At 41.8% G+C, this 118,452-nt stretch overlaps 2 protein-coding genes across 3 annotated transcripts; both read right to left on the bottom strand.

Annotated features, from left to right (window-relative positions):
- Positions 1–2,034: 2,034 nt before the first annotated feature.
- On the bottom strand, positions 2,035–82,582 carry LGR4 (leucine rich repeat containing G protein-coupled receptor 4). Of its 2 annotated transcripts, none has more exons than XM_075755317.1 (18): positions 82,190–82,582; positions 48,148–48,219; positions 32,397–32,468; positions 30,870–30,941; positions 19,413–19,628; positions 18,671–18,742; positions 16,779–16,847; positions 16,116–16,187; positions 15,957–16,028; positions 15,204–15,272; positions 14,720–14,791; positions 13,082–13,147; positions 11,939–12,010; positions 10,914–10,985; positions 10,493–10,618; positions 9,020–9,141; positions 8,319–8,393; positions 2,035–5,274 (listed from the first exon to the last, which is right to left on the bottom strand). In XM_075755317.1, the coding sequence occupies exons 1-18, from the start codon at positions 82,372–82,374 to the stop codon at positions 3,998–4,000; spliced, it is 2,853 nt and encodes a 950-aa protein (XP_075611432.1). In that variant the 5' UTR covers positions 82,375–82,582; the 3' UTR covers positions 2,035–3,997. The 2 variants fall into 2 exon arrangements, with proteins under 2 accessions (XP_075611432.1, XP_075611433.1); XM_075755318.1 differs by lacking the exon at positions 82,190–82,582 and adding an exon at positions 79,069–80,795 and having other exon boundaries at positions 2,304–5,274.
- Positions 82,583–93,750: 11,168 nt separating this feature from the next.
- On the bottom strand, positions 93,751–107,129 carry LIN7C (lin-7 cell polarity scaffold C). The gene is made up of 5 exons (XM_075755316.1): positions 107,033–107,129; positions 101,590–101,708; positions 100,410–100,481; positions 99,848–100,057; positions 93,751–97,330 (listed from the first exon to the last, which is right to left on the bottom strand). Exons 1-5 carry the CDS (start codon positions 107,067–107,069, stop codon positions 97,175–97,177), a joined length of 594 nt encoding a protein of 197 aa, XP_075611431.1. The 5' UTR covers positions 107,070–107,129; the 3' UTR covers positions 93,751–97,174.
- Between the last annotated feature and the right edge of the window lie 11,323 nt (positions 107,130–118,452).

Raw genomic sequence — 118,452 nt, 5'->3', positions numbered from 1 at the left:
ATTTTCAAAAGACACTTAACAGGTTATACTGTTGTTACCGGAAACCAGTGAGACGCTTCCTATTTTGTTACCCTCAAATCTAAGTAATTTCCCTATGTAAATACCATAGTGACCATTAACTACTATTTCTGAGGTAAAACCTAAATGGTATTTTTATAGTAGTGTAGAGCCATGAATGCAACGTATGAAACGTGTCCATTCACCCTCCACGTTCTCACAGTATACAACAGTAAAGAAAACAGTAATTTGTCATGTATTATCCCACTTCAGATTTCATCTCATTTACTGAATCTTCTGCTGAACTCTAGTGCCAAATCGGCCAGATTCTACTGTACAATATGTGAAAATATTAAAAAAAAAAATCTCTTGCTAAAAATAAACTTCTTATGCTAGCAAAGATCAAAAGCACCTACGTAATTAAAAATTATTAATTTGAGAGTACATATGAAACAAACCCTGCATTGTGCTTTTAATTAAAAACATTAGCCTGTAAATTAAAAGTGGAGGCTTAAAAATAGTAATCAAGGTAAAAAGAATTATTAGAGAAAAGTATCTTTGTATAACTTTGAAATTTCTGAGTAAGTTTAATCATAAACACAGGAAATTCTACTGGAAAAGAAATGAAAAAGGGCAAAAGAGATGTAGACCAAAAAGTTGCTAAGTAGATGCATTATTTTTATAAGAGAATAAAAAGTCTCCATTTGAAATGAAGAGATCTCCCAGCATACTGCCACAGAGCAGCTGACAGCTGTCCACAAGAAATTACTCTTCATGGGGGGAAAGGTAGGGAATGCCTTAGCAACAACCTTGGTCATTTTATTTGTGACTCTGTCCCCCTGCAGAAAACAGCACAAGATCAGGAAGAAAAACAGCAGCAAAAAATGCTCTCCTTGCTGAAGTCTTCCTTTATTTAAAGTCAACAGCAAATTCTTTTTGTCTGCTAAATCCAGTGTTGGAGCTCAGTACAACAGGTGTGGAGAGCGGTGTAGAAGCAAGGTATGCAACACTGTCACGGTAAGAACAGTTCAGCCTAGCTTCAGCCTCTAGAAAATCAGAGCATTTATTTCCTGAGACACGCCAGAAGGGTGTAAACCGTGAGGTTTCAGTTGTTTTGAGTCTCAAAACTGGAACCGGGAACCTTTGCCTAGCTGAGGCGGCGGCTGCCCGGGCGACACTTGTATGGAGGTAACTGAAAAACCTCACACGTTCCCAACACAGCACAGCTTTAAGGCAAGTTGTCCCCATGTATTTGACACCGCTTTTGGAGCGGGGAGAAGGGGGAGCGAGAGGACGGCTTTCCTGTTGCGGCTGTGAACATCTGAACGTTACTTTGCACCCTGCTACCGAGATGAGCTTGTCCAGCAAAGACCCAACAAAGGAGGCATTAAGTACCTGGTGGGTGGATTTTTCTGGGTCCTCCTTACGTGATCATCCACCGGCGTTGGGCACGTGGTGATGGTGAGACAGGCAGTTTCGCAGCACTGCTTCTTGACGGGTTGATTTTAGTAGCTACTTACTGCCTGTGCTCTTTCGCCTCTACCAGCGGGTAAGACCTGTGTGTGTTGGAAGACACCGGGCTGACTGCTTTCAAAGTTAACTGTTAGCATAACTGTAACTCCAAAAACATATTGATGTACAATGAAATACTAGAACTCCAAATGGATAATATCTGACCATTTTAATAGCGTTTCAGTGAAGACTTATTTTGTAAAACAAAAGAAGAAATAAATCCATACTCAAGAACATTGCTTGAAAATACAACGGGCTTTCTGGAAGACTGATGGTTGGATTTCCTTCCCTACCGATTATGAAATGGTAGCTGACCTTTACTGTCCTTTTTGAGAGGTGCTCGTTAGAAGAATTCTCATTACCTGTGACTGGTTGGCCAACAGAGGGAGTGTGGAACAGACTGGGACTTTTACAAAACTATGGCTTTAAAAAAACCCCCACAACTCTGAGCATAGAAATAGTATCAAAACCAAAATCACCATCTGTACGAGTTTCCAAGCCATACTAAAAACATTTCAACTCAAACACAATACATAATAATGTCTTTATTAAAGAGACTGCTTTGTAAGAGGGCAAACACTTCTCTGAAGGTTTTAACCTTTTGCATGCCAAGAGTCAGCATTAGTCTGAGATCATATATCCACCGGTAAACTGGCAACTTATTTTTCTGGCAATTGTTTCCCGAAACTCTCACCACATGTAGCAGAAAGCATATGACATTAGTTATGCTCAATAATTTTACATGTGCACCATTTTCAGCCTTAACTTTTGAAAAACGGAGATAAATAACAAGCAATATTCATGTACCCTTTATTTGCTCTCAGTGTAACATTCCATGCTAATTGCAGATGTAATATTCATGAGTGTATATAGGAATTAACAACTCTGGGTTGATTTTCTTCTCTTGTTTTTACATGTGAATATTTCGGCTTACAAAATTAACAGCATACAGTAAATAATCCTCCCATACTTTGTACAAACTACATGATTTTGATATACAAGGATTCTGTTTTTATTACAGTGACAATATACAACCATGTCTATTTACAATGCAAAAAGTATATAAACCACATTTTAAACATTCTGCTACTGGCAGCCACTATTGTTTAGGAGGTAGCTTTAATTAACAAAATGAACTGAAGCCACATTTCCCATCATGTGTTCTATCAAATAATTTACAATACAAAGATAAAAATTCATTATATGAACAGTATATACAGTTTAATTCTCAAAACAGCAATCTAGCTTTAAATCTTAAAGAGAATGTCTCCAGAGTGACTGGGATGGCAGTGGATTTGCTCTTGATTTAGCGTATTGTTCAAAAAACGTACATATTTACTTAATCATGCATTTATAACTTTATATCAATCAGATTTCAAACTAAATACAGATAAATGGATCACCAATTGTACTTAAATCGTTTGGGTCTCAGGACTTGAATAATTTAAAAATATTGCACTGATTTACATGAAAATCAGTGACCTTGCACAGTGTACTTCACTCTCAGTAAAATAATCAGAAAAATGCTTTTCTTTATTGCAAAATTGCTTTCTGTTTTCCCTCTAATCTCAGTCTATTCGTAGATATTACTGGGGTGCTGTAATATTCAACAGGCTGCAGGGTATTAGCCAGTCTTTCTGCAAAGACATTAACAGCGCTGCTAATCCACCCCCCCCCCCCCCCCGACGCATCGATATTCCTTCCAACAGTGTGACCCGACTGCGTAATACTGAAGAACGTTGCTGTGGTTCACCTGAAGTAATGCATCATCACTGGAAAAATGTGTTCAACTTGCTATTCCTGACAGCTGTTAATATTCCGATTTCATAGTCTAGAGATACTGTGGATTACAAGTGCTTTATTGTAACAAACCCCTTCTTGAAAATTGAATGTTGGCTTGAAATACAAAACAAACATGGTATTCCTGTATTGCTGTCACAGTTACGTATGGGAGAATTAATCCCTTTTTTGGCCCTGCAGTAAAATTCATCCTGAGATTCAATGCTGAATACACTACACAAAGCTAGCAAGGAGAGGGTTTTTTTTTTTTTGCTTAGTTATAGAAAAGTCACATTTAAAAATAATTTCTTTAATATTAAAGAGCTGTCCTTTATATTGTGCTTTGGCAGGACAAAAATAAAATCAACTGAACTTACCTCGCCAACAGCAGAAGCAAAATACAACTGGAGTACAACGTGGAAACACACCATTAGCATGTAAAAAACTGTATAAAAGAAACCACTATTGCGTGGAAAGAGTAAAAATATTGGGTAACAAATTTGGTTTACCAATTATTTACAGTCGGGGCAATTGATTTATTTAATTATTTTTAAATGTATGGCTCAAGAAGCTACTGCCTGCTTCCCTTCTTTACAAACGACACTGAACGACAATTACAAAAGTGCTTCCTGCTCGAAAGGTCAAAACAGGCAACGGTCTGTGAAGCATTATACCTCTTTATTAGAGCAGCTGATGGCAAAGAGCCTTTTCAGTCTTTAATTCTCGGTATGTTGTAGGCGTAACGAACCAAAGGGAACCCTCGGCTTTGGTAGAAACACGCACGGCCGCACGCCTGCACTTGGTCTGAGCTGTCCGACACGAAGGAGTCGTCCTCGTCCGCGTAGTCGGAGTGTGCTGACTGGGTGCCGCAGTCCGACCAGTAGCCATCCGGCCGTTGGCAAGGCACCACAGCCAGCGCGGGGCAGCTGTGTGATTTCATTAAGTGTTTACAGGGCACGGGCTTGGATAAAAGGAGCGATTCGCAACATTCGCACACGGCGATGTTACCCTGCAAATGGGTGTACACGCCACAGTCGTAGTAAAAATCCTGCGTCACGCAGCCCCCTTGAGCGTTGACGGCAATCGCTACCGCTCCGTTCTTCCTGGTCATATGGCGCCTGAGCAACTTCCAGTCTTCCTTGAACTTTGGGTTGAAGAATACGTACAGAACTGGATTCAGGCAAGCAGGTAACGGGAAAAATATCAAAGTAACAGACTTCATGATTTCAGGGCTGATAGAAATCGCCGTGATCAACGGTGCAAATGAGAAAAATGCAACAGGGCAGAAGAAGATGCAGTTCGTGAAGATTAGCCAAGCGACATGCTTAATCATGCTGGACTGCGAGTTCTCGGAGAGGTCCTCTTTTTCCAAGTTGCAATACAGTTTAGTGTAGATAATGGCCATTAGCAAAAATGCTAATGAATTCAGGAGCACTAAAGTTACTGTGAAGCCTAACGAAGGTGTCTCTCCAGTGGGGAACGGCAAGCAAAGGGGCGATGCCGAGTACTCCGCTTTATAAAAAAGTGGTAAGCATCCTGCTACCACAGCACACAGGAAAGCAATAAATGCCGCAATCTGAAACTGTTTCTGGCGATTGCTTTTCCCCTTTTTAATGATCTCCTTCGCAGACAAGCTCCGTTCAACAGCTGCCAACATCAGGAAAAAAATGGCACTTTCTGACGAAAAGACTGCGAGAAACCCAGCAACTCTGCAACCACTGCCAGTCTCCCACCATATGCCAAATTCAGCAAATCTTCCCCAAGAGACAGCATCCAAGAAAGTTAAAATACCAGTATAGACTCCCATAAATAAGTTAGAGACAGAAATGAGGCCTATAAACAGTTTGGAAGATGGCAATGGAGTACAGGATGCAAATATTGTTAACATGACAAGCAGGTTGAAGAACAAAGCAACCAAAAAAATAAACCAGACAGTAAGTCGAATCATCCAGCTTCCCAATAAATATTCACAAGGCTTAAAAGCACCTAGAAGAAAAAAAAAAAACAACAAAAAAACAGGACAACCAATTTAGGAAAAGAATCGGGCCTTAATAAGCAAGATTTTCAAAAGGTATTACAAGAGCACTCCTCATTAATTCATGAATAGAGTACACAGCTGAGCTGCTAAATAGGTCAGCTGAAAGTAAACTATTCTGCTGAACCTATTTACTAATGAATTATGCCTGAAATAATAATTACTGAGATGAATGGTCACTTGAGAATACTTTGTATAAACAAACTAGCTAAACAAACTTAATTACCTTTTAGCTACTCAAACTAGTTTTTTTCATTTTCTTTAGATTTCATACTTCCATTTTAAAAGTTGGTAAAAAAAAAAAGAAAAGCAAATATTCACAACCGACTTATAAGGCGAAAGTATCTTCTAGAATTAACAAGTTCTCTCAAAAATGATTCACAAACACGCCTTCTGGAGTAACTTTTGGTCACAAGGAAACAGCTGTAAAACAGTCGACAAATTCAGCTTATCAGCTTTAATAGGGACAGGAATTCACCACAAGTCCTCTCCCCCACCCTCGTCGCTGAAAGGCACTGAGAGCTTAGAAAGTCATACATGGAAAATGATTTTTTAGTTCTTCTTCTTTTGCCATTTAAAAAAGCTTAAATAATAAAGAAACATTCAACAAGCAAAATTATATGAGGCAAGACAAGGAAAAAAAGGTCACTACTTCTGCTTACCCTTCTAATCCTTCTAATTGCTATTTATTCCATGGGGAAATCCTACTGATTTTAAGCAACAATTAGAAGAGTTTAACCTCTGCTACATCCCCATTAGGCACTGCTAATTGTCCGAAGCGCAATAGCTGGCGGGGGAGATCTCTCCCTGCAGTCGGGTGCTGGGGAGCTGAAGGCAGAGCAGAAAAACACCAAATTGTGCTGCCACCCCGGGGTCGGAGCTTCTGAGCCGGATTCAGCCCTCGACACCCCGCAGCGCGTGCCTTCCCTTTAGGCAGGTGAAAGCTGCTACCTACAGCCCGTCCCTAATGCCGGCCGGAGCAACAGCGGAGAACGATTAAATGGCATCGTAAAAATCTCCCAAGGCCTAAAGCAACTTCCAGAAATTACCCAACTGCCAAGTCAAAAAAGAATCTGTTTGTTTGTTTAAATGAGTAAGCTTCAATTCTGGGCAAGAAATAATGGTGCTAACTGGATTATCAGACCAGTAAAATCAGCAGTAAAATCCCTTTTTTTGCAGGTATTCCTGAGTAAGACATCCCTGCCAGAATAGCTATTTTTATAATACAATCACATGATGCAACAATACCTGCTAAGCTGAATCTACTTAAAAATAAAAACTGCTTCCTACTGAGGACATTTAAAAAAAGTCAATGATGTGCTTTCAAAATCGACCTGAAGTCTGTTTTCTAGTAGCTGTACAGTGCCTTATCTTCAGACAAGCAAAACCACCACACTTTTCCTGTCTTTCTGCCCAGGTCTAACTATCCTTAGAATGAAAAGTTCCCCTCCTCTCTTGCTAATATTCCCAGCCCACTGGGAGAAATTCATGCTCAGAAGGATGAGGTTCGCAGCTTTCAGTGCTATGCTACCTGAGTGTCACTGTTCAGCAATCCATTCCTGCCATTAGGCAAAGCGGAAAGTGGATCTACGAGATGAGCAATGATTCAGAACTTAGACGGTGGGTGGAGTGTCCTACTTATGACCAGACAAGAGCATGGCATAGAAAACAAGTCGTTAGTATGGGAGGGACTGGTGAAAAACAAGGCAAATCGTGAACTTGTAAAACAAGCTCTTCGTTCCTTTTAGAGCTACAGCATCTCTGGCATGGGCAAAAAGAGAGAGCTGAAGGCTTTAAAGGTTTAAGCCATGTAACACACCACCTGAATTCTCATTCTGTGAACAGGAGATCAAAAGCAAATAAGCAGCATTGGTCAAATTAATTCTCAGATCACGTACAGTTACATTAATAATATATTTGACTTTCTGACCACAATTTTTTTTGGCTGTGATCAAGAAATCCTTGTGATATTCTTATACTAAAGCTGGAGCTAGCCCAAAAGATGAAGAGCAAAGAGATTTTCATAATGGCTGTAAAACACCAGTTTCGGAGAAGAGAATTAAACAAGACTTGGAAAACCCCTGCTCATCCTGAAGTAACTTCACTGGAAGCATACTGTTCCCCCCATCTATGTGTTCCTGTTCATAAAAACAGGAGGGGAAAGGATGTATAGAAGGATTCCTCTGGAGAGTCTGTGGCAAAGGCAAGGAGGCAAGCGCTTTAGGAGCGGAGAGGAACCGTGTGTGGAAATCTGCAGTTCAAGGAAGACAAGCAGAAGGGCAGCAATGAAGCTGCCTAGAATGAAAATACTGGTTTGTGAGATCAAAGACTTTCAACGCTCCTGGACTGCTCAAGCCTGAATCGGAATAGTTCTGGTATGCCAACAGGACTACTCATTGCAAAATATCTGTAGCAGTTTAAGATGCTAGTGCCTGCTCCAGCTACTTGTAACAGCCCTCTGCCGTCGATTAACGCTGCTATAGCAGGGCTGGGGAACCGATCACATGAGCGGTCCTCATCCTGTCTCCTGCAAAGACATCCGGCTGAGTTAAAACACCAATGACGGCAGTTGGAGTTAAGCTTTCAAAGCACAGGCTGACTTCCTACTGAAACAGATGAGCATTCACACAGTCTGCTCCACAGACATCTCTTTGGCACGAGTAACACAGAATTAGGGGACAGCGCATTAAACACGGCAAGCTCTGAATAAAAGTATTACAGTCTTGTATGTTCTGCTTATGGAAACAAACTGCAGGTTTTTTTCCTAGCATGTTCTCCAATATAGTGCTGTGGGTCTAAAGCTGAGACAAATCTTTGTGAGCGCTCAGCCAAAACAACACTGACATCAAATGAAGTTTCACCCAAGCATTGTAGAATTTAATCTTCTGTGTACAGAATGACTATGAGGAACAAAACATGTAATTCTGCAGACAGCTATTTGCATAACGCCATGCCTGAAGTTCACAATGTGGCTAAAGCACATTATAAGATTTACCTGTTGCGGGTGTACAGTGAATAATAGTCTGTCCCAGTTCCTCATTTTCCTCATTTCTTAGAGCATCTGCATCAGCTGTAGCCAAGTGAAAATGAAAAACAGGTTAGTTGTAGGAAGAAAAAAGTGAAATGCAGTGAAGCTGCCTTGGATGGAAGTAGTCCTTTGAAAGATCAAAGGCCTAACTCTTCACCGACATTCAAGCCTTTAACAAGTGGAGCTGCTCTGGGTTGCCATGTAAGGTCGAACGCTCCGTGCGGAAATTGCTGCAGCAGTTTGAGTTCCTACTGCCCGTCCCAGCTACTCACAATGCTTTGTAACAAAGCACCAACATCTTTCCTCACCAGGGCCTTGAAGTAGACAGTAGAAGGACTAGCCCTTTCTGAACACGAAGGTCAAAATACCGAGAACCATAAAACATTTTCGTTCTGGCAGAAAATGACAGAAACAATAATGGCAGTTTAGAATTTAAAAACAGAAAAAAAATTAATTTTTTTTTTTTTCCTTTAACAGGCAAATCTTACACATTTTGAAAGAACATGGCAGTGCCTATCTGTAAGCAGCTAGCACTTTCAAAGACAGCTTTTGTATTCCTATAAAAACTTACATGTTCCAGATTTCCTTATTCAAAGGCAACATGCACTGTTATTCCGTCTACTCTGGCCCAAAATAATACTGCCTGTTTAGCACAATGAAACACTTACCCTTTTCACGATCCATCGAGGCACCTTGATCTTGGTGACTGGAATCTTCAGCGTTAGAGTTTAAATAAGAATCACAACCCCAAAACGCGCAGCACTGGTAAGCATACGGTACAGAGAGCGACCTGAAACGCAGGCAGAACAACAGAGAGCGTTACCCATTGTAACCTGAGTTAAATATTTTTAATAGATGGTAATCTTAAGTGGCACACTTCTGTACTAAAACTGAAGCTTCTTTTTTTCATGGTCGCCAATAAAAAACTATTTCAAATTGCATCAGTTGTAACCACTTTGGATGAACTTTTGCACTGAGATAAAGGACAGGTGATGCATCCAAGTCTTGTCTGCTGCAAGGAGTACAAAGAAAATTCTGTGATGTTTTGCACTTTACTCCTCATTCTCCTCCATATACAAAACAAATTCTGATCAGTGTCTGTGGCATTGCTGTACAGATCAAACTGAAAACTAATTAAGCGAGTAACTGTTTGCTAAGGAAGTTAATTCCCAGATGACCACGAAGTTAAAAATTACATCTTTCCTTCTCCCTCTTCATTTTGTGGCCTATAGGAGTTTTTGTATTTTTTGTGCTATTTTTGTGTGTGTGTTTGACAGAAATGGTGCATGCTGTTAATCCTGGTAGAGAAGTACAGCTGCATACAGAATTTTAAGAAGTCCACCTAAACAATGAGGTAACAGCAGACCAGAAGCTAATTTTTCTGACTCAAGGCTACAACTATCTGCAGTATTGTTCCTGAGTTCTGTTCTTGTAAACATTCAGGAGGAACATAAAATCTAAAGGATCCCATAATGCATTACTTCTCAAACACAGATCAAAACCTAAAAATGGATCTGCTGTTTTGAGCAAAGGCCTGACACTGATTCCTTCACCGGCCTTAGACAAATTAACCGGATCTGCATCTCCATTTTTTCCATCGGACAGTATGGAAAACAATTCCTAACTGCTTCTTGAGGATTGAAATATTCACGTGCAGAAAGATCTTTGAAAATGCAAAGCCGTTAATCACTATCCGATCCGCCTCCCACTGAAATCAGTACCAGGTTTCCACTGGAATGATTACTGTTACTCTCATCATTTGCCTCCACGAATAAACAGCAGATGTACAAAGCGTGGTGATTGTGGAATCAGACACCTGCACGTCTGCTCCCGTCTTCCACACTCTGAAAGGCAGATGTGCTCAGTTCCGTAACAAATGGCATCCACCCAACCACTACTCTAAAGTCAGATGATATCTGCCTGAAATGTGATGGAGGAAAAGTGTAAAAAGTTCCAAGAAAATTGTCTGCAAACAGTTTCTACACCAGAATAGTCAGATGCCCTTTCACATGTACCGACGGACTCAGCAAAGGGCCCGATTATTTGTCATGGGTATTATCTAAGCTGGCTTCATTTACTGTCACGTTGCTTGCTGCTGTCAAAGTAAGCAAGGCACTCTGCAGCACTATTTACCAACATACCGGAGCTTTGCGAAGTTTTTTGCTGCCAAAGCTTCCTTCAACTCAGAATTGCCTGCAAGTTTAAGCTGGTTCAGTCCACTCAATCCTTCAGTTGGAACTGAAGTGAGTTCGTTGAAACTTAGGTCTCTGAAACGTGAACATTAAGACAGTGTTACCACAAAGCGAGTTTGAAGATCCTTATAGCACACGCTTCACTGGAGTAGGAAGGCTTTTTAAAGTCTCACACCAAGGCTGGATGCCTGCCAGTGCAGCAGAGACCTTCAAGAAGTCTGCCCTGCATACACATCCAGCTAGTGAGAGGTTTCGTGATCCACAGATGGAACTTTGAATGGGCACGTACCAGTTTTAAGCTAAAAACTTTTACTATCTCAGCAGTCTAATGATAGAGAGAGGAGGCCGCTGCACAGAATAGCCTACTTACAGGTTAAGAATAGCTCCGACAGTGGTGAAAGCTCCCTTGTGGATCTGATGGATCCGATTTCTGCTGAGGTCACTGCAATGATGCCAATGAGATTATTTTAGCAGTTTTATCAAAACTTTGTAACAGCCACTGTACCAAGAGAAAAAAAAGCTAAGGTGACAAATACCTGCTGCCTCGGACAGAAAAGCCGAACACCACTCCCGTTTTCCCTCTCTCCCAGGTCAGCCAGGTGCAGTAGCAGCCAAACCCCTTGGTAAGGCAGCTGTATCCCGCTTCACCTCATCCCCAAAGCAGAATCCATCTCCCATTCCTGCCCCCATCTCCCATTCCTGCCCCCTTTCCCCTTCCTTCTGCGAGCAGCTCCGCCTGTGCTCCCAAGCCAGAGGCCAGCTCCAGAAGGACCCACTCCCAGGCTGGAGGTGCCAGGACCATCCCTTCAGTGACAACCCCATCTGTGGCAGGGCGTGTCGACAGAGTAGGGGAAGATGACAAAAGAACAAGCAGAAGGGCATCTGCTTTGTTGGATTTCAGAAGCCAGATCCAGCTCCAACTGGAACTCTATGACTTATGACATTCCTTTTAAAACACCCATCAATTTGTGGATTTTTTTTCCTAATAATTTCAGTGTTCCTATATAATCTTCATATAGCTAGAGATGTAAGGGGAGGCGATAATTTTCTTTACTGGTCTGCTCCTCTTGAGGAAAACAAGTAGGATCTCTCCAAGAAATAGCATATAATGGAATAATATAGTAGTAGTATAAGAAAAAATAGTGGACTACTGGAAAACATCTCCATATATATATAAAAAAATATCTTTATAGTCTATAAAAGCAAAATGGAGAATAGAAAGAATGGGATTGAAACTGTCTGCTGCTGGTATCTCTTGTACATATATGGTTAGCTTCACCTTAGGTTCCAGCATGCCTGGCCTTTTGCCGTCAATCAGATTTGTAACACCAGACCCTGACATCAGAATCAAAAGCGTTATCTTGTTTTACTCAGTATGTAACTATGCATGCTTACAGGATACGAAGGGAGGACAGTCCTTGAAAGGTATCCTCGGTGATTTCACGGATTTGATTATGCTGCAAGGAACTGCAAAGTGAAGAAGAAACAGAACTTTATTGGCAAACTGGGCTGACTTCAAACCACGGGATAACTCGGTGCCTGCTAATACACAGATTTGGCAAGATTTTTCTCGTTTCCCCCCAGTAGGCAAATTGTTTAAGTATCTGCTCTGCGCTTCGCATTAGCCACGCTAATACAACCGCGAAGCTCTTTTGGGGTGCCTCTGCCCAATCCCAATTCACAGCTCTTAATTTACAGGAGAGTGTTAGGTGCGGACTGAATTCTTTCCAAGCTAAAAGTAACATTTTGTGAACTTCGAAGAGTCACACTGCGATTTGAAACAAATTTACTTAATGCCGAAGGCATCTTTAGGCCAAATCCTACCCTGGGTGTGCTTTCGCTTCTCAAAATACAGATTTATGAAAGGAAAATGTTGAGAAGAGCTAACAGGCAAATTATACGTCCAGTTCAGTGGCTCCCTTTACAATGAACCATGCATACAATGAGCCTGAAGATGCCAAGAGTAAAAGCAAAGGCCTGTGAAAAGTCCATTAGTCTCACTCTGGTTAAGGGGAAAGAAGCTTGAAAGCAGTAGAGGTACGAGAAGTAGGAACATGCGCAGGCAGAAAAATTGTGTAGGGTCTGGAAATTAAGCTTAAGCTTTAAAACAGTGAAGTAAGGAAAAAGAAAGATGGGTTTTCAATGTTTCTTACAGGGACTAGAGGAAAAAGCGTTTTACACAAGCATAGGCTGATGGTCGGGGGGAACTAAAGAGTAGTGGAAGAGTTAAGAGGCAGGAAGGCACACACAAATGCTCGTTCCATTTATGTGTATAGCAATACTACTATGAAATGCAGGATGAAGGCCTCCTTCATTCTTTTTTGTGCCATAGGAACAATTAAACCTTAGGTAATTGAGGAAAACACAAGTGGTTGAATTCTCTGTCCAGCACACTCCTCACATGAGATGGTCATATTATTTCTCTGTGTCCTTAATCTCAGAAACTTATGACCAAACACAAAGCAAAAAAGTTTCTAGAGACTTCAACTCAGCATCCTAAGGAGCTAATAAAGACAAACAACGTGTATTTCTACTTACATTTCTTCCAAGGAGTGGCAGCCCTTAAAACTTGGGAGGTCCTTTATACTGTTATAAGACAAGTCCCTTCAAAACAGAAAATGTGAGAAACGTGGTTAGTTCAACTCTTTTTGACTTGAAATTTCACTTGTAACCATTAAATGGATTGGCAGAAAATTCTTCCTGTTAGTAATGTTCTGCAGAAAAACTAAGGGCAGCTTAGAGAAAATCTTGAATGGAATCACAAGTGTGATCTCTCCAGAGTCATCCTAACAAGCCCCACTTCGGTTATATGTATTATATACACCCAATAACGCAGAGACACATAACTGCTACATCAAGTTTGCAACAGTCAGCAAATAGCAGAAATAAGGCTGTCTATATAACTCTGTAAAATCTTGACTCATTGCCTTTTATTCACTTAATCCATGTAATCCTTTTAAAAAACTACATTTCTATAGCTCTCCCCCTTTTTGTCTCTGAATTCAGTGAACTACTTTTTTTTTACCCCCCCCTGAAATATTCAACCAGTGATGTGAAGCAAGCAAGCATGAAAAAAAAAATTTCATCCCAAAACTTTCTATTTAGCAAACATTAACAACTGAAACTAGTGTTCTGTAGTGGAAAAGCAATGGAGAAACAGGCCGTGCCTCTGCAGTGGCTTCAACAGCTCACGAGATCCCGACCGACATTTTTGATTTTATAGGCACTGCTTTCAGCTCTGCATCTGGATGCACACACACCCCAAAACCATACTGTACAAATTCCCTGAATTCTGAGGGTTGTAAGCTAAAAAGGTTTATTGATAATCATGGGGTTTTTTAGAATAAACTGGATAGATGCTATGCAATGCAGGAATTTGGTGCAAATTTTGACACAGTGTGCTGGTACCTCCCTAAGCAAAGCTTGCAAAGTTTGGAATTTTCTGTGAAACTGTGCAGCAGAAAGGAGACTAGAAACTTGCAAACAATCTTCAAATTTCTGTTCAAAAGATAAACTGCTATTTGAAGACAAATCCTACCTTGTCAGTCTTTCTTCCCAGTGTCTCTTCTATAAACCATATTTTTCTCCTGCATTTTTCAGCACTTGCTTTTGTTCCAAATTTTCCTGCATCTAGCCTTTGTAAACACGGCTTTACCTCTCCCCTCCAATGGTTTCATTTTCCAGTTGTTTTCTTTTTTTATTTATTTTAACACATCCTTACTGCTTATTCTGTCTTGCTTTTCTGTATTACTGTCCTCTTCCTAATCCTCATCTCCATTTCGCACGGTTCCTAATGCTCTCTCCCATGTTCCCAAACACAAAAAGTCACAGCATTATAACAAAACTCCTTCTTAACCTCGGAATGTTGTGTTAAGAATGAGTGGTGGCAGAGTGAATTTGAAGATGCAAAGACTGTTCAGCAGCACCACCGTACATATCTTTTATAACGTATGAAAGACATACTGTGCACAAAGGGGACCTTGTTTCAGGAATAATAGCCATTACATCAACTCTGCCATGAGTTTGGAGAATCAAGAAAGCAGAATCAGATTTCCAACTCTGATAGAACTACTAGGATGAGCAATTCTAAGCAAAACTTTTGTTTTACATTAGCTTTAGATTTCTTTTAAAACATTTTGATGCAGATGAAGATAGGAGCACGATGTGTATACTTACAGAGTTCGTAGCACCCTTTGCTCTTGGCATAAATTAACAGGAATACTGTTTATCTTGGTCCCTGTTAGAGTTCTGTGAAGAAAAAACAACCCACAAAACAAAACATATATCAATGTTTGCATTGTTGATGGTAGATGACACAACAAGCATATGTAAGAGCAGAAGGAGGATGGTGTCACAGCTATTGGGGTGCTAGATTCACCCACCAAAATTTTTTTTGGCTTGGATTTTTGGAAGAGGCCAACTTCTCTCTTTTTCAGTTCTGAGAGAGGGGGGGTTTCTGAGGCTGTAGTCAGCTTACCTAGGTGCCTCTTAATTTTGTTTTTAATAGGGTATCACAGTAAGGAAAGCTATAGAATTACATTTATTGACAGGAAGAGAACATATATCCAGTTGCCCTCCAGATCCACTAATCATATTTCAATCACTTCACAAGAGGCAAAATGAGGAATTATTGGAAATTATTTCTGTAGAAAATACTCACAAACTCTCCAGATTAACGGTTCCTGTCAAATTAGGAAACCACTGCACCATGCTGGCACCCCGAATAACCCTAAAAAAATCCCCACAAAAATTAGCTGTAAACTATTCTGCAAAGAATTGTGACATTCAATCTTGCTATCAGGTGGATATTTTCGCTAAGGAGACATTCTAACATCCTTACTGGTTTTGTTTAAATTTTACACATGAAGGTAGTCTTTTCACTGTTTCTCATACTAGTAATTTGCATAATAAATTACTCCTCCATTAGCAAACAAGTGGAATTCATCAAGCTGGAAAGAGTCATATCAATACATGTATGAAAGAGGCATAAAGTCATAGGTAGTTTGTAGTTCCAAGGTTGAAGTCTGACTCCATTTTGCTTTTCTCGTCACCCCCAGAACTGCTGTCTTTTGAGATCATGCATGCACTAACCTGCAAAACATTCTCACAATGTACATCCCTGTCCAAAAACCACCTAGGACATATTGCAGTTTGTTTAAGTAAGAACCTGAGCATTTGGCCTCAGGTTATGTGTCTTATGCAAGATAATGAAGATTTAAAAAAAAAAAAAAAAAAAAGATTGTAGAGCATATTTACTAGAGCTTCTTAAGAAACTGGATATTTCCAACAGTAACAACGTTTATCAAAGCTTACTGCAAAAAAATTATTAGGTAAGAAAATCTAGTTATTTTGCGTTCTTAGCCACAGTATTTCATGTCCATTTATTGTACTATATAGTTGAGAAGATACTTACAGGGAATGCAGATCTGACAGATTCTGAAATGCTGAGTTCCCCACAAAAGACAAAGGATTATCATACAAATGTCTGGGAAATGAAAAAACACATTTCAATCGCTGTTCTTACAGTCACTGTCTGCTAAAGACTGAAAATAGATGCATGAAAATTACTTACATCGTTCTTAGAAGGGGGTTTCCTGCAAATGCACCATCAGGAATTATGGAAATGTAGTTACTGTGAAATCCCCTAAAGATATTAGCAAAGAAGAAAACCAACATTTAAAAATATACCACCAGTAGATTCAACCAATAGACATTTTCTTCACACCTACTCCATTCCCAATCCTGCCAAAACCAGGATTGTAGTTAAATAGGAATGAGTCAAACTCTAGGAAGGACTCTGAAGGCATGATTTCTGTCTACTGCACACCAGCTAAACTGAAAATCTTTCATGAGAAAGAAACTATTCTGTCCAAAACATGATTCTGTGCTTTCTCTCTCCTTCCTCCCCTCTTAAGGAGGGGACAAGGAAAATGTGTGATCAGTGAATACTTAATTCTGCTACTGGAGGCCAAAACCAGCTCATGATTAAGATCTATGCTGATTGTGCTCCTGAAAAAATTGCTTGCTTATACAACTCCAAAATCATTTTCAATAGGTTCCCTCTCTAGCTGATGATTACATTTTCCTTTAATTATAGCATCGCTTAGCATAACTCCATCTGATCTAGGTTGCTGCATAATGAGACAACCTTTCTTAAATCCGGGACTTTCTTTTCTCTCTTCATTTATGGAAAGGAGAAAGAAAACTGGTAAAAAGGGAGACTCATAATACTCACAACTCCTTTAGACTTGGGAGTGCTTTTATGGCTTCAGGGAACTCTACCATGTTATTATAATTTAAATCCCTAGAAGAAACAAAGCAGGAAGATTATAAAATTCTTAACAGTGATCATGAATTGTTAAAATAATTTTTATTTAACACAATTCAATAAAAGTAAAAAGTTCTCAGAACATCTTTAACTAGACCATAGAATAACTTGATTTTTAACTTAGATTTAGTCTTCTGATGTACATGCTTTATAACCAACTAATAACTTAGGTAACATTTAGGTAACATTTAATATTATCCACAGGATTATTCGTATTAAGTCAAACAACATTTCCTTACAGCAAAGCTCAGTATTTTTCAACAACTCATAGATTTTTTTCTTCAACAGAATTTACAAGGAAATTAACTAAAATTTCAAAGTTTGTTTGGTTTTGTTTTTGTTTTTTTTTTAAAGTAGATACAAATGACTACTCTTTATTAGCTTATTCAGAAAACTCTTCTTTCAGGTTTTATAAAATAAACAGTAAGTAAATAAGCTACTGGGTAACAGCAGACCTTGTAGCAAAATGCATTATAACTATCGAACAGAAGCAGAGGGAAATCTCATCACACAGAAATCAGTACACATCGGTGATGGGGATCTGTTGAAATCTCAGTTTACTGCTAGAACGGTGACAGGTTATGTCAGGACCTGCTACAGTCTTTTTTCTGCAAAAGGGGCTCTTTAGGAGCAGCAAAAACATTTTGAGAGTCTTACATCAGCTGCGCATATTTACATAGCATCTAATTACTACTTAATTGAGGTTCTAAGAGAATTGCAAGGTAGCTGGAGTAAGCAACATTCCTGGACTCCTTCAAACTCCACGTTAAGAGAGGTTGTCACTGGCTTTGATGTGCCCTTGCCCTCCTTCATTTGTTTTATTCGTGTAGCATTCTCCTAAGCATACCAAAATGCACTGCTGAAGGAGTGTCTTATTAGACATTCACTGAGCGAGCTGAAGGGAAGTGGGGAGCGTAGCCCAAGAGGACGAAAGCCATTCCTGCCAAGGAGGTGCTCTGGAGGGTTGAGGAGTATGGCAGAGCTGGGATCCGGCCACTATGGACACCCAGTTCTAGGAATCATCAGCAGGGATGACAGACACGGGGCCAGGGGAAGGTGATGCTTCCTGCCCCGTCCCCTGCTCCTGTCCGAAGGAACACAAGGCTTGCTGTTTCAGATAAACCAGTCCATCATCTCAATATCTGCCAGTATTTGGGGTGAACTCAGGTGAACGTCTCGTACGAGAGGCTGGGAACCAGGAGCCAGGCTGTTTTCTACCAGCCCGCAGAGGATCGGTTCAGGAGCTGTGGGGACACATGAGCAACGGGATCCTTGGCAGGCAGCGGTGCCCACCTAGTAATGGAGGAGCAGCGGAGAAACAGCCCACTGGGGCCCTCCGAGAAACCTCCTGTTGTCACACACAACAGTTTGGGCAGTGTATTTTAAATATGCTTAATCCTACAGTAAATCTGAGAAACAAATATTTGTCCCTTATCACCCACAGGGCTGCTCAAACACTTCTGATATATCCACCTGACTCAGAAGTGCTGTGCAACGATACACCAGCTAGATCAGGGCTAGGAACATTAGAGCCACATCATCCAGCGTGACATTTCACCCAGGCTAATATTTACCTGCTTCTCAACATAGTTAATTAGTTCTGGTGGAGCACTGCACTGATACTAGCCTTCAGTTCCGAAGCCTGAGCCGGACCTAAGTGGTGGTGGTATGTGTTGTGCGGTGCACACCATTTTATTTGCCTTATTTGCAAAATCTTCACCGTACCAGTAAGGTAGCCTCGATTAAGCTGGGAATGGGACAAACACTGAACAGCGAATTACTTTAAGAAGCATACTTACAAGGTTTCAAGGTTGTCTAATCCATCAAAACAGTGTTTTCCTATAGTTTTTATTTTATTATTATGAAGATGTCTAAAAAACAAAAACAAAACAAGTATGAAAATAAGTGAATGATTTCATGTAAGTTAACAAGTTATCAGATACTTCTATGAAATCAAGACAGTTAAATGACTTAGAAAAAACATTGCATGGGGTGGACTACACAGAAGAATGTCTTTTACTTCCAGACAAAAATATTTCATCCTCATATGGGCACAGAATAGATTGCCTGCAGTCAAGACAACCTGTTTTAAACCTTTACTCTCTATCCAGAAGTGTGATAAAAATAGGATTTAAACATGTAAATCAAACTACTTTGTCACATTCAACCTTGGAGATATTTAAGACTATGCAGAAACAGGTCTGTGACAGATAATGCTTTCCTCTCTTAATAGCTCTGAAAGGTTTCTCTGACAACCATTGGTTTGAAATATTCATTACTAAAATGAGATGTCAGGACAGCATACGGCAATCTCGCTACCCATAGCCCGTTTGACTTTCTGTTTAGGAGAAAGGCTTCAGCAAACCTTCAGTGGGTCGACTAGCATACGTGGTAGCATCTCCTGTTGGCGGTATAGGTCGGTACTAGACAACTGAACTACAGCTTAGCAAAATGCCATTTCCAGTGCCATCCCAGATTAATCAAAACTGTAACTGAGGAGAGAATCAAAGTGACCTACAAAATACAGTTACAAATACTCACAGAACAACAAGACTTGAAAGGTTTGTAAATGCGTAGTCAGGAATGTGCGTTATTTTGTTAAGAGCCAGCGTTAACGCCTGCAGAGAGGGGAGGTTGCTGAGCGGATAGATGGGAACTTCCGTCAAGCTGTTGTCATCCAACCAAAGGTGACGCAACTGCACCAGACCCTCAAAGCTGTCTTCAGGTATGGCAGTTATATGGTTAGCATCTAAACGCCTACATTAAAACAGAAAGAATTCATATAGTAAACTCACAAAGTATAGGTAAGTAAAAATATCAATTAAAAGTCCTATTACTCCTGAATTATTTTTTTTAAGCTTAAATATGCTTTACTGAAATAATTTAATGTAGGGAAGTTTGGAGGTTTACTGAATGACGCATGAACACCTTTTCAAGGCAACTGAAGAGCCCATAAAAGAAAGCTTCATTAAAAACTTCTTCTCGGACATTTTTAATAAAACATTTTAACAAATTCATGTGCTTATAATCAGCTTAAAGAGAATTGGTAACCTAACTAACCTCCTCCCACAAGTCCCCCAGCTGCTAATACTGGAATAAGTCTTTAAAATGGTAGCTTGATAGCGTATCGAAGATTGCAGGGGCACTTACTCATTTGAACTGATTATCCCTATAGCTACACTGTCAATGGCATCATCTACTGTTACAGGCTTTGTTTTGTGGTACTGCTATATACCTTAAGCAGCTACTTTAGAGAACAGGATTATTAAAAGCAGTTCTCAAACAAATTCAGAGATATGAATTATCCTGGCAAATAAAACATCGTTTCAGCAACTCAAACTGAGAAATATCCTTCACTCTTGCACCCGATCCTTTCTAACACGGTCCACAAAAGAACTGTGCAACAGCACATCAGCACTGTTAACTGCTGTACATTATTGGATTTGCCATCACACTCTCTCCCCCAGATGAACTCCGATCACAAACGTTAGCAGCAATATCATGCATAGTAAGCGACTTAAGATATTTTTCACAAAGAACGGCAAACCACGTGCAACAATTAGTTCTGCTACAGTTACCGGCTTACCTATGCTATAGGGTTTCACCACTGCTTCAGGTTTCAAAGCATCATTAAAAAAAAAAAGGGAAAAAAAAAAAGAACTCCACACCTGGAAACCTAGGAGGCTACAATGCATGTCCTCAGCTCCAACTCCAGATGTGAAGCCCTCACCATGCGAGGCGCAGGTGTTACTGTCAGGGTCTAGCCCAAAATCCTTATCCCTGACAAACCTGACGCTGCACTCCTTGTCTGATGGCTTTGGCAGCCACAACAGAAATTCTCGCGCACAATGGCATCTGCTTTTTCCTCATGCAATACGCTCTGAACAGATCTGTTTTTTCATCTTCCTGCATTAGCGTTGGATAGCAATCCCTGGCATCCAGGGCAAGCAAAAGGCACAGACAGAGACCGGTTCAAGTTGGTCTACGCTATGCCACGCAACTAGATGCACTGAGGACAAAAGTGGAAAACCACCCAAACTAAAAGCTTAAGCTTGGATTTACACAGGCGGAAGCCCCAGGAATGGGAAGCGGCAAGGGATGACCCAGGAAGCAACAAAACATTAATAAAACACTATTTCTTCCTAAGGTGATGAGAGGAAAGGTCTGCAGTGATAGCGCACGAGATGAAAAAATGAGACTGTAACAAATCCGAGCCAGTGCAGGGCCGAGAGCAAGGGGCAGTGTTTGACCGTCCTCTGACCTAGAGCCTGTATTCTCTAGGTCGACACCCAGCTGAACCATGGCGACTTCACTGCAAACATGAAGAAAACACCTTGCACAACCGCTCTGCAATGACTGGTGTACCAGCCACAGTATGTACGCTGCTGTCTGGGGAGACAAAACAGGTACACGCGCCTCCATTAGCCTTACGATACCAATCGGCACAGGTTTGGGGTTCTATTAAGCATGCACTGCGTTGCTAAAGCCATGACCAGACATGCTCCTGTAAGCCTAGCTGGGCTAGTTTAAGAAGCCGTTGCCTCCAGCCGTTCATCCCGTCCCTCTCTGGGCTGGCAGAGCAGACGAGTGACTGCACGACATTTGTCCCAGGGCACAGTCATGACAGCCTAAATAGCGCTGAAAGAGCTTCTGGAGCCTGACATTTAAAGGACGTGGCAAATTCAAAGGGAGAAGACAAACTCGATCAACAATTAATGCACTTCATCTATTTCTGTGAAACAGTTGTGTTGTTGTGAGGTACATGATTTCAATATTTCAAATTATTAGGAAAAAGTCACAGTTGAATTTCCATGTAATTTAAAAAAAAAAAATCAAGAAATACATCAAATTAAGCAACAAATACACCGATACAAGTGGGAACTTACAAAACTGTCTGCAGTCAAAGGCTCTTTCCTAAGGTGAGTGAGGTGCCATTAGCTCTAAAGCTACACATCAAAGAGCTAATTCCTATGGTTCATATACTGGCATCCCCTTATCATTTGCCCCATGATCTGACAGGTGTGTATGCTATTTTGTTTGAATGCTTTTAGGCTGCACTGAGACTGGAACGTTTCAGAGAAATTAAATGTCTGATGATAATAAAGAAAAAAAAGGGGGGGGGGTGGGGGGGAAGCCTGCGGCTCTGCTTCAGAAAAAAACAAACATAACTAGAAATTACCTGTCTTTCTTCTCTCTCCTAAATTCACACACCTCCCTGAAGATCAAAAGAATTATTTTCCAGTGGAATAAACATATCCGAGTCTTCTCTTCAACTAATTTCTCCCTGCCCTCCCTTTTTTTTTTTTTTTTCCTTCTAAGGGAAGCAGCACACCTTGAGAGGCAGGCCTTGGTCCTTGTGACTACTTGTCTATGCCTAAGTTTGTCCTTTCACTGCGCTCCTCACTAAATTCCATTTACTCAAGCAGACTTTGGAAAACAAAAACACACAATGAAGCCCCAAGCCCTGCTCCTCCTCTCCCACAGTTAAAGCAGAAGATGACCAGAGGAAGGACGGACACACGCAACGAGGGAGCTGAACTCAGCCAGGGGAGAACAAAGAGGATCATGGAGAAGACAATGGACCCTTCATCCCTAGCTTGCTTCGCCAAGAGGTCCACCCCCAGCGCAGATGGATCAAGTACCCAAGTAACTCTGTATCTTCAACAGATGGGTCTCCTCAGCCATGCAGTTCGTCATGTTAATCTTCTCCAGCCCACAGCAGTAAAACTGGGGGGGGGGAGGGAAGACGACCACCACCCACCGTTGGCATTGAGTAGGGAGGTTTGGAAGGCGAAAGAGGGCACTCTTCTGGCTGTCACTTCTCTGCCAAAGAGTGAGCATCATCTTAACAAACACAATGTCTGAATAGAGCTGAAAGCCATCAGCGATGCCAAATCATAAAGCCAAAGTCAAGGAGAAAGATGGGACATCATGCTGTGATCACTTGTGTCTCCCACTCTCTATTTACATAGCGACTTCCCGACCTCTGCATCTGAAGACTGCTGGTTTTCCCAGAGGCCAACGGATAGATCAGTAAAGCAGTTGAAAACAGTTTGCCTGGAGTTTTCACTGAGCTGCATTTAGAGTTTTAAACAGAAAACCTGTGATTTACAAACATTATAAGAACAAGCACAGCACTGAAAGAACCAAACTGGATATTATTATGATTACACACAAAATAATTTATTGGTGCTGGATTTCTGCTATTAGTTGCCATTACCTCAAGACTTATTTTTAACTAATTCGGCCATTTCTGTCTCATCTACATTTTTTTTATTCCTTCATGCCTCTCAGTGTAAGCCTGATGTGCCGGTTATTTTTTTTTCTTTTTTTCTTCCAAACAGTTCAAGCTTATTTATGTTGTGTTCACTGCACAGAACATGGCTGTAATCCTTCTATTTAATGTGAAATGCACATAATGATATACTTTGGGAAACAACTGAAAAGCAAACCTAAAGTATTTGACAACTTCCACAAAATATTACAACTAAGGACCACACTTTTTCTTTAAGATGGGATAAGAGAGTACTCACTAGCTCCAATCAATAGCAAAGTACAGGCAATATTCTTCACTTGGACTGAACTTTTACAAAGACTGTCCTTTTCCATTAAAGTGTTAAAGGTAAGACTAGGTTGTTTAAATTAGAGCTTGCAGCATGTACTTAAATTCCTTAGTCTTTCAGAAGCTACTCCAATTCCAGCTTCCCTATAGGCACTGGCTTGTGAGAGACCTTTACATTTTAGTCTATAAATTCAGAGTTCACTCGCAGAGCTGTCATCTTCACTTTTATTACCTGTCAGGGTCCCTCCTCACACAAACTCCAACTCCACAAGAAAAAAGAGCAGGAGGATGATAGAAACCCATATAGTCAGCAGCTCTTATATCAGTATTTGACACAGCAACTTAAAGGTCTTCAAACAGTTAACTCCGCTTTAAGGAAACTGTAAAACTAATATGAACTCCTACCTCAATTCAAATGAATAAAACTTCCACATATGTATACGATTTTTTAAAATATTTATACAGTAATATAAACACACACAAAATTACCCTTCCGACTCCAGTATATTTCAAATTTTCGTAAAGCTTTCCACTACAAATCTCAGGCCAGGCCTGCCAGGAGTACACTAGTGTCTGGAGAGCAGATACCTGGGAGGTGGCACGCCACGGCATCCTGCTTTTTTCATACATTACGGTGGGGAGGAGAGTCAGGGAAAAACTTCGATAAATTTACTCATTTCTGGAGCACTGGAAGTTTAAGGAAAAAAGCACCAAATTCCCTGAGGATCTCCCAGGAGCCAGCCAAGCCCCCGCCAGGTGGTAGGCAGTGACCAGGGGAAGGCACGGCAGAGCATCCCACGGCTGTCCAGGCAGGGTCACGCCACGGCCAGGCTGTGAAACCCAGAGCCTTGTGTGATGCCAGCCGGTCCGGAGGGATCGGGAACGCGATGAGGAGAGCTGGGCACAAAGCTCAGTAGGGCGAGAAAAACACCCCTGTGTTTTCCTCTCTTCCTGTAGTCTCTCCAGGCATGTTGTGATCTACTCTTGGGCTCCCAGGAAAAACCACCAACGGCATCCCAGTGGCCAACCCTGCAGATGGTCCCCGAGAAGCCGGCCACGCTCCTCGCTGCGAAGCCCACCTGGGTGTTGCGGACGTGGAATACATCTCATCAACCTCATCTTAATAATAATATTCATTATGACTGTATTGCCACACATTTTGTTAATGCTATTTTTGCCTGGGAAGAGGAGACCATCGCAGATTTGTTTGCAGCTACTATCCTCGCCTCGCTAGCGCTCGCCTGTGACCACACTCAGCCTTCCAGGCTTCAGCAACTGGGAAGTTTTAACAGCCTTGTACTAACAGCAGGAGTTTAACGTTGATGTTAATAAAAGGAAAATCACTCCCAACTCTTGTGTTAAACCACTTCTGCTCAATGGCAATCATTAAAGAACTTTGCTCTTTAAAGTGCTCCTTCAAAAACCACAAAGAAATCAGTCAAATAACACTGGAGTAGATTTTTAGGTTCTGAAGTTGAGTACTGATAAGCCTGGTACCTCGGAAATTCTGCTACAATGCAAGGCAGTAAACCCCCCATGTTAACAGAGGTACTTTAAAATACTCAGCACGTTTTCTCACCGTATCAAGCAGCAGCTCTCTGTACCTTGTGTGTTGAGAACATCAATACAAGGATTTGCTTTATTCAAAGACAAATTTACAGCAGCTCTCAGAAACTAATGATGCATGCCAAAGCTACTTCAACCACCAGTACTGATATGCCAGCACATCTATTTCTTCCATTTAAATGTTTAAGGTGGTACCTGAGATCGTATAAACTTTGCTGTAAATTCCCCACAGAGGATTCAGCTGATCTTCACCCACGTGCTGCGTAACGTCCATCCCAGTTAAGTTTCTGATCATTCCATTTCGAAATAATTTCCTATTTTTATTTAAATATTAGCAATTCCTTGAGCAAGCCCAGACAGTTTAAAAAAGAAAAAAAAAAAGCTACTAAAGCCCCAGAGATACCTGAAGCTCACAAGAAATACCCATACCTCAGCTTTCAAGAAAACCAGAACAGCTTCTGGAGGTGAACTTGGCATAGAAAAATGAGATTCTTGTCATTCAGCAAGTAAGTAAAGTTCACAAAGCAGTGTATTTCAACTGCTGCATATTTAAAGATTTTTCAGCACAAACATGCTCAGGAGAGCCCTTATACATTCTTTACTCTCAAAAAAAAAAAGCAAGGGAGAAAAGCATATTCAGCATATTTAAGTTTGTATTGTTTTTGCAGGTTAAGAAGAAAATATTTGTGAATTTCTCCCTTTCCCATTCTGGTGCTGATGGTTTAATGCTATAGCTTAACACAGGCTCCTCAAGGGCTGGTCCCCTTTAACGCTTTAATTACAGCAAAGCAGGGAACTAGAAAAACTCTGAAGACAACCCATTAAAAGTTGATTCGTTGAAAAACCACCTGCCACCGTTACAGGTGCATACTACATGGAAAACCACATAATACTTCTTAACTTCATCTGGCAGTTGTTGTTAATGAACATCTTCCACAGCCTCCCAGACAAGATTGTCCTTACAGATACCCCTGTCCTTCAAAACTCTATAATCCAGAACCACACAATTATCAACAGAAGCCATAAAACACTCTTTAAGAAAGAATTAGCAGAATTTGAACAGAACTGTGTATTTTTGATACAAGACAGTGTTTGCATTGCCCTCTCCAAATGCAGGGATCTTCTCTTCCAACATCGTTCAACGTGCTTATGGTTTAACTTTACTAAAACTGTCACCAGTGTGAACTACTTGCTTAAAGCTGTGCGGTTTCATTACGGTACCAGCAGAATGCTTCTAGGTTTGCTTTGGGTTTGGATTTTTTTTATAAATACAGATGTAACTTGATCTGTATAAGAAATCCTTCCTAAAATAAGAAAAAGCTAGAAATGCAAGGCTGTAGCAGATACTTTAGATGTGTCTTGACTGACTGAAACATGCCTCCATCCCCTGCCCCAACCCTTTTACCGCACACCTTTACCTTGCAAAGCAAGGTCCTGCTCCAATTTCTTTCAATCCCACACCAGGACCCCAGTCTTTCCTGCCTTGGCCAAGGCCTTCCCTCCTCCCAGAAACTATAATCACATCCCAGTTCAGCCCGTTCACGCCTCCTGCCTCAAAGCCTGCTCCAACCTTCCGAGACAGGAAGGCAGACTGAAAAACTGGTTATGATCCTGCAGCGGAGGCTGCGAGCAGACCTGGCTAGGGAGCCAGAGAATTCCTGCTGACCACGTGCATGAAGACACTTACCCTGCAGCTCAGGTGAACACCCGCACAAAGGCAGGAGCTATCGCAGTCGAGTACCACGCTGGCACGGTCCCAATACCCGCAGTTTGGGAATCTGGCATAGGAACGCAGCTGCAGTGCTTTGAACTATCGCTGCAGAACGCTTTAATACTCCCTGCGTTGGGCATGTGTGCAAGGACACCACCTCGGTGATTCCTGAACTACAACTGTAATTGTAATAAATCGCCTCTGATACATTGGTAGCTATTGACAAGCTTTCAAAAAAGACTCATGGATTTGATGGCAAATGCCCACTAAAATTAGCAGCAATTTGGTTTTTGAGTTTAAATGGAACATAGATCTCCTTTCCGAAACATCTGAAAGCCTTTGTTTAAATAACATAGTTTCAGTATTTGTCACACACTGAGGATTGTACTAGAATATTCTGCACTATGACTTAAAATTCATATGTAGCTGGGTTTCTGGGGTGAATTACAGCAACCCTAGAAGTTGCTGTGATTTACAGAACCATTTTACAAATTCCCACATTCTGGGTCAAAGCTGAGAATAAGCAGTGTTACAAAAAAAAAAATACAATAGTAGTCAGCCACCACAGTCAAATATGCTTTTGATGTTAAGGCACTTGAAGAAGTGACCCTCTGAAATGGCTTCCCGGTCCTTTCAGGCTCCGCACACGCTGCCGGAGCAGCACACCGCTTCACTACCTCCGGCGCTCCGTGTGATCCGTGGATCGCCAATGAACCTCCCCGATACCATTTCCCCATCTAAAGTATGAAGTACGCCACTTCATTACCTCACAAAAATACACTGTTGATGCTTTGCAGTAATTGAAACCCATCAAGAGCATTGTTTACATTTGCAAAGCCTCTTATTTGTCAGGTTTTTCTGCTACCAAAAGCCATGGGCACAAGCTGGGCATCGGGTGCCTTCTGCCTCGGTAGCGCAGTCCCATGGTCCCAGGTATCACAGAGACGTGCAATGTGAGAATACACCCTGCCAGGTAAACTTCTCCAGGGTGCTAGACAGCGAGCTTCCACTCACTAAAACTCTCTTTTTGCTAAATTTCACCTCCATAAAGAGAGGACTCTATTCTCATTCTCCTTCGGAGGCCAGAGCTGGGAAAATATCCAAAGTAAACAGAAAATAAAGAGCTGTCGTTTAATATTCTGAACCAGGCTGGCTACTCGCCAGCTATAATATAAACATTAGACATCATGAAGCTCCTGTAACCATCATCTTTATTTCCACCCAGCTATGTTTACTGGGCTTGTTAATACATACAGTGTGGCAACTGTCTTCCCACGCAGCTAGAAATTGGAGCACAATTAAGAGAAATTGCATACTTCTACAGGAGTTGCAAACCAAGTGATTATCAATATGCTATAAAGTTTTAGGAGCAAGTAATTTGTGTCTTCAACGAGAAAAAAAAAAATCCCCTAAAGCCTGCTTCGGAGCAAACTGGTAAACTGCCAAGAGAGTCAGTTAAGTGATGTTTAAACTTGCAGGTTTTGGAGGGAGATTATATATTAAAAAAGGTAGAAGCAAGTTTTCTACCATATATTCTGCAAAGACTTATTTGTTAAAGACGACGGTCACAGCAGCTCAGGAGCTTTAAATCCATTTCTGACACAAATTCCTTGGGGGGGGGAAATCACTTTTTTTTTTCCCTTGCCTCCTCTCCTTTTTTTCCTTTTTTAAAAAACTAATAAAGCAGCACGCTGACACTTACGTTTCCATGCCCACACACGAAATTCAGAGCACCAGTCCTACATTCCTTTGCCAGAAGGTGCTCCCTACATTAGTACGGGATATGCATAATTACACTGTAATTTTATGAGTGATGCAATAAACTGAAAGTTTTCCTGAAATTCATCAAAATGACAGAAATGCATTCTGGTGAAGTAATCAAATTGCCTATGAAAAATGCTTTGCATTTCTCACTACACTTGTCTCAAAAGCCAATTTATGCTCAAATTGCTGCTAATTCTAACCAATTATAGTCATGTTGCAATGCAGACAGATAGCCTTCTCAGGAACAGAGCAGGGGACAATCCAAAACCTGATCCACATCAGTGGAAGAAAAAAAACCAAACCAAAACAAAAAAATAAAACCCAAAAATCTTTCTGAGCTTCTGACACTGATGACTTCCAGACGGGATTTGCCCAGCATATTTCTAACAGCTATTCTGAAATTTGGTTTTCCTCAGAAAAAAAAGTAACAAGTAGCTTGCTACTTATTAACCCAATTTCTTCCTTTTTCCACCTTCCTAATATTGATTGATTTTATCATTTGTTTATGAACAAGAAACTCCCAGAAAGGGAAACCTCATCATACTTTAAATTGTTACTATTATATTTTAATTGCAATAATGTTATGTCAAGTGATTATACTGGTTACATTATACAATATTACGCAATCATTCTGTGATTTTTTTCAACAACTTAAATGTCTGCTTTTTTTCAAATGGCTCTAACATCATCTTCTTTACAATCTTATTAAAAATACGTGAATTTTAAGAGAGAGAGATGCTGGCTGAATTTATACATTCATTATTTCCCCCTTAATTTTGTCCCTTCCCTTTTGCACATAAAATTATCATCAAAGCAGCAACTGGAGATTTAATATTTTAAACTTTAATTAGAGAACAAACATTACTGTAAATAAGTAGAGAAAACAGCATGTTCACTGAAAATGAAATGGATGATTTGTAGACAACAAGAGTATTTACTAAAGCAGTTTCTTTTTTTTTGGCATCACAGAAGCGCTGGAAGCCAGGAAGGAGTTTTGGTTTGGGGTTTGGTTTTGTTTTTTTTTTTTAAATAATTACTAAAAGGGTATTCACATCACGTAATTTGAAGGATTATTACAATGCATATAGCATTCGCACAAAGCAGACTGTGACCCTCAGACTGAGATATTCTCTCTCCTACACACGCACTAAAACTAGAGGGAAACGTGGACGTTAAATTTGCAAAATGGCTGCAAATGGAAACCTGCATCTGTCCTCCTCTTGGATCCAAAAACCTGGAAAAATCAGGGCCAACTCACGGCATCAAAACTCGCTGCTCTCTCATGCTGCGAGCTGCACGCTTCCCACGCTTGCCATGGCACGCGGGAGATCCTCACCGGTGAGCAGCCCAGCAGAAACAGGGCTGTGGCCACACTGGGAGGTGGCACGTCCCTGCTCTGCACAGGCTCCCGCTCCCCAGCGGGATAATCCACAGCCAATCTTATCCTGCCCCGTGCTGCTTACCGGGCTTTCTTCAGATGGAAAAGGCGGGAATACCTGAGCAACTACAAGAAGACAGTGGCCAAGATCCAAGTCTAGGGAATGCAAAAAGCACCTTTGCAAAAGTTGCACAATAGTTTGCAAAGCTATTTTGCAAAACTAATTTATTTTTTTTCTTGCAAAACTATTCCATAATCTGATGCAACACTGAAAGAAACAGGATCTTAGGCCAGAAACCTCAATTTTGGCACAGACAGAATAGATAATCTGCCCTCTCTCTCTGTAGGTAAGCAGAAAGGAGGAAAAATTTTGAAGCCCTTCCCCCTTCCACCTCCTCACGGCAATGATAAGCATCTACCACCTAGAGAGCTGTAAGTAACTATTAAGGTCTGATTAAGAAGCTTTATAATATGTTTTATAAGCCATGAGATAGTATAAGCACATATGAAATATCTTATGAGCAACTAGCAATAATGGCTGAGGCGTTCATAACTGTCTGTGTGATTTCAACACCTTCCAGTAAAACCAATACTGTGCATGTCTCAAGCAATACTCCTTCCCAGAAACCCCTTGTCCTCCTCCAGATACAAAAGACCTGGGCATGATTCATTTTTGCACAACATTTTAAAATTGCTTAAACACCTTAGGACACGCAGGAAGGATGATAAATGTCTAACTCCACCACCACTGCATTTATACAGCAATCTTGTACCTGCATTTGGGTTTTGAAAGAGTTTGGATTTGGGTCACCCCACCAGAGATGACAAATAAAATTCCTTATGCACTTTACTTGGGAAACTTTGCTCCAGTCAAAACTGCACTATCAGAAAGTCCAGGTACGTTATTACACATATATGATTATACTTCAACATTCCATAGAATGAAGCAAACTTGTACAAAGTGGCTGGAAGTGGAACTTGGAGAACAATACAAGAACAAAAGCAAAGCAAACTTACAGGGACTGTAAACCGCTTAATCCTCTGATGGCCTCATTAGGGACAGTCTTCAGCTGATTATTCTGCAGGGTTCTGTAAAAATCCACTGTGTTAGTAAAGCAGAATTTGACAATAATCTTTATCAAGAGTAGAGGTGACAGAAGAGCCCCTGGTCCTGCTACGGTTTCACAGATTTCTAGTGTACGTAAAAGCACGTGGAATTATCCGGACCAGATGCCCAAAGGCAACGATGAAACAAGACAATGGTCTGAGTTTTATTTACAACTCATTCATTAACTGTGTTAATTCGCAGAGCAAAAGCCTCTGCCATAATACACTGAAACTCCCCTAGCAACTCACTGAAGAGGTTGAACACCACCAGTATAAATTTGCTGCAATGAATGATATTTTATTATTTCCTTGTGAAATCATCCTATACATGCTACAAAATACACAAACCTCTAATTTTTCTTAAAGCCGCATCAATACACAATGCATTAACAATCTAATTTACAAAGTGTGTTCACAACAAAGCACCTCTGGGCACAACATTAAAAAGACACAGAATGAAACTAGAGCCAAGCTGAATTTATACTGGGGTTTGTGGGTTTTTTTAAGAACTTCTCTTATGGGACAACATATGATTGTATGAGGAGTTCTTTTACAAAGAGAATATAAATAACTGAGATCTCACATATTATCACATCTTATTAGATGTTGGTGCTTACTGGGGTAAAAGGCAAGTGGACAAGTAAGTTAATTGTTAATTAATATCCAAGTCCCAAATTTTTCAAGAACTGCTAGAATTTCAGGCACCTCTGGTGCTGAGAATCCTGATGGAGATACCTTCAAAGAGCATTGACACTCTGCATTCAATTTACAAAACATCCTATTAAGCGGTAGTGCAGACGGGCAGTTTCCTGATCTGAACCCCACTTGCGCTGTCTGTTGATGCGTCTTTCTTTACAATCTCGGGGTCCTTTTCCACTGTTTTTCTTAAAATATGCGTTGAATTAACTATCTATTACCATACTAGCAACTGGAAATATTTACATCAGCATAAGCGCTACAATTTCTGGATACAGGTTTTTCAAACTCCAAACAACAGAAAGCTCTTTTTAGCCTTAGTTATGGAAAAACAGTTGAAATGAATATTCTTATCTCAGGAAGGAAAACAGGATATGGGACACAGGGCACACAATTCTAATTATTTTTTATTAAAACTTTTTCTCTCATAGTAAATCATTTTCACCTAAAGAAGCATCAAACTATAGAAATTATTTCTATCACCAGTAGGGGATGATTCAAAGGTCAAACAGCATTTTAAATCTCTAAGTACTAGTACTAGCTGATAAGGTCAGGGCACCTGTCGGAGTGAACTGAGGGGGTGGAGAACAACAAAAAGCTTTACATGTTCTTTGTAGGATTTTTCCTTCTTAGGATTCTTCAGCTACAAGACATATTTTCCCCCAGCCTACCAGTAAACAGCCTGGCTTGCACTAAGAAAGCATACAGCTAGCTATGAAGCTCTAAAACCCGTTTACTTACAGAACTTTGAGTTCTTTCAACCCAGACAAGGCCTTTGGATGGATAAAAGAAAGATCGTTGCCAGCCAGTCGCCTGCAAAAAAATTGCAATAATAATTTCAGTCACAAAATACAGCACGTCTACACCATCTAACAAAGAAAATCACCGATACATCCAATCTTGCAAGCAACTGTGCATTTTGCATTTGATTATGCCATATTCATGATCTTCCAAGTTTACAATAGTTATTTTAGTCACTGCACGTTTTTAACAACGAGAAAGCATTATTCAGCGTGTTTGCAAAAGTATATCCATGAGGCTAGGAAAAAAAAAACCCAACACACCCCAGAATGATAAAGAATCTTATGGTACTACGTTTGAAGAGTGCATTTACCAACTATTAACACGATTCTCTGGCTTTCAGCATTGCTCCGCTGAAACACACGCTCTTGTACCCATGTGTTTTTAATCTATACAGCAGTTTTTAAAGAAACTGTGCAATTAAGTAAAAATAGCTAGATGCTAGCGCGAGGCAGGGAAAAGTTTCTATGAGAAACTCAAATGTGAAGAGACTATTCGCAAGCAGGCAGTACATTCATGGTGCTGACAATTGACAGGATGCCTGCTGACATTACCAAGGTGCAATCTTGGTCATATTTAATCTTTTTGGGCAGCTATTTGGACAAGCTTTTCAGGAAAGAAAACTGTTTGGGGGGGAGGGAGAAAGGGAACAGGATCCTCGGTCGTACTCGCTCTCTCTCAAGATGCGGCTGGTTTCAAACTTGGACTGCTAGACACTAACACAAAGTAAATTGTGAAAACCACCATGATATTAAAAGTAATAAATACAGGAGACCCTGCAGAACACAAAGCAGGAAAGCAGAACCAGCAGCCAAAACAGCCGCTTTCAAATAGCTTATGGCCCCGACCCCACTACTTATTTTTTCTTCAAATTTTACCTCTACCCTGACCAGCAGACCCTGTGTGGTCCAACCTTTGTTGAGCTGCTAATAAAATACCTTGTGTCACAACTATTAAGGGTAAAAGACAGTAACGCAGACCACCTGGTAGCGCATAGCTGCCAAAAGATGCCATCATTTCAGCTAAAGTATTTGCTTTCATTTCAGACTTGGTTTCATATCCAAGCTGAGCAAAAGCAAGGTTGTACAACTAAATCATCCAGTGGAAACACTACGTACAATGCAGTAGAATGTTAATAATTAAAAAACAGTCAATGTGCTTTAACAAAGGTTACAGAACATCAAACCCCACCTCTGCTGTCACAGGGCACTGTGAAGCAAGCCAGCCACAAAGGGGAAAATATTATTTCAAAGAGGCAAATGAAGGAAATAACAAGAGTATCATCTAAAGTATCAGCTTGCCAGAACATAGCAACGTTATTATGTTTTTATCTTAGTCTCTAACTACATAAAAGAGATTACCCAAAGCATTTGATGCCTACATAAATCTGCTTGCAACAGAATTAATGACTTAATAAAACGCTGCCTGACACAGTTTATGTTTTTGTCAAAGGTAGATGGTTTTATTTATAAACCCAGGGAGAAGAGGATGGCTTCTCACGAACAGGAAGGTGACAGCAGCAGCAGATACTACTTGATTTCAGAAAACTGTGTAGTTTAATCATTTGTTAAAGTAGACCTTGGCATTTAGTCCTTGTATTCTCACGCACACCCCAATCACCGTAGCTATGGCTCCGATATCATTACGAGCATGCTTAAGTCTTAGCTGCTTCTCTCCTAAAAAACACATCTCCTGACTGCTGAGAAAAGTTTGTCTATGTGGCTTGTGTATAACCAACCAGCTCTGAAACCAGAAAAAAAATAGAAAGAATCAATGAATACTTAGTCTTGAAATCTCCTGTTTGCAAACAACCTCAGGATTTCAGAGCCGTGACATGATTTTTCAAAATACTTTGAATTTTTAACATGAATGAAAAATTCCAGGTGGCAACTAAACACTCCCCTAAATTTCATTTTGTCGTCAGTAGCTTCCCAAATCAACTGTATTAACTTTATCTGGTGGGACGTGGTGGGAGGTTTGCAATATTTCATGTCTTGCTTTTTAACAATTTCCTAAGAAGTTCACTGTTAACAGAAAAAAACCACGCTCGGTCTCTACACCAAAGCGCCAGTGATCTGCAAAACACATGTTTATTTTAAAAAGTGTCCAAAACATCAAAACAGAAATCCTTAAATCAAGCAAAATTTAACTGAGGTGAGGCTATAAGCACCAAATTATTTTGGCACTCAAACGCTACTAGTTGACGGTGATTACCTACCACAGGCTTCAAGCAGCAGCAGCCCGGATAGACGTGTGTCGGGCAGCTCTGGCCAGGGCTCTGCTGAGGTTCCCCGTTAAACAGGCTGGTGTGCGGCTCGTCAGGCATCTGCTCTAACTTGTCCCTCCCCCTCGAAGAGACTGGGGATTATGATTTGTTTTAAAAAAACTAAACTAAATCCAGTTGAATAGCCTCCCCCAACCTCACTGAGTGTCACTAACACAACCTACAGAGCCCTGGAAACAAAATACAGCTGAGCCGGAGTAAGACTTGCGTGACTTCAAATAGCAAAACTTCGCCTACCTCAAGGCAACTCCTGTTTATTCAGCCTTTTTGCAACCAATGAACAGAAAAAAACCCCCAACCTGCAATCCATTACATTTCCGTTTCTCCTCCATCTGGCACCCTTCCAGGAAACAGGATACAACTAGCCAAGTGTGCAAAGGCTTTACTAATCAGTTTGCCAAATATACATTTATCATTCCCGTCCTAGCCTTGGGGAGCACGGCTGTTCGTTAGGAGGTTTCAACTGCAGCTCTCCAGCAGGCAAAGACCAACGTATCACACGCCGCTCTCGGCACGCTTCCCTCTGCTGCAGCACGCAGCGGCTGGGAGGATGGAAAGATCTCTCTTTACATAACAAGGTTCATTTTAAAGAGAGAAACAAAAAGTTAATAGCACATAATATAGTGCATGTACAGTATATCAATTACGATGTCACTAAAATCAATCCGTCAGATTTTCCATGTCACCTCCTTTCAGCATGTCTCAAAAATAGTCTCAGTTTTTCAAATATAAAAACAGTTTAATTTATTTAAAACAGTTAAATATTCAAAAAGCACCTCCATTTCTCTCTTTCCATCTCTCACACACACAGTAAGTGGGCTAAGGAAAAATCACAGCTTTACCAAGCCCCAAACTCCAGCACAACAGAAAGGAAGGAAGCTTCATCTCCCTGCAACAAGACCCACTACCATGCTTGGGACCAGCCCATGGTGGGTCAACTCCACACTGCTACGGAGCTACCCGAAGGCAGCTCTACATTCACACTATCGTGAGTCGAGAACCCAATCTTCCCTTCATTTTGAGTGGAAAGAGTCTCAGAGACCTGGGCTGAAAGTCCATCTATAGTTACCGAGTCAAGGCACACCACCATTAGTCAGAGGTCTTTTTCCAAAAGGCAGCAGACTGTAAAAGGGATTCATCCACAAAGACAGTAAAGACTTAATTTAACTGACAATTGTAAAGTGCCCTGCTATGCCATAGGCCACAAAAAAATTAATTTGCTGTCTTTTACTTCTCAAGGTACACAGACACAGCAGCAGGCACCATCTAAGCAGGGTGTAAATGTGTATCACACTGACCAAGAGTTTTCCTGCTAACTCATTCGCGACTCCCCTTGTTTGGAAACTCTGTCCAGGACGGCAGGTATCCTGAGTTAGCCCAGCCGACTTACACCTTGGAGGCTTCTGCAGTGGAATCACCATTGTCACGTGTAACCACATTACTATCTATCTTCTAAGTCAACAATCTCCTTATAATTGCTTGGTATTGAAAATCGTAGCCCTCTATTTTTTACCTTAGGAAAAAAAAAAAAATCAAAATTGACTGTTTCAATGGGACAACACTTCCACAAATTTGGACAAATTCAAATAGACAAAGGCAATTTCAGCATAGCAAGATAATAGAGTAGGACATATGGAGGACAAAATACTTCTGCTATCCTGTCATACACAGGTGAGCAATACCCTCTAATCATTACTTTAGGTGACACAATAAATGATCTCCAGATACAGAGGACACCTTGTTATTACAGAAATCGGGATACAACCTGGCTGGGGAATAATCTTCCATGGTATCTCATTCCCACAGTACACAGCAAGCATAGCGTCTTGCACTGAAACTCTTCTGAAAGCAGCAAAGACCGTTTTCTCTCTTTTGGGAAATTAAAACTTCTGCAATTATGAGTCTGGCAACCCGGCTGCATGTTAACTGAGCCAAGTTAATCACTGGTGTCACTCCAAAATCAGGGAGGATGTCCCAGGGATACATTTTTGTCCGTAACAATTAAAACCATCACTCTCATTTTGACAGGATGCAATACAAACGCCTTGGAAACCTCTCTGCTTGCCTTGCACCCCAGATGGTGGGGAACCTCAGGTTACTTGAGCAGAAGATTAGGTCTCCTCCTGCCCTTCTGAGGATCTCGGGCACACACCCAAAGTGATTTGCTGTGGGTTTTTTTCCTTTGGCGGTATTCTGGGACCCTCCTAACTTTATCTGTCCATCTTGTCTCTGATAACAATACATTGACTACTTTTTCCATGGATCAACTGTAATCTTACTTCCTCATTGAAAATTCAGATACTGACACAGACTGCAATCCTGACACGTCCTAATAAATCACCTAATATATTATTTTTTCTTCTACATTAGCTGCTTTCTGGTAAAACCCAATACTTCGTCAAGGCTGAACGTTCCATAGTTGCCTTCAGACCGTCCACCACTGGCTGAGTGCCCATGCAACGTCTCCTTTAAGCTCTCCAACTTTTACCTATCTATTTTCATCCCACTGGAAAATATTCTATTGCTTCCTCACTTGCACTTTTGCAATTTCTTTAGTTTTTTGCTGCCTTACATCAAACTATTCCACCATCCTTACAAACCTGTCCCTAACATCAACTTTTTCGGGTTCTTTGTGGTTCCCACACAAACTTGAATTTTACTTCATGTTCTCCTGCAACAGAAGTAACCTTTGAAAATACCTTACAGACACACTCGCTGGCTATCATGGACTAAATTTTCCTCAAACTTAAGAGCTTCAGTTTTCACTTATTCCAGAAAAGCAGCCACTTTGGAACAGAATTCAGTTTTCTTAACAGATGATGTAATTACGTGCTAGAATTTATTCACCAAGGTTTGATGCTTTACACACAAGGCACAGCCATTTGCAGGAAAATACCAGGGGCTTGCTGCCTCCCCTGTGCAGACATCCCCTGCCTGGCAGCCAGCTCTGACCCAAGCCGGGCAGCTGCAGAAGGGGAGGTGCTGGTAAATAGAAGCCATATCACCGGTCTAAACTTCACTTTGCTTATCTGTGATTAGCAAATAGCCCCTTTGGGACTTTTGTCAGCTGCAGCCTGCTGCACTGCTGTGAAGCCAATCAATAACCTACAGATTACTCCCAATTCTTCCATGCCAATTTAGCATAACTAAATGGTTACTTTATTCTGCGGTTGCTAATGGAAAAATGCATTTGTCCCCTTCTCCTTTTCTTGCAGTAGTTTCAGTATTATACAACCTCAACTGCTATTTATAAAGTCGCAAGTATGCGAGCCAAGACACATCAGGACTGAAAAAGGAAGTCTGCAACTACAACCAGCACTAAAACTGCACCAAGTCCATGCAGCTGAGTAGGCACTTCTCTCATCCTGAGCTTTCCCTTTCTAGCAGTTGCAGCTTTCTCAAAGTTATAGTGAACTTCAAGGTAATAGGTTTTCAAAATGCATTCCTGGTCTAAAAATTTAAAATGCCTAAGTAAACTAAACTGATTGATTAAAAGAAGTCTAAAGCTTGTCCGTAAGTTCTACTGTTAAGTTGCCAGCAAGAGTCACCAGCACCCACTGCAAGACAAAATATGACTCTAACATATTGCTTTTCCTAGACTATCAAAGAACATTTGTATTTTTTTCTTGTTAACAGGAAAATAAATTATGATTCATTTTGAAGCAAGAAAGCATTTCCATCCATGCAAAATATACTCTATCATTCAATTTGCAAGCAGTATCTGATTTGGGCAAGACGTCCTTGCAGCAAAGCCCACAGGCTGTAACGCATACACACCTAAGGAAATACAGATAAACTAAGTATTACACATTATGAGCTGTTGGTTTTGTAGTCCCAACTAGTAATCTCCAGCAAAAAACAGAAGTTTGCACAAATTTTCTAACATGGGCATCTCTTAAAAATAAGCAACAATATCGTGTAGTCTTGAAAAGTGGTAACAACTAGTCTATACCAGTAATGACAAGTTGTTGCAGTAAGCAACTTTGATTTCTCCTACCTCCAAAGTAGAAAGCAGAATATGTTTTATAAAACGCACCTTCTCTTCAATTGACTTTGCACATCTTGCACTGTTATCAGCATCGTGATAACTTTCCTTTGCTTTACCATAGGCCAAGTACACCTTTCCCTTGATCGCTATCTCAAGGCACTTGGGTGAGTCCACATATGCTTATCTAGGTTCTGCCACTCTGGATTTCTATTTTCTTTTAATTTCTCATTGCCCAAATAGCAAACATTGCAGATGCCATAGTGTTTACTGGAGAAGGAGCAGAGACAAGTGTTCCATGTTCCTCACCGCGACGCACAGTGATACTCCAGTGGCAGGGTAGGGGGGAGCTGAGTGTTTTTCAGGATTTTCTTTCTTCTTCCCATCCCCTCAAAAAAGCCATGTCTAACATTAACTTATCCATTTTGCTGTGGATGCTCAGAGATCAGCGGAATTTAGCTGTGCTATGGGAGCGACTTCCACAGCAGTGGGCAGGCTGTTGAGGAAAGGGGGAATTGCGGTTGACAGCTCCAGTTCAGAGGACTCCGACTCTCCGAGAGGGATCTGTGGGTTTCATACCAACACAGCATGGCACATGATGGACACGGGCTCTCAGCTGCCCATGCGGATCAGCAGGTGGGCTGCTCCACTGAAGCGACAGGAGCTCTTCCAGCATCAACATGCTCCTTCCTAGCTATAAACACATTTCACTTACCTAGTCTGTAAAGCAGAGACACAGAGATCGAAGTGACCAAGCCTGGTTTTGATCAGCTGGGATGCACCAATTCAATCAACTACAGATTTGTACCTTCAGCAGACAGTGCTTTGCGGACGCTCAGGAGGTTTCCAACATCATGAAATACACTGATGGTTAGACATGAGAGGGTGAAAAATTGACTGTTGAGATAGTAAATCCTCAAAGCTGCTTTGATTGTCCATACAGCCCGTCTCTTGCCCTGGCATTTATTGGCTTTCCAGGCATGGAATCTTTTGAATGATCATGCATCTAGCAAGTGACGCTGCAAAATGTGGAAGTGCATTAAATCTGTGTATATTTGGCAATTAAACCTCTGCTACCGGTTTTCTAACCACTTCAGACACACACTGGGTAAACACAAGACCCAGATTTTGTAGACATCTCCACAATGAACAACCTCAGAGAAATGGGAGTAACTTTCACTATGATTCTTTGTTTCCCATTTAGGTCAAGCATTAACTTTCCCCCAGCTGGGGAAAAAAAAAAAAAAGGCAAAAATATTTTATCAGAATCATCTAGAATTTTACTTTTATATAGGAAGGGCAGAAAAAGAACTTTACACGAGCACAGGTTACTAGTTCTGTGCCAGGATAAAATCTGCCAATGCTAATCAGGCAAAGAGTACCGCAGTAGTCACAGTACTCACAAAAAATATACCAAAATACAACCACCCAAGAGGAGGGGAGGAAGGGAGATAAAAGAATGACTTAATTCCTTACCACGTCTTCTTACGGTAACACACCGCATCATACCGTGACACTATGATGACAGAATGCACTCAATTACTTTCTTGGAGTATGGGGGTAATGCGTTTACCTCCAATGTATAGGATTTGGGGTTTTTCTGCTTTTCTGTCTATATCTAAGGCTTTTGCAGAGCTACACATGACTCTTCTTGAGGCTTGAGCCTGGAATGGGCTAGCTGCTCCCTCGGACACATACATCTTTTGTGCTGTACTCCAGTTCCTGAAACTGAAAGAAGGCCTGCATGGCACAAGCATCGTTTTGGGGGACTCTTACCTGGAGAGACTCAGCCCGAGAGCTTCTGAGGCTACTGCTCGGCCTCCAGAAGTTTCTTATCTGGTTTATACGTTCAGACAGCTCAGGCAGCATAATAGATCGAGGCTCATAAGATGGGTCTTGAAGCATAACACTGCACAGTTCAGCCTCCAGGCCATGTAGCTAAGCCAGCTTCTGTGAGCATGTGCATATGAAAATAACGCTGAACGCTGAAACTCGAAGACAACAGATAAGGAAAAAGTTTTGTTTCTCTCTAAATGTACTTGCAGCAGAATAACCAGTCTTGGGATCCTTCTACACAACCATGCCAACTTTTGAAATTAACATGTAGAAACAGAAACTGGAAGCTTCCTCATCTTCAAAAAAAATGGAATTTACTCGACCCACTAGCGTCTGTCCCCACAAACAGGAAAAATGTGCAACTCTTAAGCACAGTAACAACCTTCTAAGCTACAGAAATATTATTCTTGTATCAGCAGGATTGAAATTCATCCAGAATCAAACTGATTTAGGACTCGCATAGATAAGAAAGCATTAATTAAACACGGGTTGGCCAACATGTTTTTAAACATAATTTAGCATCTAGTGCAGACCAAGTAGGTGATGTTTAAAAATATCTTAGCTGATTGTGGTTAATTCTACTTGGGAGTCTTTGCCTAAAGGTTTGTCTTGACTAGAATTTGAAGGTGCAAGTTACAACATGCTGATGCACTTTCTAAAGCTCTGGCGCGCACAAGGCAGCAAACGTTGCTAATGTATGCTAGCCGGTCAAGTCGAAGCTTAGGCTCTTAACTTGCTACCACACGCGAAACCTACACCTTGCATCTTCTTCATTAGAACTTTACCTCTTGGAATTCAAGCTGGAACAACTGAGGAAATTACCTCCTCCAGCTGTTCAAATATTCAGAGCTGGCAGATGGATGAAGAGCACTCGTCGGCTTCCAACCCAACGTCAGCTGGCTATTTTTGAAATACCAACAGAGGATGTCTACGCTGGCTGCCTTTATAACAAGGCAGCTGAAGAGAGCTCTCGGCTCATTCCTGTCTCCGCTGGTGGGGCTGACTGCACAGATACAGGGTGGTAACGTCCCTAACCGTACCAGCCAGTTTCACAAGAGGATGTTTAACCGCAGCCTCAGTTACCACATGCCAGCTAATACCAGGCATCAGGACAACTCTTACCATGAAGATTCATCCTTACCTTTTCTACTTGAAACAAGCCTTTTGCCTTCAGCTTTCCAGTACAAATCCTGGGACTATTCATGTTTATGAAAGGGAGAGGAATTGCACCACTGCATCAACATTCACATGCTACCTTGAAAGTACTATTTTAAAAGACCTAGCGCTGAAGGACAAAAACCTCCTTCCACCAAATGCTCCACAGCCAGGTGAGGAAAGACATTGCATCGCAAACTAACAGCTCAGCCTTGGTGGCCTTGGCAGAACTCCAAGACATGCCTTATTCATAAAACCCAAGTAATAAAAGAGACAGACACTCGCCCTTCCTCCTCAAGGATAACACAACTTGGTGCTGATGCAGAAATTGGAAGGAAGGGGACCATCTAAATTACACACTGAAATAGATACTACAAAAGCAAGCAGCTGTGACATTTCAGCCAGGTGGTCATCTTCAGCTGCAGCCAAAAGGAAAAATAACTCTAGACATTTCCCTTGCAGATACTTCCTGATTACAACCTTATGGCTAAACCACCTCATTTTCACTGCCAGTATGCATTTTAATTAATCCTTATGTTCTTAAAATATACTTTGTCAATTAAAAGCCATGATCAGAGACTCTGGTAGGGGCGGGGAGGGGTTTGAGATGTTTAAGCAAGATGTCTTAGTGCTGTAATCAGCACAGATGTAATAGTCAAGCAAATTCTCAGCTGTACTATTTCTTTTCCTGAAAAATTACAGTTGCACGTGGGCTCTCTTTCGCTTGCTGTTTATTCATCTCTCAAAAAGCAAATTAGCATTGTCTTTCAGAAAAAACTTTTATTGATCTAAATCTTCCTTTTATCACTTTAATTCCCTAATCATTTTCACCAACCATTAAATAAAAACCTTAATAAAGTTTTCCTTAGATTGATTAAAAAAAACCAAAACAAGTAGCGTCACAGAAAACAGACTGTTTCATATCGTATACGAACAAAAACCAGAATCACAGCAGACTTTGGTACCAGCACACATCCAGAAGATAATCGAGCACTGCTGCCTCTTGGTACCTTCAGCAGTGATTATTCTCCTTGCAGTATTACTGGCTATATACGGTCTTCAAAACCACAACAGTCAGAGAGCATCCTTCCTCCCTCCCTCACCCTTGTCGGAGTAGGTCAGAGTGCTGTCCCGAGGCTGACTAGTTGGGAGGTGACCGGTGCTCACCTTCGGACAACCGCACGCTCGTGTCACAGGCAACCTACAGACAGACAGCAGGACAGCTTGCTGTCCTCTGCCTTCCTACCAGCTCTCACGTGGGCCAGCAGCCAGCCAGCCAAAATCTTATCATCTAAACCTTACCCATCAGTGCAGGGCAAATACACTGACAACATTTTAAAGGGTTAAGAGTGGAAATCAAAACAAGGTGAAAAGGTCATTAAGTCAAGGAGACTTTTGCTTTATTCAAGTGGTTCAAGTTTCTGAAGCCAGACTGGAAAACTGGCCAAGAATAAAAATCATTTTGATTTACCTTCCTTGAGGAGAGAGTGCCTTTTTAATTAATCCCACAGATCATTCACAAACACAGTGAATGGAAATCATATAGTTAAAATCCTTCAGACTCTTTTAAGTAACTTTAAATATTAGAAGCAACTGCAACCATTTAGAAGAGCACCAAAACATAACACAGCCTGGCTCTTCTAGTTAAAAATTCACACTGGAAAGTGCTTTCTGCTTTCTAAAAACACTGCATTATCTAACTATGTTTCCCTGTTCTAACTTTCTATAAATACTTCAAGGTGTGGTTAGAAAACTGTGGCCAAGTTCTTCAAGGATTTTTAGTTTCCATATCAAGTTCAGGGCTGCAGCATATTTACGTTAACATCTTCTGGAGAATACACTTCATTAACTGCTGTGGCAAAACCCTTGGTGGTCTGCTCCTCACTGACTCTGACCATTGCTGTTTCAGTCATTTGCAAATTACTTCCAGATGGGTATCAGTTACACAGAGATGGAGAATTTTTGTAACATTTATAAATAGTGCAAGAATCCTACAGACATATGATAAGCGTGCTATGCAGCGACACGCACGAGGCAGCAGTGAACGGGGGCACCTGGAGCACATAACCCAACGGGGGGATTCGGCCCGTGGCCAAGCTGGAATCCCTTCGCCTGCACCTCTGAGTAGTACTCAGGTAGGACACTATCTCAAAGGTACAGAAATTCAGACTGTACCTGCAAATGTGATACTTCACAGGGGAGTCCGCTCCCTAAATGCGGCCGTTTAGTGCCATTTCAGATGTCCTCTTCCACCTGCCGCTCCAGGCGGCCATCGGCCTCCCATCTGCATCAGATCTGCCAGTCTTGGGCGGGTGTCTCGGATAACCCGACACATCTGAAAACGGTACAGGATGCATACATCGAAGCACCCAGGTTGCTCCCCATTTCGGTGACGTAGAAGGCACCTTTTAATCAAGCAGCCAGCTTTTACAAGTCTGGTACGCTGCTTCTTTTGCTTTTGTTCACTAGTGTTCATTTTAGAATTCCAGAAATGATCCTCTGAAGTCTCTCCAGACTATGAAATAATTCACTGCATTAAGCAAATGACAACCCCCATTTTAAATGGCTCCTACTGCATTTTTTAATCCCATCCTCTTCATAAGTGCACTGTGTAAGACTTGGTTGCCTACATAATGCATCTAATTGCCTCCCATTTACATTCAATGACATTCCATGATAGTATTTTGCAATATTAATTAGCTAACTGTGTCAGGGGCTAATCTCCTCGCGCATTTGACAAATAGCTGGGCTATAAAAGAGAAAGGTGTCTCCTGGATGAAGAGCTACTAGAGTCTGTGGTGGTGTGGGTACTTACTGCATTCCCATTAAGTTTGTGGGATTTTCATTTGCTTTAGGCCTGTAATTCTTGGGAAAAGTTCTAGATGGAAAAGTCACTTCTAGCACAGATTTCAACACCACTTTGCTTTAACTGTCTCTTTTTTTTTTTTGGCGTGGAGATGCATACCCAGGTTTCTGTGCTGAAAAAGCAACTTTGCTAGTTGCCTGGCAGTCAGAATTTGGATCTGTTCAACTATAAATAAAAGCCAGGAAGAAAGTTTGAAAGTCGTCTTAGAGTGGAGAGGGAATATTGTGGTTGTAGAGTGGGAACTACGACAGTTTGGTTTTTTTCCTGTCCACAACCAGCAAATAAAAGATCGAAAAATTTCTGTAGCCTGTCCCATAGAGAAAAAAGGAATGGGCAGAACAAAGCAAAAACACGTCATGTCTGGTGCTGGTCATTTCTATTAAGGAGGGAAGCTGCTTTTGTTTGAATCTACTTTATTATATTCCCTCTAGGAAGAACGTGAACTGAAGCAAGAGAACCTGCACAGATAACATAACCAAGTCTTCGAAGAAGAGGAGGAAACCTTCCTCATCTCACTGCTGGTGCGCATGGTCAGAGCCTCTACAAATAGGCTTCAAATTCAAAGCCGGCTGCTGCTGCGAAACACTGCTAACAACTCACAGGTCTCGGTTAATGGTTTTCAACTGAGAAGTACTGTACACAGAGACTGCCTACTTATGGCTCTGCTCTCACAGGTGTTTTCCTGACCTTCTGCATCCACGATAGCTGTTGAATTGGAGAGAATTCTTCTTTTAATCTTTCTGGAGATTCTCCTACCTCTGCAGCTGTAGGAGGTTAACTTGAATATAAAATGAAAATCGTATTTTTTTTTTCTCTTGTACTAAGGAATTATGATTGATTCAAGTATGCCCAAACATTTGGCAAGTACCATTTTTGTTGGTTGTTGGTTTTTTGGGGTTTGGTTTGTTGTTTTTTTTCCCCCAGAAGTTGCTTTAACATATCAAGTAAGCATGCTAGGAATGATTTAAAGCTTCTGGGTGTTCACATATAATTCTGAGCTTAATGCTAACCTGTTTTTTTTGCAAACTGAAATGCTGGAATTTAGGGGGACAATGAGGTACACAGAGCAAATGGCTCTTAGGCAATAAGCACAATAGATGATGGCTGAAGGCTCTGCCTTTTCTCTTTACCTTCTGACACACCCCAGGGTTTATGGAAGTTACACAATATGCACACCCACCAGTTAGGTTTTATTGCTTAATTACTTGTAGGGAAAAAATGAAGTCTCTCTCAGTCACCTGAAGCTGGGAAAACAGATTTGTTTGGGTTTTTTCAACTTTTGGTGTGAAATATGACTATAAAGAATTTGGAAGAAATGGACTACAAATACAGTCTAACAAAACATACAGACGTACATATTATAAAGTGCATAGGGAATGTTGGCTAGTAAATATTCTGAGCCAAGCAAACCTCCCCAGGCTTCTAATTTTTCTGTGTTTTGGTTTGGTTTTTTTTTTTTTAATTGACTACTCATGCTATAGAGCCTTTCTTAAATTGTATCAATTACACACATGCATCATCTGAAATCCTGGTAAATCCACCTTCCTTCACGAGGTATTCTTGACTATATTGCAAATTTAAGCAATACGTAAAATCAGCGGGAATAAACCAGAACCTGTCAAGCATGAAATAAGATATCACACACAATTCATCTGGCATAAATAAGCTCAACTGTGCTTCACAATTGTACTGACCCGAGTCAAAACTGCTTAAGAACCAGGGAAAATGGAATTATTTAAGTGTATTGGTAATGGTAGCTGCTACGTTATCAGGATTGAAGAGACATCAAAATTGTAAGGAAAGGCAGAACACCTTATTAGACCAACCAGTGTAGCTGGGGTGCAAGAAAGAAAAACCAAAGAAGCTTTCAGGAACACAAGCCTTTCTTCAGGAGCAAGTGATCCATCTCTTATCAATTTCTCAATATCTTTGTTCCAGTGAGGTGCGGTGGTTGTATTGGTTATAGCAGATAACCAGAGTCAAAAGGTTCTGGACTTTATCGGCAGTTTTGCAGTGGGGTTAATTTATCCTGTTGCCCTCTACAAATGGCTTTCATTCTTCCATTTCCTCATCTGTAAAGTCGGAAGAATGCTTCCCTACTTCATAAGGGTTCGTCTCTTTCGGGAAATGAGCTGTTCTTTCCCCAAGGTGCATTTATTGAAAAAAATCTCTCAACACAGCACTCATAGTTCAAGTCTAGCCAAAGTCACAAACAAGGACAGCTTTGCTTTGTATTTTAAATGCTCTTTGACATGAGAAATGCTACTTTGACATTGAAAAAGCAAGAGAAGCAAATTGCAGTGGTTGTGTCTTATCTATTGCTTATTAGTGGAAGTTGCTCTCTGGTAAAGGTTGCACCATACCCCCTCTTCATAGATAAGGAAACTAAGGAACACAGAAGTCACTCGTCACGTAATAGTACTTACTAAAGTAGTAATTGAAAGTCAAAGTCTTCTCCCTGTTTATTAGCTCTGAAACCCAGTCTAATTCAGGGCTATGCAAGGGTGCTTCAACTTTGCAAAGGCATCTCAGCTAAGACTCCACTTCAGCAAAACACTGGGCACATGAGCCTTAGCACAGCTCGAGGATTCAGAAGTCCAAGTATCACTTAAGTAAACCCTTAAAAAAAAAAGCTAAAAAAAGAGTGGGACAAGAGAGAGATGGGAACTGGAGAAATAATTTCTCTCCTATGAAGACAGGCTAGGAGAGTTGGGGTTGTTCAGCCCAGAGAAGAGAAGGCTCCGGGGAGACGTTATAGCAGCCTTCCGGTATGTAAAGATGCCTGCAAGAAAGCTGGGGAGGGACTGTTTACGAGGGCATGGAGCAACAGGACAAGGGGTAATGGCCTTCAGCTGAAGGAGGGTAGGTTTAGATTAGATAGTAGGAAGAAATTCTTGACTGTGAGGGTGGTGAGGCACTGGCACAGGTTGCCCAGAGAGGCTGTGGATGCCCCCTCCCTGAAGTGTTTAAGGCCAAGTAGGATGGGGCTTTGGGCAAGCTGGTCTAGTGGAGGGTGTCCCTGCCCGCAGCAGGGGGGTTGGAACTAGATGATCTCTAAGGTCCCTTTCCAACCCAAACCATTCTATGAGTCTATGAATTTCTGCCAGAGAAACTAAGAACAAGAAGCCCTGTACCACAGAACTTGAATTTCTGATATAGGTCAGGATGAGCTTGTGAGCGCTGCATCTGCAGCCTACAGGGGCAATGGGAGCAAGCTGCTCAGTAAATGAAACCACATATATTTTATGGAACTTACGCAACAGCTATACTATAGCTCCTTTGGTAACAATGGTAATTACACACCTCTTGTGTTATCTTTGGATAACACTGTAATTAGTATGTGTCATCACTCTAGCCATGATTAAAATAATTACCGTAAAAAGTCCCTTGTAAGTAGCATTTACTGTTCCGGTTTCCAAACACATACAGGATTTTTTTTTTTTTTTTAAAGTATAATTGCTTTCTCTGTTCGCAGCTCAATTCAACACTACTTCCCCACCCACCTTCCACTTTACGCAGCCATCTGATGGTGTAGCAAAAAGTTGAACGTGTGTGAAATACTTACAGCTCTTCCAAGTAGGGAAAGTTCTTGAACGCATCCTCTGGTAGCCTTGTGATGTTATTCATGCTGATATCTCTGGAAAAGAAGAAATACAGATTTATCAATAAGCAGTAAGGGATTTTTAGACTCTAGGAAAAGGAGGAGAAAAAGAAAACCCAATCAGATTATACGATAACAGCAAAAAAAATTCCAGCATCACACAGTAATATCTCTTTCTAGAAATTTGCATGCTAAACTCTCAAAGCACAGTAATTTGAGAATTCAGTTGCAGCAAAGACCTGTATAATGGAAAGTCGATCAAAAAAAAAGTTTTCTGACACCTCTAAGCAAAAAAAATTACTGTAAAACTACAGGGTTTCCATGTATGGAAGAGGCTCTACAGTACTGCTATCCTCAGTACTAATTTTTACCAACTTACACATGCATACAATTTTAACACATATGATTAAGACTGCTCTAAAACCGCAGCACATAAAAAAATTAGAAAAAAGATTGTGACCACCCACCACGCAAATTTTCATCCCACAATGTCTTAAAAAAAAAAAAAGCATTGGGACTTAATAAAGAGCTTCTGGCAAACAAGGCTTCTGGAACAACTGACAAGAATAGCAGAAACATGTCCTAGCTCTACCACAGTCATTTTTTTTTCCTACAAAACTTATAGAAGTCCTTGAGGTAATAGTTTTAAGCAGATTGCATTCTCAGTCCGTGAGCAGAGACAGGCCAGCAGCAAGTGCTTACATGATAGGTATGCAGACCTGTTCAGCTTTTTTCTTTCTGAAGGAGCAGTAAAGTGGCAAACTTGGTGCCATCACCTCAGTTCACACCTACATAACCATCAGAGATAATCCAGTCCTAAAGCAAGTTATTACTCAACGTGAGTAAAACTAGCAAGAAAACAATTCAGTTTGATAATTAAACTAATAACTGCCTAACAATTCATGACATAACCCAAGTTCTTACTTTCCACTTGGTTACTGCTTTTTTTTTTAATATGTAGTTTAACAAGCAATTCAGTGAGGCTCGTTAGTACAGCCCTCCCAGCTTCCTTCTGCTTGCTGTCTTCCACACATTGTTCTCCAGCATCTATGTGCCACCTCCCCACCTACTTCCAGTAAAAAGCACACAAACAAAACCAAACCACCCCTTCCATCTTACTGATAGTCAACAAGTACCACCAAAGCTCCTGCGTGAAGATCTGAAGGGCTGATGACCACACCCAGGACAGCAGATTTTGTTTGCCACCTAAAAAGCTTGATCTGGGAATAAAGTACTAGCCTTTGCCTACTGCTGGGCAGATGTTCTTAGCCCATCTGTAGCCACCACTACTTTTCAAACATCTGCCTCAACTGGATTTATCACTTTTACTATGAGGCACGGAAAGGTCGATTTGGACTCTTCCAGCTATACTGCAAGGGCGCAAATCCCTGAAGAACTGTTTTGTAGCAGCAAAACCAACCCCCTTGAGTAATTAAGAAGTTTCATGTTCAGGATATTTTTCGTTGCTCCCACCCATGACAGGACTTGGTGCTGACCTTAGGAGGTTCAGAGTCATGCCCCTGAGGGGAGCAAGGAGCATGTGGAGGGGTTGATGCTGCTTCTGAGGAAATGAGGTCTCGGGACATTTGTGCCTTCTTTCATGCTGTGACAAACCAAATGCCATGTCAGTACCACACAACCTACCAAAAACGTTGCAGCAGCTAATTAAAGCATTTTTTGCAAAGAGTGCCCACAGTATTCCTCCAGTTGCCAGACCATAATGTCTAACATAACCCGTTAAAAAAGTTTCCTTATTTATACTGACAACAGAATACACTGTATTAAAAAACCCTGTAGTTACTGGGGGGGAAAAAGTATTTTCCTTCCCCACAGCAGTTGACAATGTCAACTGATGTCAGTGACTTTATGTTGAGATTAACAAGTAACTGGCAACCGGTCTGCGAAGCAGCACAGGCCCCCAGCCGCCACCAACGTGAACATTGCACTCTTACATTAAATCTAAATGCAATTGTTTCTTTAAATGAAATGTTTATTAACTAGCAGGCCAAAACTTCATTCCTCATACCTCAGTGTAAACCAAGAGAGTTATTCCCCAGCAGCTGTTAGGAGTATACTAACGCAACTCAAGAGCAATGGAGATCAAAATAAAGTTCAGCACATACAAAACGAATCCAGTTGTGAGAGAAGACCAAGAAAATCCACTATGGCACAACAGACTCCTTCACTGAGCTCCAGAAGGAGCTGAACCGAAGATGATTTATTTCTGAACTCTACAGCCCGCACGCTTTAAGAGGTGCTTTGTGTCTCAGCAGCAGCTTGGGTACCGTGAGATGCTGCAGTTGCTGCGGGGGGGGACATTTTTCTTCTTGGGCAGGAAAGTAAATAAAAAGTATCAGATACATGAATTGTCAGCTGTCTGCTCCACGGGAGACTGCAACTTTTATTCTCCCTACCCCCCCATACACATTTTTCAAATTGTCATGAATACGTGCGTTTCACACGTCCAAGCAAGTCCTCTCCTTTCCAGAGGACTACACGTCCCCTTCCAGTATCAACTGGGAAGCATTTATGAATAGGGCAGAAGCGTAAGAAGGGAACGGAGACGCTGCATGAATCCTAAGAAATAGTAACCTGTACAAGAAAATCACAACCCTCCCAAAAGACTGTCCAGGTGATATAAAAGCCTATTATTGTATATACCATATTCAACAGTGGTAGTAAAAATAAGTCAAGAGTACATATCATTAGAAAGCACTTTATGAATGGCTACACATCGCTTAGTCAGGGATTTTGACTGCAAGCACATTTGTTACACTATGTGATAGTTCTTTAGGACAGAAGTAGTAAGAAATCACACCCATCTGAAAGCAACGATCTGCAAGTTTCAGAGCTATAAACACCTGACTTTCAGAAGTGTCACACGCAATCCTAAATGAAGTCAACGGAACCACACAGACATACGGCATGGCTGACATCCAAATGCTATGTCATTTCAGTTTTCTCTGGGACCTGAAATTAGCAAAGAATGTTTTTTCCCTGTAGCTCCAAGTGTTAGCATCTACAATTTTAATATGGAGAGTAGACTCCTTGGATGTAAAGCACGAAACAGAACACCTTAATAACGAAGATGTGAGAAGCATCATCAATATCCATGAATTCTGCTGAAATTTATTTTCAGCAGAACTGCATTTATAACAAGAACAGGCACAAAGACGCGTCACCATTCTGTCTTTAGCCGTATCACATGAATCTTCAGACACTGTTTATCATGACACCTTGCTAAAAAGCTGGAATTATGACAAAGTTTCTGTATTTGCCTTCATTACGTGTGATAGTAGCTCCTACTCAGTAAATCTTTATAGCACTGATTCGCAGACTTCGGGGGACATCAAGCCACCAACTTTCCAAGTTTCTTAATGATCACCATACAAGTTCTAAATGGTTTTTTTGTTCAATTAAAAACATCATGTAAAAGCAGTTTTGCTGGAGAAACCACAAAGTGATTGCCAATGCCTCACTAATCAATAGACTTGGGTGGATCGCACTTCGAAAAACTGGCAGAAAAAATTAAGTTTCAACGTAGGAGATGAGAAGGTGAAAACACGCTAATCTTATGTGAAGTGCACTACCAGCAAAAAAGCAACCAATAGAAAAGGGAAAACCACAAGAATTGTAGAAGCCAAAATCAGACACTTGGGGTTTTGTATACATAGAGAAAAAGAAAATTTTAAAATTTGCTTTTCATTTCACTCTACAGCATATCCTCAAAAAATGAGTTCATGGGCACTATTTGCTCGTAATAAACTATTAAGTAGTTCACAAGCTTCAATGCAAGAATTTACAAACAATATCAGCGAACGCCCAGATCACTACAGTTACATGGCTTAACTCCTCTCTAAAAAGTTTGCCTAGTGAATTTGGAAGATATTTTTTAACAACACAGGCTTTATAGAAGAATTACAACAAAAACGGACTAGCACCATTATGACAAAATAATGGCAACTATTTCCCAAAAAAACACTGTCCAAAACAAAAATAGTCCTTGCCAAGTTTCTACTGCTTTTATTTTTGAAAATATTCATCTTACTATTCCTGAAATTTCAAAAAGCAAATCAGTCTATGCAGAATCAAGGAGGCTGTCCATGTAATAAAGATAAAATATTAGTACTGGCCTTGGATATGCCAAAGAAATCCCCACTGAGAAGCTGCCCTACTCCACCCATTCCTCTACCTCTGCTAGAAAGGCCTCAGGCCTATGAGCCTAGAGCTCATTTAAGGTCCTAATATACAAAATAAAGTTTTGAGAATGAAGAAAATGAACACCTAGTAGTACTTTCCCAACCTCTAGCAGTGTCCACAGGAATGATGCTATCACACAACAGAAGGATCCCATCAGCAGTTGCCTAATGCCTCATTTCAGCACAAATACAGCAAAGGACCCATTCTGGCTTGGGTTATGACATCCAGACGTAAGTCCCTGAAAAACAGCAGACCACCTAAACACTTTTTGATTGCCACCAAAAAGCCAAACCAAAACAAAAAAACCCAACAACAAACAAAACACCAAAAAAACCCCCACGCTTGCCCTAAATTTTACTGGTACACTGAAGTTCAGACTCAGTATTTGGAAGGCTGATCTTAAATTTTTTGTGTTTTCATCACTTCGCAGTATGATCTGTCAGCCTCAGCAACTTACAGCTCTATCTTGAACTTAAACTCAGCCCCACGCTTCTATTTGGGACTTTTGCCCTGGGAAGCACGAAACGGACACAACAGCTTTAAAAGGGAAAAGATGAGGACAGCAATGCTGTGGTTTTACACCATAGATTCGTTAGGAAAACGAAGGAGAAGCCAGGGGTAGACCTGCACCTTTCAGCAGTTAGCCATTAACCGGGCTTATCTGTGCTAAGCAGCCAGGCTAAATCTTCGCTCACTAACCAACTTCAGCCGAGGCAGGTCAGGGCGTGATCGGGCAAGGAGCTGGCATCGAAACTAAGATGATGAGCAGCCGAAGGTGGTAACCTCTTTAGCAAGAGGCGGCTGCATCTTGGGGATAACATGAATCACAGCCTTATAGTTACAATTGGTTTCACCATTTCAGGTAGGAGAGATGTAACGCCAGAATATAAACACAACCGTGCTCCCTCCTACAGTGCTATTGCTGCCACAGCTGCAGTTCTGAATGATACATAAGGCTCACACGCTTGGTCAAAAGCTTGGTCCTTCTTCCAGGAACGTACTACAGGGGAAAAAAAATAATAAATAACTAAAACAAGTAGCTTGAAAAGCATACTCAAAGTGTTATTTCACCATCCCAGGTACTGCACAGATTAATTTTTACAGGCCAAATGTGAAAAATCAAGCCACGGTACTCCAACAGTTATTTGCTGTCTTCAGCCTGCTTCAGTAGATCCTTTCAGGTTATTCCGACAACTACTTTAATCTTCATTGCAAGCTTAGTTTAGCATAGTCCCCTGCTTTCACCTAACACAGAAACACGTGTCTTTAAAAATACTTGCACGTATACTAACCAGCAAGGGCGCTAAAAGCCATGAAAACCTCCCTCTGTTGAAAGTAGGCATCAAATGAGACAAAATAACTTGGGAGAGGAAAGCACCTTCGCTGGACACAGTAAAAACACAGAGCACCACATCTCTTCGCTGCGCAAAGCAGGAGATTTGAGCTACTCTTAAAGCAACCAGCAGTGGGGATTTCAGAAACCTGAACTAGGCAATATAAAGCACGTAAACTTTTTTTTATTATATTTCTTCTGTGCAAGAATTCCAGTTCCTGATGGCAAGTTTTGGTGGTTGCTTTTTTAAAGGATTCTTTATTCTACCACTAACCAAAGTCAAACTTCCCCAGGCTTCAGGATGAGTAGAAATACTTCATATCTTGAATAACAACTTACTAATTCTCTCACATTTGAAAAAAAGAAACTCTTCCCTATCTTTAGAAAGTGGCTTCGACCACAGCTTTCATCTGTGGTATCACACAAAAGAGAAGTTGATAAAACGCACAGCATGTCACAGCATCTCCTGCAGGACATGGCTTTCTCTCTCATTTTAAAGTCCTGCCTCCACCACAAAGTCGCCTGACCCTTGTTAGATTTATCCTAAATGTCTTTCTTACTGATTGCCAGAGCGGGATTCTGGCTTGAAAGGACAGCTGGCTAGAGATGATGGAAACGGAGGAAGGGGACAGTAATTCCTGCCCGAGAAGAAAAGCTGCAACAACAAAGAGGGACCACAAAATGGGAAACACAGGCTTCCTGTAGAGGGCTACAGAAAGGACGGGCAAAAATGATAAATAAATTAGCCCAGGATATAGGCAGAGAATGAAAGCTAACGACCAGTAACCGATGGGCACTGAAAAGAAAAATGCTGCCAGGGTCTCTGAACTGAGGGACATTTAGCTGCAACAGCCTTTTTTTGACGAGACCTACCATTCTTCCCTGCATGTCCCCAGCCAAAAGGTGCGCGTGCTTCAGGCAAAGAAGCCTTCCTCGCTACCTAGCTCTGGTGTGCTGGCATGTCTCCTAAAACTCACAGGAGATGCTGGTGCTACGCTTTCCACCCTGCACCGCAGCCTCGGCTATCAACGCTTGCATCGGCACTGAACTTGGGGCACGCGCCCTCCCGCCCCATTCGTGCGCTGCATCCGAAGGCATGCTAACGACCTAAATTACTCCACTTTGTAAAAAAGATCTGAACCCAGAAAACCATGAAATATCTAGCTACAGAAAAGGCAAACGAGATCTCAGCCAAACCCAATCGAGACTGGCTGCTTAAAAAATAAAATCAAAATACTCCCCTGTGCTCCCCTGCTCTTCATTAATAGGTAACTTCTTTTTGGCTCACCACCTAACCTCTATCTTTTGTGAAATTTAGAAAGGAAGGGGAGAGGGAAGGGGAGAGAGAGAGGAGTGTTTGTTGAAGAAGATCATGTTTCAACAAGGCACCTTTAAAATCCTATAAAATACTCCCTCTGAGCAAGCTTAACCTGTTTGCTGATAGATAATAGCATGTAATACTGTAGGCTCCATTCAGTCTTTTCCAAGGTCTCTGGGCCCTCTGCCACCGAGTTATTTAATTATAACACTTACAAAATGATTTAGGCAGAGCTAGCTATATTTGAATAAAGCCCTCCTACCTACTTGTACAAAACCATTAGGTAAAAGGTCTTAATCTTATGTAAAATTCCCCAGGTAGTAACCCTGATCCAGCTTCACTAGTACTAGGAAAAGCTGGAGCTGTGAATGTTGGGGGGTTTTTTTGTTGGCCCTTTTTTTTTTTCCCCCCTTTTTTTTTTTTTTAAACTATGTTAAATAAGCCAGGTTATTGCAAATGCAAGTCAACATGAGGCTGGAAAATACTCAACGACAATTAGCCACCCATTACCACTGTGCCCATCAACACATGGATAACGTCCCGATTACGTTAACATCGGTGAAGATCAACAAGACAAAGCAACGGATATTTTTCTTAGTATATCAGACCAACAATTCTTTGCCGATTATCAAAGAAAAAAAAAGGGACAGAAGTATATGCAGTTGTATGGCGATGGTCAGAGCTTCAAATTCGGTCTAGGTCACATCTGCATTAACCTGGAGAACTGCCTGGTGGTGTGGCAGCACCGAGAGAAGCTCTAGCGGCCGGGGGCAGGGGGGGCAGAAATCAGGGAAACTCAAGGTTAGACCAATCTAAGTTGTACTGTGGTGCTACGGTCTTGAAGAAACACATTCAGTGTCGAACTCCTTGTAGGAACACGCTCACATAATGAAAACCAACATAATTTTCAACCAAATCACACACCTCAGCAGCCAGTCCCAGGGGAGACCAGGAGCTACTTTAGACCATTTAGCCAGTTCCTTCAGGATGAACATAAAACCACTGAAGGGATGGAGTAAATGATTTTGCATTAATACTGTCCTATGTCTTAATCGTATTCGGTATGTAATGAAAGCATCGAAAGCCTAGAGGATCAGCAAGGAAACTCTAATTAAACTCATTCGATTAAAAAGAAAAAAATTAGATTTGGGTTTTTGGGGTTTATTTTACTATATCTTCCTGATAACAAGAAGTGAACAATTCTCTTCCAGAAGCACCGCCTCACAACTACTGCTTGGACCAGTAATTGCCTGCACTGTGAATCCAACAAGTGCAGCTGAAATTCAAGGATATATGTTACAGGCAGCCATGCCAACCCCGACAGCTAGAAATCATGAACAGAAGGCAAACAAACATCAGGCAAAGGAAAGATGGTGTTTACAGAGGAGCCTACACTTGGAAAGTGTTGGAGCTTGCAACGGTGTTTGAGTTTAAAAAAAAAAGTTAAAGTAATATGCGGAGTAATTAATTTCTTACCTTTTATATACTACCTACATCTATTACAGCAAGGTTTGGCTACCTCAGCTTATACTATTAGCTACCATTTATATGGTAACAGCATACCGATGTCCCAATACGTTAGACTGCTATTGTATTTAAAGTTTACGTTTTCCCAGTTTCTGACAAGGTCTGTACATCTACCCGTCGTGCCCATCTCACAGCAGGAAGGGCACAGCTCAAGGGCACCTCTGGGTCTGCCAACAGCCGGGACTCTGCACGCTCTTGACTATCCCGTATCTTCCAATCCTTACCGCCATGCCCCAACACATTTTTCTCCTTCTGATCTTCATCTACTGTTCCTTTTAACATGGACAAAGTTGTTAACGATAAAACAAAATGGAAGATTTGAAACCAATTTTTGCATTAATATAGCTTTTTCTCCTGGTGTTTCCATCTCTCCTCAACAATCTTAAGCACGGCCCTACTGCCTCGGGCATGATCACAGAGACCTCCAGCACTTAAAAACCACAGAAACCTGTTCTGTAGTCACAGCCCACTTTGCAGTCACAAAAAGCCTATCAGCCATGCCATTTTTTTTTTCATTTATGAGCATGTTTCCTTTTCCACTTCTTCTAGGAAACATTCTTGTAAGAAAGGAAGTATCCAAATACTTAAAGCCTCAGTCAACATCTGCTCTGACTGGCTAAATATGACACAGGTTGCATTCCCACCCAGCAAATACACTTGCCATTTCCTAAGTACCCATGCTATCTCTCTAATGAGCACAACGTCTTATCATCTGTTGTTTGTATTGCAACAAGAAGCTAAGGGCCCTAGTTCAACATGTCAACCTGATCGGCACTGTACAAATACACAGTTGGAGACACTCCTCACCTAGAAGGGTTTGTTGCTTAAATGGACAAGACAAACCGCACAGGAGGGAAAACAGGCACGCAGAGGTGCGGGAAACTGCCCCAAAGTCACCAGCGGAGCCTGGAGCCTCCTCCAGTTGCCCAATGCTGCTCTCATGGGCTATGCCCACCATGTCAAAACAAATTAATTGCCTTTATTTTTCTTTTTTTTTTTTTTTTTTTATTTTAGTAGGGGAACAGGACAGGAGACTGTTCTGACAGTTTCTTGTTTGCTAGATGTGTAGGTTCACTCCATTTTGTATCGGCGGAAAGCAATTATGCTCTAATAATATTGCTTATATGCAATGTTTCCACCCACTTTTCTGTGGCTCAAACTAACTGGAACATTTGTGTGACCGCTCACTTGGGGATGAAGCACTCAACCTGATTTTTCATGGAAGCAATCAAACTTCGGACTACCCACCAACCCTGGCTAATAGAGGGGATTGAGATACTCAGAAGTTTTAGGAAATAGGGGTACATGGAGCCCTCTTTCAGTACAAATACAAAAAAAAAAAAAAAAAGGCAAACAAATCCTGTTGATTCCAGTAAGCTTTTAGCATTTTGCTGAAGCAGGACCTACAACATTTCCACTGACAGCCACAGAAAGGCTGAAAAATTTCAGACAGGTCTGTTCCTGCAAGAGAAGCAACGTCCCCCTCTTTCCCCCACCATATTTCTAAGTTATTTCTCCTGCCTCCTCCTTCCCACATCACATCAACCTGTTGGGTTTTTTTTTCTTCCAACATGATGTCTTAGCTTTCTTTCAGACACAGCAACTAGCTCTAATGTACCCTATTCATGTGCCAATCAAGCCATCATCAAGATCTTAGAGAGAACAATACCTGTATGCGAAGACCTATTTTGAACTGGTATTTGAGTCACTGCAGGCCAGGCATTAAGCAATCACACATACGGTTAATGGCCTATGTTGACACATGGTGGGGAATTAACCCAGAAAAAAATTCCATTGCATTATTATGAAAGAGATCATATCCTGGAATAGGAATATAGCGCAAATTAACATGCTCTTTGGTTAATTTTTAAGAGCCACACGTTTGGGGCAGATTACGGGCTGAAGGAAAGGCTTATTGTAAGCTGGAGGAGGAAACAAGATGTCTTTCAGTGCAAGAGTGTCTGTTTACAGAGTTAGAGATCATTTATAGCAGAGAGTAAAATTATGCATTATTCATGGTTTTATAATTATTTACTCTCCAGAATACTGTAACGCCAGGGAATTGAGTACAAAAAAAATAAAATCAGACCATGAGCATGACAGGCACGTCAGTCAAGCACTCCAAGGACAAGTCTGTGCCAAGATACTCCTCCTACGAGTATCCATCACAAAACGCAAATAACCAAACTGTACAAGTCCATGAGGAAGTGCATGGACAAAACCGAGTGGGAACTCGGATCATCCACGTCCCTGATCTGTAACCAGCCTCGTGTGTCCTGCTACCACCCAAAGTCCTGGTAGAGAAGCTCTCAGTCTGGTTACATCACAGCTACCCTCTGACTTGAAAGTTTTTAAAAATTATTTATAAAAAGTAAGACAGTTATCCAAGACTCCAAGGGTAACCACAGATTAAAACACCGGAAGAGTCATTAAAAGTATTTGGTGACAACCACCTTGGATTCACAGCCACTTGAGGAAACCCAGACTACCGGGGACTTGAGGAAAGCAGCAGAGCAGCTAAAATCTGTAAGGATCAACATTTTTCAAAGGACTGCTGCAAAGCATCTTTGCCAGGCAGACTCATCACGCCCTACAACTAGCATGACAGCTGTTGAAGGGGATCAAACCTAAGTAACAGAATTATTTTATGCCTGTTGCTTGTCTTCTGCACTTTACCCAGCTTGTCTCGTGTCTCCAGGAGCTACACACAAAGCTAAGGCAAGTTGTAAACCCAGCGGTGGAGCCTTTGGGTGCAAGTGTTCAAAACGCTGTCCTCCTCTTAGTGATACTTTTGTATTTCACTGACACATCTTCCAGATATGGGAAACTATGAGGAATACTTTAATGCCTTCATCTCATTAACAGCTGGAATAACAGCTCTCCAGGTTAAGGGGCTTGAACCTGGGATCATTTTAGCCCAAACATGTGCATCTAAACCATTCATTACAATCATTGTTTTTGGCAAGGCTTGAGATTGTTTGTAGAAGCCAGTAAAGGTAAGCAGGGTTTTTTTTTTTTTTTTTTTAACCCATAGGTCTCCACGCACAAAGGGAAAAGGAGAACATAGCAACAGGTTACATGCTTGAGGCTTCAACCTACTACACCCACCAGGGTGCAGCTGCACAACGTGTCTTCTTTCTGATGAAGAAAATCAGCTTATATTCCCATTGCTTTCCACCTCCATGGTGTAACTGATTACGGGCAGCCTGCTGTAATCAGATCATTATAATAATCTGGATTTAAACAAAAACATTTCTGGTTTTTGCCTTTTTAAAAAAAAAAATCAGATGGGATTAGCTGTCCTCTATGTAGCACGGCCTCAGAGAGAGCTGTTATCAGCACAACTGTGGGGCAGCAAACTGCAATGGTAGTAGGAAAGAGGAAAGGTATTGAAGGGGACAATGGGAACTTGGCACCATACTAAAATGTAACATGTAGCTATGCCTTCAACGAAGTCAACACCAGATTCCCTAAAGGAGTTTTACAGAAAGGTATTTGTCATGTCTTAAGTAAATAAACTTTAATACTCTGTTTGCAACCAAGTTAAAATAGGGCAGTACTGCCAGGTGCACCAATTGTCCTTACCATCATGGAGTCATATTGAGCCAGCAACCGTAAAGTTAAATATGTCATCTATAGATTTGATTTTTCTTGAAGGAGTTAAGTCAGCCCCAGGTTAGAGACATATCTGAGTTTAAATTTAAAGCACACATTGCTAAACCTGGCACAGACACTTCATGCATAACCAAGCCAAGGATTTGTTCATTACTGTTGAGGAAGTTCTCAAGCATTTTTTCCTTATCGAAAACTTCTGTGAACAACCATTGCTGAAACACTAGGAACATCACCAAACTATGTAATCAAACCAGTTTAATGAGATCTGGGGTCGTGTCGTCCGTGTCCCGTGTCCCGTCCCCCCCCCGCCAGTCTCAGGTCCCACAAACACCTACAAGGCACGTTTCATTCCATTTAACAGCTTCAAGGGCAATTCCATAAAACTTAAACCACCTCAACAGGAGCATAGGGAGTCACGCTCACCCTTTGGACTCCAAGGACATCACATGTTACTCCACCTAGCAACACAGTATTTACTCCAACAAACATTTCACACCAAAAGCTCCCCATTACAACTCCGGACAGAGATCCACAGAGGTTCAGTTCCTTGCCCCAGCACAGACTCATTTTGTGGGTTTGGACAGGTTGCTTCCCCTTCCCAAACCCCAGGTTCAAAGGAGAATAATCTTTGCTGCATCTGTGTGAGGAAGGGGGAGGATAAAGTACCGATGTGTCTGAGCTGTCCAGAAAGAGCCCAGCACTTAAATCTGTTTACACTGATAGAAAAGCCATGCTATCATTACACACACACATTCACTTTAAAATCTCCCGTTGAATATTCACTCCGTGTTTTTGCTCTGTTGCAAAAATAACATGAACAGCTACAAGTCCAATTTCATAAAAATGCCAACTTTAGTAACTCTAAGTACTCTGAATTTTATTCATTTTCTTCTGGTTTATTTTGGTCTCCTAGTCCGTTCCACCCAATGTTTAGAAAGCAACCTGAGCCTCAAAAGTCTAGGTAAGCCCTACATTTTTAGAAGACTAAAAGCAAAAAAGCAAAACAAAATTGGTGTATGAACACAGTAACTGATAGGATGAAGCCAGAAGACAGAATGTAAACACCTCAATCAGTCCAAACCTATATACACCACCTTCAGCATTTAAGAATTTTTTTTCACTTACATAAAACATGCAACTGGGATGTAACTAAAAATTATTTCTGGCAAAAAAATAATAATCTTTTCCTGCAATGCAGCGCTATAATTATCTATATACTGTGGGAAAACTAAAAGCACACAGTACAGCTTTCTAGTGTCAAAATAGATTTCATGGCAGCACCTGGAGTGGCCTTTATAGAACCAAACACGCTTTTACAAAGCGATTTTCAAGGCATTTTAAAGCAGCTCACAAAGCACGAGCAGTTTTGATAAGATGCAAAACTCAAGTTTTGGAAATTCTTGATCATCAATTATTGCACAGTACTTTAACAGAAAAGTAATTCCCACTTTATGACATCCTAAGAATTAAAGTCTGCCTGAAGTCATCTGAAGTTTCCCGTGTGGCAGCATTCACGTGTGCTAACGTACAACCCCTGCGTTTCACTTGGGCAAACGGTACCTTCAACAAATGGTAAAGCGAGGGTTGCTGCCTATGGACAAGACGCACAGCTAAATACAAGAATCCAAACAGCTTCATCAGCTTCGTACGAGCTTCCCATCCTTTGGGGTTATACTGGTTTCAGCTACATCCCTCTTTTTGATTTAGCTGAGATGTATGGCCAAGTCCTTTACACAGGTTGAGCATCCACCTTACCTTCCAGTGAACCTTAGACACAAATGGAAATGAAAGGTGCACAAAATGTCTGCCAGGATGCTCTTAGAGAAGAGCTACAGGTTCAGCTTCTACTTCAACAGGACTGAACAAGGGACATCAGGGAAGTATCTGAACTCATTTTTATTTTTCTTACATAATGAGAGTGTAAGGAATTATTTTGTTCTGTTCTACCACAGAGCTAATTATTTCATCTCAAGAAGAAAAACTTCACGTATGCTTTGCCTTGTGAAAAAACACAATTGTTTCCTCAGTGGTCAAAGTTGTGTAGCTTTTATACCCATCCAACCTGTATTTGCCATCACCTTAAAGCAAGATGATATGCAAAGTTCAGGATCTACAGTGAAAGCAGCACCTGTGCTCTGCACATACATAACAGTGGGTTTTCCCCCCCCAAAATTCTGCCATAAAAAACTAGCTAGTTTTAAGCATTTGGGGAAGGAAAGAGAAAGGTGAGCCAGGCCACCATGCCCAGGAGATGGTCGCCATTGTCATCGCTGATACCTCTGTGTGCGCAGCCACCGCTGCCAGTGTTGCACGGGCAACTTGACGGCATTGCGCACATACGCATCCCATATGTTCTCAGGAACTTGGCAGAGGTACGGCCCTATTGCTGACACTGGCCAGCAGATGACAAGTGCCCGCAGAGACGCATCCTCAGCCGGTTCGAGAGCCTCAAGCGAGGCTGCCTGCACCATGCTAAGCCCAATGGGGGCATGACAAACTTCAATCAACGTGGGTTGGCAATGTAGTGGAAACTGGCAGGATCACTCACGTCTGTAGGTAACAAGCCATGCAGAAAAAAAAGTGAAGGAAAATAATCAGTCTGGATGAAGAGAAACCAACTGAAAGCACAAAACCTCTTTATGCACCAAGAGATGAAGGAATAACGTTCTCATAGTGCTTCTACCTCTGTAGGTCGGAGGACAAAAGGCAGACTCTCATTTCACCTGCAGCAGAAAGCCACATAAGACAAGGAACACCAGCTTTTTCTTTTCTTTTTATACTATTATTATGAACTATGCCCAAACGCAGATTTTAGACGGCTACGCAAAGAGGCCGTCACAATCTACCACAACCACCAACAGGCCTCCTCAGCAGCTAACATGCTGAGAAGTCTTTCAGTATAACAAACTAAGATGGATCAACTCTGACCGGGACGTGGGTCCTTACTCAAAATTTGCCCCAAACTGGAGGAGACTCCTCTGGAATCCAAACAGTCAGTGAACCTGGTTCTTCACCAGCCAAGTCTTTTTACACATTTAAACTACAACTAGGAGCTCAAACGTAGAAAATTTAGGGGGAAAGGAATAAATTTTTAAATATAAAAGCAAAAGTTGTGGGAAAACATCTTCTAATGTACTGGACCAACTGATAAGAATTGGGGGGGGGCGCCAAGTTTCAGGCACACTGAGGTCCCTAATGGCATGCAGAGATTTATTTTGCCATTGTAGGACTTCCTGCTAACCTGCAGAGGTTGTCCCTCCATCACTACAGCACACAAAGCAGCCAGCACAGCCTGAGCTGGCAGCCATAGGAGGGTTAATGCACACTGCACACCAATTAGAAAAACCCTATAGTTAAAATTAACTGCAACTGCAAAGAAAAAAAGAAAATAAGAGGAGAAAAAGAAATTCAAAAACCCTCACTTTCTCACACACCCAGAGAAAAAGCCGAGTATACTGTTAGCGTAGGGAATCCAGCCCTTTACACTTTCCCATTTCACACCAGCACATTCACAGTAGTTTTCAATAAACATCTACACAAGTCACTGGAGGAGGAGAAAAAAAAAATATCTGTTTTCTTTCATACAATTCCACAAAAATAACTGTCATCACAACCATCCTTGTGGCAGAAAAGTCCATATTTGCCTGGAGTGAAATCCGTCTGCAGCTGCCCTGTGGAAAAGACAGCCAATAATTGGCTTCTTTCACCTCTGTTAACCACGAACAAAAGTGTCATTCAGCTCCCAAATGGACAGAAGGCACCAATGGATGGTCAGCTCGCTGAGCCAATGGGCTGGAATAACAATAACCCTGTAGCATTTTCTTTTTCCTTTTGTTTAGTCTTTCAAAGCCCTTAATTAAGACCCTCACAAAGCACCCCTACAGGCTTCTTTCAATGAGGCATTACACGCCTGTTTTCTTGTATTTAAGGAAGAAAAGTAACAGGGATTTCTCAAACACATTAAGCAGTACACACAATTTCCATGTATTCACAACTGAAATACTGTTACATTTTAGCTTTTAAATATTATCGTCAATAAAAAGAAGATCAAGCTTACTGTGCCTGCTCTTTGCTGTACGTCCCTTGCTACGTCAAGAAAAAAAAATAAATAAATAGAGGCAGTCATAAATCTGGTGTAACTGCAACGGCTCATCCAAATCCACCGCAAGCCAGCGGCTCCCAAAGCGAAGGCAAGTGGAACAACGCATGTTGATGAAACATCCCTGGGCATCCCCAAGCAGACAGCTGAGAAAGGACCGCGTAACGCGGGGAACTAATTTGTTGAGACTGCACATGACGCGCTGTCATTGTCCGAAAATCAGAGCTCGTGAGGGCTGAGGTATATACCCTGCTGGGTGTAGCGGCCTTGTGTGCAATTAAATATCTGCTTGCATTTAACATACGGGAAGGCAGTCTGTACATTATCTATGACCAAACTGATGTAATACTGATGTTTGTATATTACACAGGACATTGGAGGACTACCTCTGCTTTTCAGCAGCGTAGGCAGTCTCCGCTTAACAGAAATGCTACAGAAGCTTGCAATATTAGAGCAAACTACAGCAGCTCTTTTCCTGAAGGACTTCTCCCCCAGCCTCAAATAGGACACAAAACAGTTTTAAGGAAATGTGAAATATCATTGTCCTGGTTTCAGCTGAGAGGATTGATTTTCTTCATAGTAGCTAGTGTGGGGATACGTTTTGGACTTGTGCTGGAGACAGTGTTGGTGATATAGAGATGGTTTTGTTCTATGGACTTATTGTAGAGCAGTGTTTACACGGGGCCAAGGCCTTTTCTGCTTCTTGCACTGCCCTGCCAGCGGGATGGCTAGGGTTGCACAAGAAGTTGGGAGGAGACACAGACAGGACAGGTGACCCAAACTGACCAAAGGGATATTCCATACCATATGACATCATGCTCAGTTTGTAAGGAGCTTGGAGGAAGGGGGGGGGGGGGGGGGGGGGGCGGCGGTGTTCGGAGCGATGGCATTTGTCTTCCCAAGTAATCATTACGCATGATGGAGCCCTGCTTTCCTGGAGATGGCTGAACACCTGCCTGCCCATGGGAAGTGGTGAATGAATTCTTTGCTTTGCTTGTGCGCGCGGCTTTTGCTTTACCTGTTAAACTGTCTTTATCTCAACCCACGAGTTTTCTCACTTTAACTCTTCCAATTCTCTCCCCCATCCCGATGGGGAGGGAGTGAACAAGTGGCTGCGTGGTGCTCAGCTCCCAGCTGGGGTAAAACCATGACAATCATCCTCATAGGTGCAGGACAATTTGGGGAAACCCAGTCACCCAGCCCCTTCCCACTCCAAACCAGCCGAGCGGCAGGCTAACGTGGCCGCTGGTTTCTGTGAGACCCCCTGCGTGTGCGGTGAAGGGCGCAGGGGTGAGCGGGGAGCATCAGGTACAGCCACAGCCTAACAAAGCCATCTCCCGGCCAGTGGTGGTCCAACCTCTTCGGCGTGCTGCCGTCTCTCTCCACTGTCTGTAAATGCCCTGATCCTGTGAAAGGCGGCTTCTGGGCAACTTCCTCACAGGAGACCAGTCCAACAATACAAGGTGCAGCCAAAAACTACCAAAATCATTAGGAGAGGGTATTTTTCATGTCAAAGAACCATAGGCTGAGCCTCTGGTAATCTCCAAAATGCTCTCACCCCTGCAAGAAAATGGGAATAGCCTTTTTATGACTGACAGAAACCCCACACAACACCAAGAGGGAACAGAACAAAGACCTTTTTATTACTAACACCAATCTGAGCGAACATAAAAAGCTATGGTTTAAAATCCTCCTCTCTACACTACCTACGTATCCAGCAGGCATTCTTTAATAAGCTCCACTTGCTACAAAGACTTCACGCATCTAGGCAAAATGCAACTGAGTATAAATCAGCTTAGACCTTTTTTTATTTTTATTTTCAATATAAAGAGTTAGCTGCTTGTTTCTGTATTGACATAGTCAAGGAAGTAACTTGCCTTTCAGAAACAGAAATCTAGCAACAGTACTCAGTGATTCTGCTTTTCAAAAATCAGACTGCCTACTTAGGTATTATACACCAAAATCTCTTCTAGTCTTACCTTCAACCTGGCTTTGTTTTGAAGGTCTAACTCCAAGCACACATTTTTGGAAAGCCTGTTCACAAGCCTTTATCGGAACGTGTTGTGTCACTGACCTTGACAGAGCTTCAACATCGATCAAGCAGGAGTTTGCTCACTAGTCCTGTTATATTATTGACAATTTCTGTGATTATTTACCACAGCAGTTCAAGATGGACTCCTCTCCAGCAGGAAAGAGCAAAAGTAATTTAAATTCTGAAGATGAGCAGGAAACATCAACTTAAGTGCACCCAATGCACCAGTTCCAATCCAAATTCATAACGTGCTGATAAAAATCTCACAAGAGTATCTGATAAAACTGCAATATAACATGAAAATATGCCACTGCAATATAACGTAAAAAAGCAAAACAAGACCCAGGACCTCTCGTGCCTCCCAAAGCCCCAGACACAGCTCCAAGCAGCGGACACAACGGGTAAGGCTTCACTCACACTAGTTGCATGGCTCAACATCCAGGACAGGGGAACCTCAGTACCTCAACTCCTATAGTCTTAAAAACACCCACAAAAAACCAATCACCCCCCCGCCCAAAAACGCTGTCCTGACATCAGAGGTGCTCGCCAGCATGACTTTGTTGGTTACGAATCCTATTCCAAACTGGATAGTTGTGCTAACCAGATTTAGTCGTACAGCTCTGGACTTTTGGATTCTGCCCTAACATGAATAAAAATACTACTACTTACCATTGCTGATCCAAGAATATAACCCAATTAAAAATTAGCATATTTTCTAATTTTTTAAGGAAAATGTATACAAGCAAGTGAAATCTTTCACAGAAACCCCCAGCCAAAACAGCCAATAGCAATCACTTGCCATTATAAATAAAGGAGGTCAAAGAAGCATTTATTACTCGGTAGTTTTCTTGAAAAGGTTAAGTTCTCTCTTCAGTTTAACTCTGTTCTCAGTATTCACATGACTACACCTATTTAAAACTGAGTAGATTTTAATCACTAAACTGTCAAGAAAAAAACCGGCATACTTAATGCAAACAGAACATTACAAGTATTTACATGAAAAACAAAGACCTACCACATTAACTATCCAGCCCACACTCTTAGCAACTGAGATTAAGGCTTGTCAAGTTTAATCATGTACATAGGATCAATTTTTTTATATAAACACATCTAATGCACATGTGTGATGGAAAAGCAAAAGACCCGCAAAAGGCAATCAAGGAATCCACCCGTATTTCTAGCCTGCTTGTAGACAGAAATAGCACATGCATCTTTCCAGCAATATGCACTTTACAGATGAACTCCAAGAAGAAAATTGGGCTTGTGAACCTTTGTCTCCTTGGCTACCTCCACACAACAAACACAGGCATATTTTTACTTCATCATAGCTATCCTACAGGCAAAGATAGCTCTTACCCAAAAGCCGCTGGTCAATGTAAACTCCTTTTTGATGTATAAACCTATGTCGCAGTGGAGACAAGTACAACAGATTCAAGGTGGACAAAGAATATCCCTCCCAAGCTCCATTAATAAAAAGATCTGGTTTTTCTCGTTCTCACTGATTTCAAAGAAGTCTGGTTTCTTCTGCCTTGAAAGACAACGGTTTTTACTGAATCAGTAAACCGGGGCCAATAAAACTTGCCCACGCAGTTTGAAACTCACCCCTAACATGGGCACCTTAATACTACTGACACCCCGCCTTGCCCATTACCAATTTCATCGTTTACTACCGTCGACACAACAATTTTTCCCATCTATCACCAGCAAAATTGTGAGGACGCTATTAAGAAAAAAAATAAGCCCCTGAAAGTTAAGAGGGCAAAAAGGTTTTTACTGAAACTGGCAAATCATATCCTCTTTTCATTTTTAATAACAATAAATCTATTGACATCAATATTTAAGCTATCAGAAGTGAAGTAGTGCTCTGCAATTATAATGTCAGATCCCCCAGTAAATACCAACACATCTTGTATTCACTACCAAATCTGAAAAGTATAAACTAGATGTAGTAATTTATTTTAACTTTTATAGTTGAGGGACAAGTAATTCTGCAATGGATCAAAGATTAGATTTTTAAGAGATTACCTTAAAATAGAAGGCGAGAAAACATTCAGAACATGATCTCTTTTTATCTGTTTTTAAACAAACTTCAGGACATAATGAAGGCAGCAGTGTAATGTAAAAACATACATAGCTTTGTCATGTTCAAAACAGTTTCTTTTTTCCACACACGTGAAACAGTTGATTTTACAAACTTCTTTACTTACTGTGTAAGTAATAGTAGAATTAAATAATTATTCCATCTGAACAAGAGCACTAGATACTCAGGGGTCCAAGACAAATGGAAATTTTTGCTACTTTTCAATATATTTACCACAAAATAGTTGTTATAATAATTCTAAGGACTATTTACAGTAAACATGGTGAAGAAGGAAACATCCCCATCCCTTTGGCATATCAGATTGTATTTCGTATAGCACACAGATTAATATAAGCTGCAGAAGACAAAGCTGCTAGAACTAATTCTGTACCATCCATTCCAAGAAATGATCCATCATACCTCCAAGAACTATTACCAATTTAAAATAAGAGATTTTAAGGACAAATTTATGCAATTTACTCTTGTTGGTCTTTACCATTTGTTTGGGTTTTTTTCTCTCCATACTATATGTATTAGGAAGGACAGGATAAGGAGCAATCAGGAGGATATAATCCTGAGAAATTTCCACAAGATTAAATATGTATTGCTTTGCTATCACAGGAGCAATCAGTCTGGCAGCATTGCATCACATTCTCTTTTGACATTTTAAATAGTGTATGACTAAACAACAGCTACTAGTAAAAAGAAATGGTTGAATTAATGGCTGTTATTTGCCAACTTCAATGTCCTTTCCTTTTTACCTGTATGGCCCCACTACAGTATGGAAGTGCAGTGCAAAGCAGCGCTTCTCTGCTGAACTCGCACCACCTTTACTTAAGGGAGGAATGTTCAGAGCTTGCTAATTCAGTACATCCAGTAGTTGAGTTTCAGCAAACTGAAGCTGAACACGCTATGTAAAAGGTATAAATTACATTTCCAAGACAGCTCCAGGCACTGCCTTGTTTGGAGTTGCTTACCGAGCAACTTATGTTTCTCCAAACAAACTAATGTGCAGAAGGGTAAAGGGCAGTGAAAGTAATTATTGGAAGGAAATCTCTCCCTAGGCCAGAAAAGAATAATTAAGCTCGTGCATGTTAAATCACACAGGGGAAGTGAACACTGAAGTAATCGAGTGTAAGCGATAGCAAAACCTATCTACAATCTTCATGAAAGGAAATTAAGGCAGGGGGTAATCTAAAGTGGGATTGTTTAGGCAACACGAAGGCAGTATCCCCAAACTTCACTCACGGTTCTTTGTGTAAATGTACGCGTTTCCCCTGCGCACACACACCCCCCACAGCAGAGAAAATGTTCGGTAACCCAGTAATTAAATGACTGTGCTGAAACCTAAAGCAGTTAAACTGCATTCTGCAAGCCTGGATCCAACATAGTTTACTTATTGCTCATTAATCTCTCTGCAGATAGTATCTTTTTAACAGTTAAAAATGCTTAAAATACGAAAGAGATTTTCAATGTTTAAGATGCCTCTTCTGCTTCGACCACCACACTGTTTTGGAAACTGCCTTGTCTAAATGCATGCAACACATGGGAAATAAGTGTGATGAGTTTCTAGTCTAGTCCTTCCTCAAAAGCCTTGGGCTATTGTGCGAAAACTTCATGAAAGTCATTTGCACAACCCTGAAAAGCTGGTGAAGAAAAGCTGTAACAGAATCTCCTCCTCCTGAGTTGCATATCTGGGGCAAAGAGCCTTTCTAAGATACCAGCAAACGCTGCTGCTGCTACTGCTGACAAGATGGCAGCGGAATGGGGGTTTTAATTGCACACACTCTTCGTTGTTATTTGCCGAAGCTTCTTGGATGATCTGCGTATATAAAAGGCACAAAATCTTATTTGAAAAAGCCAGCTAAAGTTCAGAATACCACCTGTTGCATGTTTCGCCATTCAACGGGTCCATCTGGGTGTACATGACTCCATACCCATTTTTGCCATGACTAATACTCACTACTCCAAGATTGCAGGGAAAAAAAAAATTATCAAAGTCCATCTGTACTCTCAACAAATGGGGGGGACTCCAGTGAGCTCAACATGGTTTTATCAGACATACCAAAACAGAGACATCCACAAATGTTGCCAATTTGCACAGCATTCTGTAAAACAGCCCCAAACCAGAAGGGCGATGGGAACCTACGGCAGTACGTGTATTCTGGCCAAGCACGCTGACGGACAGTACGGGCATGATGTCCAAGTCCCAAGTGGTCAAGTACGTATCTCGCAGTCACCAGGAAACAAAGCATGTGAACTAAACGTCGCCCGTCCATACTGTGGGACATTTATAGCTACGTACACTGGCACAACTGAAGTTCAGAGAGGAACATTTCATATTGCCATGGCGTGGCAGAATTGTGCAACTTGGTGATTACTTGCTCATTACATTCCTCATCGTTTGAACCATTTGTTTCCATTATATTTATTACAGTAACAAAGCTGACATGGGCAAAAATTATCAGTCTGGCATGGACATCAAGACAGCAAGCAGTCAAGGATCCAACCATACAAAGCTCTCCCAGCCCTCCCAAAGACCTGACACAGAAAAGCCCGAAGAGCCTCAGTGGCTCCATACAAACTGAAGAGCAAGGAGCCAGCCCTGAGCCACGTCTCCTGCCAGGCACTCGCAGGACAGAGATGAAACAGCAGCTGTCTATTCCCACTGAAGGTGGCAAAGGACAAACTGGTGGGCAGAGCAATTTGCACAGCAAAGTGGTCTACAATATCCATCTGACCTTTTTATAGTAAAATAAATCAGACCAGACACCAAATTTGCTGAGCCCAATTCACTGAAAAATGGCATTAAGAAGGAATATTTATGTTTATGTTATTATCCCACTATTCTCTATTCCTGACAGCACTGAATCAACTGAGATCAGGTGATACATTCCCCATTTCCTTCATACAAAGTGTATTTGGCAACATAAACATCCAGGGTATTTGGAAATATGCATTAACCTGATGAATGTTACAGAATTCCTCCCAGTTAGTTATCAGGGCAAAAAAAATAATCATCTTATGTGAGTGAAGAGACAATGACAGTGCAAGCAGGATTTCTGATATATAATTGTTTAAACAATAGCCTCCTCTTTTGAACAGGTTGTAGATTTATTTTACTGGCATAATTACTTAAGAGAATTGAATTTTATCTTTTTTTTAAAGGAGGAAAAACTGGCCTTGCTGCACAATCGCAGAGCCTTCTGCTGAAGCAATAAACAACTGTCATTTATTATCCTCAAAACAAATCAAAACCCTGCTTGAAACTCCTACATATCAAGATACTGTACATATTTGGTCTGGAAACTAGAGATCTGTCTTTGCAGGAAGCAGTTATAAAAAAATCAACATGTAAACAAACTAGTTGAAATTTTTGAAAATGAGATGTCAAGCAAGAGCAAGTCAATTCTAAATAAATGATTAATTGACCTGGATATTGAAGAGATTTAATGCCTCCACTAAACACTTGGCACCGAGTCAGTAGATTTGCCCTTGGAAGAGACATGGATTTTCTACACCTAGCAAGACTCACACTAGTTCTGTAAAATATTAACAGTTTGGTCAATATTAGCACATACTTTTTTTTTTTTTTTTTAACCCAAGTGTTAAAACCAACAGCAGTAAAAAAAAGTACCAAAAGGCAGAAGCCTGTCCAAGTCCAAACCATCAGCAAATACGTTCGCAGAGCAGGGTCCCTCACATAAGACCATATCCCTTTTCTCTCCCAGCTCAGCTTCGCCCTCCCAATTCCATGAAGACTACCAAGACCCCAAGAAGCCACCCAGAGGAACCACAGCAGGGGGAGCATTTAATGCCTCAAAAATGCAGCCACTTGAGTGAAACTGAAAGTAAGAGAGATGAGCAAGGAGTTAGTAGATTGCTGCCGGCAGCGGCTTTGCAAAATTCCCTTAAAAAACATGCAAATCTAGGCCCAAAACCACCAGTCTTCCAAACAGTGTGGGGCTCCCTTCAGTAGGTTTAAGGGCTCCTAATCTCCAGGAACAGCTCAGAGAACTGCCAAGAGAGCTAAAAGCACGTTTCCCAGTCTGGGCAAGGTTTCCCCTAGTTAAAAACCCAACAAGTTCCTAGGGCTTTCAACCTGAAAAAGAAGATGGCTCCTTCACAGCTTTTACATGTAAGAGTTGAGTGAAGGCCAGATCCACCAGCTCTGCCCAGTGAAGAACACGAGAAAGACCTGTTGCCCAAAGACAGGCAGGCACGCTGAAGTCACGGATTTCACAGTCCCTTCACTTTTCCAGATGAACCAACTGGATATCCACTACTGTTCCAGATCAGCATTTAGAAAAACAGCAAGGAAGAGTTGTTAGGAAATGGAATTTTAAAAAGGATAGCCAGGACAGCCCTCACATGAAATTGCAGTAATGAAGAAAGGATTGAAGCTAGTCAGCACTGAGAGCTTTTAACAGCCATGGAGCAGCAAGCTTCCCCAGGCGTCCTCTCCTGACTTGCATCACCTTCTTCTCCAAGGTGATGCTGCAACAGGAGCAAACCACCCTGCTTTCCTGCCGCAACCCCAAAGCCCTGAGTGCAGAAAAAACAAACTCCCACTTTACAAATTAACAGCCTGGGGTGTCCTGTCGGATGACACGCAACAGTTGGTCCCATTTCGTGCTCTGAAAGTAACTGGCACAGGGGGCACGTTCGGTGGGACCCACACATCTGTGCTCATATTGTCTGCCTCTGCCAAACACCAAAAACCAACCACCACAGTGCCCAAATAATTCAGAAAAAACATTGTGTAGTATCACGTATTGGGAAGAATGAAACACGACCACAGGGAACGCTACTGCATGGTCACATTATTAGTACTGCATTGCCAAAATGGCTTTGCTCTGCATCTGGAGTTCCTGTCTCACAGAAAAGCACAGCGCCACGCAAAGTACAACGCCTTCGGCAAGAGCATTTTGATGGCTCAAAGCAAACCTTGTGGCTAGCTTACCGATCTACCATGAAGTTTGAAGGACACAGCCCTCTGCCCTTACAGCCCCGTATACTGCTCGCAAAGAGGGGAATGAAATACTCCATATGTTTCCTTTGTCGGTGACACGTCCATTGAAAGCACAGCCACGCCGCTCTCCCCGCTGGGGCACTGGGTCAGGCCATTCATCTGTAACCAGGCAGATGTCAAGAAGGTAATGGGAAGACTCCCAGACAAAAAACACATTTTCACAGAACAAGGTTATAAATACACACAACTGCTTTTGCAGCATTATTAAGCTAAATTAAACAGGTTTAGGCCTCCCCTGCATACCTCAGAAATTGCACATCCATTTATGATTCATTGCTAATTGTGTGTCATTTAAAAGTCCAACCACATTTGCTCAAAAATTTTAGGGCAAAAAAAGACCTTGCAAGACCTAGCATCCCTCCAGGATTTGTTGGGGAGAGAAAAGGCAGAGGTAAACCACTTTAAAAAACAAAAAACCAAACAAAACCCAAAAACAAACCCCAACCCCCCCCCCAAAAAAACCCCAACTCTTTGCATTTTAGCAAGAAAATGCTCAACTGAGAGCTGCAAAGACAGCCGTTTACCCTCTGAGGGCCTGACTTCTGAGGGTGCTCTTCAGAGCGCTCTCAACAACTTCACCTGACTTTGGATTTTTCTTCATCTTTTCCTCAAGATATAGCATTAGCACTTGCTCTCTTAAAGAGAAATTGCTTTCTTCCTGCCCTAAAGACAGCACCTTCTGTGTAACTTCTATCCCCTCCTCCAAGACCATGTTGATGGTTTATGGCTCCTCCTGCATTTTTAATGCAAAGCTTACAGGAATTAGTTATTATATTTTTTTAAAAAGTGTTAGAGTTCTTAAGCTTTGTAATAGCTCTCCCAGCCCTGAAGAAAATAATTAACTTCAGTATTTTCTTAACTTCAGATCAAAAAATAGAAAAAAAATTCTTATCTTCACTGTGCAAAAATCTTAAGGTTGAGTTGTCAAAAATCATCAATTGTCTGAATCACCTACAGGTAACAAAGTTATAAAGCAAGAATTTAGCTACATGTGTATTTATCAATATTAGGTTTGAACAACATCAACAACAACAACAACCCCCAACACTGATGTACCTTGAGCATCAAATTTCAGCAACAGACCTTCCGTGTTTTGGAGTTATCTCATGTTATACCAACAAACATCTGGCTACATTTAAAACTGCTATCACTTGAGAAACAGGAGAAACCTTTTTCAATAATGAAAATCGTATTGCTCTTCTCTTCCACATGCTCAATACTTTACAGGTTTCCTTACTGAATTGTATTCATTAAATAGAAACGCAAAAAGCACCCAAGTGAAGCCTAAGGAATTAAGTTTTATTTCTGCCATGCTATGAAGACCATTCTTCCTTTGAGAAGACATCAATTAAACAAGAGATATTGAACAATATGCTTTTTAATAGGTTTTAAAAAAAATAACGTCCAAAACTTAGCCAACCAAGTTTTACTAACTCCAAAACACACTGTATGACTGAAATAGGCCACCTAAGAAAAAGATGACTTCCCTGTAACTCCCTAAGTATAAGCAGCAAATATAAAAGCCACACCAGGAAAGCGAGGCTGACAAAAATTCATGAAGTGATATTCCGACTTCCCCAAAGCAAACACATCCCTCACAGATGTCAGACCCCAGTCCACCAGGGAATATATATCAATATCACCTGTTCAAAAACAGCTATCCGCATTTTTTAAAACGTGTAAGTGTATTGATTGACATTATGTATAACGCCATCAGTTAGCTGTTATATATTCAAATTCAACAACACTTTTCAGACATCTACTTTAAACTGTTATTTTTGAGATCACTACAATCCTCTCTTGTTTTGTAAAAGATTTATATCATTAATAATGTAACTTGACTGGCTGTATGCAGAACGTGCTTTCAAATTCAGGGTGAAGCTGAAATAAAGATTTCCCCTCATCTTTCAGCAACAATAATATGTTTCTGGGAAGAGGAAAGTTCTGACCTTGTCCCAATCCTGTAACAGTTAAATCATTCAACAGTAAAATAAAATGCATTCTGCTATTTCAACTATGTATTTTAAAATAAGTGACATACAATTTGAAAACATTGGAAACTTTCAACTTCAGTGAAACTCACTGACAGCTGCAGTAACTCAGCACTTAAAAAAAAAAAAGGCAAAAAGGTCAACTGTTTTGCCAGGTAGATCATATGCCATTTCTGCATGATTTAATTACACTTTCCAAGCACCCATACATCTAATGCTAGATGTTTCAGATTTGGACATACCAGCTTTATTTGCAACACAAAACTGAGCAAATCTGGGCCTGATTCTGAAACGAAGGCTTTCAAACACGTTTATAGCGAGGACAGTATTTCTATAGTAACACCAAGATCTTCCTCTCCTGACACCCATCGCTGCGTGCAATTCTACATCGACTGAACCGGTTGCCCGTCCGTCAGCAAAGGAAATACCAACAGGTACCTCCACATTTCCAAAAAGGTTGTGCAGGGCTACCTGTCGGCGGGAGAGCATTAAGAACCAACGTCACGTGACCAGAAATCTCTTTTCAGACCAAAGTTTGAGAACATCTTATCAGAACACTGCAGCGATACCTGAAAGGCAGGTACGAAAAAACTACGGAAGAGTATTTCCCTGTGGCAAAATCCTAGGTCACCACAGCAGCAGATGGTGAGTCTGCCAGGTGGGGAGGATGGTCAGCAACCTCTAACCCATAAAATGCTCTTGGTACCTCTGGTAACAAAGGTTTCGTAACATTTAAATCTCTGGTGCCTCAATTGACAGGTTTCTTCAAATAGGGATGGCTTCTCCTCTTATCCTCTCTTCCGTACCCTCTCCCACCTTTGTCTCCTATTTCTAGGATCGTACAGACCTCTCTCATTCTTCCTCAAGCTATTTTTGACTTTCTGCTTCTTCCGTAAAGAACCCCAAAACCACAACTTGGCAGCACAGAGCTGCAGCCTGAAACAGATTCATCCCTCAATAGAATAACTGCTGGCCATGGAGTCCCATGCGGCCGTGCTGAAGCCAACCAGCCCCATCCACTTCACTCCCTTGCTTATTTGCAAAACAAGCAGCAGGCAAACCTGAGCTGTTGGCAAATCCTTCAGAAGATAAACACGGCATCAGCTCGTGCCCATTCCCAACAAGACGACCGCCTTTAGGAACAAGCTTTAGGAAAAGCGCGAGGGTGGCCAAGAGGGAAAGGAGAAGAGGGTCTCTGACATTCAGAGACGCTCCCAGAGCCCCGCAGCTCCCATGCTCTCTAAAATGAGATATGGGTGCTCAGCCCTTCTGAAATCTAGGCCAGTAATTTTCTCTGGGTAAATAAGAGCTTGTGTTCTGCAAAAATTGCTGGCTTAGATGTAAAATACAAAACAAATAAAGATCCTTGCGGAGGAGGTTTCTTTGGGGTTTGTTTTGTTTTTCAGTCCTTATATTACAGCTTCCATATTTTCCATCTGAAGCAGATAGTTACTAGTAAATTCCACTCAAGAACTCAAAAGGTAATTATTTACTAGCATAAACTTGCTTACACTAAAGTCCAACTTCTTTCCATGCTGCAGACTTATCTTAGTATTTATTCCCCAAAGTCACATTTACAAGACTCTGCCAGTAAGCATCAAACAAGAAATGACATATTGCTGATACAAATGAGCTCAACATACAGAATAAATGCCAAATACCTGGCAAATTACGTGCTATGGCAGGGCACTGGTTTGGGTTTTGTGTTGTTTTTTCTTGGTTTTTTTTTTTTTCCAGGGAGGAAGAAAAGCGAAAGAGGGAAACACCAAATTTGCTGCCAATAGAGAACATAAAAAGGGTAAAAAATATTTAACAAACTTCGAAACAACAACTTCACTTTTCTGTGTGCTACCTAAGAGCATCTACTTTTTTCACACGACCGACAGACAAATCAGCCAGTTTAAAATGAACCATAAAGACTCCAATCCTTGGGTGAAGTCTGCTGGAGACTGCCGCTGGGCTCTGGTCCAGTCGCCAGGCACCGGATGCTGCACCAGCAAACTCAAGTCCCCCTCCTGCCCATGGGATTTCACAGCCCTCTACAAACATAACCACATTTCTGCCAACTAACAGGAATACTCAGATTAAAATGACGTGATCGTGTCTTTCCAAAAGCAGTATGGAAAGTATGCTTTTAAAAAGACAGAATAAGCCTTTTATTACTTGCCATCCCATCACCAGCATATGGCACAGGCAAGCGAAAAACTAAACAGCGTAACTGTAAAACCTTCAAACCTCTAATTAGATAAGGCTTTTCTATCTCAGGAGGACTGCAATTATGCTACATTTTCCAGACTCAAGGTCATGTCTGGACATCTTTACTTTTCACCATAACAACTCTGCTAGACAGCATTCACAAAACCTCAGCCAGGTCTGTCCTGTGCTTATCTGACCATAGCAGGATGCTAAATATCTGCGTGTCAGTACCGGACGTATTAGAAGAAGACATCTCACATCTACCTACTGCATTTCATCACCATTCTACAAAAAATAAAAGTGCCAGATGAAAAGACAAAAGAAAAAAACCATGTGAGCTCTGCTGAATTCAAACAGAACTGTATCATTTTGCCATTTATACATAAATGGAGTAGGAAATTAACTTAAACATGAGACAGCGTAGGTACTGCCAGATAGTCTGCAGACTGAAGACAATCAACTCTCTGCAATTGCTGAAGCAACCTGTGCTACAAAACAAGTAAAAAAAGGATCTTTCTCAACTGCCACATTTTGATCTTATACAGCTAGGGCGTAATACAGCACACAGAAAGATGGACAGTGTAAGGTTAAATGAGTAATAAAAACTAAAAGACCAAAATGACCGTTTTATCCTAAAGGTCTATTCTCTATGGCAGCCAGGACTTGGAAGCCCTCCCTTCACAACTCAGAGATAGGAAAATTAAAGCAAGGGACCCTGTCATTCCCTGAAAACATAAGCAAGAAACACTAGAAGGAAAATTATCTGTACTGTTTTCATATTTCAAGTGCCCAAAATATAACAGCAGGCAATGAGAAGAGACTACATTCTTCACGGCTGTCAGGCAAGCCCCTGAAACAGCCAGGCCCATGTAGGATGTCTCCGAAGTCATTATCTAGAATTATCTGCTTTTCATCTCCTGTACAAGACTCATGCAAGTATGGAACCCCCAAAACTGGAATTTCAGTTCTCAAACTAAGACCCATGAGAAACACAAGTACAAGTACGCCCTACCATAACTTTCTTCCACTAACATGAATGTTTTCTAGCACATGATTTATCATAGAAAGGATCAGGTGCGTACTGCATTCATTAAAAAACCCAAACAACATTTTCACATTCTTGCGCAGGCATCTCAACTTGCTAGACGACAGTTATTTTGCAACAAAGCAAAATCACAACCTTCATAAACAGAAAAACAGGCAGCTGGTAATTAAGAGTTACATAAACACCTACCTAAATTATACAGAACAAATGGCCGCCTACAGTGAAAGTATCAAGTAATTATCCCTGGTCGTGTCCTCCTGACTCCCTCCGCATTCCTTCCCATCCATCCCATCCCCTCCCCTCCAGCCCTTCAGAGAGTCTGGACCTAGTGCTGCCACCTCTCTCTTTTCTGAGCACTCATATTATCTCTCAAAAATCTCTTCACCAAGATGACTGCGGTTGGGACGACATACTCACCTTTCTTTATTCAAATTCCATCTCTCAAAGCACACCGATGACTCAAAACTAATGAGCAGATACTGTGTCTTTCCAAGCTGCTCAGTCTGATGCAACTACCCTCACGTGACCACACGGTACTTCAGTTACCATATAGCCATACAACCCTCCTGCTACGACCCCAGTCTTCCCTCTCCCTGTGTCCCAGCATTATGGTTAGAATGCATTTATCCAGGTATGAACACAGTGGAGCGTCTATTCAATGTACATTATGCAAAAAAACCCCAACCCTGCTGTGTTTGGAGGAGCTTTCGAACCACCACGGTAAGCAAGGAATGAGCAGCAGATCAGTCAAAAGCTGAAGAAAAAGAAATAAGGAAAGAGAAGGGGAGAATGCAAAAGGATATGCTCTTGAGGCTCTACAGAAATCACTGCCTGACCACTCGTGGCAGCCCAAGAAACATGGCTGTATGTTAAAAATACACCTTGGAAGTTATGTTAAATTATTAAGATTAATGCAAAGAAATTAAGACTGCAGAAAAACAGAAGTAGTAAAAATTAAGTATCAATCACCTTCCATGGTTCTCAACTGCCTTGAAACTCATTCACTGCCAACTGGCGTTAATTGTGAGCAACTTCTCCTCAGTTGCTCCCTCCCTGCAAAGCCAAAACGTAGCACAACTTTGCTTTAGTATCGCCGAACATCGTTTGTAACACTCTCTCAGCCATCTCTACGCTACAGACTCTCTGCTGCCATGGCTATAATCTAAAAAAGCCCCGTAGCAATGCTAAGGGGATTTCCTGACATCGTTATGCTGCCTGATACAGAGCACAGAAAAGCTCTCCTCTCATGGAGCTAAGACGCTCTGCCATAACATAAATGTATCAGTTGGGGGGGGTGATGGTATTTATTATTTTTTTCCCCTCCACACAAGCCAACTCAGCTTCTCTGGCAAAACTATACATTGTCCAGCCCAAGCAGGTCAGAAGTGAGTTTTCTATTGCCTACAAAACTGTTTTCTACATATCCTGAACTTCCAGCGGCCTCGCTACAACAGAGACTACTCAAGCGCAAAAAGTCACCTATTTTTTTCCTTCTGTAAATAAGGAAACAGGAACTAAACACAAATAAGGACCAAGAGTATTCTTCACTGCCAGAGAACGAGGTAGCTAAAAAGTTTCTGCTCGAGTTTAAAGAACGCAAAACCAACAGCGACGCAAACTCATCCCAAAACACGATAAAGCACATGCAGGTCTCCTCTCATTTTTGCTGTAAGCTTAAGCCAGCTTCTAGAAATTTACCTGCACAGTAAGTAGGAACTTACAAACTGAAACTCTTTGGCAACCTTATCTCTAATGGGTGTTGGCTGTGACGACTTGTACCTACTAGACAACGAATGCCAGGTTGCAGACACACAGGGATGTACCGAGCCCACTTTACAAGACAGCCAGACAATGTAGTAGCCATAAAAACTTGTGCTTAAATGCAGCTTTTACCAGATAGGCTTCAAGTACTTTATGAAATTGGGTAACATCCCTGTTTTATCTGTGGAGGAAAGAGAATTACCAGCAAGTCCAAGGCTCCACAGCACCAGCTCCTGACTCCCTACACCAAACACGGTTTCTGCCACAGGAAAACTGCCACAAAGTCAGCTCCCACTAACACCGTATAAGCACAAAAAGGAACAAAATATTTAAACGCAGGTAACAACCGAGACCTGTAACTTTTGCCATTCATCAAGTACTACACGAGCAAAAGGCTCAGTAATCTTTCTCCACCCAGTTTAAACAATTAAAAGAAAAAAAAGTCCAAACAGGTAGGAGAAATTGGAAACCTGCTCAGTAAACAAAACCTCCAGTAACTAAGAACCAGACTCCCTTTGCATATTAAGTGTAGGCAAACAAAGAGGAAAAAAAGTGTGACATTTTCGAAGGCATACACTACTACTGTATTTTTGACAACACAGCAGTTCAGCACAGACCTGAAACCATGCGCCATAATTTGCTGTAGTGCGCCCCGTATTATATGCTGTAAACGCAGCGAAGCTTTAGGAATAGCAGACCCGACCACTGGCCCCTACAGGACCTCACTCCAGCCTGTGAAACCTTCACTGAGAAGTGGGGCAAGACTGACAGGTTTTATTGTGAAACTTCACAGGTTTGTGGATTAGCAAAACTACTATATTGAAAGCTGCAAATCCTTCTTTCGTCGTGTCTCTGCGGAACAGAGTGTTCATTCCTCAATTAGAATTTTATTATTAAAGTTAGCGAAATTCAAACCAAGATCCACCAGTTTCTGTCTAGTTTACAATACCATAGGACACCAAAAAGCTGTGTTATGAGGTTTTTTTTTTTCTCCCTCCACAACCAAAACTCAGCAAAGCTCCCAAGCCTTTATTTGTGTTGGTTTTCAAGGTTCAGCTGCGCATCCCATACTGAGAGCTTTTGTAAAAGTGAGGGCATCCTTATTTAACTGGATTCACGCACGCTGTGGACTGAAAATGCCTTGACTTTTGGGAGAAGACCGGCTAGTCTGGGAACTGGTTTCTGGAGAAAACTGAAGAGAAAGGCGCTTCAGTGGCGGACATCGCATAAGGACAGGCAGCCCCGGTTCCCCTGCCTCAGGACGGCACCAGGACCCACTCGGACCCCACCGGGATATCCCCCCCCCTCGCTCCCACAGCACCCCCGCAGCTGCCCCCGCCTCACCCCGCTAACCCTCCCGGCCTTTTAAGTCTCCCAGGCCGATCCCCCGGGGCTTTCGGAGGGCTTTGCCCACCCGGCTCACCTCCACCCGCCGGAGCACAGGGCCGCCCGCCGGGCCGGGCCCCCCAGGAGCGGGAGGGCGGCCGGACCCGAGGCCAGGTGCCGCCTCAGTCCCCGGGCCGCCCTCACCTGCCCCAGCGGGGCCGGGCCCTGCGTGCGGCCCCGCGGGCCCCGTCGCTGCCCACAGGCCGCCCCCCGCGGGACGGGCCAGGCCGGCGGGGGAGAGCGGCGGCGCCGGGGGGCGGCCGCGTTACGCCCGCAGCAGCGACAGCAAAGACATAAACACGCAATTGCTGGGGTTTTTCTTACATAAAGGGGGGACGAAGCTCCCACCCCCCACCCGCCGCGGCTACCTGCCCGCCCCGGCCCGACTCACAAGGCGTGCGTGAAGGCGCTGAGTCCCGGGGGCACGGCGGCCAGCCCCCGCCCGGAGCAGTCCACGCCGCGGTCGCCGTCGCAGCTGCAGGAGGCCGGGCAGGGCGGGGGGGACGCTCCGCCGCTGGGCCCGGCCCAGATCCCCAGGCCCCAGGCGACGAGGCCGAGCAGAGCGAGGCACCGCATCGCCGGCCCCCGCCGACCGCCGGCCAGCCTCCCCCGGCTCGGCTCGGCCTGCCGCTCTCCGCCGGCGCCCTCCGCGCACCGAGCCCCGCTCCACCGGTTGGCGGAAAAAATATATGAAAAAATAGTAACGACAACAAAAAAATAAAAATAAAAAGGCGTCGCCGGCCGGCGCGGCCCTGGGGCTGCCTCAGCGGCGCACCCGGGAAGCCAGCCCTCCGCCGCCCGCCCGCCCCATCCAACGCCCGCAGCGCCCGTCGCCGCCGCTCATCTCAGCCTAGCAGGTACCGCGCGGGGGCGGCCATGGCCGGCTCTCCCGCGCCGCTGCCGGCGGGTGGCGGTCCCCAGGGAGCAGCGCCGGCGGCCGTGCGCCCCGGCCCTGCGGCTGCTTGCGGCGGGGCTGCCCTCGGCGCCCGCCCGCCCCTCCCGGCCCCTCGGTCGCTGCGAGCCGCGGCGGCCGCCGCTCTGCGTCCAGCGCCGAGGTGCCTATGCTAATGAGGCGGCCGCCCCCCGCGCTCCTATTGGCGCGGAGCGGCCGCGGGGCCGGTGAATATGCAAAGCAGAGCTCGGCCGCGGCCAACCGGCGCGGGGGGCGGGGCTGCCCGGCGGCGGGGGAAGGCACCGCCCCGCGCTCCCGCCCTGCCCCCGGGGAGGCTCCGCGGGACCCGCCGGGACCCCCCGGCCCCGGTTCTGGTGTGCGCCGGGGGGGCTCTTGGCTGCGGAAACGTGACCCAACGACCGGAGCAGCCGCGGGGCCGGGGCCAGGCTGGCCCTGGGAACGAGGGCAGCGCCGGGCCCCGCCACCCCAGGGCACCAGTTGTCCCTGCTCCAGCCCGGCCTTTGCTCCCAGACCCTGCTCCCGCACCGCAGCCGGCAAAGCCCCGGTACACAGTGACCCTCGGGCGTGCAGTGAGAGGTGACCCCGTGTGGGTCCGGCAGCAGAGGAGCCCGACGGGCATCGCACGTCCATCATCTCGGAGCAGGGACGCGGTGCCACGCCGTCTCTTCCTCACAGACCTCCGGCACGTCGCTCTCCTGTCGCCAAAGCCAGCGGGGCTGCATCACAACCGCTTCTCAAAAACGTTTTTCTTTTAAAGAACTGCTTCCCTGTAAACACAAAACCTATACATGGTAACTAATTTTGCCGGCAGCCGGTCTGTGTTTTGTTTTCCTTACTGCCTTAAAAAAAAAATAAACCGAACTGAAAACCTGCCCGTCCTTGCGTTTAGGACCATCCATCACCATGTGTGCACTGTTTTTCTCTTTAACCAACATTTTTCTAAAAAATGCTTTCTTTTGGATGCTTCTAACCTGCAACCACCACCAGGAACGAGTCTGCCGCGTGTTCAGCTCAGCTCGCGCACGCGCCGCGCTCTGTGCAGTCACCGCGTCTCACTGGGGATGTCACGGCAGCGCTCGGGTAACGCCGGCTGGGACCCCTCGCTGTCGGCTCCCTCTAGCCCAGTCCCCGGGATGGGCCGTGAGCCGGCGGACCTGGCCGAAGCGAGCACTGCCAAGGCACCAGAGCGGGCCTGCCCTGACGGCAAACGCTCACGCCGTCTACTTTACAGGTCTTGTGGGGATGCTCTGAGTTCCTGGGGAGTTACCCGCCGGCTCCGCCGCCGGCACAGCCCCCAGCTGCAGCCGGAATCACACCCTGCGCAGCCCAACCTAAACAGCGCAGATACCCAGGGAGCCGTCTACAAGGTCGGAGCTTTCCTACGCCCTTCTGCTGCTACGTAGGTGGGTGGGTAGGTAGGTATCGTTCTGTTCATTTGGTGGCTGGATGATGGTGGAACGCAGAAAGAGGTGACCGACAACCTGCCTCCGCCATAGCGGGGACATGGGATGGACCACACCGAGCTTCGCCGTCTTCCCCGAAGCCAGGAGCAGATTTGCAATGGTGATTGAACCCTCAACCCAAAGCAAGAGCAACCGTGCCAGGCAGCGTTGGCGGCGACCCTGGCCCAGGATCGGTGCTCTGATGCACGTGCAGGAGGGGTCAGCGGTTGAGGGGCCCATACTTTACACCTTACCTCACCAAGGGCCACCTTTACCGACAGCGACATCGCAGAGGACACCCCTCACGCCGGGGCTGAGGTCTGGGCTGATCGTGCCTTCCTCGCGCTGACTGACGTGGGGGAAAAGAAGAAAACTGTTGACCTAAAAGCAGTCGTTCGGTGAAATTTAAAAAATCAGGCATGCAAATAGTGGAGACCTGAAGATTTAATATCATCTGTGCTCAGGAAGGTAGAGTACACACTGAGGACCTTAAAAATACAGATCTTCCAGCCACTGCCTCCACCTCCTACATTTCTCCCCATCGTTTTTTCAACTGTTAATTCCCTTCTAAAAATGCTAACACTCTTGTACCTAGTTACTAAAAATATTCTTCTCTTCCATACTGGGAATCCTGTTCCTGATTCACGGATACGCACTGATTTTTTATGAACATCATCACTCATCACTGCAAAAATAAGGTCATTTTAATAACTTGCTGTGTGCTTGTCCTATAGCTTGTGAGCAGTAGAAAGTTCTCACCAAAGCTGAATTTACTGCCGTATGATAAAGCTTTGCTATAGATATATAGACACACATCTCTTGTCCTTCTCCCCTGTTGATCTTGGCAGGGGAAACACGTCAAGTCAAAACCGTGTTGTAACAACTGTCAGGGCCAAAGAGACTGCACATTCATGTCGCTGTCTGTGCTGCGCTCAGGGACAGCGATGGAGAAGTAGGAACCAGAGTAGCAGGGGGAAAAAAAAATTAAAAGGAATGGTTTTCTAGACGTGCTTTTACAAAACAGACCCGAACCAATCCAGATAAGAAAAAATGACCTTTCCGCCCCCCCCGCCCCCGCCCCAGCTGGCAAAGAGAAATAGCAAAGTGCTTTTATTCACTCTGCAAACAGTCTCACTTCACTAACCAAAAATAATGGGAGCAGAAGCGGCCCTCGGTGCCCGCATGGCGTTCGAAGACGAATAGTAGCACGGAGCATAGCTTGTACTGCAGTCGTGGCGACTTGCAACGCCCCCAGAACTTCTCTTCTGGAAAAAAAGGACAAAAGATTTCCAGTAAAGGCAGAACAAGAAAGCACTTTTTTTCACCCTTTGAAACACTGGAATAGTTTAGCTTTTCCTCTCAATCCTTGTTTATTTTCAATCTTTTGATTTCTTTTCCCAGCATCACTTCAGGTGTTTTTTCCTTAGCGGAGCTATCTCAAGTCTCCATCTTCCAAACTCCTGTCCTAGGAGCAATCCACTCGTCCTTTCCGTTCAGACGACACTCCTTTGCTTCTTCCAGTTAATCCATAACTCGTTCTGGGAAATTAACTTCAATCCTATCCTGATTTTTTCAACCTCTGCCTCTCCCTCACTAGCACTGTTGGAGCACTGCTCTCACCTCTCCATCCACATCCCACGCTTCCCTCTCTTTTTCTTCTTATGCAGCCACGTTTTCAGGCACTTACTGGTTTTATTTTCCTTTATAATGAAACCCTAATGTTTATCGCAAAGTTGGTTTATTATATAATAAAGATCTACACGCTAAGGTATTTTTAAGCTGGAAAAAAAAAATGGGTACATTTTATTAAATGACCTATTTAACTAAAAATTGTGCCCATGGACTTTGAAATTATCATGGTTAAAAAAAATGTAGTCTGAAACAATCCTCAACACCACAAATTCCAAGAAGCATCCTCCAAAATACAGCATAAGGCAGCAATTAGCTTGTTTACTAGGGAAAAAAAAAAAAACTGTAAAGGAGAGAAAAACCCCAAGGTGTGCTTTAAATCAGGTGAAGGAGATGAGGCTCTAACAACCAAGTCAATTAAAAAAATAAATGAAAGATTTGCTTCAGTTGAGCTGTGGATAAACTGGGCTTTGCTCTTCCTCAGGGAAACTGGAAAGCACCATAAACAGGTCTGTCGCTGCATAAGATCTTCAGGATTTAAAGCCCAACCTATAGGCAGGTGTTTGTGAAATTTTTGTCAGGCATTTGCTGAAAAAACATCAGGAAAGCTTGAAACATGTAGGGAAAAATTACAAAAATCTGGACGTAGGACTTTTTCTGCTACTGCCACAAAACTGTCTAGCACCACTTCAAAGGCATGAAGTCATTTGGATTTGATGGGAGTTCGAAGTGAAAGAGCATGCAGATTAAGACCTGAAGCACAGACACAAAAATAAACACAATTTGAGGTTTGACTGGAGCAGCAGAACTCCTCGAGGTTGGAGCTGTGCCATGGGAGGATGGCAGGTGAACGAGAACGTAAAACTCATAGTCACAATAAAAAAAAAATTGTTTTGCTTTAAGAAATGATTAGGCTTTATAAAACAGGTAGCTCACCAGTATTGCACCAGTAACATCATCATCAGATTTTTCTTTTCCAGCATTGTTTTTGCCAATTGATGCCACGAAAGCAGCCCTGATTTAAGACAGAATTGAGCAAATGGTTAATGCTAATGTTGGTCCAAAGGGGGTGAGAGGTCTGGCAGAGGGAGGCAGGGTCCTGCGTTGCTCCATCCTCCCGTTTGAGCCCCATATTGTTGAGAAATTAAGTAATACTTTGATTCCAGCTCCAAGGAAGTTAACGGTATGCCAGAGAATTTCGCATAGACCTGCCGTGAATAGGAAAAGAACAGAATCTGGAATAGCTGTACTAACAAAGCAAGTTCTCTTAAAAATTCAAGGATACTCCTTTCCAGAAAGAAGGCTGAAACTTTTACTCAATTGAAGTAGAACTGCAAATTGCTTCAGGAAACAAGTGTCAAATGAACGAGAGAGGCTAAACAGAGTTCAGAGTTTTGTTAAGAAAATGACTGCAAAGATCCAAACCTTGATATGGCAGAAACACAGAAACAATTTAAGACTTCAGAAAAAAATTATTAGATTGGGGGGGGGGGAAGAAAGAAAGAAAGAAAGAAAGAGAAAGAATGAATTGTTTTGGTAGATCCAAAAGCTTGCCAGCAAATGACTTTGTCGATACCTACTCTACATCTCTGTAACACAAGACACACAAGCAAGACCGCTAAGATCCATAGTTTACAAACAGCACACGGAAAGTAAAGAAATACACAACTTAAATATCGAATAAAAACAGGGCATAAAATTAATTGTAGAAATACTTATAATTAAAAATTACCTCTGTATGTAAACAATGCTTATGTTCCAATGGTACAGTGCCTCTAGCACTATTTCTGTATGTGGATTGCCTAGACGGTCCAGAGCATAATGCACTCTGCAGTCTGGCCTGGTGAGTCTCTCCTTGCTCAGGTAGCCCAAAAGCTGCCTCCGGAATCCAGTGAGCTAGGCTGTGAACAGAAAAGGGATGCTACACCATAAATACAGGGGAATAACACCAGGCAGTTTATTCCAACACCTTCAGTAAATTGAATAATGCTAAAAGGGAGGACAGCCCAGAGAGCGGAGGTGGTCGTTGTTGGGTTTTTGTTTGGTCTGGGGGTTTTTTTGGTTGATTTTTTTTTTTTGGGTAGAAGTGCCAGCTCCTCTGCTGTCTAGAATTAGTCCTAGAGATTCTCCAGTACTCTCTCTTCCCTTTTAAATAAAAGGGAGGCCAGCTCCTACTATAATGCAATAGCATCATAACAAATTATTTTTATCTTAGCACTCTAAACTCAACTGAAAATAGCAATGAAAAAGTGATTTAGGGCAAAATAACTAGTATGTAAGGTTAGGTTTTAGCCCAATATTCATGTCAATCTGTATTCGATCTAGAAATTGTTGTACTGAGAGACGCTAAAAAAGGCTTTAATTCCTATTGTGCATCTTATTCTAAAGGCAGTATGTTATTCCCCGGTGGGCAGAGCACAGCACATCTTTGTCTTACTGTCTGAAAGCAGGCGTAAGGCGGGAAGCATGGAGTACCCGTTCCTCAGGCACCTCCCCTCCTACCCACTCCTGCCCAACCTGGAGTAGCAAGGGACAGTCTCATCTCCCGGTCAGGATTCCAGCTTCTCCAGTTTTCACATGAATCCCCCCAAACTGCGGGCCTTTGGCAGAACATCAGATGTGGGGGTTCTCCTCTCTGTCCGACCACTTGCCTCCTCCCCGATACGCTGGTTTAGATTTGAGCATCACTTGACTTTGTAGGCACTTTGCGGTAATTCAACAAGTTTCTGAGTTATAATGAGCTCACGGACCCTCACTCATTTGAAAGAAATGGGAATGAGCTGTGCTAAAATGCAGGTGGGTCTTAGTTTTAAAGGTTAATTTTCTTCTATAAAGTATTTATGACAAGCATGGCGCCATCAAGATTCTCCACAGACATTCTAGCACGAAATACTTGTAACATTAAGAAAAATCAAATGATAGCCAAAGTGAAATCAGCCCATGACCAGAAGGTTTACGTATGACGAGCAAACGCTTCGCAGGGAAGAGGTTACAAAGAAGCCCGTGTAATTCAGCGAAGACAGAGCTCCTGTTACCGAGAGCTGAGTAGGGAAACCACCTGCAAGAGCAAAGCCTGCTAGCTCACAGCCAAGCCTGCCCGCTAATTCAGGTCCTGAAAAGGCACCCTGCATGTCCGCTGCCACCTGTGTTCAGCGTTTTGGCGTATTTCACGGTACGCGGCCAACTGAGTAGCAGCGAGAAGAGCACGTTAGGTGGGAGGGCAGGCAGGGGCGGGCAGGGGCAGGCAGGGGCGGGCAGGGGCAGGCAGGGGCGGGCAGGGGCAGGCAGGGGCGGGCAGCTCGCCCCGCCGGCAGCTCTCCGGCAGCATCTAGCGGGGGCGAGCGCTCGCCCAGCCCGTCGGTCGCCCGGCGAGCAGCTCCGGCCCTGCCGCTACCCTTCTGCCGAGAGCCTCCGTAGGAAACAACAAGAATTTTCTTTTTTAAGTCACCCAGCCTGTTTTTCACTTTTTCTTTTTTTTTTTTTTAATAAGCCACTGAAGCACCGACCAGTGTAAAATTTAAGGCAAGACATTATACCAGGAATTAAAAAACCTAAACAAAGCAGTGTTTGAAGGGTGAAATCTGCCTTTGCTGAGGACCAGCTTAAGGATGATGTAGCTTTAAATCCTACTTAAACTCTATTCGGAAGAATTATAGTGGAGCCCAAGTAACATAAAGGAGTAAACTTAACTTCGATGATAAATTATTCCCAGAATATGCCCACAATCCCAAGCTGTTTAGCAAAATACCATTAAAGCTCCTGTGTTAGAGTGAATAAAACCTTTTTGTTTAAGTGCTTTTTATCAAAGAAAACTCGATTTGATACATTACCTATCATCACCACAGAACAGCTCTAATACTTTGGGGAAAAAAATACACATGGAGAAATACATGGGATCTTATAAGGGAACAATTACATACATAATGTAACCATTTGTCGATGAACAATTTTCATTATGAAATTTTGCAGTGCTAACAAATTAAATGGTTTATATTTAAGTCATAGGTATCAGAATAGCCCCGGTGAAGACCAAGGGGATACACTCCCCATAGGCTGTGAGTTGGATTTTTCTATTAGTATGAATTAACCCAGTAACATTCTGGAATTTTATGTATTGATTGAAGTCACGTCGCATACACACCACGCACTTTATTTTGGCACGTTCTCTGAAATGACTAGGTCACTGCACAAAGACTGATTTCTTCCTGTACCTGGAGCCTTGAAGATGAACAGAAGTGTTGGTTTTATTTTGTTATAACACGTGATTCCTCATCGCTAACGCTTTATCTCTATTGTTCTTTGTCTCTCACTCAAATGCTGCAGCGGAATATAAAAAGAAATATTTTTATTCCTATTTTGAAGCAGCATAAACATTACTGATCTGTGGGTGCCTTAGTTCCTGTAGGATTGACTTTAGATTGTCCTTTTGAAAAGCTCTTATAGTTACAAGGCAACTGACTCAACGGGCTGCGCAGACTCCTTGTTACCAGAGTAACTGGGGAATCCCAGCCTCATTTGACATAGCTTGTATCTTGGGGGGAAGAAGGGAAGCAAACTGCTAAGTAATTAAGATTTATCATCAAGTTGAGCTTTCTTTGAAAGTTGGGGCATGACAGTAGTCATTGTGGGGCTATTTTACCCTCCTTGCCAATTTTTTTATCCTTGTCTTTGTTGCTCACTGCTATTTCCCATCATTCCTGTCTGGCTTGCCATGCAGAGAGGTTCAAGTTTTGTTCTGTAGCATGAGGTTAACGCAAAAAACCTGCACCTGCAAAACAAACCAAAAAGCTCCAAATGCCAGAGCGGTATGGTTTGCCCAGAAGACAGTCCTGCTTTTATCTCACAGAAGATGGGGTGATTACAGTTCTTCGCCAGGCAGCCCCCCTCACCAAGCCGGGCTTAACCCCTCGCCCCCCTCGCCAGAGCCCGGTGTGGGCAGATGGGGTGTATGCCGCAGAACAAAATCCAGAAAAATAAATCCTTTAGAAGCTGTGAGCATTCCTCCACCTTGGGGATCAGCTTGTTTGGAGGCAGCCAACTCATTTTTGGAGATTTTTTTGTGATGTCTTCTCTGTCATTAGATATCGAGAAGGGTAGATAAAACCTGAAACAAATTCAAGTTTTGAAATCACAGCTGCCAGTACATATTTCCACTGCGGAGGGGCTGGTGCCGATGGAACTGATACACACGAACACTGATGTTCTTCAAGGGGACCGGGCGCTTTTTCAAAGACACTTGTGGTGGAGGGGAGCAAACATACCACCAGCCCCTAAGGAATCGCTACTTGGGACACATATCCACGGGCCACCATACCAAGAATGACCTAACGACACGATAGCAGTGGCCAGCATGCCAGACAGGGCACAAATTGATGTGAACATTTAGGGGGACACTTAGAACCAAGTGACAAATGTATTCGGCAATGCTTAATAGGTGACAGAAACTTGAAAGACACAACCATCACTTTTCATAAGTAACTGTAATCCTTTATCATGACTGGCTTTTTTTTTTTTTTTTTACTTACCTAGCTGCATTCTGCCTAATTAGAATTACTCTTGCTATTTTATTTGAGTATGTCCTCACGTTTATCTAAAGCTGTTGCTCGACATAGTTAAATTGCAGCGTGACCCACGTCTAATGCCAGCAGCACACGTTACACGCATTTAATACTTTCACAAAACAGCAACACAAAGACAATTTCTTAGGGACTCCACATTTATCACGGAGATGACTGAAAAAAAAAAGCATGGCTACTGCAGGCTCTCAGCTTCAGTAAGATTACAGTCATGAACCTGCCAAAAAAAAAAAAAAAAAGTTGTTTTAATACAAATACCAGAGTAGGTATTTGCATCTCAAGCTCTCTGCTTGTGCTGAGGGGCATGCTCACTTTTGTACTCCTCTAGAGGAAGAAAGTAATAAAAAAAAATTGCCCCAAATGTAATTGCAGAAGAAACTACAAGAAGTATTATTTCATTTTCTACTGTATTTTATTTCTGGTTCTCAGAAACACTTCTCTTACAATACCAGCCACAAAACCTACAATTTCTCAGCAATAGATCAAGGCGCTCTGGAGCCAAACTATTTGTTCTGTGTTTGTATGCTGCAAAATGTAATAGGATCCCGACTCAAACCCAGGACTTGTAGGCGCTGCTGCAATGCCAGTAACACAATAAATCACCAGCTTTTGCCTTTTAGTCACAGCCACCTGAAGCAGGTGAAAGGCTTGGTGACTTATTTGCCTGCTGTTAGCCATCCAGGCTCCAACGCAGATTAGATTTTATTCAGACAATGCTACTGTACTGCTCAGGCAGAGAAGTTGAGCTGCGATTAGATAAGACCCAGGCACAGGTGGTTTTACTTACCTTTGGAAGCCCTGCTCAGCAATAACTAAAACATCTTTGCATTATCAACACAATGTTCAGCATAACTCCAAACCATAGCCCCATACTAGCTACTATGAAGAAAATTAACTCTATCCCAACCCAACCAACAAGAAATAGTAGCACATCAGAACTTCAAATTCAACACTAACAATTTTAAAAGGCTTCTCTGGAACTTTTATTGCAGCTTTCTTGGTTTGATTTATTATTATTCGAACTAGCTACTAACTTTATCCCGAGGCACACCTCTGCATTTCAGATGTCTTTTGTTGATTGTGCTGTCTTGGCCTCAGACCCTCCAGGCAAAGGCCAGCTTCCCTGTAAAAGTGAGCGCTGCAATCCAGGCTTTTCTCAAAAACCAGCTTCTAATCAGGATTTTACAAGGTAACGGATCACAGAAACCCAGACTGCTCCCTGTCTTGGGCTTCCACATAATTCCAGTTTTTCTGCCTACCATGGTCTCACCCTTTCCCTAGACCAACACAATTCCTTTGACCATGCACTTTGCTTTTGGAGTTCACTTACGTCAATGGAAAAAATCAAAAATTTGCATCCAGCAAGAAATTATCAGAAGAGAGGAAACGATGTTGCAGCAAAACACTGGAGCTGCTTACGTAGTTTATGAGTCAGTTTGGTTCTCTCAGTCCACGCCTGTTTAAGGTGGGATACTAGCTTGGTCAAAATACTTTTCCGGCCTGTTTGGCTATTGACAGCTAGATCACAGTTGAAATCAGAAGTCAGAAATAAAGTATGTTCCACCAACATTTTCAGTTGATTTAAAATCAGCTAAGCCTGTAATTGCAATGAAAACCATGACATGGATAAATTACTGGTTTTTTTCAAGTTATGAAATGACATTAAGTTCAGTCTTAATGTACTTCAGTCACAGTTTATAAGTCAAACCTTCTTCAGCAGAACAGTCAGCCACGGCGTATGCCAGATCATGGAAATTGTTTGATTTTAAACTGAAAAAGTGTTCTTATTTCCAGTTCATGTGTTATCAGTCCTCTACATCAAATAAAAATATTCATATAAAGATTTTTGCATATATTTTCAATTAGCAGTCCAGCCTACCTACATTAAAAAAGTCATTTTACATTCAGAACCAAAGCATTTTCTCCTACCTTTATCTCAGTTCGTTACTCCAGGCACATTTTTCTGAGGAGCTGACAAACTTACAAAGCCTTTAAACAAGGAATTACAGAAATTCAACATCTCATTACTTGAGATACTTGCTTCAAACAATTAAAAGATAATATCTGACTCAGAATAATATGCATCATCTAAGTTTACACAGCTGAGATTAAGGAGGTCTAAAAAATACAGAAGCTCCAAGATATTATAGATACTTTCTAGCTTTCTGATTTTCTTCTCCAACAAATCTCAAAACATTGGGGTAGAAAAGGGAAGATCTGTAAGCAATCAGAAGAACAAACTCACAACAGATTTTAAGTTTTTCTCTTGGGATGCCCACACACAGGCAGGGTGTTTAGGTTATGCCCTAGGGATTAAAAACACCCGATTACAGCAGTCTGAAAACAGTACTCAAAACGGAAAGTCAGAAGAAAAACGCACAAACACAATGCATTGAAATTTAACTTTTATTTTTCTGTTGATAAAACCCAAAGATCCCTCACAGCAGCAATAGATGCAGAAGTTATCTGCAGAAACGATATCTCCTCTTAACCTGTTTGCATACCCACGTATGCCAAGTGTGTAGGGACTGCATATTAACACAGTACAGGCACTGCTCAGTAGTAACAGAGATCAAGTTTCTTGGCATATTTTAACCCATCCTTTCCTTAATATTATAGGGTTTTCATAGCATTGAAGATGACTGTTAATGAGTTGTCTGTTTACTGGATTTTTTTGTTGTTGTTGCTGTTGCAATTTAAAAGCTTTTTATTAAATTCTACACATACACTTTATATGCCCAGATACACCTCCCCCCATTTTGTAGTAGTTGACAAACTGTATCCAAATGCTACAATTCAGAATGGAAATGCTACTGCATTTAGCAGCTCTAGCTGCACTAGAGTAAATATTTCCTTAGAGTAACAAAACACACCCCTCTGTTCAATAACACAAGGGGTACAGGTTTTAGAATGCACGTTTCTATCTTGTACCCATACCTTTCTTTAATATATATTTTTATATATAGCTCTAGAACAAATCTCTACTATTTTACAATTAAATTAAAACATCCACAATTGGTCTAACTAGTGATTTTGGTCTCAATACTTTAAACATTAGTTGTTCCATAAAAATATACAATTCAACAACACGGCTGTATCAGTAACGAGGCCTTTTGAAAGAGGCCTATGACAGATAATCAGCCATGCAATTCAGTGCTCAACATCATCTAACTGATAAATATAGTTTACCGCATTTTCAAACTATCAGGATCTTTAAAATCCAAATTTCTCTTTGCAGGCTTACCATGCTTACAAACATGCAGAAAGCAATCACATTTCTCACTTGCCTGTAGCAATCACATTTTTTTTCTTTTCCAGTAGATCAACTGACAAAGCACAAACTTCATGCTGTCATTTTTAGATCGCTAAACTCTTCCTTTCTTTCACATACTGAATCATTTCACAATGGATCATACCGCTCCACGTGAAAAGACTAGGGATTAACCACATAGTAAGAACTGCACTTTTCAGTTTAAAGCCTCTAAGAATCAAATTACTAACAGTCAATTAGGAAGCACTCATAGCTGCCATACAAGTGAACAAACACCCAGTAGACAATCAAGTTAATTCTAAATATATAGCAAAAAGGTGAAACTTAAAAAAAAAGAGAAAAAAAAGAACCCAAACCCTAAACCACACAAGTACAGCCTCAAACCTGTTAGATGATTCTCCCTCCAGAAAAAGTTTCTTCAAAGCAGCACACAAAACCTGCGCCACCATCAACTACACTTGAGAAGATATTAATTTCCTTATTACCACCACAGCACCATTCCACACAAAGTTCCCTAGCAATGGTGATGCGGTACTTCATAGTACAAACAAGAACTCTCCAAGTCAGAAGCAGTCAGTGATAAAACCCCAGACAAGTTCACATGTCAGGGTAACCTGGCATATAAGCCTCAGAACATTTTACTCTTATCAATGTAATAATCAATAATTTAGGTGCTAACTATTCCAAGACCAATACAGTCAGTCTGTAGACAAAACTACAATAGAAGATACTAAAAAACACAAGAGAGGTATGACAATTAAGATGAGTATTTCTTTTAAACAGCAGGTGGTCAGGGAAACATCTGGAATTCTGTTGCACTGCATTAACATAACTTCTGTTTCTGAATATAAAAATACACCTAGAGACTCGATCCAGAACTGCATACACAATTACATTTTTCCCCTTAACTGCTTTCAGAGTAGTACAAAATAATATAAGTTACAGGAATGATTGTTGCAAATTTGTAAGTGTCAGCTATTACAAAATCATTATATGATAATACCAACTGTAAATTATTTACAGGTGAGGTAATACAATTTCCAGAGTAACGAATTACGATTTAGCAGAAGTGTAAAAATAATGTACTCGCCAAAACATTACAAAATCTGGTATCATTATCAGCTACACAGTAGATCATGATTAGGTTTTGTAATTGATATACAACATATTCTTAAGAAAAGTGCCAAAATACTGCTACATAAGAATCTTTTTTCCCAAAATCATTCAGCAAAAAAACCTGCAGATTCTATGTTAAATAATGCCAAAAGAAAACAGGAAAAAAGTGATGCCGATTGCAGAAATGTCTTATTAAAAGCCTTTGAAAAATCTGTAAATTCACCTTCATGCTTAGAGGTCTGACATGAAAGAGACTTATTTAAAAAAAAAAACCCACAATAGAAATATCAACATATATAGTTTTTTGGGGGGTATCTTAGGCCATTTTAAAAGTACACATTCCTCAAACTGTGAAACAAGCATAGACCGAAAACATTCTAAAAATGGCTGAACTGCCAACCATGGTTGTGATCAGCGGCACAAAGTCTGGCTGGACTACTGACGCACCCCAGGGGTCTGTACCGGGGTCCGTGCTGTTTTGACATTTTCATTAACACCACGGGTGACAGGACAGAGTACGCTCTCAGCGAGCCATTCAGAGGGACTTCGGCAGGCTGGAGAAACAGGCAAACGGGAATCTCAAAGCTCAGCAAAGGAAAGTGCAAAGTCCTACACCTGGGGAGGAATAACCTCACGCACCAGTTTGGGCTGGGGGCTGACCAGCTACAAAGCAGCCTTGCAGAGAGCAACACAAAGCTGACCGCGAGCCACCGATGTTCCCTTGTGGCAAAGCAGCCCAGCAGCCTCCTGGTCTGCATTAGGAAAAGCAGCGAGTCGAGGGAGGTGATTCTTCCCCTCTGCTCAGCCCTGGTGAGACAACTCAAGTGCTGGGTCCAGTTTTGGGCTCCCCAGTTCGATAGAGACTTGGGCACGCAAGAGCGAGTCCAGTGAAGGGCCGCAAAGGCGATTATGTGATAGGAGCATCGACAGTCAAGGAGAGGCTGAAAGAACTGGGATTGTCTAGCCTGGAGAGAAGGCAGCTTGGGGTGATCTTACCAATGTGTGTAAATGCCTGACAGGGCATAAAAAGAGCCAGACTCTTCTCAGCAGCATCCAGTGACTGGACAAGAGGCAATGGGCACAAATGGAAATACAGGAAACTCCATTTAAACACAAGAATGGACCTTTGTAGTGAGGGAGATCGAAACACTAGAACAGGTTGCCCAGAGATCTTCTGGAGTCTCCATCTTTGGAGACGCTCAAAACCCCAGCTTGTCACAGTGCTGAGCAACCTGCTCTAGCTAACCCCCCTCTGAGCGGAGGGGGCTGGACTAGGCGATCTCCAGGAGTTCCTCCAACCTCAGTCATTCTGTGATTCTATGAAAAGGACAGTGTCTTTTGTAGCCCAGGCACTGGATCAACCGAGTCACAAAGCAAACTATAAAACGTAAATGGAATATATTTTCTCTTTAAGTTATTGCATACAATGTTAATTTTGCTGCCTGCGTTTTGCCGATCTCATTTTTTCAAATCTCGACTCCATTTCTTCCAGGACCTTTGGCGTGTATCGCACAACTAATTTAACCTTTCCTTGAGCTGCCTTCAGCAGTTCTACTGCTTTTTCATGGTGTTCACCTTCGACACTCTGCAAAGCATAAACCATTAAGTACAGTATTAGTAAAGACACGCACTGAAAACATTTTTTGTACAACTTCTACATAATCAAATATTGAAGTATTCTAGTTTGGAGACTGCACAAGGACAATGTCACTGAAGTTCAGGATTTATTCTTCAGCAAATCAGAAAGAGGTGATGATAAATATATTATTAGTATTAACAAGAGTAGTGCAAAACTTTTGGTTAGGTTTATGCTGAACAATTAAATTCTGTATTCACGTACAGTAGGTGAAATAAGGATAACATTAGGCAATTATGAAATTACACTTAAAAATCAACAATTTCAGGAGGACACTTATAAACAATCTTGAATTTCAAATCTTCTTTTGGTATGCATTTTAAATGCAGTAGTCTTCCTCAATTTGCCTAGTAAGCTGCCAGAGACAACTGCAAGATAGCTGCCTTGATGTTACCCTGTGTTACAAGGCAAAACAGTGCACACTGGGCACCCACAATAGAGCAGCTAACACGCAGTGTGTTGTTTATCTTAGTTTTCCATGCGTCTCAGTAAATGCAAGGTATTCATTCTCTAAACTGAGTAAGAACAGCCTAACCCAACTCAATAAGAAGAGAATAAAAATACTTTCCTAAAACAACTCTCAGAATGTATTGGGGTTATACTGGATTCATCTCATTACAAATCTTAAGCAAGAATTCTCAACAACTGCATTCAAATATACATTCATGGATAGCATACATTTTATCAGCAAAACTTATTTCTCCCAAACTTATTAAACACAATGATGGGACTACCCCAAGCCTACCTCCCACTGGTGCTATTAGAAGCTAGAAGGCAGGTGATGTACCTGTTGATTGGAGGGTTTCCCCGTTACTATAAAGTTACTTACAGAAAGAAAGACAACAGTTAAAAAAACCCAGGTTATTTCTCTTCTATCAGACAGCACATACATTTGAATGTTTTCATTTTTGTTATTCAACTGGATGTGTAGGCTGTTCTGTTTAAAACTGGTAATAAAAGGTTTGTAAAGTTTATGTTTAATTATACCAAAATACCTCAAATTCTGGAGTATACTCAAAATCTCCAAGCTGAAAAAAACACCCAAACTTGTTTTAAGGCACATTCACTGCACTCTTGGCAGCATCAATTATTATTTTTTTTAAAGTATTAAATTAGAAATTACAATTACAAGAAAATGCCTGTCATATGTATTAAGATGATAGGATTCCATCTGTAAACATCAGAAGATTCTTCTTCTGAGACCACATTAGCATTCTCAACAGTATTTTATCCATTCACTGTATTCTTTCAATGGCTATATACGTATTTATACATGTGCATGCACACACATGCAGTCATTGTCAGCTGTACCAACTGTCTGATGATCTGGTTCAGTTTGGGGTGGAGTGGTTGTTTTGTTTTCTTGAAGAGCATCTGTGGGTGAGGAAGGCCTCCTCTAAAGACAGTCCTAACACCTGTCTCTCAATGCTTAAAAATATCAGGAAGGCTAGGCCAAGGACAGTTGCATCACCACGGCTGTGATTTCTCTTACGTCTCCTGAAAAGGACATCTGGACTCCCAGGTAATAGTCTGGAGCCCAGCATGTCAGCGATCTGTGCTAGCAGGGACTTCCCAGAGTACAGACACCCAGTAAGTCTCCATTTCTTTCATGCGTCAAAGAACCCCACTTGCATTAAAGAGCACGGTATTTAGTTCGACCCTCAGTCTTAAAATAAAATCAGGTTTGCAGATGTAATTCTGAGAACACTGATTTTAAGATAGCATACAGCTTGTCTGTAAATAAAAGCAAAAGTTTGAGAGATATTTACATGCATTTGACTAGCAGCTGCCTTAAGTCAAAGCTTGTCCATAGCCGCCTCTTCCCAGCCACCCTGTGTTTTGCTTTTTGTACTGTAACTCTACAGAAGAGGATACTTATTAAAAAGAAATACCCACAACAACACTTTAGGCATATGCTCCTTAAAATATGCTAGAAAGTCTCAGTTTTTGAAACTAGTCCACTTCAGCGGAAGGAAAAAAATATCACACCACTGAAGATACCACCACCTCGTAGTTCCATCATGCAGTAGCATTTTTATTGGGATGAGCATCTGGTCAGTCTAATGCAACATAGCACAGCATAATTTACTACTTACCTTAGAATGTGCAGAAAGCTATATTAATTAAAATCTGCATCATGAAACTTGGATGATAGAAGCAGCCATAATGGCAGTTTAATACTATTTCACAAAACAATACTTTGACTAGATTTATACAACCCCTCAGAATCTGAAATACTGACATAAGTAGCACAGTTCCCAGTTGAGATAGTTAACCAAAGTATAATCCTAGAACTCTCAACGCACACAACTCCCTAGAAATCTAAGGAAGTTGTTCCTGCAAGGCCAAAGAAAAGCTACTTCGCCAAGACTAGAAGATGACATCGAGCTTGTCATGCCTATTCTCCGTATGCCCCCAAGTGGAAATAAGAAGTTACTGCTACGTAAAGGGAAAACCAATTCCTACCACTCCGTTTACAGAAAGCAGCTGGTCTCCACGTTTCAGGCCTCCATGTCTATCAGCTATACCACCAGGGATAATTCGAGAGATATAGATTGGAGAGTTTTGTTCTTTGCCTCCCATAATGTTGAATCCAAGACCTTCTTCGGTTTTGGGTAGTTCAACCACTCTGGGATGGGAATGACCTTCACTAGCAGCAAATGCAGCTACAGTGGCCTGTAAGGAACAAGATTTTCCTATTTATAAGATATTAAAAATAGATCCTTCAGCTAGACACAGTGAGCAGGCTGAAAAAGTATTTTTATCTCAAAGTACTTAAACATTAAGACAAATGAGATTAATTCCCTAGATACCAAACACTAGCATGAAAAATTTAGAACTTCAAGAATAAAATTAAAATGCAGAAATTTAAAAATAACAAGTCTTTTGTTAAACCTTTTAATAACCCGTTAAACTTATCCATTTTATCAGACATCTAGATAATATCCTTCTGAATTTTAAATAATCATCTTCTGCTTCTAAAGTAACAAACTACTATATTTTACAGAAGTTATAGTTTGGCTTTTACCTTTGCTGTTGCATTAGCTCTAACTTCTGGGCTACTGCTGATATCCACAGTTTCGTATACGTGTTCATACACCTTTAGAGACAAAACAGCTTAAGTACGGGGAAAACAGATATTTTTCTGCTTAGATAATACAACAAAATATCAGGTATAACTCAAAAATGTGTAAATTAAGAAGTACACACCTTACTCCCTCATTCACTACAAGGTATCAAGGGACAATCACCTACACTATGAAGAAACAACTCTCTCAGCATCATTATTGCTCAGTTAATCCATGCATATCTAGGTTTCAACCTACATCTTCCCTCCTTCCACAGGATTCAGACCCCACTATTAGTTTAGTTAGTATAACACACTGGACTGGAGACAAGGATGACTACCTTCGCTTGTTTGCTTCAAGCTGGAACTCTTCAATACGGATGTACGCAAAATCACTTAAGGACAGCTCTTCAAAGCTCTCCCAACAACCTAGCCCTCTCCACAAGCCCCCATATTTTCCTTCAACTGATGCAACTGACTATCTTAAGTTAAAAAAAAAAAAAAGGTATTGAAAACACAGAGGCAGTAAGAATACTAACACTAAGGAGGCGCTTAACTGAGAGCTAACCCACATCCCTTGCATCTACCTGCCTATCATCTGGACTTGCTAAGCAATAAACATGCTGTCCTTGATAGGATGGAAACATTAAGATGACACCTATGTCTACAAACAGATCTTTTAAATCGTTCCAGGCATTATCAGTGGTAGCAGCAAGAGCAATAGCAGGCATACTCAATCACTTAAAAGTCTCTGACACAGAGTATCTGGAATGAAGATGAGGTGGTGCAAGGCTCCACCTCAAGGTGAAAGGGATTTGGCTTAAAAGAAACAGAGGCAATTCGTACTTTGTCCATTCTTACATTCCAGGAGGTTAGCAGCCTGCTAGCTGCCAGTAAGGACAGACTCTCAAAATAACCTCTAAAAAGTGATTTGCTCCTGAGCCATTATTTAATAACGTATGCCATCCCAAATTACCTTCTTTTGAACTTTTAAAAATAAGTCTTGTTCTGTTAAGCTCTGTAAGTCAAATTCAGCTTTTAGAAAGAAAAAAAATCAGATTACTGCACTGAACACAAAAGGAAAAAGCATAACATATGGATTGTTAACTCAAGGTAACTGCTTATGTCAAAGTTAACTTACCTCCCTCACAGCATTACAGAATTCACTTTGAAGGACCCTTTGCAAAGCCTGTAGCTTTTGTGGTGGCACTTCTCCACTTCTCTGTAATTTTTCCAGCAACTCAATTGCTCTGCAGATGTCTACAGAAAAATAAAGCACCAGTAATGAGGAATGCCTGAGGAAAATTCAAGTTTGTTTGTTTGGGTTTTTTTGGTTTTGATTTTTTTTTTTTTTTAAATTAATGGAGCAGTCTGCATGTGTGTGTCCTTGCATATACCTTAAAACAACATACAACTATACATCTACAAAATGTTGCAATAAACCACCATGTTTTCCCATTATTTTTAAGTCGACACGACTTATAACCACGACAATCCAACCCTGTGAAATATCTAGAGGTATCACTACCATATGTCTATTTTAAAGACAATCTGATTTTTCCTTGAAGTTTAAAATCAGGCTGAAATATTTCACGGATATATACACTATCAATATTTAATATGCATAACTTCATAATTTTATCTAGTGCACAGATAATATTTTGTTCAAACCAGCTAGAGTATTGTCAAATACACTAAGATTCCTTTGATATTCAAAAATTCAGTAGAACAAGAGTACACTTAATGCCTTCCCTACAACAGGGCTGAGAACCATCTGGCCTATTTTTTTTTTCTCCAAAGTGCTCAGAAAAACAACTAAACTCCTTTTGATATTCTCAGCTGAGAGAGAATACCTCTGTAGTGTAGAATCCTCAACCCCAAACCTCTTTGTTCCAGTTCCTAGAAATTTGTTCCTAAGAATTCACATCCATATTCTCATAAATGCAGATGTTGCTTTGTGAGACTGAACTCCCTGTGAAGGATTTGATTCCAGACCAGCATGAGTCAAGATGGGCATCAAACATGACATCAACTGCTATATGACATGCTCCCGGCAGCTCTACAAGAGTAGAATACATTAATATCCCTCACTTGTATTTCCAAAGTGTTACATTAGTGATGATTCTGAATCACCCAAGTTCCAAGTAGAACAGTCTCTCAGAAAAGCAGATAGAAAGGATTACCTTCATTATCACAGAGGCAAAGCAGCAGTGATTAATCTACCATACAAGTAAGGCAGAGATTATTTTAGACAAGGATGAAGCCTGGGACACGGCTATGTCCCAAACACGTTACTTCCTTTTTTCAGTAATGAACATTTAGGCAATCATTTTTCATGTGAGTGCACGTCGACTCAATGGCATCAGGTCAGCACAGAAGACGTGCAATAGCCATGAACTTCTCCTAAAGGCCAATTGTAAGGAGAGAGAATTTACGTAAGAGGATGAAGAAAACAGCAGGGTGTATGTTCTGAAATTAAGGTGAAGTGCATTAGCAAGAGACAACCCACAGTTATGTTCTGTCACTTTTGTAAATTATCCATCAGATACGTCTTAGCAACTTCTACACCGAGATCAGGTGGTGCAGTCAATTAAACAAGGCAGGACTTAACCTCACAGACCGGCCATCCACTAGCAGTTAAAGCTATGTCTGTTCCACAGACTGGAAACAAACCCTTCATGGAAGAACATCCAAGCATTATCGCTACAGCTACAAGACAAATTATTTCACATGAGAGTTAAGGTTTCTTTCTACGTGCCATGAGAACCTGGCATTTTTTGGCAAGTATCTTCAAGCACCAGGTATCTAAAGCAAAGAAATATCAAATACTAGATTTCAGCTATTACTACTCCCAAGTCTACAGAGAACTCACTTCACACAGGCATGCATATTTGCTGTTTGTACAACAACTACAAAATGAAAAAAGTGCTTCTAAAGCTTTTGATTTCCTAACACACATTTTGTATTTTACATAACATACGAAATATTTGGTGAAATTAAAGAGGTTCTAGATGTGGTTATTTATTAATCTTTCAGTCTTTTTATGATGCAAATTCACTAACATTTTTAGTAATCTGTATGTTCAGCAACAGCAGTACAAATGATCTGAATTTCACACTGAACAGCTTGAAGTAGAATGATCAACAAATGGCAATAGTAGCACTTCCAATCCTGCAACACTCCATATATTAACGAAAAAAAGTCTAGGAAGTATGTAAATTACCATACAGCTATCATTTAAATACTTGCAGATGTTTGCAGACAAACGACTATTTCACACACATAAAGAATACAGTTCTACCCAGCCGTTCGAGCCTGCAGTCCATGAATGATGTTAAGCTGTATGGTGCGTGAACTTGTTAGATAACAGTTTGACTAGGATACTGCAAGAAATTTTAAAGGGTGACAGCAACCTACTGATTCAAAGAGTAGCTACAGAAATCAAAGACTCCAGATCTCCATTTGCTAATTTCTCCTCTTTGTTGACCTCCTCATTTCATCAATAAACCAGATATAATTCCTACCTGGATCTCCTAAGAGCCAAAATATTTAACTACATCGCCAATTTTACCTTAGGGTATAAAATGCTAATTTGGGAACCAGCTCTGCCTTTCATAAAGTGTAGACTAAGAGCACAGAATCAGCTTGTCAAAAAGTGACTGGGATATACTGAACTGGATTCCTTTTAGATTAAACTAAAGCAGAGGGTGCACTTTAATAAAAAAGGGCTTTAGGATCAAAGGACCAAGCCGCTGCTGTAAAATAAACATCCAAAGACAACAAACACAGCATGAAAGTTGGGTCCTCAGCACTCAACAGATCTTTTATCGCACTGCACCTCTTGCTCAGGTAGACACAGGCAACGGATCTCATTACCAGGGCACTTCTCCCCAAAAGTTATTCTGTTTTGTTTACCCTGCTGACAGGACCCCATTAGACCAGTCTGAAAGTGAAACGAGCATAACTTTCTCCTACTGAACTGCATTAGGCACTGTTAGTCAGAAGCTGAAGATTCAATCTCTCCTAGCTCTGGAGAGAAACTAGTTTGGCTGGGAACAAGTGGCAAAACACACCTATCATTTTCAAGGAAAGAATGTTGACTGCTCTGCTTATGTAGTTTGCTCCTTCCTGAACGACTGCTCGGGATACGATCAGCTGAAAGCTGTCTTCCTCACAATATTAATACTACGGCTTAGCCAACTGTTCAGCACCAGAGACTGAAATGAACACTATAGAATTGTTCCACTGATGGATTTCATCAAGGATCGAGGCAGAAATAACTGCAGAGGTACCTGATTAAAAAAACCATAAAACTCATTATAAAATGGAATCCACACATAACTAAAAAATGGATTTTCTTTTAACCTTTTCATCCTTTTTATATCAGCTGCCTGATCTTCACAAATCATTTTTTGTGATCACAGGATACTAGACTGAAGTCCTGGGAGGGAAAAAACAAGATACATTTAAACTAAAAGAATGTGGAAAAAAATGCCAGCAAGATGCCACCACTCCAAGCATGTGTGTGAACTAAACACAGAAAGAGGAAAAATGCAGCATCCTCACAGACGCTCCTGATTAACCACCTCTGCTGCTTATATTCAAATAGTCTGGATTGCTAAGGTGTACGTAGAGTTATCACACATCATCACCAAACCATAAGAGTTACTTCAAAATGTTAGATGTTATTTCTTCCCTGCCCTCCAGTGAATTTGGGTGGTGATGTTTGCAATGCAGCTTGGAGGAGAGAACAGATGGGGAGAATATTCAATTGCCCTGATGGTAAGCATATGGTAACCTTTTTAAATCAGCTCATTTTCTACACTGTTCTCTCTTTTCTTATGCTATATACCAACAACATTAGTGATGTTCACTTTCAAGCTGATGATCACTCATCATCAAGTTATCTGCAGGCAACCCCATACAATTAACAGAGGTTGTTTATTTCTGTAAAAAAAGCTCTTGCTTTTTTTAGGTCCATTATACTTTGCTCTCTTTTTCTTCTTTGCTTAAAAAGACTGATATGCCAGAAGACTAAATAGCTCTTTTGTTCCTCTGATCTCTCAGTAACTCTGCAAATTTGTTTGTTTTCATGGGTAGAGCATAGTGGCAGGGTAATGAGGTGGAGAAGGATGCTGCCCGAGGTTTAACTCCACAGACCTACCAAGAGCAACTAATCCACTGCCAAGGCTGCTGCCCTAATTAACAAGCTTTGGAGCGGGGAGGGTAGATGAGCTGCGGAGTGGGAAGCAAAGTTCTTACATAAGTCACTATTTACAGGCCTCTCACGCATTACAAGCGCTTTGCTTGCGGAATGGAAAGGAGGGCTGGCAAACAGAAAAACTGAACTCTGGGGTAGGTGACACGTGATAGTACCGAGCACAATAAAGTGGGTATATACAGCAAGTTACACATCTACGAAAAAGCAGAAGTGAGCAGAAGTGGTGGTGCCAATGGGAATGGCAGTGGAAAAACAGTTCATCTAATCACCTACACTTCACTAAACTGCTTTCCTTTTCAAGAATAGGATTTCTCATCCTCAGAATTAGTCCCATTTAAATTCCATTTTCCCACCCCTACTTTCCTAAATACACACTAATAAACCAATCACGTATGCTGTTACACAAGCATGTATTCACTGAGCGACTGCAGACCTTGCACAGCTCTGAAGAACCACCCTGAAGGAAGTTTATCATTGTTTCTTAAAAGCCCTGGGTAAAAGACACAAACATGCCACAGAAAAAAAATACACAACTAAGTTTTGTATTTTACCTGTTTCTCTACTAATTCTAGCTACACACTGCACAGTACTAAAAATATAAATTAAGACTATAAACTGGTAAATCGGGATGAAAACATAAATGTGAGAGGGTAACAAAGTCGAGCAGAACCATGAACAAGTGTAGAGGGACTCCTGCATGTGTCACTTGTCTTCTACAAAAACAACCAAGTTATTACTGCTAAGACACGTCCTAACAGATCGAACTTAAAGCTAAGAATCAGCTTCGTTCAAGAGCAAGTTTTCCGAGAGAAACAGAAACAGGGCGCTCGCAGGTTCAATAAAGAGCTGGCAGAAGTGTTGACACTACCAAAGGCACACCGGACGCACCACCGAAGGTCTGGAGAGAGTGCACCCATGGAACCCCAGCCGCAACCTGACACCCGAGAAAACCCTTCGGGGGCTGCACACCGAAAACCCGAGGAAGCAAACCCCGCCAACACACCGAAAGAACCAGGAGCGAAGGGAAGCATTTGCGAAGCAGCTAGCACATGGCTGCTCTCCGGCGGTCTCTGGGAGAAGAGAGGCGCCGCTCGGTGCCCTGCGGCGGCCCGGAGAGGGCCGCACCGCCACCGCTGCCCGCTCTCGCCCCCTCGGCGGCACGGCGCTGCGCCGCTCCCTGAGGCCTCAGGCCAGGAAAGCGTCTGACGGCGGACGGACCGTCCCAAGGGCTCGGGACAGGCCACCGGCAACGCGACCCAGGGCCCGGCCCGGGCAGCGGGTGGACCAGCAGCTCCACCGCCCCAGCTCGCCCGCGGCAGAAAGCGGGCGGGAGCGCCCGTCCCTCGGCCGGAGTTGCGCTCACCTCGCTCCAGCCGCACCGGTTCGCCCAGCGCCGCCATCTTCTCCTCGCTGCGGCCCGCACGGGAAGTGACGCAGCGCTGCCGGAAGGGCCGCTGGGGGGAGCGGCGGGGGCGGGGTTGGGGCGTGACATGGAGGGTCCGGTCGCGACAGGGGTTTTACTCACGGTAGCAGCCTGCCGCTTCTGCCTGAGCGGCGCGGAAGGCACTGCAGTGTTCGCCTGGGATGTGCAAAGGCGTAGGGACAGCGCAGACCGGCAGAGGGTCCCTGCAGAGGCTGGCAGCTGCCTGCCCGCTGCCTGCCCGCCCGTTAATGTAACGGGGCACGGTTCCTCTTGGCTGTTTCCCGGGTGCCAGCCAAAATTATGGGAAAGTTCACTAGAAAGTGCCCCCTCTTTTTTTTTTTTTTTTTTTTTTTTCTTTCCAGCCCTTCACAGAATCACAGAGCGGCAGGGGTTGGAAGGGGCCTCCGGAGCTCCCCTAGCCCAGCGCCCAGCTGGAGCAGGATCACCCCGAGCAGGTCGGCGGGGTGGCGGGCGGGCGGGGTCGGGGGGTCTCCGGAGAGGAGACTCCACAGCCGCGCTGGGCAGCCTGATCCAGTGCTCGGTCACCAGCAAAGGGACGTTACTGAACATTACTGAGGACTCCAGAGGCTGCAAGCACCACGCAGGGACCGCCCCAGAGACGGGATATCTATATAAAAACGTTCTTCTGCCTGTGCGAAATGTGAAGCGTGTGCTTTATGTTTCTTGTCTGGCATCAATTTAATCTATGTGCAGGGCTAATGTATTGCATTTACCTTCTGTATTAAATCGATGTAAGTACAAGCAAGACATACTCACTCTGTGGGGCTTTTTCTGGGAAAGAGTAGGAGACTACTTCAGGACATGTATTTATCTATTCTTAATTTCTTCAAAAGGTATAACTCGTCATGTTTGGCTTTGATTTTGTCTGCATTTTGTATGCTTTGCTTTGAAAGAGAATAGTTCTCAACAGCGTCTGCTAATGTGACAGTGATGTACTCCCTCATTTCTGTGATTCATTTTAATGCCAGTTCCTCTCAGTTTGAAGGATGCTGCTTGTGCGTTTCAATGAAAAGGTCATATGAATGGAATTTTGCAGGTGAACAAAATTAAATCCTCACAGGCTAGTTTCCAGCAAGAAAAAGTGTTTTAGCAGCTGGAACTGTAGAATGTTTCTGGAATAAAATCCAGATGTTTCTATCACAGTGCTGCAGGAACTACCATTCTGTTACAAGTGATTGAAGTTCTAAATAGCCTGCTCTGACTTTGGACAGATGAGCCTATGGAGATAAATGAGTGTTCAGCAATATTTCATAAATCTTAAGATTTTTCCAAAAGACATGTGATAAGAATACATGTTTAAACATACCTTTAAAGTAGCATTATTCTGACTTTAGTAAAGACTAAAGATTCTGAAGTTAAAGCAGCTGCTTTAACTTTCCTGTAGACCCAGTGAACGGGACAATGACGTTACAAGAATAAGAAAATCTGAGAAGCAAATCTTAGCAGTACTTCTACTGTCTACTTTATAGCACTGTTCGGCTTAAACAATATCGTTCCAGGAATTTGCACTGATTTATACTGGCAGAAGACAAACCACATCAAAGTTTGGGTTTCTAACTTGTGATCTGTGAAGAATGTTGATAGTGTAATAATTACTTGGTTTTGTTTGTTCTTTGTTTCCAAAAGGGAACTTAGTTTCTGTGATTATCTTTTACTGGAGAAAGATAGGTCTTTTTACACCAGAAGTTCTGGGGATGGCAGAAAAACTAGTGGGGTTATACTCTTACAAAAGAATGGGGAAAAAAAACCCAAAGTAACTGCTTATTCTGTTTGGCGTTTGCTTTTTTGTAATACCTATGGAACTCAACCAACTGAAAAATATCTGAGTAAAAGAAAACTTTGGTATAAAATCTGACATTGCTGTCTGTTTTAATAAAAAAGCTAAAAGTTGGCATGTACGCCTTTTCTGTGTCCTCCAGGAGAACCAAAGAATGACAGGCTTTATATTCCAGTGGAAGAAGTGAAATGCCAGTGCAGGACCACAACGAAGGGAAGGGAAGTAAGGCAACAGATTATATAGCAAAAGAAAAAGCATGCATTGCTTTTTACTTTCTGAGGTAACGTTTAAGCGCACTGTTATATTTTGCAGGACTGCCAGATTTTTGCAGTGGTGTCTAAAGTTACAAGGCCAGGCATTGCTATGGCAGAGGTAATTTAGGACATTTTTTTTGTCTTCAAAACCAAGAAAATGTATTTGAATTAAAGGAATAGCCACTGCAGAGGTCAGAAGTCTAGTCCTGTCCCACTGGAAGGGAATGAAGTGCTGTATCTATAGCGTGCTATATTTTTCTTAAGAAAAATTCAAAGCATAGGTGGATCCTGACAGATTCAGTATTAATAGCTGCACTGTAATGCCACATGAAACGTTGGTGCTATATGCTGTAGCGTATGTCAGTAGGACTTCTGGGAGCAAGCACATCCTGCAGGTTTTTGTGTGTGCAGTGACACAGTTATTGTTGAAGGATTGTCAATAACCAAGTGATATAACCTATGTCTTCATGGGAAAATAGTCGCATTACCAGTTCAAAAAAAAATGAAATTCAGTCTGTAGTGTAGGCTAACTTAAAATGAACACATGGCTTGTTTTAGGTGAGAGGTCTTAGTGTGTAAGAAGTTAATCCATAACTAAGAGGATGCGTTTTCTTTATAAATTAATTAGTAAGGTCTTAATACTTTTATGATAGTTTTTAACAGGCAGCCAAACATGGGGCTCCTTTATTCTAGACATTAGACACAGGTGGAGGGAATGCAAATATGACAGGGTATACTCTGTGATCAGCTAGGCAAAATGCAGGAACAAGAGTGGTTCGAGAAACTTTGTTCAGTTTCCCTCAGGCTTCTGCTCGGGTGCAAGGTTCAGGCTCAGGCTTCTCATGAGAAAATGACACTGGTTACAGCTGCAAGCATTCTCATGAACCTCTCTCTCGTGGACTAATTTTTTTTTTTACAAGAATAGCTTGATTTGGTTTAGCTTAAATACTTTGTTACTGCACATGCTAACCCCAAAAAGCCATCAGAAGAATAAGAAAATACACGTGGATTGTGGCTAGCTTTGTCTCTGTACAATTCTATCAGTGTGTAAATTTGTGCCTTAGTTCTGCTGAAAAATTACTTTCCCTGTGTGTGGACCTATACATGTTGTTGTGGTTTAACCCGGCCGGCTGCTAAAAGAACCACGCAGCCGTTGGCTTGCTTCCACTCCCCGCAGTGGGATGGGGGAGAGAATCAAAAAGGAAAAAAAGTAAAACTCATGGGTGGAGATAAAAACCAGTTTAGTAGGACAGAAAAGGAAGATGATAACAACAACAACAATAATAATATACAAAACAAGTGATGAACAGCACCATTTCTAACCATCCGAAGCTGATGCTCAGCTAGTTCCTGAGCCGTGCCACATCCCACCCTGCTCCCCCAGTTATATACGGAGCATGACATCATATGGTATGCAATATCCTTTTGGTCAGTTTGGGTCAGTGCTCCCCACCTTCTCACTGGGAGGCCAGTATGAGACGCTGAAAAGTCCTTGACTGGTTGGCAACATTTAAAACCATCAGTGTGTTATCAACATTATTCTCATCCTAAATCCGAAACACAGCGCTAGACCAGCTGCTAGGAAGAAAATTAACTCTATCCCAGACAATGTTAACAGGACCAGTCCATAGTGGTCTTGTAGCTAGCTAGTGTTTTCCTTCACATCCAGCTGACATGATTTAGTCGCAAGGAGGGACTATAAGATTCTTCAGATGCTGTAGAAAACATCGGAACACAGTTTTCTAGAATTTCATCATCCCAATAACATCTTTAGAAGTGTAACAGTGCTGATTTGTGCACTATTTTAATGCACAGATAGTACAAATCACACACCCACAGCATTTATTTACGTATATGTTTTCACATGCATATGGTCAAGAGTGATCTCAAAGTGCTTTTAACATTATTAGGCAAAATTCCAAACTGAAAGGAATTTTACTTCAATAGTTACCTAGCTAATTGCTGTAGAAGGTATGTATGTGTCCAGTTACTTTTAAGGAGGAAATGTCAATTGTGTAACACAGTACACTAATGTGGAGAAAAAAAAAAGGCTAGTAATGGGTATCAGGACACAATATATGCTTATAAAAATTGCAGAGGAATCTCTGCTGTCCACAAAGAACAGTGTCTGCCTGGGAAACCTGAAAGGCCAAATTAACCATGATAGGACTTTTATTTATGATTCAGGGCAGAGAAGAGAGTGCAAATTCAATTTTTAGGCTATTAAGACATCCCTTTGCCTGAGGACTACCGTGTTGGTAGAATTTTATTGCTTTAATACTGCTGAATGTAATCACTTTAAATCTTTGACAGTTGTATTAGTATTTGCAATTTCAGCAATACTTTGATTCATTGGCTTAGTCCAGTGTGAGTTTCATGGTCTGCCACACACTGTGATTGATTGCTGTTGTCCCTGTCAAAGTCCAGGCTTTTATCCCGATTGAAGAACTTGGTACCCTTTTGGTCGTGCCCATACTAGCAATTTTTTCTGTCTTCATAGGACAGAATAGATTTTTACTTCGTTACATATTACAGAATATGCATTTTGATTAATCTCTCCCACACTGGTTGATTAGCATGTAGAAAGAGTCCAGCGTTTTGGTATGTGCCACCTAATCTCCATGCCAATTATTTTTTCCGCATAAAATTTGACTATGGGAGTTGTCTCTGAAATTTTCTAGTCACTTTTGGTGGATGTGGGAGCACATAGCAGACATACAGAAAGCCCCGCCTGTTACTCATGTTTTTTTTGAAATCTTGTCATTATCATTCCCCCTGGCCTTTTCTATAGATGAAAACGCTGTTTACTGATGACAAGGCTGACAGCGGAAACAAAGTCCAACTGGAAAGTCAGGGATGCACCTAAATGCTAATTACAGTTAATACTCAGAAATAATTAAATGCATCCGCTTGTTTTTTTTTCTCTCAGAGGAAACTACTTGATCTTGGAAATGCTCCTTTTTAATAAAATGTAAAATACCTATATACAGATGGCATGGACTCACCTTATTGTACAAGGCAGTAAGCATGCACTCTGTAGTACAGCTTTGCGGGAACCCCTTCACCATTACGCTCCGAAGGACAGCCGACTTCTGTTTACAAAATGGAATCGTATTATTATCTATTAATAGTATCATATTAATATATTATTCTATATTAATAGTATTATTATATAGCATAGTATTCTATACAGAACCAAAACCTTTCAAACACTCATTTGACAGAATTTACCACTTCCCATATGCAAGTGGTCGTAACATCATAATTAAGCTGGCGCAGTTTTCACCAAGGAGCGTATTTTCCTTTGTACACAATCGAAATCATTCAGGGAATTAAATTGTGTTAACTGGTGAACTTCAGAAGAAACACTGGTCGTTTAACTTCACTTTGAATGGGACAGGGATGTTTTTGAAAAGACTGCTCTTAAGTTGCGTCTTTCTGTACAGTCACAGAGGTAAGATTGCATCAGCAACATTTGCCTGCCTGTCAAGTGCTTTGCTTAATGTCCTTTTCAAATAGCTTACAAGACGGAGTGGTGGGCAAACAGATGGAACCATTAAAAAAAAAAAATCTCTTCTTACTTTATGAAAAGTTATTTGAACCTTTAAAGGTTTGAGTTTGCCTTAAAAAAGACCTAGCACTGAATTAAAGCAACCCAAAACAGATTTGGCAGAACAGCTTTTTGATACAAGGATATAAACATGCTGTGTCTGCCCCTGCTTTCATCACTAGAAGCAACGTGTGGCCTCAGCCTCTGGGAAGGGTGGTCAAAAGAAGAAACTCTGCCTCTGCAGTATGCTCTTCCTCCTGCCTTTAACTTGGCAGGGCTTTTTCAGTAAGAAAGCGCTGGAAGTTGTAAATTCAGTGCGTGTCCTGCACAAATACAGGCGTGAGTTAGCAGTGAATTCCAAAGATCAGCGTTTATTGAATTTAGACTGCACGGTAAGGAAGTAATTCGTAAGGACGGAATGTTTTCCCCTACGATATAATACAAATATCCACAAAGTCTTTCATAAAGAGACTTAAGGAAAACTTTCCAGGTCTCGATTACCACACTTGCAAAAAATCACACTGACAAAAATAATCGTAGGAAAATATTTTTACTACATATTAGACAACCACTGGCTATCTGTAATGATTTCAGTGTTTTGTAACACAGAGTAGACTTTACATTAGCCAGAGTTCATATATTCTTTCTACAGTACGTATGAGAGATTTTCCTCTTTACAGAAGAGGAACCAAAACTCATCAGAGTTATATGAAATCTTACTTTGTATGTCTTCATCAGGCAATACAGAATTTGCTATTTCACATCTTCTGAGAAGAGCTATCCTGAGCAGATGAACTGTTATAATCAGCAAGGGTCACGGTACAGAACGAGCATCTGTGCTGTTCAGGACCTTGTGAATGTTTGGACTGGAATTTAATTTCACCTTTTGGCTTTTTTCCCTGCGTTGCGGTCATTTCTCTCCTGTGTCAGGCTGCATTTGAGTCTTTCATTGACTCCAGTGTTCCTTGGCTAGTCCTTCTGCAACGAACCATTTCTCTACGTACCTTCAGATGAGCTATCTCGGAAGAAATCTCCCTGGGATCTGAAAAGTCTCGAGAAACCACTGGTGTGACTCCTAAAATCTGAATTTGTGCTGTTTAAGCTCTGCATAAGTCATTAAATGTATGCCATTGACCTAAGCGGGAGTTGGACTAAACCCCAGCAGGCCATTCAAGCTCTGTAAGGTGGTTCTTGCTCTCCTCTAGTGCAAGTGAGAAAATTTGAATACAATTAAGATAGATATTTAGGATTTAGGACTGAAGAGCAGATGGACTTGGCTGTATGATGGGTAACACATTTTTGGCTTTCTAAAGAGACTTTTTTTTTTTTTTTTCTATCCAGCGTTTTTGGCTGAAAATGATTTGTAAATATCATTTCTCAAGGGTCTGATTGTAACTAGATGGATACAAACTGCTAACGTAACATTAAAGTGAAATTACCGTTGAACTGTTTATGCTTACAAAAATGCATCCGCCGTTTAGGGTCCCCAACAGATTCTCCATCTCCACATAATGAGGTCCTCTCCTACAGGAAGAAACATAAGTTTCAAAGACATCGACTGTGTTTTTAGTAATATCACTGCAGTTTAATGAGCTCCAGAAGTCTTCTGTCGCACATCACTGCACATTTAAAACTCAAGAGAAAAGCATTTGAAGTGTATATGTAAAATTTCCTTTTTAAATATTTGAATAATAAAAAATTAAACATTATCTTCCTGCAGACTTGCGTGGGGCCAGCTCACGCGCTGATGCAGATGCACGCCACCCCGCTGTCTCTAAGTCTCACTGGTATCTTATAGCGGCAACGACGATATAGGCAGGGTTTGGTTCCTACAGTCCCCGGAGTTTTGCTGTTAATCGCGATAGCAGTAGGGCTGGACCACTCTGAGTAGCTAAGAAATAGGTATGCTACCTGTGTGTGTGTAAGGTGCAGTATATACCGTTAATATATTTCCTCCACATCAATAAGGATTTTCAGAGCTTACTTTCTATATATTGAAGAATATATAGTGATTGTTTCCCCAAATGGAGTCATTAGCTAAGCTTTCCTCTCCTCGTCAAAGGTGCCAACCTGATAGTGCTAGAGACAGATTAGTTTTATTAAAATATCTGATCTTGTCATCTTTATGAAGCCTGTGAGTTTGACTAATATTAAATAGCCAACATTAGCGGTATCTAACTGGTACAGCCTGTACAGATGTAATACAATCTCCTTCCATACTATTTTATCACATTACTCTGCTTTCTAATCTTGCAAATATTCTCAAGAGGAATTACTCACATGCATAAAATAACCTCATATTCTTCAATGTTTGCAGGCTTGGGCCCCAGGTTACAATATCATTTATATTAAAATTGTTTCTGAGTGTAAAAAGCTGCTAGTTATTCCAGATTCTGCATTTAGGATTATATTTTGAAGGGAGAAATATGACATATTTGTCTGATTTTATCTTTTCCTGTTTCCTTCTGATCTATTTTGTAGTTACACATATGGGAAGCATGATGCACACGGGAAGATATTTGGTAGTTTGGTGATAAAAGTATTCTCTGTGCTCAAAGAATAAAGGATTATGACTGATTTAACATTTAAAATTAATTTTTGCCAAAAAAAAATATGGAAGAAGCAATTCAATTCATAATTTGATTTGTCAGGCTATATTGTAGTGATCAGTACAGAATGAAATTTGAAACACATTTATTTGTTTGCATTTTCACATTTTAGAAACATGGGGTTTTAGTTTTCTTAAAGCGTGGTTCCTTGTGTTTTACATTTCAGCTGAAGGACTGAAATTAAATTTGTGTAGGAAGCCAGTAAAAGGGGTTTATGAGTACATGCAACTGCTACTTATTTTCAGCCTATGAAAAAATGAATTTCCATGGCAGTTTGTAAATGCATGAAATTTAGAACTTCAACTAATACCAAAAGCAAATAAACGATGAAAGAACCTAAGTCTGGCTGCAAGACACTGAGATGTGGCAACTTAGGCACTGCTGAAACATTTTAACATGGGCTTATGCTCCTTTGAGCATAAATACTTTAATCAGAGCAGGGCATTAGTGTTCACAGACTGGGAAGCTTTCCCTAGGTCCTGTTTGCTCTGTGATTTCAGTGATGCACACCCATAGGTTTTAGCCTCGCAATTCAGTGAAAATATTTCCGCGTGACATCCCTGGCCTGCTGAGGAACTCCCATTTGAAAAGTCTGAGCATGAAAAAGCTTCAAAATCAGATTCTAATACCAGCAGTTGAGACGCAAGTTCCTGTAACAGCAAGAAAAATAGATTCCTCCAACCTTTGTTAAAAAAAAAAAAAAAAAGACCTCTACTGTCCCTCGCTCCTGTCAAACATGTTATAACCAGTGATTTGTAACAGATGGGAAGAAAGACTGCTCGGATGCTTAGGTGAAGGGAGAGCCTAACTTACAAGGAGGGGTGAGGAGAGGGTTACTTTCTTTGCGTGTATTGGGGAATATATGCTGGAGACTGAGGGAGGGCAACAGAGAGAGCTGACGACAGATGGATACAGATTAGAATCATAGAATCATCAGCCAGTAGCAAAGTTAGGCATTAGCAACAAGCTCTCTGCCATTCATGAAACCTAATTCTGAAGAAGGTTTGCAACTGAAACCGGCAAAACCCGCCAAACCCATGTCTTCAGAAGGAAGATCAGTTCATTTCTGAAAGAGGTTATGACGTGGTTCCTGCAATACCGAGACTGGATTTCCCTGGCACGAGACCACTGTGCTTTTTTTAAGGCAGCCGAGTTCTGCATCATGTTTTTTCCCCTGTGTAGCCCCTGTGTGTGGCACAGCGGGGCTCTCCGGAGCAGCGACCCCGATGGCACCGTCGCTGGCGAGTGACCGTCCTTCCCCTGCCTGTCTGCAGAGCGGAAAGCATCGGTAATGGCAAATCACGTGCATGCCTGCCTGCCTGCCTGCCGCCTGCATCTTAAGCTCAAGTCTGGCAAATCAAATTCAACTTCACATTCACTATCTATTTTTCTGTAGGATGACTTATTTTGTGCCCACCTGGCCCAGGCGCTAGACGTGACACGGGAGACAAACCTCTGCCAGGGCGAAGCAGGGGTGTGCTTGCAGCTCAGTGTGAGCACTTTCCATAGCCCCCTCGGAAAGAAAACTTGTTGCAGGCAAACCCTTTGGCATCTGACCCTCTGACAAAAAGCTTTGGAGCTAATACTTCCACGGCTCATCAGCACCAGCCTTAATTTTACTCCTAATTTCCTTTTCTCCTTGCAGGACAGTAGGTAAAATAGTTGTTCTCAGAAGACCTAACTCCATGTTCTGCCTTGTATTGGTTATTTGCAATTTAACACACCTGCTTTTTAAGCTACATAAGCCTCCAACTGGTAGATCCTCAGGACTGGCGTCTGCATTTTAAGTCCTGTCGTGGTTTAACCTGGCCAGCAGCTAAAACCACCACACGGCCATCGGCTCCCTCCCCCCCATCCCCAGTGAGATGGTGGAGAGAATTGAAAAGAAAAACAAAAAGAAAGTAAGCCTTGTGGGTTGAGATAAAGACAGTTTAACAGGACAGAAAAGGAAGATAGTAGTAGTAGTAGTAGTAGTAGTAATAATAATAATAATAATAATAATAATTAAATACTATACAAAACCAGTGATGCACAGCACAATTTCTCACCACCTGAAGCCGATGCTCAGCTAATTCCTGAGGTGTGATCCTGCCTCCTGCCTATCTTCTCCAGTCATATACAAAGCATGATGTCATATGGTATGTGATATCCCTTTGGTCAGTTGGGGTCAGCTGTCCCGGCTGTGTCCCTTCCCACCTCCTTGTGCACCCCCAGCCTACTCGCTGGTGGGGTGGTGTGAGGAGCAGAAAAGGCCTTGGCTCTGTGTAAGCCCTGCTCAGCAGTGACAAAACCATCCCTGTGTTATCAACACTGTTTTCAGCACAAACCCAAACCACGGCCCCATAGTAGCTATTGTGAAGAAAATTTGCTCTCTCCCAGCCCAAACCAGCACAACTCTACATTTTATGATTTTAGATCCTCTTCTGCTGCCAGGACAACATTCAGTCCCAGTGTCCTCAAGCACATTTCCATCACTTCCTCTGAGAAGCTGTTCTAGCAGCTTTCCAGCAACCAAGAATTATCTTCAACCGCATAAAGTTCAGCTTTACTGCATTAAAAAATACGGCAGAACAGGACTGGAAACACCCACCAAAGCAGAGACGTCTGCAAGGGAATGGACATGAGGTCGTTCAGTCTCACCCTTTTCATCAAGTGGGAAAGATTTTACACTCTGCTTGTACCTTTACTTAATCCTAGCTGTAACACTCTACAGAGTACAATGCAACCCTCTACGGCAATTATATGATTATTTAAATAGTCTGACCATTCTTATTTCTCCATATAGTCTCATCAATATAAGCTAGTATGATATAAATTCTCTTTTTAAAAAGTAGTCTTTCATCTCTCTTTTTTAAAGTGATCTTGAAATATAAGAGTACATTGAAATTAATATTTTTTATTCTTCAGAAAGATCTATCTAGATTTATCTTTCAAACTTGTCATGGTGTTTGGTTTTGGCTCACATAGTTAGAAAGTAAACTTTATGAAAATATCTAAAGAGTCTTTGTACGCTGAGTAAAAAGTCAGGAGACAAGTATTAGTAAAATGCTTTCGTTTAAAAAACACAAAGGAAAATAAAAATGCAAAAAAAAAAATCAGCAGATGACCTGATCTGGGACCCTGAACGGATCTCAAACCTGAAGACGTCC

Source organism: Balearica regulorum, chromosome 5, assembly GCF_011004875.1.
Source record: "Balearica regulorum gibbericeps isolate bBalReg1 chromosome 5, bBalReg1.pri, whole genome shotgun sequence".
NCBI lineage: Eukaryota > Metazoa > Chordata > Aves > Gruiformes > Gruidae > Balearica > Balearica regulorum.
Note: the sequence above shows the minus strand (reverse complement) of the source record. Positions and strands in the feature narration are given on the sequence as shown.

What these genes read in the sequence shown, in the direction of transcription:
- LGR4 (XM_075755317.1), bottom strand. Translation starts at nt 82,374, where the DNA reads ATGCGGTGCCTCGCTCTGCTCGGCCTCGTCGCCTGGGGCCTGGGGATC. An exon ending in CTTTCAAGTCTTGTTGTTCT is followed by an intron (nt 18,743 to 19,412) that starts GTGAGTATTTGT and finishes TTTGTTTTTTAG; the next exon opens with ACATCTTCATAATAATAAAA. An exon ending in TCACTGTACACCCGCAACAG is followed by an intron (nt 5,275 to 8,318) that starts GTAAATCTTATA and finishes TTTTTCTTCTAG; the next exon opens with GTGCTTTTAAGCCTTGTGAA.
- LIN7C (XM_075755316.1), bottom strand. Translation starts at nt 107,069, where the DNA reads ATGGCGGCGCTGGGCGAACCGGTGCGGCTGGAGCGAG. An exon ending in ACCGGTGCGGCTGGAGCGAG is followed by an intron (nt 101,709 to 107,032) that starts GTGAGCGCAACT and finishes ATTTTTCTGTAG; the next exon opens with ACATCTGCAGAGCAATTGAG. An exon ending in GAGCTAATGCAACAGCAAAG is followed by an intron (nt 100,058 to 100,409) that starts GTAAAAGCCAAA and finishes TGTTCCTTACAG; the next exon opens with GCCACTGTAGCTGCATTTGC.